The sequence below is a fragment of the Quercus lobata genome, chromosome 7, assembly GCF_001633185.2.
Source record: "Quercus lobata isolate SW786 chromosome 7, ValleyOak3.0 Primary Assembly, whole genome shotgun sequence".
In the NCBI taxonomy this organism is placed as follows: Eukaryota; Viridiplantae; Streptophyta; class Magnoliopsida; order Fagales; family Fagaceae; genus Quercus; species Quercus lobata.
In genome coordinates, this window is record NC_044910.1 from 4,931,171 (window position 1) to 5,070,039 (window position 138,869).

Consider the following 138,869-nt stretch of genomic DNA (forward strand, 5'->3'; position numbering starts at 1 on the left):
TATTTATTTGATTTTTTTTCTTCGTTTTTTAATTGTTTCAACAAGTAGGAAATGGAGGATTTGAACCTTATTTCTCATCATAAGGTAAGGACACCAAGAAATATCAGTAAGCTACAAAGCTATGCCTCAATAGTGTTTGTTGGGGAGCATTTGGTTTTGATCCTGTTGTGGATTGCAATACCAAGGAAAACAACAGCATAAGTTTTAGTATTTAGTTGCATTGGTGAAGCTGTAATTGCAAGAAAAAAGAATTATATAGGAATTCATTTAGTATCTTTGGGTAGGAATAAAAAAAAAAGAAGGGAACGAGGTGGACTTTGAAATACTAATGGTAATAACTAAGAATATGATTATCTTGACGAAATACAGAACCAATTCTGGATTCTTCATGTGTTGATGAGGTAAGGCTTCTTTAAGAATTTGTGTCTGTACTATGATGAATATGAGTTTAGTTTTCTATTATAAGAATTTGTGTCATTTGTTCCTTTTTATTTTTGCTAAAATTGTTTCATTTGTTCTTGTTATGATCTTGGATTACCATCTACTTTGCAGTTGCTTTTGTTTGCTCATTTTGTGTGTGTGTGTGTGTGAGTGTCATTTAGATTTGTGGGGAGGTGAAGTTTAATTGGTGTTTGAGATTTTGCATTGTGAGAACGTGATTGATGGGGTTTTGCTATTGAGGGGTCAGTGGAATATGTTTTATTTAGGTTATGTTGAATTATGATATTTCTTCACCAAAACCAGGGTCTTGTTCTTGACCCTCACCATCTCAGCTTCCATGGTAATATTCATCTCAATCCTCTACTTTATGTATTTATTCCATCTAGCACTCCCTTGTGCAGCAGGTCAAGGAGAAAACAACAGGCCAATGCAGAGTAATCTTTGGATCATAACGTTGATTTATTTCACTTTACCATGTCATACAGGATTCATGATGAGGGTAATATACAAGAGTGATGATTGGTAGTTGTTATTAAATAACAGATTCAAGTGACTTAAGGGGTGTGTACTGTAGGAATTATGTTGTTGTGTGTACATTAGATTAATGAATTTTCTTTTTCTTTGCCACCTATTGAATGCAAATATTGATGGATCAAGTTTGTGCTTTGCTTCTCTGTTGTGTAAGCTCTCTAAGTGCTGTTGAGGCCTTCATTCAAAGTTAAAAAGGATAAGTATTTATTTAAAGTTTTGAAGTACTCATCTTTTATCTGGCTCACTCATTATACAAGCCACATTTGCACGGTAGCTACTACAAGTTGCTTCAAACTTTTCTCCTCATTGTCAAAAAAGCTACAAAAAAAAAAAAAAAGTTTTCTTTCCTCTCTTTTCATTTTTCCTTTCCCCAGAACAAATGATTGTCCATTTTAACCTTGAGCAAGGTGTTTTTAACAGTTTGGAAGTTGTCTTGTTCTTTTGTTTGGTGTGAGCAGAACAGAATTACAGTCACTATAGGTGTTATCATTCATAAGTTATTTCTATTAATGTTTCTTTGTTAAGTTGGCTTTCTTGGTTTTGAGGTCTTTAAAAAGTATTCAGACCTTGTCTTACAATTGTTCAAATTTTGGCCTCAATGTCATTTGTACTAATCTCAGTTGCACTCTTGGATCATTGAAAGTAGATTTTTGACAGAAGAGAGCTGCGGTGTTTTTGCCTTTATACTCCTTACTTTGAAACACTAGCCTTCTTGCAAAGGAGAATCCAATGGCAGATTTTAATCAGCATAATTTACTAATTAGCCATGAACATGTGCTTGGAACCATTGAAAGTGCTTCAACAATTAGCAGTAAATTCATGATTTGTCAAGAGTCTTATTGAATTGTCTTTTTTAGCCTTGTAAATTTGTAATTAAACTCTTCACACTTAGATTTCCAAGAACAAATTCTTATTTAAATTAGAAAGGAATCCCAGAATGATTATCTTTTGGATTTCGGAAGTTTGTCTTGGAAAGGTAGAACAACGTATTTGCGGACTTCTATATATAATAAGAGCACTGATCCAGAGTCTTCATAAGCAGAGAGAGAGAGAGAGAGAGATTGTACTTTTTTTTTAATGATAATAGATTATACTATTTACACCTTCCTCTTTCTTTTTTTTCTTTTTTTTTTGGTTGATAATTCGATAGTTACAATAGGGGAGAGGGGGATTTGAACTATAGATGTCTCCTTTGGAAACATAAGGAGAAGAAGGTGCCAACCAGAGCTACAAGACTCTTGGCATACTATTTACATCTTCAAAGAGGTCTAATTAGTGTTTTGTTACATACAATATTTTAACAGTTACATAAACTAACGTTATACTTATTTTTTGTGCTATGTGCCTCTATTTATTTTTTGCATATGCGTCTTACATATTCTTTAAGATCTGAGTTCTCCTGTTATATAAATCTGCCTGTAAACTTTTGGCAAAAGGGACATCACACAGGTATTGTATCAACCTTCTTAATCTTTAATCATGTAGGCGATAATGTATCGATTGTTAAGCTTTAAAACGTTTGAGTCTGACAAAGTACAAGGGTGCCAAATTCAGTGCATACCTGAAAGATTGATTATGTATGTGTTTGGATTCCACGTCCACGGCTGTGTTTCGCGTTTCATGCATTTTCTCTTTTTTTTTTTTTTTTATTCAGCCCACAATTGTTGACAAGTCAACTATGAATAGTACACCCGTGCACTGTTTACAGGTCTTACAAATTACACTTTTCAGCAATTTTTTTCATTAAAAATGGGTCTCACAGCACTATTCACACATTTAAAAATTATTTCGCTACAGTGTTTTCAGTTTCAATTTTTAGTTTCAGCAAAAATAAGCTATATTCAAACGGACATGGAATTGGTTACATATAGTTATCTCTGTGAACATAAAAAATCTCAATGAACATCCTGCAACCTGTAAGATATCTCACATTACCAATAGATACAAGAAAAGTGAGCTGAAAGGGTTCTAGCAAGAGTCATGTGCAGACTTCCAGACAGTGTATCAGTAGGGAACCCTTAAGATGGAACTCCATTTATAGCTTTTTCTTCCAAGCAAAGGGCTCTAGCAACCTATTGCCCAGATTGTTAAATTTTGGGGTTAATGATGGATCCTCAAGTCTCTGTATCTGTTGTTGAATGTTCTGGTTTGGGGCTGGCTGAAATGTTAAGTGTCTTATCTATCTAAAATAAAGCACCAAAATTGAGAAATTGAATCCTATTATAATTGAGTGGTCCATAGTAAACAGAGAATTAAGCTTTTGAAACCTGCTAGGAAAACACATGCTTTAACAAAAGAGGCAATTACAGGATCATTCCTCGATTTTCTAGATGTAATTAAGAATTTCAAATTATGTGCATACTAGGTTGTCTAATCAGTCTTCAAAAGCTGCATACTAGGTTCCTTTCATGTTTCATGGATTGCAGGTATCCAAATTTTACACGACTTGGTCACTGATTAATGTAGTTGGTGCCGTGGTGGTCAGGTCAAGTAGGTTGTTTCTTTCATTATCTTAGTTACTTGAATAGAATCTTCAAAGAATGTTAGGTCATTGAAGAATGACATTGTTGGTGATTATAACTCCATGCTAATTGATTTGTTCAAATACATTAAGTCAAGTATGACAGTGTCTATCCTAATTAAAGTGCAGATGAAAAAAATCATTTCTTTTTCTTTACTTTAAGAAAAAGATTGGGTCATACCATCATAGTTTTTATGTTAATAATTTTGAATAAATGAATGCGTAGGCATATGTATAGAATTATTTTATGATAGGTTTGCAAATGAATTTAAAAAATGATCATCCCTACAGCTTCTGTGAGATTATTTTATTGGGTAGTTAACAAATGATGAAATAAACATATTCTGCACAATTTGTGCAAGGAACCATAACACCTAACCGAATTGAAGGAAGCTTTGGAACCAAAGTATAATTAAAATCACTAATTTTGGTCATCTGCATCAATAACTGGCATGATATATATACCCAACCATTATTGGTTTCATCATTTACCACTACAAAATCATAAAACAAGGTTTCAATACATCATTACACTTTGCTGACTTGCCTAATGGAGCAAGATCTCCTTTGAAAAATTTAAAATAATATACTCAAAACAAATTATATATGATTGCAAAAATGTTGTGTTTTGTTTTTAAAATTTGTTGTCTTCCTTCTCTTTCTTTTCACATATACATTATATTTCTTCTCTCTCTCTTTTTTTTTTTTTTGGTGTGGCCTTGACTCTTTACACATCTTTCTTTTGATAGTGTGAAAGACAACTTCGTCTCTTTGCAATGGTACTTGGTAAACCTTGGTTTGGTGGGAGTAGGCCCAGTGGAAAGTGGTGGTTATGATTGATTGTATACTTTGGCAAGCATCTTGACTACCAAGATGAGAAAAGTGACGGCCTTCTTTAAGATTTAGCTAATTTTCTAAGAAATAAGAAGAGCATCTTCATTTATAAAATAAAGATTGAATCACATATCATCTACATATGTAATCAAGTAAAGGAATCGATCCCCATGGTATATGCTATTAATACTAACGTCTTCTACAGAAATATTATGATTTAAGTGTAATTGATTCTCCAAGAGAGAGAGAGAGAGAGAAATTTAACTTTTTATTTTTATTTTTTATATACAAGATAAAAATTCTACTCTAGCCTTAATCTAAGTGTATATGTGTGTGCAGCTCTCTTCAGGAGACTTAAACTCCAACCCTTGCCCTCCACACTCCACAAGCATTTATACTTGTGAAATGACCATCGCGCTAAGAGTGCACGGTAGTAGAGATTTAACATTTAAAAGTGTACTCAATATCAATTGGTATTAATGCAACTACGATCATAACAACTATGAAAGGGAGATGTCAATGGCAGTTGCTTCAGCAATTGTCCATAACACATATAGCCTATAGGGCATGTTAAATGTAATGTGTGTTACATGTTGGGTTTGATGCAAGTAATTAAGCTGACTGTCCATTTTTCAGAGAAGGGTGCCATGCCTACTTCAAAATTCAAATGGTTTGAATGCATTTGCTCCATGATAATATTGATTTGAACATCAGGCCAAGTTGAGATTTGGATTTGTGGCCAATTAGAGTTCTCTTTTAGTATGGCAAAGAAAAAAATGCAAAATTTCTGGCTTATCTTCTTTAATTCCAATTCCACACACTATCATGTAGGGTGACAACATTTAAACTAAGAACAGTCAACTAAAGATCTTGACTGATCAACCAGAATATTCCAGGATCAAGTTTCCTTTGAAAGAAAGAATAAACAAAATTGATTGTTTTAAAATTTCCACTTGCACATTTCAATAAGTTGTGTGTACAACATTAGAACTAAGAAAGAAATGTTAAGTTAAAAAATTTCCATTGATTCACTAGAATATACCTTAAGGTCTATGAACTCCAAATAAGTTTACTGGTGGACTTGAAGAGGGTCTTTTCCTACAAATATACAAGTGAGAGAGAGGGGCCACCATTTTAAAAAATGAAAAGCTTGAAGAAAAATGTGTAGCATTACTTGTTAATAAAATCTTGAAGAAAAAGACTATTATAATTTATAATCCAAAGTTAGGAGAGAACGTCAAGTGTCTAAGATGACAAATTTATCATCATACTCTTATTACAATTACTTGTATAATATAAGTATTAGGTGAAATGATGTTTTTCCTTTATTCTTTAGCAATCGCTGATGTTGGCACTTGGCCTGTCATCAAAACTCCATTTATTAAAGTTAACAGAAAAAATTTATGAAACTATATTCCATTGAAGTTAATTAAAATGCCTCACACAACTAATCATATAGGGAGATAAATGTCAGTGGTTCCAGTTAGCTCAATTGGTAAAGTCTCTAATGGTTGTATAAGAGATCTGGGGTTCAATTCCCCGCTTACACCAAAAACTGATTGGTGTCTTGGTCTGATGATAAAGAGCTATCATTAAAAACTGATTGGTGTCTTGGTCTGATGATAAATAAGATATTGTATTAGGTAGCTCCAAATTTCAAAACTACATCAAATTGATGGTATCTGTAAGTTGCCAAAAACAGAATTTTCATTTATATCTTTTTTTTTTTGGGGACATTTTCATTTGAATTGGTTTAAAGAAAGATTTCTCTACCATACTCAATTGAGTTAAAAACTCCTAACGAGTTGAATGAGATTCCATCAAATTGATTTGAAAAAGTTAAAGAGGTTTTTAATTTAACTGGTGTCTCATGGTGTTTTCAACAAAAACGTTGAGAATTAAGTTATCTTTCCAACTATCAAATTATCTCAAAAAAAATATGTATAGACTTACTATAATTTTTAAAATTATCTCCAAAAAAAAAATTGTATGGACTTTTTTTTTTTCAACAATAATAACTGGTAACAATCTGCCACTTAAAATTTGTTGTGAAAATATTGTGATCATAGTATTTCTCTTTTTGTTTGTTTGTTTTTTTTTTTTTTTTAATAGAAGAAAATTGTATGAACTTGCTATAAATTTAGATAAGTGGTATTTTTTTTTAAGAAGAAAAATTGTCTGGACTTGCTATAAATTTAGACCAGTGGTACTTTTCTTTTTTGGGAATCTAGACAAGTGATGCCTTTAGAAAGGATATATTCCCACCATAAATCTAGGGAAAATACCGCATTGAATGGGCATGAATTGGAACAAAAATTGTGGCAAATTGCAATGTGGTTCCCACATTCTTATTTCTTACCATATATTTTTTTTTTTTGAGAAAGTATTTCTTACCATATATGAATATGATAGATAGATATATCTCATGTGGACTACACAGCAGCCATCAAAACACAACACAGTTTAAAAGAAAAGAGAGGGTGTACTTGTAAGCCCGTAGACCTTAAACGCAGACACTGGTTCATAATGCACGGAGATTGACACAGAAACAAACAAGTGCCTGCCACCAATATCTCTCTCCCTTCAACCACAGACCCACCATCCAAACTAGACAAAGATTCTCTCTGTTCTCCATGGTTCCTCGGTCAGCCACTTCTCTTTCTCTGTCTCTCAAATATATACATGCATATGCCTCATATATATCTTTTTGTTTTGGACTTTTTTTTCATTCTTGCTTATGAGATTTGGTGTCTGTTGGGTACTTTGGAACTGTTTTATTGATTTTTGTTGCGTGAAGATGAGAAAAAAAGAGATGGGTTTGGTTCAGAATCTTCTGTAGTGTTGAAGGAGTAGGAAAACAAAAAAAGAAAAAGAAAAAAAATGAAGTTATAATTGAGTATGTGTTTGTGGGTTGGTGGGTGAGAAAGTATGAGAAAAATGAATGAAATTGGGTTCTGGGTATTTTGTTTGTCACATTAATCTTTACTTTGGTGAGCCACAAGTTACTCTGTATTGAACTGGGACAAAGAGGAGCAGTGGAATAAGAAATAAAATGGTTGCTGAGAAAATTTGAGAAATTAGATGAGGGGTGTTTTGTTTGTCATTTATTAATTCTTCTAAGCGATACTGATAAAATATGTTGCTTTGTTGGATTTAGTTGGTTTAGATGTGGATTTTAGGTGCCATCTCCTATGAAAAATATGAGATATGTTTATTTTAGAAAAATTGATGTAATTGAATGTGGAATCTTTTTCCCATAAAATCTGATTTTGCTGATATAGATAAACAGTTTGGGAAAAAAAAAGGAGATTGAAAGTTTCAGAAAGATTCTTGGGTGACTTTATCAATAGGTATAGTGAAAACAATGATATCCAGGTAATGAGCACCGAATAGGTAATTGGAAATTTGACTTTCATGACACATTTTTGTATGAATTAGCAGCTCTCAAATCCTGAACCAGTGCACTTGCACTTGGCAGCCCAAAACTTTTATGTGCCAGAATATCAGTGCCTCCCTACTGAATCCAAACTATATGAATGTTTTTTCCCCATTTTTTCTATTCTTAATTTTTCCTCCATTTTTTATGGTTCACCTATTGTTTGGAGTGGCATTTGGTCCTTGCCATAAAATCCAAACTATATGACATTTTCACATTTTTTGGCTGCTAAGCATGAACATGTAACATGGTTCATGTCACTTTCCAATGTATTAGATGGGGCATTCTGTCTCAATAAACATTTTATTTGCATAATCACATTGAAATGTCATAGTTGGAACAAATTGTGGGATATGGCTGGTATGTGGTGACAGAGTTGGGATGTTGCCCTTGCATTATACCGTCATTGCAGCTTTCCGTCAATTTGCATTGAGCTCTACTTTCCTTTAATAATTTATCTTGGTATTTTTGACTGACTGCTGTTGTGTCCCACAGGATTGATATCTTCTGATGCTTGTTTATACAAACTCTGGCCTGAAGTGTGGGATATTTGGAGTCTCTCACTTACATAGGAGAGATTGTCAGTTTTCCAGTAAAAGAACATGGAGCTTAACTTGTTTGCCAGCTTGCCTAGATGCACGTAATCTCACTAGACATTGTAAGCCTTATTCTAAAACAAGCTATAGGTCAAGAGTTATGTAGAACTCATATATGCTTTTATCCATGCTTTTAATAAATTAGTAAGAAATACTGTACTCCAGTAACTTCCAAACGGAATTAGATAACTTGCTCATCCAAAAGAAATTGGGGTAATATAAAGTTTCCAAATCACACAGATAATTGTTTTTACTTCTGTGGGAGAGTTATTGGGGGATAAATAAGACAAGAGGGGGGGGGGGGGGGGGGGGGTTTGGATTTTTTTTTGTTAGGTGTTATTTCCTCAGTATGTATACTACTATAATCCTCTAACAGAACATGGCAACAGTTCAGGAAATTACTTGTCTGAATTTTCAATTTCCTAATGTGCTAGTGTTCTAGATTGGGGAATTCTCCAGAATTCCTACCAAACAACTAATATAAAGTGGTCATTTTCAAAATTCTTGCCCAAACTGAAACATTATTACAGATGCAATTTTAAACTATTCAAAAAGGAAAATTACCACATCCAGGAGAGACTATGAAAATTTTATAATAGAAGCAGATGAATTGGTCACTGCTATATACATTATACTTTATCAACCATTGCAATCTTCATGCTACATACTTCCATTTTTGTTTTAACTCAAATATCTGAATGCAATACACCTAAAACTAGTGCACTTAGAGCTTTATTCTCATAATTACATATATGGGGTTTGTAGCCCTTTTAGGGAAATGGAAATGCTGGTCCTCCTAGAATTGACTTCCCTGGTACTCTACTTTATTGTGAATCTCAAGAAGGAAAATGGGCGATGGGGAGAAACTGTATTTTTGTTGATAGATTTGTAGTATAGTAAATAAAAGATTCTGGTTTCTCGACTTTCCACTCTGGCTCTTGTCTATTGTTCTATAATCTCATATTTTCCCCTTTTCCTGTTTTCTCCTTTATGCTTTGCTTCCTCTACATGAACTCACCAGGATAGCATAGAAGTTTCCATTATGGTTTTATCATCTTCTCAGTTTGTTTTTGTTGTCAGGTGGCCAATAACGTAAACCTTCAATTTCATCATTCATTAGAGATTGATTGAAGTAGAACTAGAAAGTATGAATCATATAATTCTTTAAATAACTCTTCATATTGCTGCATGGTACAAAAGATTAAACTTGAGTTTTCAAACGTATTTTTGGCCAACTGTTTTAGGTGTTAGACATACAAAGATGTCATCACAAGTCGTGGAAAAATTGGAAAGCAATGGGGTTGTGAAGGAGCACTTGCAAGATTTTTCTGTTCCATCTTCATATGAAACTGCCATGGAAGCTCTTTCATCTCTCATTACAAGTCAGAAACGAGGAGCCAAATCATCTGTAGGTGGTGCATATAGAAAATTGGAACGAATGTCTGAGTATCTTAAGGTAACACTGATGTAATTCCTCCTTCATGTTTGAAATATTTATTGTTAAGAGTGCTGTATACTAATACTAGTAATTTTCTGTACATGTATTTGTCTTGTCAGCAATATGTTTGATATACATTGTTGGCATACTTCCAACAGCTGCTTTTGGGTTTGATGGTTTCCAACGTGTTAAATTCAATTTGTAGAAAATTCATTTAAAAATATATGAGGGTCTACCACTCAACTTAATTGAAATCTTTCCTCAAACCTTTCCCTTGGTTTTAGGAACATAAAAAATGCTCCTTGAGGTTTGATTATGTAGTACCTCATCCAATCTGAGAAAATATTTTGTAAAAATAATTTCGTTTAGATTTTAACACACAATGCTTGTTTTTCTTTACAGATTCTTGGCTTGGAAGAACAGATTGATGGGCTCAAAATAATTCATGTGGCAGGAACTAAGGGGAAGGTACTCTTCCATTTATATTAATTTGATCTTATTTTACTATTTTGAAGCTTTATTATTGTTAATATGCTAGCATGGTTATCCATTCTGTAAAGACTGAATCATCTTGAAGTTTGAAATGTACTATCTTTATGAATACACATTGTTGAAATGCATCATCTTCATGTAAGCACAAATGTGGTTGTTTGACATGGATCCAAGTAATAACATGACAAAAGTGACAAAAATATTAGGCGATGCATTGCTAATATCTGTATTTGTACTGAAGTAATTTGATGCCTCTGTATGAAAGAATTACAAAATTAATGAGTAGGTGATGTTTGATATGTTTTTCTCTTGCTTAATTTAACTGTTGGCTTAATGGATTCACATTTCAGGGTTCTACATGTACATTCAGTGAGGCTATTTTAAGGGAGTGCGGTTTTCGAACTGGACTCTTCACTTCTCCTCACCTAATTGATGTGAGGGAACGATTTCGAATAGATGGGTTAGTGTTCAAATGAATCACATGATATCAACTTTGTGTTTAGTACACTGTGTTTTTCATGGCAGTTGTTATGATGATATTAATGCTCCTAAAAAGTCCCATCCTAGAAGATGATTTACTTAAGTAAAAATGCTTCATTTGAATGAAACTTGAGTTATTTATTAGTTCTTATCAATGATTGAAGAAATGAAAAGGGATTCAAATTCCAAGTCTTAAATGAAAGAGTGGACTGGATGGGATCAGTGGTATAAATGAATAAAAAAGAACAAAATTTTGTCTCCAAATTGATTTGGAGGAACCTCCTCCAACCCATTACGTGGTGGCTCATAAAGCCATCCACGTGAATTGTTTAAATATGTCACCTGACTCATTAAATAGGCCTCAATACTAGAAAAGCACTCAATATTTTATTGTATTGAGTACAATAAGACAACTTACATAGCCCTGATTTCCTTAACTCTTAATTTCTTGGGCTTACAAAGAGGATATTGTTTCTCTAAACATACTATGGCCATCTCAAAGCTCCTACTTTTTTTTTTGCCGCCGGGGGTGGGGGGGGAGTGGTCTGGGAGAGGTGGTTGTAGAGGTCATGGTCTCTCATGGTAGGTAGCCTTACCCCTAATATTTTTTGGAGAGGTTGATTCTCGGATTGGAACTTGCAATCTACCACTTTTGGTGGAAGGTACTTGCCATTGCACATTTGGACCTGCAATTGCAAATGTAAATAATTATTTAGTCATTTCATTTTCATTCTCTGAATTTTAGCAAGTGATTAAAGCACTAGGAGATTCCTTTTGACCATCTGTACTGATAATTTGGCTGAATCTGTCACTGCTATTTATGACCTCATTTGTTTCTTTCGGCTCTTGACTTACATGTAATGGTGTTTGATAGAATTATAATGTTGACCAGTTCTTCCATCAGGTCACTTGAGCATCTTTGCATAAAGGGACTGAATATGGTTGCCAAGTGATCTCCAGTGGCAAGTGAACACAATAATTTTACTTCGATGGAAGGTTCTCTTATTGAGAATTGGGGAAATAGTAGAGGAACAAATCCTTGTAAATATATGGACATTTAAGAACATTTTGTGAACAAAAATTAATCTTAGCTTTCTTAGGTTTTTATAACCATTTCAAAGTCATTTTCTTGGTTGATATGAAAATTCTCTGCATAACTTATATTCATGTCTGGCTTTGATTGTTTGTAGGTTGGAGATATCTGAAGATAAATTTTTACTGTATTTTTGGGATTGTTGGAACCGCTTAAAGGTATAAATTCTTGCTTTAGATGATTATAAACAGACCATATTCACTAGCTTTTTCTCTAAATTATAGTTCTTCTATTTCATAAAAGAGATGGATGATGATGCGCTGAACTCAATTGGATTTTTATTTGTTTAATTATTATTTTTTTTTTTACAAAGATCAATAAGAATATTTTGCATCCCAAACGTTGTTCATAATCACCATTGAAATAGGAGACATGGCATTTTGGTCATGGTCTTGGAACTGCTGGAATGGGATCTCTTTGGACATTACTAGCATTGTACATTAGAGTTCTGATCTTCTTGCGTTATTTGTTTTTTTGTTTTTTTTTTAAATCACTAGTAATTTATTGTTGCTTAAATGCTTGTTGATAAGAAAAGAATTTATCCTAATTTTAATAACAAAGTCATGACTGCGTTTCCTTTTGAACAATTTGAATGTTCTAATGATGACATTTAAGCCAAGAGCCTTGTAGCTCAATTGGCACCTTTTGGTGTTTCCAACAAAGATGTCTAGGATTCAAATTTCCCCTCCCATTGTAACTATTGAATTTATCAAGAAAAAAAAATGATGACATGTTAATAATAAGCTAGCCTTTGAGATTAGGTGGCTATTAATTTGGTTCGGAGCATTATCTTGGTATTGAAATTTTGTTATTTTCCATTGATGTTGCATATGGTAACTGAAAATTTATTATGTGCATTATGGTGTTGGAAAAGATTAAGTACATGAATCTTTATTGGAAGGGATTGGGGGATTTTCAGAAACTTAAAATTGATGTTTAGATCCAAATTTGAACGATATACAGTGTTGTATAATGCATCTCATTTTATTACTTAATGTGTTCACTTCTGGAAAATATATAGCAACTCATGTACTTGATGCTTCTTCTACTTAAAACTCACTCGGCATCTATTGATTCCGGAAGTTTGAATTGCAGGAAAAGGTTACGGAGCATCTGCCAATGGCTCCATTATTTCAGTTTCTCACTCTATTGGCTTTCAAGATATTTATAAGTGAAAAGGTTAGTCATGAATCCTTTAATTGCAATTGGGGCTTGGATGTTTTCACAGTTCCGATTTTCAGTTTGGCTAGGCAGCTGCAATCCGTGCTTTTGAATTTCTTTCTTTCATTATTTTTTTCACGGATACTTATGTATCCTAGCAAATTGCTTAGCATTATTTCCCTTATTATATGAAAGTTTAATCCACAGAGGGTATATTTCATCAGAAAGATTGTCAATGACCTTAGATCAAATGAATTTCCTGGTATTTCCAATGGAGATGCCATGGTTTGGATGCCCCTTCCCTCCACTTAAAATGTTTAAAAAAAAAAAAAAAAAAATCATCAGAAAGGTTGCTGGTTTCAGTCAGAGTTGGATCTTTTCTGATGAGGACTCCATGGTTCCATGTATTCATGTATGTATGTATATATATATGTATGTATGTATGTATGTTTAAGCTTCCTATCTATCCCAAAATGAATGTCTATTTTGAAAACTTGGGTTTGTGTTCTTCCAAAGTTAACCTTGTAATTAATGAGCCAAGAGGAAATGGTAATTGTATGGATTTAGTCCATTGGTAAGTTTTATTGTTACCCAAGGTTTGCAAGGCTGGTATGGGATGGTTATTATCGATGAGTAACAACGTGTGAGTTTGAGGTTAGAACCTACCATTGAGCTTTGAATGGAGGCATGGATATTAACTTTCCTTTGTCAAGCATTCGGCAGGTAAAATGTAAACATAAAGTGGCCTTTTGAAAAAAATGATTAGTGAGAAAAGATTAGTTGATTGGTATTGTAGATTATTTTTAGTAATTGCCAAGAGCTCTAACTCAATTAGCACCTCTTCCTTTACAAGTACTAGGTGGAGGATGAGGCCGTTGGTTGAAGACCTGCTAGGCGTGTGTAACTTTTCATAATAGAGCGACTAAATTTTATAATGGCCGTCAACCTACTGCAACCCTCCTTTTCCTGGGCTTGGGACTTGTGAACAAAATATATGACACTAAGCACAGGCATAGGCGGAGTTTTGTTCAACTTAACCAAAAAATAAAAAATAAAACTACATCCCTATGTTGCCCACAGACTTTGTTCACTTGTCTTCTCATTTTTAGGATTATGTAGGGTTTGTCAATAACAATTATGGAGGTGTTGGATTATTTCAAAGGTCACTTTGGTAGACATTGAAATGTTGTCCCATTATGTCCTATGTAGTGCACTTGGAGAGAATAGAAAGGTTGAACTGTTGAAGGCATCTATTTCAAGAAAATAAAATTGAAGAACGTTCTTGAGATTGCTCTATTATGATAGGATGGCAGATTCAATTGCTTCATCTTTTTTTATTCCTGTTGTTTTTGATTTTTTGATCTTAATATCTCTTATATACGATGGGTGAACTAGGGTTGCAACTTTGTCACTCTTTTCTAATAAAGTTTATTTCTGGTCACAAGCAAAGAAAAAGGAGAAAATTGTAATTTTTGACTTTTTAAAATAGGAAACATTGTGCTCTAGACAAAAAAATGGCAAGAAACTCTTGTGGAGTGTATATATAGACATGTGGACTGCATATATCAAATATTTGCCACAATCCCCAGTGAGATCCGGGAGTTTTTTCTTTAATATTTTTCTAGTTGTTCATCTTTGACTGATTGCAAAAGGACTCTATTGTGGAATACTCAGTTTGGAATTTAAAGTGAGAATTACACTCTTTGATAAGGCTATATGGTTTTTACACTTTCACCATACTACTTTCATCTTGCATGGTGAATTATGTTTTTGTGAATGTTGTGGCAATAATGGTGTCTATGTTTTCTGAACTTGTCCTTGTATTTTTTGTTTCTAATATTCTTAAATACATCTCTGCCAGCTTATTAATTAAACCTTTTACATCATTTGTTCTTGATTCATTGTGCGTTTTTATGGCTTTCAAGCAGTGGGGCACTATTTTAATATTAAGTACATTCCTAATTTATTCTATCATTGTAAGTAATTTATATTGATCAGCTGTTGTGTCCTGGCTCCTGACTAAAAAGTAACACTGCTGGAATTGTTGTAAATATTTTTGTCACTGAAAATTACTCCTGTCTTTAGGTTGATGTTGCTATTATTGAAGTTGGTCTTGGGGGAACAAATGACTCAACAAATGTGGTATGCTATTTTGTCTTTTCCTTTTTGTTGGGAACAATTGTGGTATGTATCTGTTTACAGAATTACCTAGGATGAATTTTGCAGACTTTTTAAAGTTTTAAGTATATATTATTTGTTTTACTTTGACTACTTCAAGAAACACATAAGTAAAGAAGAACTTGAGCATTCTCTTCATCCTTTACTTGAAAATATTCTAAGCATAGGTAAATATAATCGTGATGAAGATTGGTGATGAGTCATGCAGATTGAAAAGCCTGTTGCCTGTGGCATTACTTCTCTGGGGTTGGATCATACAGAAATATTGGGTGCGTGCTTTTCTGACTCAACAAAGTTTGCTGCAATTTGTTTTGTATAGCTACAGTTCTATCTCCAATTTTATTTTATGCAAACATTTATAACTTTCTATTTGAATGACTTGTTTATGATGCACTCGTTATCTTGTATCCAGTTTGACTCTTACTACAAACTAGTAACCTTTCAGTTTGCCATATTTCTTATGCAATTAAAGTTAAAATTACCCGCCCCCCGGGGGGGGGGGGGGGGAGAAGAGATATCTGGATGCCTAATTAGATATTGACTGTGTGATATGCAGGAGATACACTTGGAAAGATAGCTTCACACAAGGCTGGAATTTTCAAGGTATAAAACTCCTTTGAGCAACTCAGACTATAATGCATCTGGTTTCCTTAATAATGGGTAATTTATTGCAATATTTCTGTTTTGATTATTAATATGGGCAGTTTTCATTTACAAGTATTTTCTGAATTGGGTTGATGTCTTCCCTCCTCCTGAAGCCTCAAATTCCTTCATTCACCGTACCCCAACTTTCTGAAGCAATGGATGTTCTTCTGGAGAGGGCCCATGAAGTGAAGGTAATCATATTCCTCAGCCAATCACATGGGATGAATCATGTTAAGAGGTTTATTATTATTTTGTTTTTCCTTTTCAAGTGCCTGCCATTTTTTTGCTATATCTTCTTGTTTCATGACCTATCAAAAAAAAAAAGACCTGTTGTTTCATGTTTGTTACTTTTATGGGCAAACACATTAACAATGGATTCACTATAAACCAGATAACTAATGTATTTTGCTAGGCAGATTAGATGAAGATCTGAATCTAATTCTGTTTTAACATATTTTTCCCCTAATTTGTGTGTTAATATTATCTGATGAGTACTTTCATATATGTAATTTCATGTGTTTTTGTATGCTTGTTTCTTTGACTGTGCTTTGTGTTATTTAAATGTATTTGTAAATTATAAATTCTTAACCACATACATACATTCATTATGCATATGATAATAAATCTGGTACATATTTATTGAATTATATACAATAAAATCCAAAGCCTATATATATATTGAGGTATCAAAATGCCATCCAACTTTATTATACTTTTGATTAAGAAGAATAGGTGTATTTTATATTAAAATATTATATTGACAAGCTTAGTTAACCCAACAGGGCTATATCCTTATATGTTCTTGAAAGTTCAGGATGGGTAGATTAAAGATGGAAGAGTGCATTAATTGAAACTTCTATTATCAGAACAAATGACTATCATCCATTTTCTATTGTTTCATTATTTGATTAGAATACTTCACACCAAAGTTAATAATAAAATAATTAGTGTAGATTTAATACTCACACATGCACCTACAATTAGATAAGGAATTTATTTTCATAAGTCATTTAGATATGGATTTGTTTAATGTTACAGCAGAATTGTAAGCTAAACACACACTCAGACATGGACTGCTCAAATGATAGTGACGTAATTGATTGATCTATTCTTATCAAATGCAGGTTCCATTGAAAGTAGCTGCTCCTCTTGATAACAAAAAGTTTGATGGATTGAAGCTTGGCTTGTCTGGTGATCATCAGTTCATTAATGCTGGTCTTGCTGTTTCCCTTTGCAAATGTTGGCTCCAAAGAACAGGAAATTGGGAAAAGCTATTCCAAAATGTTGGTTGAATTCATCTGCCTTTGCCTTTTGATTTACATGCAAACTATATCTCAATATATCTCAGGCTTGTAAACTCACAGAACCTTCCAAGTTTTTCATCATGAGAGGGTAATGGAATGTTATGAAATTGGTTAAACATATAATGAAATTATAATCATTGTAGTCTGTTTGTGGTTGAATGTAGGTATGTGCTTATCTTTTATGTGTACACAGTACACACACACGCACAGGGCTTTTTTGGGGTAGGATGGAGCCAGAAATATCTAGTTTCATAAAAGCTCAGTAAGGATATTTATGGTCTCAACCATGTCATGTAAACCAAGTGCCTCTGGGCTAAATGGCATTCTACTCTCCCCCCATGAACAAGGGGAATGGAAGGTTTGATCCTGTTCAGGTGTGTGAATTGTATTTGTCTAACAATAAAACATAATGTAACCTTTTGTTGGTATTCTTTTAATTATTTGGATGCTTGAAAGAGTAATAGGCTCTTTAATATTGGTCATCTTGGGACTGGGGCTCAAGCACATGTTTTTTCATGTTTCCTTCTTTGGTGTTTCCATTTTCTCCTACCTTAATTGTCTAAACTTGTGGAATACATTACTTATCCAAAGAAAAAAAAAATTGTAAAATATAAAATCAGGATATCCAGGAGGCTGATTTGCCGGAGTCTTTTGTTAGAGGTCTTTCAACTGCACATATTCCTGGGAGGGCTCAGATTGTCCATGATACCTATCCCGAATCCAATAATTCATTAGAAGTGTTTGAAAATTCTTGTGGAGATCTGACCTTCTACTTGGATGGAGCTCACAGTCCTGAGAGCATGGAGGCTTGTGCCAAGTGGTTCTCTAGTGCTGTGAAAGGAAACCAGATATCATCTTCTTCTTCATTTAAGCTAAAAAATCTAGAGGGAGTTTGGGGAAATGGTCACATCCGACATGGAAGTGGGAGCATGGAGGAGTCTAACAAACTAATAAAGCAGGTAAAAATCCATGATAAACAGCCAGGTGTAGTTTCAGAGTTTATGTTTAGAGGTGTCTCTTGATAACTTGTGGTGATCCAGTTATGATAGCTTATATATTTATTGATGGATGCTTTTCTCCAATTTTAAATAGATTGTAACTGTGTTTATCCCTTATTATAGATTCTTTTGTTCAATTGCATGGACGTGAGACACCCACATATTTTGCTTCCACGGCTTGTGAGTACATGTGCTTCCACAGGTATTGCTGCTTCAAAGTTGGATAAGTAGTCATATAGTCCCCCCCCCCCCCCTCTTCTCTCTCTCTCTCTCAAGAAATTAATTTTCTCCTACATATCTAAGACTACACGATTAAGTACCAAAGAGATCTGGTTCTCTAAGCTGAGCTCAATCAAAGGGTAGTTATCTGCATGAGTTTTGTTTTATTAGATTTATCCATTTATAGATGTACTTCTTAAACATATGCAAAATGCTTCTTACCTACTTCAATTTACATCCTCTTGTATTTCTAGCATTCTTACAAAGCCTGAAAGCATGTCACTTCATTCCAGTGCACCTGTCATTTACCCTATTCCATATGGCCATATCATCTTAATCAAAATTCTTCTTTATCCTAATTAGTGCTCTATTTATTTCTTTGAAAACAAAGTAAATAAATAAAGCGGAGGCATAATAGTTTGAAACAATTAATTACAATGATCCAGATACTTCGCTCCAGAAAATATTGACTGACATATTCTGTAATCTATACACTGGGGAATAACATTGGAAACAAATACTGGTTGATTTTGTCATCAGAGTTTTTACAAAATTTTAAATTTCAATTTTCTGTACTGCCAATGGCATCTACTTTTGATAAATGAGGTGGCCTTTTGAATCTTTCCTCCTAAGAAATTACTGCATAAAAAAATAGTCTTACGTTTTCTCTTATTTATTTTTCTTCCCAAGAAGAATTCAGCATGGTCATGAAACTTAAGAGCATGCATTGAATGACTTAATAAAATTCTGTGCAGGAACTCATTTCGCAAAAGCCTTTTTTGTCCCAAGTATGTCAACTTATAGCAAGGTTACTTCTGGAGCAACCATTCCTTCAGATATCTGTGGCAGGGATTTGTCTTGGCAATTTAACCTTCAGATGCTTTGGGAGAAGGTTATCCACGGGAAAGGTATGCCCCATCAGATATCATTGTAAGTCAACATATATAATTTTTCTTTATCTGTGAACATTAAGATTCATTGGGAGAGAGGCTGGGCTTTGGTGTGATGGCAAGTGCCTTCCACCCAAAGCGACATGTCGTGGTTTGAGTCTGGGAATCAATTTCTCAAAAAAATAAAAATAAAATAAAAATGGGGGTTAAGTTTTCCTGCCAATTACCTCTCCCAAACTCCCTGCAGAATTGGGAACTTTATGCACTAAGTATGACCTTTTATTAAGATTCATTGGGAGACTTGAAGGGGTTATAGCAATGAGTCTTGGAACAGTTCACACTTGCTCCATGAGGAACTTAACAGTTTCTATATTTTGGAAATGATCTACACTCTGGTTATTTGAGATAAAAAGCTTGTTGTAAGGAGGAACTTGTTATTGGGGGCTAAACCAACATTTAAAGGTGGCAACTATATAAATTTTGTTTCAAATCACCAGCTGAAACTGTTGGTTTAATGATTTTATGAGGTTCCACTTGTTCTCTAATTTAAAAACCTGTAGTTCAGTATTAAGTTGAACCAAGCAGCAGTGAGGAGTAAAGCTGATTGTATCAAAAAGTGGTTCATACATGTCCATTGGTAGTATATAAGGCCAGTTGGTGTCTTAATCCCCCATCTAGAATCTCAGCATAATGACTAATTACCTATTTTATCAAATTAGAAACTGGAAAGAAAAAAAGAAAAAAAAAAGGAATTAGAAAAGAGGTCTGCCAAAGCACAGATGGTTCCCTGAAGATTTTTTTTTTTGTTATTTATAAAAAAAGGCTTTTTGTATACTTCTAGTTGAGCTGTAAACCATGTAAGATTAGGGTTGGAGGCAAAGAAAGTGGGAGAGAAGAATGAGCAGAGGAGTTTAAGAAAATAGGTTTAGGGGTCAAAATTATTATTTTTCCTTCACCATAGCATGTATTTATTTTAGAGTGATGTAACTTGATTACAGAATACCTTTAAGCTAATATAAGAATAACAAACCAATATAAAAAAGACAGTGAAACTTCCACGTACTAAGGCTTTGGCATTCATATTTTTATTTAATCTAATTTTTACTTAAAAGAAAATGATATTTGCAGAACTCATTAGAGGGTTTGATTTTACTGTGGGCTCAATGCATAGTTGATTGGTGTTGTATATTTAAGATTTGCTCCTGTAACCAGTCTCTTCAAAGGTTTGGTGAACGTTTAAAGCAAACCACCATGATACAGGATGGGAAAGCTTGGATTTCTCAGTATTGCAGTAATAGTAATTTACCCAATCTCATTAATTGGTGAAATCATGACAGTGCCCCTTACCCGAAGTATGGTGTAATTTGATTGCTCACTCGGAGCATTAGGACCATATTTTCTTTTCTTTTCTATATTTTTCTTTTTTCATTTTGTATGGATTTGAAATATTGCTATTTTATTAAATCTTTTAAAGGATGAACTCACCAGCACGCTATTATTCTTTTCACATGCAGAAGTAGATACTTTACGTGACAAGGGTGCCAAGATGGACAATGCTAAGATTTTACCTCATGAATTTCTTTATGAGGATGCTTCTCGTTGCAGTCCTGCAGATAATTACTTTGCTTGCAGTGCAGTAATGCCTTCATTGCCATTGACAATAAAGTGGCTGCGGGATTGTGTGAAACAAAACCCATCCTTAAAAGTTCAGGTAAGATAACTATCTGCAATGACAGTGTGTTCTTATTTTAACTTGATGTTGAAATGGCTTAGTCTGCATATGGGGTTATAGAGATTTAGACTGGGCAAATTAATTGTGAAAATTCCCATGGCTCTGGCTTAATCTCAAGAAGAAAACTCCAAATGAAATTTGTCATGAATAATAGTGATAATGATATGCCACGTTATGATAATGGTTATAGTACACCCCACTTCAGAGTCCTGACCAACACTTATGCCAACTAGGTGATTACTGTGCTTTTTGCTGATTTACAGGTTCTTGTCACCGGATCATTGCATCTGGTTGGAGATGTACTAAAACTATTGAAAAGGTGATATAAATTAAAGACAGTGCCAAGTCCTTATCAAAAAAATTAAAGACGGAGCCAAGTGCCAACAACACAGATAATCCAAAATATTCTTTTGCTCAATTGCCTAACATTAGATTTTCATACCACATTGTTGAAGCTGCGGAGGTTCTTAATGCTTCTTTTGTATGTAACATTATGATTATTGCTTGTTATAAGGTACTTGATGTATGTACCATTAAGAAAAAATAAATTGATAAACCTGAAAAGTTTAATTTCTTTTATGAAATAGACTTTGATTTGGGTTTTGAGTTGATAAGTTGATGCAGTAAGAATTTATTTAGACTTTCTTGCCAATGCAGTCATTTCAGTGTGTTTATGCATTAGGATAGAACACATAAACTCATTGAGTAATATGGAACCCATGGCCCCAAAAATGATGTTTAGTGGTTACTGCCCTTTAAAGGTTAGAAAACCTCTAAAATGATCCTTTGTTTTTCATGTCTATAGATTCAATTTTCCATAAGCTTCATCTGGTAGTTAGATTTTCCTGGTAAAATGCTAGGAGCAATAAAAAAGATCGACGTTTTAGAGTTACTTATTACCTTTTCCTATCAACTAAATTGAAATTCCATTCCTCAATTTTATGTCATATGCATCATAATCATCTTGCCCTAGCGGTAATTTGCAGCCATCATGGAGCATAAGCAAAAGTTTAATTTAGCAGGGGATTTCTAGAGTAATTATACTATGGAATTTTTAAGTCCGATCTGCTTCTTAATCAGAACCAAAGCATAGCACAATTAGTTATAAAGCATCAATCACCCCCATCTCCTTTAGGAACCAAGCTTATTTATTTAAAAAAGTGAATCGAATTTAATCGTGTGGATGAACAACTTAGTTTTTTGTCTGGAAAATTGACAGTTTGAATCATGCTAAAAATAATTTTTTGATGATGGCATCCCTGCTTTTAGCTAGCTTATTTGCTTAATTCTAGTTTTTGTCTTACCTCTTAGCAAATAAACTAGTTGCTTAAAATCACTTCTTATCTCATCTTTTAACAAACAAGTCAGCGGAAAATACAAGATACCAAACTTTGGCTAGATTTGTCCCTAAAATGATTGCAGAGACGATGAGATAAGAGAGAGATTCTAAGCACTAAAAATGTTTCTGATGTTCTGGTTATTTATTTATTTATTTATTTTTATTATATAAAAATAATTATCAAGGGAAAAAAGCATTCCACTAAGGATAGACAAAAAAGATCCTCTAAGAGATAAGAGATGAGTAATGCAATTATGCATAGTTAGTAGTTACCTTATCTTTTAAGGGTCATAAAAGCCACTTATTTCTTAATAAAAAAATTGAAGACTCACTTCTACAAAAGCTAAACTAAAGTAACACTGAAAACAACTCGACATTCAAACCCGTATTCTTTTTAACCAATAATTGAAAACTTATACCTTTTATTTGATAGGCAATATATGTAATGCTTTTCACTTACAAATTTAAATTTTCTTGTGTATAAGATCAAAATATATAAAAAGTCAGTACCCTTAACTAGGACTGGACTGGTCAATGCTTCATGACTTTACTTTCTTCAATTTTTAGCTCGTTTGTTGAGCATATTTGTAACTTGATGAGCTGCAATTTTGTGCGTGTAATCTTATACAAATGCCAAGCCATAATTCCATTGGAATTCACTCATAGAATTTAGGAGAAACAAAAATTTATCCTATTTGGTCCAGAATGGTGATACACTCTATGTATACAAGACAACTAAAATTGTACTTTTTTTTTTTTTTTTGTTGAGAAACTCATGCTTTCAATTATAATTAGGAAAATGCTAACGAGTGCCCTTAGGGCACTGGTTAAGAATCCAGTTAAAGAAAGTTTTTATGGGAAAAGAAAAAAAAAAAAATAATTAATGTTTTGACAACTTTTTTCATTTCCCATAAAAGTAATGTCAAGACTTTCCTAAAATTGATTATTAACAAATGCCCTAAGGACACTCATTAACATGACCCTAACAAGTTTTGACATCAATTAATTATGTACGAGAATGTATAATTTAATGTGTACAACAATAATTATTAATTAGCGTTTGGTCTAAGATACAAGTTCCAATCATAGTTGAACATCATGTTGCATATGAAAAAAGGCCAAATCTCACGGCAATTAAACCGTGTTGCCTTATTGTATTACCAAATTTCGTTAAAAGCAATAAATTGTGTCAGAAAACCATTGGGCAATTAAAATAAACAAATACTAATTGAGCAATTAAACCGTGTTGCCTTATTTTATTACCAAATTTCGTTAAAAGCAATAAATTGTGTCAGTAAATCGTTGGGCAATTAAATAAACAAATACTAATTGAGATAAAATAAATAAATAAATAGCATTACCGGCCCTAGGTAACAGTCTCCAATGTTTTCTTTTATTATTATATATAAAATGATAATTACATTATTATTATTAAACATTGGATTGACCAATTCTATTGATCAATAAATAGCTTTCTTCTCTTTCTTTCGTGCTGTTTGGTCTGCACTTCTATGCCACTTTCGAGGAAAAAAGAGAATTCGAATTTTTTAGGGATTATTTATATATTATAGCTTGTTCATAAAATGTGGTAGAGAGTACTATTATTTCATTTGATTTATTTTGATATGATTGGCCATCTTAGTGGGACATACATCATGGTGGTTAATCATCTTCATTTGGTGCTGAAAACCCAACCTAATAACAACAACCTAAAGATAATCAAGTACTATTTATTTAATACTTATAACAATGTGTTTCTTCTTCTTATGCAATAGTTTGAAAGTATTTATTTTTTAATAAATCAATTGATTTACACACAAAAACCAGAAACTAAGGAATAACCCGTTTTTGTTATTATAATATATATATATATATATATATATATATAGACACTTATTTAAAGTAATTTGTAGAAAATATTCAGGGTAGTGAAAAAAGGATACATTCTTTGTGATTTATTTTATGAGGCATATACTCAATGTTATTATTAAAGAAAAAGGATACATTCGCAATACCCCACTTGGCCTAATGGCACTTCCTTAACTTGAGAGGAAGGGGAGGGGGTGGTGAAAAAAAAAGATATGTTAATATAAAAGAATAACATATTTTATTTGTTTTATTTTTTTTTTAGACAAAAAATTTTAATATATAGCGTTCGCTTCTGATGATAATTATTTATCATTAAACTAAAATATCAATTGATTTTTGGTGTAGGCGAGGATTAAAACTCAGATTTCTATTCAATTATTAAAGACTTTAATAATTGAGCTAAATGTATTGCTAAAACATAACGGATTAAGCATAGAAAGTGAAAATGTCACTCAATAAAGTAGAAAGGACTCCATATATTGATCACAATAGCATTGATCTCCGTGTTTTAGCCCTCTCCCCTTAATTTATTATAAATAAATGTGAATCAAGACAATGATTTCATTAAAAGAAAGGCACATATTTTTCCGTCAAATATGTATGCAAATTATGTAGCAACGTATGCATTGACACTTATTGCAGTCTGGCTAGTCAAGAGCATATCTTCGGTTATAGCAGCAGTAGGTGAATCAGAAGGGAGGCCATTTTCGCAATTGTAAGCTAGAGTTGTCAACTGGCCTAAATCAGTGATGTCCTTGTACTTTCTCTGCTTTGACAACAGGTAAGCCGCATTGAGCTTGTCTTGCATATCCTTGTAAAGCGTCACACAATTGGAAAAATCATTTTTGAGAGACGGATTGGTAGTGTTGTCACGAAATTGTGTAAAACTCTGGTTATTGTCACTAGCTTGTTTCATTGTTAGCTCAAGTGATATTAATGAGAGTGTGGGGAGGTCTGCCGAGCTAGTACGCGGATCGCTTGTTAATATACTCTCACAGATTTCTTGGTTTTGAGTTTGGGAGCAAATGGTGGCCAGGACATCAGGGTTGACACCATAAGAGCAAGAGATGAGAAGAGAAAGAGATGCTACAAACAGAGTAACAGTAGAGAATAATGGAAAGCAGCCCATTCTTGGTTATTGTATTGTAAATCTAATTCCTTTAAGTTGAAGGTGATCAGAAAGATATATATAAAAGCTGAAGAAAGGAGATTTGACAGCCAGACCCTATCTAGATGCTTGTTTTGAACTTCAAAAACATGTGTTATGCATGAATCAATAATATATGTTGATATATTTAAATATAAATGTAACAATACTCAATCAATCAATCAATCATCAATCAATATATATATAAAAGCAGATTCCTTACCTGCAAGAGCAGAAGGTTCTGCCAAGTGACGCATTGTATGATATTTTTTTCATTTGGGCTTTCATTTTATCTAAATTTAGCATTTATATCATTTAAATTTAGCATTTATATCAAAATATTAATTAAGTATATATATAAAAGCAGATTCCTTACGTGCAAGAGCAAGAGGTTCTGCCAAATGGCGCATTGTATAATATTTTTTCCATTTGGGCTTCCATCTTATCTAAATTTAGCATATATATCAAAGTATTAATTAAGTATATATATAAAAGCAGCGACTTTATAAAATGTTATCAACAAATCCTAAAATCAATAGAATAGAATTACCTAATAATAGAATTTAAATAAAATAGAGAGATAAAAAAACGTAAAAGAAAAAAAAAAGAATTTTCATTTTTTTCCCTACGTTTCTTTAAAAAACATAAAAGGAAAAAAAGATAGAACTTTCATTTTTTTTCCTACATTTCTTTTTTTGCGTCACGTGACTTTACCAAATTGCAGAAATTTTACTAGATTTTTGAAAAATAAATATATTTTTGTTTTGTTCTTATTTTTTTCTCCTATAATTTCTAAGTTGATAAAAATTTTAATTTGAAATCACTTCTTTAGATAAAGTTTGATAGACACAAAAACTCAATAATTTAATATCAACTTAACTTCTTCTCATCCATTAAGAAAAAAAAAAAAATTCTTAAGCTTCACACTTTCATAAATTTATATATATATATATATATATATTGTTCTTATCTTCTTAAATTGCAGGATTTTTTTTATATATTTTAAAAAAATAGATAAATTTTTTTTGTTCTTATCTTCTTCTCCTATAATTTCTATTTTTTTTTTTTTAATTTCAGCTTCACACTTTCATAAATTCTTACTATATGTAAAAAAAATTGAAGAATTTTGTTTAGATTTTAAAAATTGGAATATTTTTTATAAAATAGAAGTTTAGTTATTATTATCAACTTAAATTGTAATACTTAATCAATTTTTAGGATGTACAAAAAATCTTAATCAATCATTGAATGCTTATCAATTTTATTTAAAGCACCATTCATTTGTAGTTTTGTACTTTAATTCATTAAAAAAAACGTCTATCCTTATTAGTACTTTCTTTCTTTATACTAATATGAAATTCTATCCATATTTATCCAATAAAAAATAATCGAAGGAGATTTAGTTTAAGTATAAATCATCTAAATTCAAACTTTATCGGATTAAGAAGTTAGTATCAAAAACAAAGATTTAAAATCTTATCTTACTCTAAAATACAATACAAGTGTTATTTTGCTTAGCTGTGTTTGTCTCTTTACTTCTTTTTTTTTTTTTTGGGGGGGGGGGGGGGGGCCTGTCTGCATGTAAATAGTGTTACCTCTAACAATGTTGGTGTAGTAATGCTTTTTCATGAGTACTTATTTTTGATGTTGCGTTGCAGCTTTCGTAATTGAAAAGTGCTACGTTTCTCCTCTTTGCCCTACCTACAACCTTGTAGGTAATTTTTTTTTCTTTCATCAAATTGAATAGATTTTGTGTATTTGTTTCCTTTTTATTATTATATAATATGAAATTCTATGTTTCATTACACCTTTAATTGTTTTTTTTTAGAAGTCAATATAGCAAGCAATATATTTGTATTTTTTAATTTCTTATTACATGATTATTTGTTGTTGACATCAATATTTTATAATGGATTTAATTTGTTATGACTTTTTTTTGGTGCTTTGTTCCATGTAATCTATATTCGTTAATTAAAAGCAAAATTTGCTATCAAACATGAAATTGGATACAAAAGAATCCATCTGTCCAAATTTCTATATAAGTCTATCTTTATTTAACTCTGTTTTTTTTTAAGCTCAAAAATTTGGATATTTTTTCATTAATGAATTGAAGTTTTGGCTTAATTTTGTTTTTAACCGTTTCGATTATTGAATTCATTATTTTTTCATGTGTAATATTAATATCTGTGTTTTTTTTTATGATAAAAAAAAAATAATATATGTGTTCTTAAAGGCTAAAACACAATACAATCACAAAACATTACTTTAAGTTAGGGTGTTATATTTATTTATTAGTAAGTTAGAATAATACATTAAGTAAGAGTATTATGTTTTTATTTATTATTAATTTAGAATGTTACATATGGATACATATGTTGGTTTAGGGTTGATATAACTTATAACCATTTGAATGAAATCAACACTAAAAAAAATCATTTAAATATTAAAATAAGAAATAAAAATTAAATTTATTTAAGTGTACAAGTACAAATTATTTTTTAATCTTAAATTTTAAATTAATTCTTTTTTCATTTTATTTGTTATTAAATTTAATTATTGTAGGGATAAAGGGCCCAAAACCATATGTTGGGCCTTGGGTTTTGTCTAAAGACATTGATAGGTCCGAGAAAGAGCAAATAGTTGTTACATGTTCCCCGTTAAAATCTCATAAGTAGGAAACGAATGAAAGGTGGTCCGAGGAGAAACTCCTCCTCGGATATGATGAATATAGTTCAAAGTACGTACTCCAGCTATTAGAGTGATCCTCCAAGAAGCTCCAATGATGGGGACATGCCTCATAAATATACAAAAAAAGAAAGAAAGAAGGAAACCTAAAAATATCTAAGGGAAAGTTGCCACCACCGCATTAAATGTATTGCAGCTACTTTTCTGGCCGCGTTTATGTGGAGAAGACCTCTGAGCAGTGCTACCTTGGCTACCACAACTCACAGAGAACCAGAGGGGGTGTCTGATGGAACAGGTACTCAAGTAAGAGATCGGATAATCAACAAGTGTAGGATGAAGATGGTCCAAAGGAGGATATATAATGTGAAAGGCTCTTCATGAAAAAGAGGAGGTGAAAGAGAGAGAAGAAAGATTGTAGCAATCTAAACTATCTTTGCATTCATTTGTGATTAAATTATACAAGGGGAACCTCCTCGTACTGAAAATATCTGAAGACCAAATCTCTTATTTGTGTTTAACAGTCATTTAAATTAAATCTATCCGTTGTTCAATTCATTAAGGTCTAGTTCTTTAACCCACTTTCTACAAATTTATTGTACTGGGCTCATTGGGCCAACATCCCATACGTTTTAGGCTTGGAATGTAAATCAAGACCCTACAATTATATTATCAAAATATTTTTTATTAAACCGTGCATTGCACGAGCATAATATTAGTATATATATAAAAGCAGAGACTTTATGTGCGAGAGTATGAGGTTTTGCCAAGTGGTGCATTGTATGATATTTTTTCCATTTAGGCTTCCACCTTATCTAAATTTAGCATTTATATCAAAGTATTAATTAAGTATATATATAAAAACAGATACCTTATGTGCGAGAGCATGAGGCTCTATCAAGTGACGCATTGTTTGATATTTTTTCCATTTGGGCTTCCATCTTATCTAAATTTAGCATTTATATCAAACTATTAAGTAATGACATATGCATTTATTTTGATGCATTAATAAAATTTAAAGAATTTGTATACATTTATATTTGAAATGATTTGGATAGATATGGATGGATCCAAAAAGTTATGAGAAAGATAGGAAGTAAGAAAGCTTTTTAATTTTATGCATAAGACTAAATTTAATGCAAAATTGCAACAGTTAGATTCAATGAATATTGAGTAATATGATTATTTGCCTCAACATTTGTCAAATATAAATCCTCATTTCCTTTGGACTTAAAAATCAAAGGATGATAAGTAATTTTTTACTAAATTTATCAAAATGTACCGCGCATCACTCAAGATATCCACTAGTAAACTATCAATAGCACCATTATGATTTGAGCGATTGAGATTAAATTATGCCTTAGCAATAGGGCTGATTGGAAGCCCATATCTGAATAATAATTAATAATAGTATAAGAAATTAGTTAGTAATCTATGCAAGTAAAAGTTTTCATGGGCTGTTGAAAAAAGTTGAAACAATGGGTGACATAAGGGGGGCTTCTATTTGCCAGAATGGTCCTAGACTAATGCAGATGATAGACTTATTTTTTGCAAAGTAAAAGAAAATGAGTGCTAGAAGCTTTTGGAGATCTTAGCCATGTATGAAAGTGCATTAGGTCAGTAGATAAATAGAACGAAAACCACTCTCATTTTTAGCAAGTCAACCTCATAGGATTTGCAGGATACAATCAAATTAGCTCGTGGGGTGAGGTTGGTCCAACAATATGAAAAATATTTAAGTCTACCATCATTTATTGGCCAAAAAACGAAAGAGAGTTTTGACAACTTTAAATAGAGGGTGTGGAAGAAGCTGCAAGGATGGGAGGGCAAATTATTATCTCAAGCACGCCAAGAGATTCTAATAAAAGTAGTGGCCCAAGTGTTACCTTTTTATATGATGTCATGATTCAAATTGCCTAGCGGTTTGTGCCATGATATAGAATGTCACGCCCCAAAGCCAAAAGGGTCCAAAGCATGAAAGACCGAGCCTTCAAGATGTATTGTAGTGATTTTTTTTTCTTTCCATTTGATAAAAATAAATAAATATATTGATCTCTCCACAATATGAATCAAAGCTCTATAATCACACTTACAAACAATACAAACTACAAATCATGTGTCTCCAAATATACATGAAAATCCAAAGCTCCAAATAAATAAACACAAAATCACAATCCTCTCTAAGATACATAATTACAACAGAATCTAAACCTAATATGCCCAAGGCTAACAAACCTCAAGAGCCCAACCTCCAGTGGAATTAACTATGGCCTCGAATAACTTAATAAACTGAGCACCAACAATTTATGGCACAAATCTCGCACTTAGCATAGTACTCCAATCACCCCCAAAAACTAAGCTTCGTACCTGACGTATAACTAATTTATCTGTAAAACTGTTGGAGAGTGGAATAAGCTAAAGCCTAGTAAGTAGCATAATTAATGGGGGTGGCGGAAATGCAAGTTTCATTTTCAATAATAATAATATGATCTGACAAGAATGATTGATTAACGAAACACAAAGTTTCTCAAGGTAGATACCTTGAAACTATATAATCTGTGAGCACCAACAATATAATTTCCAAAACTATAATATCTAACATAATGTAAATTATCACAAAAATACCACACTACCACATAGACCAATCAAGGGATCCACCCATTCACAACTGGCATGATATTGTCCTCTTTGGTATGTAAACTCTTGGCCCCATGGACAGCAGCCTCACTCATACCCTCAAGGTTTTTCTCTCCCCCCATGGGCAGTAAAGAGAGTGCATCAAATAGGACCTCTCTTGCATGTAGTCTCTCGGCCCCATGGGCAGCAGCCTCACCCACACACAATCAAGGAACCTCTTCCCCCCATGGGCAGTAGGGAAGAACGCATCATCCAAAGTGAAAGGGCACTGACCTAGATTTAATTCTGTTGTCACAAAGGCTACAAAAACCAAATCAAGTGATCATCGGGAAATCACACATGGCATGATGTTAAAACCACATAAACTCACAGGTTACATTACTTTGAAACACATAGTTCATATCCAGGTAGTTTTAGAAAAACCTTAAATAATCTAACTTCTACAAAGTTTGTAAGGTTTTCAACTTCATTCTTGTCAAGAAATTCTCTATCAATTTCCCAAATAATAAGACAAGATAAGCATCTTTAAATTTTTCAATATACCATAAAATCCATGATTTCCTTATCAAAGATTAAATAAAAAATGCTAATTTTTCTATATCAACAATTCATGCATTTCCCCAAATACAATACCAAATATAATGCATTTTCATATATAATCATATATATATATATATATATATATATTAAGGTTACGACACAATATTAAGGTTACGACACAATAGTTTTTTAGGAAAATATAGTTTCCATGGGTAGTTTCCAAAAGCGTGTCTAACCCAAAAACAACATTTATGCAACATGGTTATTTTTCAAAAATCTCATTAAAAAGCTACTTACCTCGGAAAGCCAACCAGTTTTATCTCAACCAGGCATCACAAAATCAACTAATCCAGTCACTAGGTCCATCACCAAGAATATCGAAACCTAGAAACACAATGATCAAACCTATCAATAACAAGGCCTTTCACAAAGTACCATCACGCTTATCTCCATAAATCATAATGATACCTTAAAGTCTAGCTTGCCCGTCCTAAGACAAATTCCCTTCCCAATTAGGAACCAAACAAGCATCCAAGAAACTCATAGTGCCAACAACCAAAACATTTTAAATTCATTACCGTAATATAGCATACTCAAGAATCTCTTTTGGTACTAAATAATATATTTAAGCTAATATAAGATCAACCAAGGTTTGGGATTAATTCCACAATTTCTCAGCGTTTTAGTCTTGCTTTCAGATTTAGTACATAGCAGGGCAGCCATTTTGTAAAAATTGTTTGGTCAATGAAAAGTTATCCGATTAATTCAAAACTATAAGGGAACATTCCCCTATATGTATACAATGTACCACAGAAAATTCAGCCTAAAAAGATTTTTCTATAATTTTAAAAATCATGCATTGTGGCTGACTCAAATCTGTCATAACAGCTTTAGAAAATTGCTATAGTTGTAAGACTAGCCCAAATTATTTGAGAATTTACTAACATTAAAACCACCAGATTTAAAGCATATTAAAAACAAGGAATCAAACCCAAAATCTCATATAAATAACTTATCAAACACTAGGTATGCAAAAGCACATGCTCACACTCCACTTTCATAAATTCAAAGTTAACACTTCACTCACACTCACACTTGCCAAAGCCATTTAAATGCAAAGGAAACACTTTGGAATCAACTGATGCAACAAGAAAACCTATATAGCTGCTCTAGGAAACCAAACTTCAAATACGCACTAGTAAAAATAGACAACCAAAACACCCCATCAAAGCAAACACACCTAAATAGTTTGAAATTTTCAGATTTAATAAAAACTCATGCTGCCCAAATCCTCATAACCCTCTAAACTTCCAATACTCAGCAAACCCATCAAGTATATACCATAAAAATCATAAACTAACAAAACCCAAGGGATTTCATAGAAGAAATTGAGAGAAAACTTAGATTTTTACCTTGAGTCTCTTGCACTTCAAAATGTCATAGAGTTTTGGCTCTACTAGGAGAATCAATGGAGACATAATCCTCCTTAAGAGGGAGATTTCGACTAGAGAGGAGAAAGAAATGATGAAGGAGATGGGAGCTAGAGTGTGTTTGTGTGTGTTTCGGTGGGTGGGTGAGATAGAAGGATAGAGAAATAGAGAGAAGGGGCAGTGGTCAAGAGGGAGAGAGATATCAACGTGAAAATGAGGAAGAAAAGGGGGGGGGGGTTTGACTTAAGTTGAAAAGCTTAATTACTGATTTGCCCCAAAAATATCTTGTGAGTAAATTACCCATTTGCCCTTCAAGCTTCCTCCAAATTACACTTAATAACCGGGGTGTAACATAGAAGCTCTAATTCGGGAATTTTTTCGGGGGCAAAGAGGGGAAGGCCAAAAGATACACTGGACCAAGTGGGAGGATTTATGCAAACCAAAGACACAAGGTGGAATGGGGTTCAAAGATCTTTCAAGGATTAACAATGCACTCTTGGAAAAACAAACATGGCGTCTCTTGCATAATAAAAACTTGTTGTTCTATTGAATTTTTAAGGTGAAAATTTTCCCTAACTACACAATCATGGAAGCCACAAACCCAAGTTTAGCCTCTTATGCGTGGAAGAGTATTCTTAGGGGTAGAGAAGTCATCAAAAGAGGAGCGGTTTGGTGGATGGGTGATCGATGATCAACTGCAATCTAGGGGGAGCGTTGGCTTCTAGAGAGACACTCTCCAAAAAATTTTATCACCATGTATAGGAGGTCTAGCCAAGGCCAAGGTGAGTGCTTTAATTGACCAAGAGCACAAAACCTAGAAAGAAGAAGTTATAGATGCCAACCTGCTAAGTTTCAAAAAATAAAATAAAATCCATTATGCCACACGGATCAGCCCAATACACTCACCTGGGCATTCAACCCCACGGGGGAATACTCAATTAAGTCGGGCTACAAATTCTTGCATCAAGAATTCCAGAATTCACAGCCTGGTCAGTTCGATCCAGAGTGCCTAAAGCCTCTGTGAAAAGCGATACGGAGTTTACAAGTTCCAAGTAAGGTAAAAAATTGGGTTTGGCGAGCGACAAAAAATTCTTTACCTACAAAGATGAACTTGGTGAAGCGACAAATTATCACAAATGATTGCTGTGAGCATCGCGAAAGACCAAAAAGAAGATATAGGCCATGCTTTATATCACTGTCCGAAGCTATTGGAGCTTTGGAACAAAGTCCTTCTCTGGAATCACAACAGCCTAAGCCAAGTGATATCATTTATTGATTTAATGGGTTGTGTTTTTGCAGAAAATAGGGACTCCACTCTCTTCTCCATGGCAATCTAGGCGATATGGACTTGGAGAAATTATTTTCAACTTGAAAAACTTGCAGTTCCTCTTGGCCAGTTGCTGCCTCAAGCAAAGGAAAGGCTGCGCGATTTTAGCCTCCATAATTCCTTGACCATAACACTAGTGGGATGATCACCCACCTACTGGCAATCTCTGAATAGAAATCTATTTAAGGTGAACTTCAATGGCATGCTATTTGATTCAAAAAACAGTGCTAGTATGGGTGTGGTTATTCGCAATGATATGGGATAAGTCACGGTTTCTCTCTCGCAAAAAACTTCTCTCCCATTCACAGCCATTGAAGTGGAAGCTATAGCAGCAAAGATGGCTCTAGAGTTGGCTTTGGAGACAAGTTTTGATCAGGTGATATTGGATGTCGACTCATTGATACTCATCCCGGCACTTTGGAACAAGTCTCACTCATTGTCACACTTTGGCCACATTGTGAAAGACATATAGTACTTTGCCTCTTGTTTTCCAAAAATACATTAATCTCATGTTTGTAGGCATTGTAACACTGTAGCTCACTCTTTAGCAAGATAAGCAATTTCTATTTCTCAAATGCAAGTCTGTATGGAAGATGTATCACAAGATATTATTCATGTACTTTAGGCCGATCTTAATGGCCTCCCTTAAATGATAAGTTCTGTCTTTATTTCAAAAATAAAATAAAAATCATATTATGACCATATAATAATTGTGGGGGCCGGTCAGTCATCAGAACTATTAAAGTCAATTTAATTGGGCCTGTAGCCCATCCAAGGATGCAAATTTGTCCGAGGAGGCCCAAGTCAGATCGTAAGGGTAACCGCATGAAAGGAATAGTGAATATCACGAAAAGTGAGTTCAGTATTCGTCTGAGGACACAGTCCTCCTCGGAAACGTGAGTCCGAGGACGATCAGGACGCCGTCTTGTTACAATCGTACCTCGGAACTATGTCACTACTAAAAGTGAGATAAAGGACCAAGGGTAAGAAAGAGAAGGCAAACAAATATCTATAATCACAGCTGCCTCCACATTAATTGTTTTTCAACCAACTCTCTGGCCGCATTAATGTGGAAGTGATACCTGAACAGTGATGAAGCAGCCTTACAGCCACTCATAGGAGGTTCCAGGAGGTGTTAGATGGGACAGAAAGAAATCCCCCAAACCCAACCTACACGTGTGCGGTGAAGATGGTACGAAAGGGACAGTATATAACATGAGAGAATAACTTGCCAAAGGGGGGACGAAACATAAAAAAAAAAAAGGAGGAGACGAAAAGGATACAGAGAGAAAAGACTGAGAAACCTTAGAACTTTACTTGTTTCAAAGAGAGACCCATAATGACATCGGTTTTAATTCATCTATAAACGTGAAAGTGAATCGTTTTTCTTTCGAAGAGTTAAATCTAGTTCTCAAATACCCACGCTCTACAAATTATATTGTTCGGACCTTTGACATACGAACCCAATACCCGTTTGGGGTCGTTACGAATTGACTCCTTATAATAATATTTTTGGTTAAATTGCTAATTTAGTCCTCCAATTGTTTTTAGTCTAACTATTAATTGTGCCATTTAGTCCTACGACCTCTTTTTTTTCCCCTTTTTTATACCGATAATTCAATTGTTATAATAAAAACAAGAATGGAGGATTTGAACTATAATTCTTTTTATAAATAAAATTAGGTAAGGCTTTTTGCTAGTCCTTCCTGTAGACATCAAAATTTTATAATTTGTTACACTACTTTGTGACCATATGATTTATTTCATACAAATTTTGTGTACACTTGCATTTAAATTTTAATAAAAATTAATAATTTAAATTGACTTCACTTTACATTATATTTTAAGCTTTTAACATATGCTCTTAATTTTTTCAAATTTTAAATAAAGTGGAGGTTTATATACATAAAATGTACTTAATTTTGAAAGTTGATGAACTAAATTGACATAATTAATAGTTGAGAGATCAAATTAAAATTCATCACATAGTTGAAGGATTAAACCAATAATTTACTTATTTAGTGTTTCTCAACCAAAAAAAGGAAAGTAATTTAACCTAATGTTTTCAATTCAATGAAGTTCAATTTAATTTTTTCTTTCTCCACTTTCGAGCATGTCATCATCATCATCATCATCATCATCATCATCATCATCATCATCATCATTATTATTATTATTATTATTATAGAATTCTAGTTTGTCATGTAAACAATACAAAAATAAAATCAGTCCAAAAAAAGGTAAAATGTTATTTTGATCCTCAAAATTTATCACGAGTTTTTTTTTTTTTTTAGTAATTTAGATTGTAGAGACAAAAATAGGAATGGAAAAGTAACTTTTTCTAATAGTTTAGGGAAGAAAAACAAACATTTGATAAAATTTAGAGACCAAAATAGTATTTTACCAAAAAAACAAAGTAAGTATTAAATATTTGAACGAAGTTTTGAATTTGTTTTTGAATAAAATATTTAAAACCAAAAAATGAAAAAAAGAATCCCAATTATATTTTAACCAAAAAATAAATAAATAAATAAAGAAAGAAAGAAAGAGAGCTAACGACAAAAAACGGCTCATATTTTCATTTCATTTAGGAGTTGCTTTCAGTTTCAAAGGCAAAATTTGCCAAACAGTATAATTCTGGAAAAATTTTAAGCGAATGACATGTGTTCAATGTTAATTAGTTAGTTGGACTATTTTTTTGGAAATCGATTTTAAGAAACTCGACTTCCAGCCAAAATCGATTATAGTAAACTCGTCTTTCAGCCAAAATCATTTTTTCCTCTCTTTTTTTAATTCATTTTCGGTAGGAAGTTGAGTATAGTAAACTCAACTTTCGCTGAAAGTCAATTTTGGTATACTCGACTTCAAAAAAGAGTTCAACTAACTAATTAACTTTGAACACATGTACCATTTTCCCTATTCTTTGTGTGTGTGTGTGTGTGTTTGTTTCTTAAAAAAAAAAAGAATGGGTAATTGTCTCACATTACTTAAGAGAGTGTGTTGTGTGTAGTATAATTGGCCTCACCCTCCCTTAAAAGTTACCATGACTTTTGAGTGAAGTTGTGGTGTGTCTTTGTGTTAGAACCTCTTTCCCTCTCCCTTATGTGTATGTGTGTTTGTTTCTAAAAAAAAATACTTTGAACGCATGCCATCCACCTTAAATGTTTCTAGAATTATACTATTTGGAAAATTTTGCCCAGTTTCAAACTTTTCTTTCTCTTCTTTCACTTCCAAATTCCAAATCTCTCTCTCTCTCTCTCTCTCTCTCTCTCTCTCTCTCTCTCTCTCTCTCTCATCCAAAACAACCCACAATGTCTACATATATCATGTAAACAAACGTGTGTATATATATATGCACCAAGCTTTCTCTCTCTCTCTATAGAGCAAGCTTTCATGGTGGGGCTCCACTCTACTCTCAGACCCACCTCTTCTTCTTCATCTTTATCATTATCTTCTTCTTCTTCATAGTCCTTCACTTCTTGCCTCGTCTTGATCCTCACACTTCTCTTCTTCACCCTCGTTGGCTTCACTTTCATTCTTCAATGGTGGGGCATACTTAACTAGGGGTGTATAGCCAACCCGCCAAAACCGACCTGACCAGGTCGGTTTTTAGGGCTTGGTGGGTTAAGTTGGGTTACAAAAAATTTTTTGATAGCGGGTTGGGTTGGGTTTAGGTCATAAAATTCCAAATTCACCAAATCCGACCCAACCCACCTATATATTTAATATATATTGTAAGGACTCAATTCGTGACGGTCCCAAAATAGTATTGGGCTCGTACGTAAAAGGCCCAGACAATATAATTTGTAGAGAATGGGTTTGAAAGGCTAGGTCTTGGTCACCGGACAGTGGTTTGGATGGCTCCGGTCAGTGAATCTCGTCCGAGGAGTCTATGGAGCTTTGTGCTCTTGTTATCCTCCTTTTTTCTAGGACTCCATGGCTTGAGAGACGAGTTGTCCCCCCCTTCTCGCACTGCCTTTCTTTTCTTTTTATACTAGCGTTTACCCTCTCTCTAGCGTCCACGTGTAAGCTCAATTTTCTAGGGCTTAAGACTTGTCCTGCCAGCCCATACCTAGAGTGGTTGGGGGGTGTTTACAAAGCTGAAGAGTATGGTCCTGTCAGGTGCAGAATGCTTTACTGCAGTACTGTCAGCCTTTTACTTGGGTTGTTCCTGCACTGTGCTCGCTCTTCCTTTTAGGGGCATTATGGGATGCCGAGTATAAGGTCGTCCTCGGCCATTTCCTAAGGCCGTTCTGGACTTCCATGGTGCGTCCTTGGCAATGTCTCTCCTCGACGCAGGCTTTGGGCCTTAATATAAAATGAGCTGGGATCATAAATTCTCTGACCCCACATATATATATATATATAATATTATATAATTAATAAAAATTTTAAAATAACAGGCTCTTCCTATCTTATCTAAAAACCAATTAATTTACATAAACCCTAATATATTACTATTTTTGTTTAGTTATTAGTATTGTTTGTCTTTAATGTTTGCCTTTAAGAAATTATATTGATATTAATCTTTAGGTTTTTTTAATATATTTATATTTTTTTCTACTCAATTTAATAATAATAATAAAAATTTGTCCAACTCATTGGTTCAACCCAACCCATGTGGGTTGAATTAGGTTGAGTCAAATTGGATTTATGTGATAGATTAGATTGGGCGGAATTTTTTTTAACCCACCGTTATGAACTCAACTCAACCTGACCCATTCATGCCCCTAACTCAACGACCCCATTACCCGTTGGTTCCGGACCACTATGATCCATGAGTTCCCCGGATTAGCCATTTCCGGGTCCGGACCCTCCCACCCCTCTCGCTCTGATTGTGTTGATCTTCTCGGTCAGAGTCGCTCGCCGGCGTTTCCTTATTACAGGGATTGGAATTTCGGGCTCGGGTCGGATCTGAAGCCAAAGGTTCGATATTGGTTCATGGGTTTTGGTTCTTGGGGTTTGTTTTTTGGTGGGTGTGTTTTGGTTTTTGGATCTGTGATGGTTTGAGAGATAAATGTGTGATTTTTATTGGAATGAGAATGGATTTTGGATATGACTTATGTGGGATATTGTTCATTGATGATCAAATTTTAAAAAAAAAAATTTCATGTAGGAGATTAGTGTTGTTGTGTTTTGATTCAAACCCATTAGAGCTTTAGTTTTTGTTTGATCATTTCTATTTAAGGTTTTCATCAATGTGCTTTATTTATTTTTAATTTTGTTTGATTAATCTTAAACATATCAGGAAGTAACAAAGGTTTTGACTTGTAATATAATAGAATAGAATAGCGAAAAAGAATACATACATGTGGCCAACCATGACTCATATGTTGAGGAAACCATAGCTGACCCCATAAAATTTGGGACTAATAAGGCTTGATTGTTATTGTTGTTGTTTGCTTGATTAATCTTGAAAAGATTAGCTATAAATACAAGCTCTGATGGAGAAGGTGCTTGGTGTTTTGACATTCAGGTTGACTTTGATTATTTTCTGAATTGATATGGAAGTTATCTATTGAACCTCTTTGATGCTTGTTGGTCATTTATATACTGAGATATTGATTGTTATTGATCCATAAGCCCTTTTAATTCTTCCGTTTGGTTTGTTGTGGCCTTTTAGTCTGTTTGATGGCCAATTTTAATTATTTCATGGATTCTTCCATTTGATCATAATCTATATTAGCAATTTGAAATCTTGTTTTGGATTAATTTTGAATAATTGGTGTTAGGAAATAATGCTAATTTTGACATATATTTGATATGGGGAATTATGAATCACTTTGTGACCTCTTCCTTCTGCAATTTGCTGTATGCCAGATATGTATTACAACGAGCACTTCTGCTAATCTAGAGCAGATTTTGCCATGGATCTTTTATCATAAAGTTATTGGAGTTTCAAACTTTTTCCTTTTTGTGGAAGGGAATGCTGCCTCTGCAAATGTGACTAAAGTCTTAGAATCAATTCCAGTGAGTCTTAAGTTCTTCACTTTTCTGTTACATTTTACTACTCAATACCTCCTTGTATTTTGGTTGCTGCACGTTGTGTCAATTTAATTCCCTTCTTGTTTTCAATTTCTTAAATTTTCCTTGTTATGGACTTGACATATCTTGTTCAGGGGGGTGAAAGTTATATACAGAACCAGAGAATTAGAGGAGCAGCAAGCTAAAGGGTTTGTACATTCTCCATTAAAATTATATAGTAGTGTGTGTGTTTGTCTTCCTCTCTTAGGAAATTCTCTAATTGAATAGTTTATTGCTATCAGAATACTATTGGTGCAGGACAATTAATAGAAAAATAAAAGAACAAGAAAAGTAAAGGACAAACCTAAGAATCAGCACTTAGGTCGCTTGGAATCAGCACCAAGCTAAACCCTTAGGAATCAGCACCTAAGGACCCTTAGGAGTAAGCACCTAACAACTGGAAAAAATCTCCAATCTGAATTTCATTAATCAGATCTATTCTCCAAATACAAATAAACTAAACTCTTATATAGAGCTAGAACTGGAAAATAAAGAGATAAAGATGACAACATACCAAAACTAATCCATACTAATCCCTATCTAATCTCAAATCTAATCCCTATCCAAATAAAAGTCTACAACTATTCAATTTTTATAAGATAAATACAAAAATCTGAAAATATAAATTCTAAATAATTTTGGTTTTGCTCCTGCATCATACTCCCTTGGTTGGAGAAAACTCAACCTCAAGTTTTAAGGTGTTGAGTGATGAAAACTCTAGCACATAATACTTGCTGCAGTTGAGGAATCAACTTTGGGAGCATTGAAAATAGATAAACCTTGTATTCCACCTCATGAAACTTTGCTGGAAACTTTTTTGGGATCACAAACTCAATGTGAGGAATTGGAACATCAACTTTTCGACTTTATCAAACTGTAGATCTGCATGCATCATGGATGATTCTTCAAGTATAGAGGCTTCTTGTTGTTTAAACTCTATAATAGACTCTTCTGGTTGCATGAACATTGAAACTTTGGTTGACACTTGCACTTCTTTTTCAATATGAAGGTCCGATGGTACTTGATTTTCCTTCATTTGAGTAGTCAAGTCTTGAACAACCTTCATTTGATTAGCCAAGTCTTCAACAGTTTTCATTAGATTTCCTAAGTCTTGGCATATGACAGATACTTTATGAGTGAGCTTTGCATTGTTGCACTGCCTCATACTTGTTCTTTGATCTTGTAAATTGCCATGAGAAGGTTGTTGTAGATCTTTGTGAAAATACTGTGGAAAATATACAATACAAAGATCTTCTTTCATTCTTTCCCAAGTAATTTGAGACCAATGGCATCTAAAGTGAAGGCTCTCATAATGATTTCAATACTCTAAAGCTCTACCAGCAACTCTTGTTTAGGCATACCACACCTTTTTTTTGTCATTTAATAAATGCACTTGTGCAAAGAATTGTTGATTGTTCCACCTCAAATATCCAACATTTGAAAATCCACGGGTATTGATTTTTATACCGATAAAAATTAGGTGGTTGGACTGCTACCATTGTGCCCAAAAATGACAAATCTCTAAAAAAATAAGAACCTGAGCTTGCATGCTTGAGTTGCAAATTTTATTTTATGCAACATTTATAACTTTCTATTTGAGTGACTTGTTTGTGATGCACTTGTTATCTTGTATCCAGTTTGACTCTTACTACAAACTAGTTTACTTTTTAGTTTGCCATATTTCTTATGCAATTAAAGTTAAAAATACCCACCCCAGGGGATGTGGGGGTGGGGGGCAAAGAGATATCTGGATGCCTAATTAGATATTGACTGTACGATATGCAGGAGATACGCTTGGAAAGATAGCTTCACACAAGGCTGGAATTTTCAAGGTATAAAACTGCTTTGAGCAACTCAGACTATAATGTATCTGGTTTCCTTAATAATGGGTTATTTATTGCAATGTTTCTGTTTTGATTATTAATATGGGCAGTTTTCATTTACAAGTATTTTCTGAATTGGGTTGATGTCTTCCCTCCTCCTGAAGCCTCAAATTCCTTCATTCACAGTACCCCAACTTCCTAAAGCAATGGATGCTCTTTTGGAGACTGAAGTTAATCATATTCCTCAGCCAATCACATAGGATGAATCATGTTAGGAGGTTTATTATTATTTTGTTTTTTCCTTTTCAAGAGCCTGCCATTTTTTAGCTATATCTTGTTGTTTCATGACCTATCAAAAAAAAAAAAAAAAAGACCTGTTGTTTCATGTTTGTTACTTCTATCAGCAAACACATTAACAATGGATTCACTATATACCAGATAACTAATGTATTTTGCTAGGCAGATTAGATGAAAATCTGAATCTAATCCTGTTTTAACATATTTTTCCTCTAATTTGTGTGTTAATATAATCTGATGAGTACTTTCATATATGTAATTTCATGTGTTTTTGTATGCTTGTTTCATTGACTGTGCTTTGTGTTATTTAAATGTATTTATAAATTATAAATTCATAACCACATACATACATTCATTATGCATATGATAATAAATCTGATACATATTTATTGAATTATATACAATAAAATCCAGAGCCTATATATATATTGAGGTACCAAAATGCCATCCAACTTTATAATACTTTTGATTAAGAAGAATAGGTGTATTTTATATTAAAATATTATATTGACAAGCTTAGTTAACCCAACAGGGCTATGGCCTTATATGTTCTTGAAAGTTCAGGATGGGCAGATTAAAGATGGAAGAGTGCATTAATTGAAACTTTTATTATCAGAAGAAATGACTATCATCCATTTTCCATTGTTTCATTATTTTATTAGAATACTTCACAGCAAAGTTAATAATAAAATAATTAGTGTAGATTTAATACTCACACATGCACCTACAATTGGATAAGGAATTTTTTTTCATTAGTCATTTAGATATGGATTTGTTTAATGTTACAGCAGAATTGTAAGCCAATTGATAGTGACCTAATTGATTGATCTATTCTTATCAAATGCAGGTTCCATTGAAAGTAGCTGCACCTCCTGATAACAAAAAGTTTGATGGATTGAAGCTTGGCTTGTCTGGTGATCATCAGTTCATTAATGCTGGTCTTGCTGTTTCCCTTTGCAAATGTTGGCTCCAAAGAACAGGAAATTGGGAAAAGCTATTCCAAAATGTTGGTTGAAATTCATCTGCTTTTGACTTGATTTACATGCAAACTATCTCTCAATATATCTCAGGCTTGTAATCTCACAGAACCTTCCTAGTTTTTCATCATGAGAGGGTAATGGAATGATATGAAATTGGTTAAACATATAACGAAATTATAATAATTGTAGTCTGTTTGTGGTTGAATGTAGGTATGTGCTTATCTTTTATGTGTACACAGTACACAGACATGCACAGGGCTTTTTTGGGGTAGGATGGAGCCAGAAATATCTAGTTTCGTAAAAGCTCAGTAAGGATATTTATGGTCTCAACCATGTCATGTAAACCAAGTGCCTCTGGGCTAAATGGCATTCTACTGTTCCCCCATGAACAAGGGGAATGGAAGGTTTGATCCTGTTCAGGTGTGTGAATTGTATTTATCTGACAATAAAACATAATGTAACCTTTTGTTGGTATTTTTTTAATTATTTGGATGCTTGAAAGAGTAATAGTCTCTTTAATATTGGTCTTCTTGGGACTGGGGCTCAAGAACATATTTTTTCTTGTTTCCTTCTTTGGTGTTTCCATTTTCTCCTACCTTAATTGTCTAAACTTGTGGAATACATTACTTATCCAAAGAAAAAAAAAATGTGAAATATAAAATCAGGATATCCAGGAGGCTGATTTGCCGGAGTCTTTTGTTAGAGGTCTTTCAACTGCACATATTCCTGGGAGGGCTCAGTTTGTCTATGATACCTATCCCGAATCCAATAATTCATTAGAAGTGTTTGAAAATTCTTTTGGAGATCTGACCTTCTACTTGGATGGAGCTCACAGTACTGAAAGCATGGAGGCTTGTGCCAAGTGGTTCTCTAGTGCTGTGAAAGGAAACCAGATATCATCTGCTTCTTCATTTAAGCTAAAAAATCTAGAGGGAGTTTGGGGAAATGGTCACATCCGACATGGAAGTGGGAGCATGGAGGAGTCTAACAAACTAATAAAGCAGGTAAAAATCCATGATAAACAGCCAGGTGTAGTTTCAGAGTTTATGTTTAGAGGTGTCTCTTGATAACTTATGGTGATCCAGTTATGATAGCTTATATATTTATTGATGGATGCTTTTCTCCAATTTCAAATAGATTGTAAATGTGTTTATACCATAGATTCTTTTGTTCAATTGCATGGACGTGAGACACCCACATATTTTGCTTCCACGGCTTGTGAGTACATGTGCTTCAGGTATTGCTGCTTCAAAGTTGGATAAGTAGTCATATTGTCCCCCCCCCCCCCCCCCCCCCCCCCTTCTCTCTCTCTCTCTTTCAAGAAATTAATTTTCTCCTACATATCCAAGACTACACGATTAAGTACCAAAGAGATCTGGTTCTTTAAGCTGAGCTCAATCAAAGGGTAGTTATATGCATGAGTTTTGTTTTATTAGATTTCTCCATTTATAGGTGTACTTCTTAAACATATGCAAAATGCTTCTTACCTACTTCAATTTACATCCTCTTGTATTTCTAGCATTCTTACAAAGCCTGAAAGCATGTCACTTCATTCCAGTGCACCTGTCATTTACTCTATTCCATATGGCCATATCATCTTAATCAAAATTCTTCTTTATCCTAATTAGTGCTCTATTTATTTCTTTGAAAACAAAATAAATAAATAAAGCGGAGGCATAATAGTTTGAAACAATTAATTACAATGATCCAGATACTTCGCTCCAGAAAACATTGACTGACATATTCTGTAATCTATACACTCTGGAATAACATTGGAAACAAATACCGGTTGATCTTGTCATTAGAGTTTTTACAAAATTTTAAATTTCAATTTTCTGTACTGCCAATGGCATCTAGTTTTGATAAATGAGGTGGCCTTTTGAATCTTTCCTCCGAAGAAATGACTGCATAAAAAAATAGTCTTACTTTTTCTCTTATTTATTTTTCTTCCCAAGAAGAATTCAGCATGGTCATGAAACTTAAGAGCATGCATTGAATGATTTAATAAAATTCTGTGCAGGAACTCATTTCGCAAAAGCCTTTTTTGTCCCAAGTATGTCAACTTATAGCAAGGTTACTCCTGGAGCAACCATTCCTTCAGATATCTGTGGCAGGGATTTGTATTGGCAATTTAACCTTCAGATGCTTTGGGAGAAGATTATCCACGGGAAAGGTATGCCCCATCAGATATCATTGTAAGTCAACATATATAATTTTTCTTTATCTGTGAACATTAAGATTCATTGGGAGAGAGGCTGGGCTTTGGTGTGATGGCAAGTGCCTTCCACCCAAAGCGACATGTCGTGGTTTGAGTTTGGGAATCAATTTCTCAAAAAAATAAAATAAAAAATAAAAATGGGGGTAAGTTTTCCTGCCAATTACCTCTCCCAAACTTCCCACAGAATTGAGAACTTTATGCACTGAGTATAACCTTTTATTAAGATTCACTGGGAGACTTGAAGGGGTTATAGCAATGAGTGTTGGAACAGTTCGCACTTGCTCCATGAGGAACTTAACAGTTTTTATATTTTGGAAATGATCTAGACTCTGGTTATTTGAAATAAAAAGATTGTTGTAAGGAGGAACTTGTTATTGGGGGCTAAACCAACATTTAAAGGTGGCAACTATATAAATTTTGTTTCAAATCACCAGCTGAAACTGTTGGTTTAATGATTCTACCAGGTTCCACTTGTTCTCTAATTTAAAAACCTGTAGTTCAGTATTAAGTTGAACCAAGCAGCAGTGAGGAGTAAAGCTGATTGTATCAAAACATGGTTCATACATGTCCATTGGTAGTTTATAAGGCCAGTTGGTGTCTTGATCCCCCATCTAGAAGCTCAGCATAATGACTAATTACCTATTTTATCAAATTAGAAACTGGAAAGGAAAAAAGGAAAAAAGAAAAAAAAAGGAATTAGAAAAGAGGTCTGCCAAAGCACAGATGGTTCCCTGAAGATTTTTTTTTTGTTATATATAAAAAAAGGCTTTTTGTATACTTCTAGTTTAGCTGTAAACCATATAAGATTAGGGTTGGAGGCAAAGAAAGAGGGAGAGAAGAATGAGCAGAGGAGTTTAAGAAAATGGGTTTAGGGGTCAAAATTATTATTTTTCCTTCACCATAGCATGTATTTATTTTAGGGTGATGTAACTTGATTACAAAATACCTTTAAGCTAATATAAGAATAACAAACCAATATAAAAAAGACAGTGAAACTTCCATGTACTAAGGCTTTGGCATTCGTGTTTTTATTTTATCTAATTTTTACTTAAAAGAAAATCATTTTTGCAGAACTCATTAGAGGGTTTGATTTTACTGTGGGCTCAATGCATAGTTGATTGGTGTTGTATATTTAAGATTTGTTCCTGTGACCAGTCTCTTCTAAGGTTTCTAGTTCCATGTTTGGTGAACGTTTAAAGCAAACCACCATGATACAGGATGGGAAAGCTTGGATTTCTCAGTATTGCTGTAATAGTAATTTACCCAATCCCATTATTTGGTGAAATCATGACAGTGCCCCTTTCCTGAAGTATGGTGTAATTTGATCACTCACCTGGAGCATTAGGACCATGTTTTCTTTTCTTTTCTATATTTTTCTTTTTTCATTTTGTATGGATTTGAAATATTGCTATTTTATTAAATCTTTTAAAGGATGAACTTACCAGCACGCTGTTATTCTTTTCACATGCAGAAGTAGATACTTTACGTGACAAGGGTGCCAAGATGGACAATGCTAAGATTTTACCTCATGAATTTCTTTATGAGGATGCTTCTCGTTGCAGTCCTGCAGATAATTACTTTGCTTGCAGTGCAGTAATGCCTTCATTGCCATTGACAATAAAGTGGCTGCGGGATTGTGTGAAACAAAACCCATCCTTAAAAGTTCTGGTAAGATAACTATCTGCAATGACAGTGTGTTCCTATTTTAACTTGATGTTGAAATGGCATAGTCTGCATATGGGGTTATAGAGATATTGACTGGGCAAATTAATTGTGAAAATTCCCATGGCTCTGGCTTAATCTCAAGAAGAAAACTCCAAACGAAATTCGTCGCGAATAATAGTGATAATGATATGCCACGTTATGATAATGGTTATAGTACACCCCACTTCAGAGTCCTGACCAACACTTATGCTAACTAGGTGATTTCTGTGCTTTTTGCTGATTTACAGGTTCTTGTCACTGGATCATTGCATCTGGTTGGAGATGTACTAAAACTATTGAAAAGATGATATAAATTAAAGACGGCGCCAAGTGCCAACAACACAGATAATACAAAACGTTCTTTTGCTCATTTGCCTAACATTACATTTTCATACCACATTGTTAAAGCTGCTGAGGTTCTCAATGCTTCTTTTGTATGTAACATTATGATTATTGCTTGTTATAAGGTACTTGATGTATGTACCATTAAGAAAAAATAAATTGATTTATAATTTGTTAATTGTTAAACCTGAAAAGTTTAATTTCTTTTATGAAACAGACTTTGATTGGGGTTTTGAGTTGATAAGCTGATGCAGTAAGAATTTATTTAGACTTTCTTGCCAATGCAGTCATTTCAGTGTGTTTATGCATTAGGATAGAACACATAAACTCGTTGAGTATTATGGAACCCAAGGCCCCAAAAATGATGTTTAGTGGTTACTGCCCTTTAAAGGTTAGAAAACCTCTAAAATGATCCTTTGTTTTTCATGTCTATAGATTCAATTTTCCATAAGCTTCATCTGGTAGTTAGATTTTCCTGGTAAAATGCTAGGAGCAATAAAAAAGATCGACTTTTAGAGTTAGTTATTACCTTTTCCTATCAACTAAGTTGAAATTCCATCCCTCAATTTTATGTCATATGCATCATAATCTTGCCCTAGCGGTAATTTGCAGCCATCATAGAGCATAAGTAATTATACTGTGGAATTTTTAAGTCCAATCTGCTTCTTAATTGGAACCAAAGCATAGCACAATTAGTTATAAAGCATCAATCACCCCCATCTCCTTTAGGAACCAAGCTTATTTATTAAAAAATGTGAATTGAATTTAATCGCGCGGATTAACAACTTGGTTTTTTGGCTGGAAAATTGACAGTTTGAATCATGCTAAAATAATTTTTTGATGATGGCATCCCTGCTTTTAGCTAGCTTATTTGCTTAATTCTAGTTTTTGTCTTACCCCTTAGCAAATAAACTAGTTGCTTAAAATCACTTCTTATCCTATCTTTTAACAAAGAAGTCGGCGGAAAATACAAGATACCAAACTTTGGCTAGATTTGCCCCTAAAATGATTGCAGAGACGATAAGATAAGAGAGAGATTCTAAGCACTAAAAATGTTTCTGGTGTTCTGGTTATTTATTTATATATTTATTTTTAATATATATAAATATTTATCGATGGAAAAGAGCATTCCACTAAGGATAGACAAAAAAATCCTATAAGAGATAAGATATGAATAATGCAATTATGCATAGTTAGTAGTTACCTTATCTTTTAAGGGTCATAAAAGCCACTTTTTTTTTTTTTTTTTTGAGAGGTAAAAAAAGCCACTTATTTCTTAATAAAAAATTGAAGACTCTTTTCTACAAAGGCTAAACTAAAGTAACACTGAAAACAACTCTAACATGCAAGCCCATATTCTTTTTAACCAATAATTGGAAACTTTATACCTTTTATTTTTTTTTTATTTTTTTTTTTTTGGAGAAAATTTATACCTTTTATTTGATAGGCAATATATGTAATGCTTTTCACTTACAATTTTAAATTTTCTTATGTATACGATCAAATTATAAGTCAGTACCCTTGACTAGGACTGGACTGGTCAATGCTTCATGACTTTAGGTTCTTCAATTTTTAGCTTGTTTGTTGAACGTATTTGTAATTTGATGAGCTGCAATTTTGTGCGTGTAAATTTTTTTAGGATGCTGAAGCAAATGCCAAGCTACAATTCCATTGGAATTCACTCATAGAATTTAGGAGAAACAAAAATTTATCCTATTTGGTCTAGAATGGTGATACACTCTATGTATACAAGACAACTAAAATTGTGCTTTTATTTTATTTTATTTTATTTTTTTTGAGAAATTCGTTCTTTCAATTATAATTATATACGACAATGTATAATTTAATGTGTACAACAATAATTATTAATTAGCGTTTGGTCTAAGATACAAGGTCCAATCATAGTTGAACATCATGTTGCATGTGAATAAAGACCAAATCTCACGGCAATTAAACCGTGTTGCCTTATTGTATTACCAAATTTCGTTAAAAGCAATAAACTGTGTCAGAAAACCATTGGGCAATTAAATAAACAAATACTAATTGAGATAAAATAAATAAATAAATAGCATTACCAGCCCTAGGTAACACTCTCCAATGTTTTCTTTTATTATTATATATAAAATGATAATTACATTATTATTATTATTAAACATTGGATTGACCAATTCTATTGACCAATAAATAGCTTTCTTCTCTTTCTTTCGTGCTGTTTGGTCTGCACTTCCATGCCACTTTCGAGGAAAAAAAGAATTCCAATTTTTTAGGGATTAAATTTATATATTATAGCTTGTTCGTAAAATGTGGTAGAGAGTACTATTATTTCATTTGATTTATTTTGATATGATTGGCCATCTTAGTGGGACATACATCATGGTGGTTAATCATCTTCATTTGGTGCTGAAAAGGCAACCTAATAACAACAACCTAAAGAGAATCAAGTACTATTTATTTAATACTTATAACAATGTGTTACTTCTTCTTATGCAATAGTTGAAAGTACTTATTTAAAAAAAAAATTAATTGATTTACACACAAAAACCAGAAACTAAGGAACAACCCGATTTTGTTATTATAATATATATATAGACACTTATTTAAAGTAATTTGTAGAAGATATTCAGGGTAGTGGTGGCTCTAGGAAATCCTTTTAGGGTAACCATTAAAAAACTTAAATTATTCAAAATCTAATAAAAAATTAACTTCATATATTGACCCAAAAAAAAAAAAAAATACGCAAATACATAAAATTTTATAATTTCTTTCTACAAATTTTCTTATTTTGAAATCATTGCTTCTGTAAGCTACATCCCTTTCAAAATTTTAGGCCTTTTCTCTTTGTTTGTGAAGACCTAATATATTATTAAAGGGATCAAAGTTTAAGGACAAAAGTTAGCTACAAACTTAGTTATAGCATAAGACTACAACTCTTACTAAACAAATTAACATGGCTACATATTTTGAAAATCTAACCATTAAATTATATGTTATTTATGTTCTTAAAAAACAAGTCAAATTTCATGTCAATAAAATCAAAGGTTTTTTTTTTTTTTTTTCATGTTATTTACTATTCGATCCATAAACTTATTTTTATGTATAATTTTAGACTACAAAAACTCCAAATTTAAGATAGATGGCATAGTCATTTATATTTAATCTTCTTTTTTGCAAGTACGGAGAGTATAAGAAAAAAAATGTAACTCAATAGTAGATTTGTTAAAATTCACATCCAATAAAAAAATATTAAGTGGAGTTGTAACCTTAGTCTACAAGGGTACAATCAACTTTGTTGTCAAACTGTGTCCAAAATTTAATTATGTTGGGCCTAAAAAAATTTATGGTTGCCACAATTTTTTTTTTTAAGAATAAAAAAAAATCATAAAATTTATATATAATAATATTTTTTTTTCTAAGTCAGAGTAGTCCTATGACTACTCTGGACACAACGTGAAGCTACCCTGATTCAAGCTAAAAAAGCCATTTGAAAACAAAATGATTATGGAAATCCTTATGTTTCAGTTTAAGTTATGTTCTTTATTATAGGAATCAAAATATATAGGTTTAGTTTAAACAATAATTATTAAAAATAGAAAATTAACTGATGAGCAATAATTTAATTAAAAAAGGACAAATTAGTACAAAATTTCTTTAAAAAAAAAATAGTACAATGGTTACTATGCATAAAAACATTTATAAAAAAAAAGAGGCAAAAATGGCTTTATAAAAAATAATACTCTATCCTAAAGATTCAGAAACTACATCAGTTCTCTATCATTCCAAATTATTAATCTACTTCAAAAATATAATTTTATCTTTGATGTATTATCTTTGAAATAAAATATCATTATTTTTCAAAACTGCCATTTTTAATTTAAGCAAAACAAATGAAAAATGAGTATTAATTTTTTTTAATAAAGTAATATATAAGTGAGAATAATTATGAAGATTGTATGTATGTATATATATATATATATATATATGTATAAAAGTTATTTTTTTTTAATTATAAAGTTTGAACTTATGACCTTCACTCATGATAATTACTTTTATCATCTGACCTAAACACCAACCACTTAAATCCAAATAATGAACAAACAAAATCATATTTTATATAATAAATAAATAAATAATCATTCCATTATCTTCAGGGTTATATTCTTGTGTTGTTACCAAACAAATGAAGTAATAAGTATTATATTACAACATCTTGTATTCCTTATAATACCTATTTCTATTCCTATGTAATCGCCATTATGGTCTACCAAATGTGCTCTAAAGTTATTCTATACTATTATTTAAGGGGCTTCCCTTTTTTGGATTCCTCATTTTTTAGTTCAAAAATGCCCTTACACCCCTATGTTTAAGTAGAAAGAAAACTAAAGGACAATCCAATAAAAATGCAACTTTAATTCCCACTAAAATATTGCCTAAAAAATAGAATCACTCTCCTGTTAATTTTCAAATTACTTTATCCATTTATAAATTATATTCTCAAAATAAAAATTATATATATAAAATAAAAACATAGAGTTTTTTTTTTCTATACAATTATTTAAGGGGCTTCTCCTGTTTGAATTCTTCATTTTTTAGTTCAAAAGTGCCCCTACACCTCTATGTTTAAGTAGAGACAAAACTAAAAGACAATCCAGTAAAAATACAGCTTTAACTCCCACTAAAATATTGCCTAAAAAATATGACCACTCTCCTGTTAATTTTCAAATTGCTTTATCCACTTATAAATTATATTCTCAAAATAAAAATTATATATATAAAATAAAAACACAGAGTTTTTTTTTTTTGCTAAAAAACAAGCCTCATCACACGTGTGAAGCACGTGTGACGAGGCTAGTATACTTGATTTAATTTTGGCCTACAAGCAAAGAATTTCTTTTATGATTCATGCACAAATATATATATATAATTTGATAAGGAATATTTTGACTAAGAAATGTTCTAACTCATTTTACCCTTTGGGTTTGGATTGCCCTTCGGTCTCCTTTTACCATTCGAATTGAGAATGCCCTTCGGGTCCATTTACTATTTAGGTTGGAAATGCCCTTCAGGTCCATCTACCCTTCAGGTTAGAAATGACATTCAATCTACTTTTACCTTTCAAGTTGGAAAGCCCTTTGGGTTCCATTTACCCTTTGGGTTGGAAATGCCCTTTGGGTTGGAAATACCCTTCGGGTTTCATTTACCCTTTGGGTTGGAAATGCCCTTCGGGTTCCATTTACCCTTCAGGTTGAAAATGTCCTTCAGGTCCATTTATCCTTTTGGTTCATTTACCCTTCGGATTGGAAATTCCCTTCGGATTCCATTTACCATTTAGATTGGAAATGCCCTTCGAGTCCATTTACACTTCGGGTTAGAAATGCCCTTCGGGTTCCATTTACCCTTTGGGTTGGAAATGCCCTTCAGGTTCCATTTACCCTTTGGGTTTGAAAAGTCCTTTGGTCTTTTTTTACCCTTCGGGTTGATTATGACACGACATCGACCATGTCAACACTCACATTCACTGTTGAGTAGGAAAGTACCTTTTGGGTTGTCCAATACCGATGATGGATTACATTTAGTCCCACACCTCTCGGAATATTAACTCCATATCTTCGATGATAAGGATAAAATGCAAATATACCTATTGATATAGAGGCATAGAGCAATGTTCCAGACAAATCCGTCGGCCTTGTATTCAGTAATATGTATTTGGACTCTACAGCTTTAAGCTGACGGTGTCAACTTGGAGCGAAAATAAAAGGCTGACGACATTAAGCTGAAGGATATACACAAGACTGACAGATCTGACATAACTTAGCCTCCACGCATAGGTATATAAGGAAATATTTGTGTCCCACGTTTAGAAAGACTCCTACAAGGAAAGGGTTCCGTAAATACGATCATGAGGATTCCTATAAGGAAAGGACTTCTAAACCAAGGAAAAGATGCCAACCCTCTACTACTATAAAAGCCCCAATATCCTCATTAACCAAAGTAGGCATAATTTACCCGCTTTGGCACTCTAAAGTTGTGAGAAATTCTAACTTGACCTTCGAAGGGTATTTGGCTAGCACCACACCAATGCTCTCTACGAGGTCTTCTCTTTTTGTGTTGTGCAGGTGTTGTTTCAAGCACATGTGGACCGTGTAGCTTATTGTTGATATTTCGGCATCATCAGTTGGCCCCATCTATGGGAAACGCACATTTTAGCCTATCACTTCCTAGACAAAGAGTTGCATGGTACTTACTCGCTCAATGGCAACTACCAACAACGTTCAGGGAGACGAGCCGCGACCCACTGCCCTAGAGAGGCAGGTCCAAACCCTCACGATAGCAGTAGAACATCTCACCAAACAGAATTAGGACCTTGAAGAACAGCTACGGTAGAAGAACGTTGCTATGGGTACCTAAAAGGAAGACCAAGAAGGTACCAATGTTGAAAGGAGGGACCAAAAGGGGCCAGAAGGTAGTAACACCCCGAGTAGACCGGAGCAACAATATATGAGCCGTCCTTCCATTACAAACGCAGCTCCCCCTCACATTGTCATAGAGATGCAGATGATAACAAAACGAATGGACCTTATGATGAACGCCCTCAAAGGACAAGTGTCCAACGACCTCAATGATCTAGTCCACCAAACCGATTCGCCTTTCACCATATCCGTCAACTCCTTCCCCCTACCGCAGAAGTTTCGCATGCCGTAGATAGAAAGCTACAACGGAGTCAAGGACCCCCGAGATCACCTAGAGACTTTCAAGACCTTGATGCACCTTCAAGGAGTAGCGGATGAGATCATGTGTAGGGTCTTCCCTACGATGTTGAAGGATCTTGCGAGAATTTGGTTCAGTCGGCTAACGCCTAACTCCATCAGTACTTTCAAGGAGCTCAGCGCCCAGTTTACTTCGCACTTTATTGGGTTACATAGGTATAAAAAGTCTACTGCATGCTTGATGAATATCAGGCAGTGAGAGGACGAGACACTGAGATCTTACATAGCCCGCTTTAACAAGGAAGCACTCCTCGATCGATGAAGCTGACGACAAAATACTTGTAGCAGCCTTCACAAACGGGTTACGGAAAGGTAAGTTTTTGTTTTCTTTATACATGAACGACCCGAAGACCATGTCGGATGTACTTTACAGGGCCCCCAAGTACATGAATGCCGAAGATGCATTGCTAGAGAGGCCTAAGAAGAGAGAGAGGTAGGAAGATACACGACAGGACAGAGGGTGGAAGATGGCAAAGACTGGAAAGCGAAGGGATGGCAGGCGCTCTAAGCCCCCTACGAGGAGGTTCACGAGCTTCACCCCGCTAACCACCCCAATCGACCAAGTCCTAATGCATATCAAGAACGAAGGAGCCTTAACCTTCCCCAGAAAGCTGAAGGGGGGTCCCAACAAACGGCCTAGAGATAGATATTGTTGTTTCCACCGAGATCACGGTCATGACACGGTTGACTGCTATGACTTGAAACAGCAGATCGAAGCCCTTATCAGGTAAGGGAAGTTGCAGAAGTTTGTCAGTAAGGAGAGAACAGATCCGCCTCCACAAGAGCAAGTCCCCCGACAGGACAACGAGCGTCCCGAACCACCCCTAGGAAACATAAGGATGATTGTGGGAGGCACGGCGACCGCCGTCTCATCCAAAAAGGCTCGAAAGACTTACCTCAGAATGGTTCAGAATATTCAGCTGACAGGCATCGACCCAAAGATGCCATGGGTCGATAACCTAATTATTGGTTTCTCGGAAGAAGATGCTCGACGTCTTCACTACCCACATGACGACACGCTCGTCGTTAGCATCTGAGTAGGAGACTATAACACATACTGGGTCTTGGTTGACAACAGAAGTTCTACAGACATTCTCTACTACCCAGCGTTCCAATAGATGCGAATCGACAGAGAATGTCTAGTTCTAACCAACGCTCCACTCGTTGGGTTTGGAGGAACAAAAGTATACCCCCTTGGTGCGATCACATTGCCTGTAACAATTGGAGACTATCCTCAACAAATCACTAGGGATGTTACATTCCTTGTTGTCGATTGCTCCTCCGCCTGCTATTATAGGACGACCAACCCTTAACTCATGGAAGGCCATAACTTCAACCTACCACCTAATGTTTAAATTCCCCATGAAGTACGAAGTAGGGGAATTACGAGGAGATCAGGTAGCTGCGCGCGAATGCTATATTACAATGCTGGAGATGGACAACCATCTACAGACCATGACCATAGAGGAATAGCGGATGGGGGCGGAACCCATAGAGAGGCTCGAGGAGATACCTCTCGATAGCTCTTGATTGGATAGAACCATGAGGATTGGCATTCTCGCCAGCCTAACGGTTCGCCAAGCGCTCGTAGCCTTCCTCAAGGAGAATTAGGACGTGTTTGCCTAGAGTCATGAAGACATGCCAAGAATCGGTCCATCAATCATGGTACACAGGCTGAATGTGTCACCTTCTTTTCCACCTATCCGGCAGAAGAAGCGAGTATTCGCCCAAGAGCGAGACCGAGCAATAGCAGAAGAAGTCAGCAAATTACAAGAGGTGGGCTTCCTCAAGGAAGTATACTATCTCGATTGGCTAGCAAATGTGGTAATGGTTAAGAAAGCCAATGGGAAATGGAGGATGTGCGTAGACTTTACAGATCTAAACAAATCGTGCCCCAAGGATAGCTACCCTCTTCCTCGAGTCGAAGTACTGGTAGACTTTACAGCTCAGCACCACTTACTGAGCTTCATGGATGCCTTCTCGAGGTATAATCAAATCCGGATGGATGAAGCGAATCAAAAGAAGACTTCATTTGTTACCAGTCAAGTTCTTTTTTGTTACAAAGTAATGTCATTCGGTTTTAAGAATACGGGCGTGACGTATCAAAGGGTCATGAACAAGATTTTTGCAAACCAAATCGGGAGGAATGTTCAGGTCTACATCGACGACATGTTGGTAAAAAGCCGAAGAGAAGAAAACCATTTGAAAGATCTCGAAGAAACATTCGACACCCTTCGCTCCTACAACATGAAACTTAATCCGAGTAAGTGTGCATTCGGGGTGACAGCGGGAAACTTCCTAGGCTTCATGGTGTCTCAAAGAGGTATCGAGGCCAACCCAGAAAAGATCAGAGCCATATTAGAGATGCCCCCCCTTCCCTCCCGCCGCGAAGAACGTGAAAGAAGTACAGAGTTTAAACGGTAAAGTAGCCGCCTTGAACAGGTTTGTATCAAGAGCGACGGATAAATGTCTACCCTTCTTTCGCATGCTAAAGAAATCTTTTGAATGGACTGCCGAATGTCAGCAAGCATTCGAGGAGCTAAAGGCCTACCTCTTTTCCCTACCGCTGTTAAGTCCTTCACAATCGGGGGAATAGCTCTTCCTATATTTGGCTGTCTCCCCGGCAACTGTCAGCGCGACCCTGGTCAGAGAAGAAGATAAGGTTCAAAAACCCGTGTACTACGCCAGTCGGGCATTTCGTGGTGTAGAGGAAAGGTATCCACCCATGGAAAAGCTTGCCTTCGCCTTAGTTACAGCAACCCGCAAACTTAAGTCGTACTTTCAAGCCCACACGGTAATCGTCCTAACTAACAAACCCTTATGACGGGCAATAAGCAACTCCAAAGCTGCTGGTCGATTTGCGCTATGAGCGATAGATTTGAGTGAGTTTGACATTCAGTATCGCTCACGCACCACTATTAAAGGGCAGGTCGTCGCTGAGTTCATAATAGAGTTCACCAATGGGGAAGACAATAGGGCAGATGAATATCAGCAGTGGAGTATACATATAGACGGGTCATCCAACAGGCAGGCTGAGGGTGTAGGTGTTGTACTTCCTTCTCCTAAAGGAGACCTGATCAAATGTATGGTTTGCCTCGACTTTCCTACCACCAACAATGAAGTGAAGTACGAAACTTTAGTGGCAAGGCTTGATCTCGCCAAAGCAGCAAGAGCCACAAGAGTGGTTCTTTACTGCGACTCTCAAGTCGTCACTAACCAAGTAAATAGGAATTATGAGTGTAGAGGTGAAAGAATGAAGAGATATCTGGATCAAGTAAGGAGAAGGGTAGATGAGCTGAAGGCCAAAATTATCCAGATCCCTAGAGGAGAGAACGAGCAAGCCGACCGCCTTGCCAAAGCAGCTTCAGCCGAACATATGACTACCCTTGATAACATACTCTCTTTTGTTCAGCTTTCTCCACTAATAGATACCATCGATGTGCAGGAGATAGGTTTCGAAAGCAATTGGACCACGCCGTTGATCTCTTACTTAAAAAATGGCGTCTTACCAGATGGAAGGGAGGCTGCAAGAAAGCTAAAGGTCCAAGCAGCGCGGTTCATTTTGATGAAGGACGTCTTATATAAGAGAAGCTTCTCCCACCCATACCTAAGGTGTTTGGGTCCCAAAGAAACAGACTACGTTATGAGAGAAGTCCACGAAGGGATCTGTGAAAACCACCCAGGGTCACGATCGTTGGCACACAAGCTGATTCGAGCAGGGTACTACTGGCCCACCATGCAAAAAGATGCTCAGACTTATGCCAAAGCCTGCGACAAATGCCAAAAATTTAGCAACATCATCCGATAGCCGTCCGAAGAGTTGACCCCTATGACAGCCCCATGGTTGTTCGCTCAGTGGGGGTTAGACATTATGGGGCCGTTCCCAATAGCAGTGCGACAGCTGAAGTTCCTGATAGTAGGCATCGACTACTTCACAAAATGGGTGGAAGCTGAAGCCTTAGCCACCATTACAGAGAGGAACGTGAGAAACTTCGTTTGGAAGTCCATTATATGCAAGTTTGGGATCCCTAGAGTCTTAGTCTCAGACAACGGGAAACAATTCGACAACGACTCATTCCGAGATTTTTGCTTGCAGTTAGGGATAAAAAATTAGTACTCCTCCCCCGCCCACCCTCAAGCAAATGGACAAGTTGAAGTCACGAACCTATCCTTACTCAAAATTATCAAAACTCGGCTCGAGGGGGCAAAGGGTATATGGCCTGAAGAGTTGCCAAGCATACTATGGGCGTATAGGACAACAGTGAGGATGCCCATAGGAGAAACACCATTTCGGCTAATGTACAAAAGCGAAGCAGTCATTCTAGCTGAGGTCGGACTCATAAGCTATAGGGTAGATAACCATGATGAAAGAAAAAACGATGAGGCTATACGTCTACAGCTTAATCTAGTTAATGAAGTCAGGGCGACAGCAGAATAAAGGCTCGCACTGTACCAAGACTGCATGGTTAAGCACTACAACTCCTAAGTCTGACACAGAGACTTTCAAGTCGGAGATCTCATTTTAAGGAAGGTCATGAGCGCTGCTAGAGATCCTACCCAAGGAAAGCTTGGCCCCAATTGGGAAGGACCCTACCGAGTCACGTCATGGCAGAGGAAGGGCATTTACCACCTGGAGACAATGGATGGACAGAAGCTATACTACCCATAGAACGCCGAGCATCTGCGAAAGTACTACCAGTAAAAAGAATAGCGTGAAAAGTAGCAGCCCCTTATTTTTAGTATACCTTAGTTAAATTTAGCTACACTCCTCAGTCTTTCTATTTTACTTTAGGTTTTGCTACAATAACTCTTTTTTAAGCACAAAGGGTAGGTTTTCTTCTTTTTAAGAACTACTTTTTCTACGAATGCACGGTTTATCATAATAAGAGGAGTTTCATTCAGATATGACTTAATGTGTTTTTCTACAATATATTATCAAGTCCATAAAATAGACGAGTTTGCAACTAAGTCCATAAAGTGGACGAGCTTACTACCAAGTCCATAAGTGGATGACCTCATACCAGAAGGATGAAATATTATTAAGGCCATAAAGTGGACGACTCCACATAGTGGACGAGTTTACTACTAAGTAAACAAAGTTATTATCAAGTCCATAAAGTAGACGACCCCACAAAGTGGACGAGTTTTCTACTAAGTAAACAAAGTCATTATTAAGTCCATAAAGTGGACGACTCCACAAAGTAGACGAGTTTACTACAAAAGTAAACAATCGTTATCATCAAAAAGGACAAATTTATTAAAGTCCGTAAAGTGGATGACTTCATCCCAGAAAGGTAAAATATTATAAAGACCACCAAGTGGACGAGTTTATTATGTCCATAAAGCGGATAAATTCAATAGTAAGTCCACAAAAGGGACAAACCAAAGTCCATAAAGTGGACGGGTTCATTGGTCCACAAAGTGGATGAATCCATTACTTAATAAGGTGGACAAGGTCATTTGAGGCTGACGACTTCATAAAATCACCATTTAAAAGTGGACGAGTTTAATAATAAAGTCCACAAAAGCAAACAAGTTTGTTAGCCAATCCTAAAAATTAGACTAGTCCATAAAAGTGGACGAGGTGGACGAGCCTATTAGATAGACGAGTTCGTCTCTAACCTATGAAAACATATCATACAAGCACGAGGAACGAGCATATAGATAAAGAGCAACGCATATATGCTTAAAACGACGGATATATAAATAAGATGACGTTTTTACAAACAGAGCCCAAAAATAAACAAAAGGGCATAAAACATTGTCCAGAAATTAGATAAACTTTACAAGGAAAAGAAAGGCCCTAAGTTCATGAGGTCGGGAGGTCTTGTGGGGTCTCGTTGCCTTGGTCTGATCTGGGGCGTCCTGAGATGAAAGGTCGTCGGCAATTGGAGGATTGGCCGACGGAGTTAGAGGAATGACGGGAGGATTCACGGCTAGCTGAGCAAGGATGACGTCGTCATCTTAAGTATCCTGCTCTGACTCAATGGCGCCGTCAGCACCCTCGGGAATGGTGTCGCCTGCAGGAGTTGTTGGCAAAGGCTCATCCATTGAGACTTTTGCCAAATCTAGGTGAGGGTAATTGGATTTAACCTATTTGAGGCAATCCTCAAACTCCACACTATAATATTCGACGTAGGAATCAATGAATGCCGGCGACTCCTTAAACTCTTTTACAGCATCAGCCTTGGCCGTCTCCACCTGGCCCAATAAAGCCGTCAACTCCTTCTCCGCCATCTCTTTGGCTTCCTAATCTTTTTTCCTTTGATGACCTTCCTCCTCCAATTTCTCTTTCAACTCCTTCACCTCCTTGTTAAGAGTACGGAGGGCGTCCTTATACTAATCTTGCCCGTCGGTCAAGTTCTTAATACGCTTTTCCTAACGGGAAATCACCCATTCGTTGGTAACACCCTTGATTTGTAAAGTCTTCATACGAACTAGTGCCTACAAGATAGAACAACTATCAGTTGGTTAGTATGAAAATGAATAAGTAAAAGAAAGAATGAAAGATACTTACCTGAGCAAGGTTATAGAGGCCTGAATCCCCTAGTTCACCCGTCGCTTGACCAACACAAGGATCTGCATCTTTGTCTTTGATAATGGACTCAAGCATCTCGACAGCGTAATCCTTAAGTGAAGGGGCTGGGCGTCGTCATCAACCCCTTACTAGCCCCGTGCTTGGTGGCAACGGCTTTTTAGGAAGCTTCTCTCCCGGAATTACGGACGCCTTATTCGACGGGCGCTCGTCCTTCCCGTCAGCCTTCCTCTTGGCCGCCCCCTTACCAATGGCCTTAGGGGCTGATGAGGACTCCCCCACCTTAGTTTTTTCTTCTTCTTTCTTGAGAGCAATAGCTGCACTCACCCTCTATCTGGCTACTTCCATTTCTACAAAAGCAAAAGACAAGTATGCACAACTAACGACCTAAAGGAAAACGCGTACAAAGATTACGGGAAATTAAGGGATACTTACGTCGACGAGAATAAGCGTTTAACTGACAAGCAATTGGCGTTGGCTCCAGACCTCTACAGTAAAGGTGTAAAGTGTCGAGTGTAATGAGATCTCGACGCTTTCTTTGATCCAACGGGATCTCTGTTACCCGATAGATGAAATCTTCTTGCTCTTCTGTAATATGGGGACGGATGCTAGCTGAAAATTAGGAAAGTAGACGGCATTAGAAGTTTGTAATAAACAAAGGAAAAAGAGCAGACGGGATTAACCTGAATCTTTGACAAAAGCCCAAGTGTTGTCAAAATAACCATGGGGCATCGTCTTCCATTCTTCCTGACGACACACCCAGTTCGTCCCTTTTACAAAAAAGTATCTACCCTTCCAATTCCTATTGGAGTCGAGCATGTCAGATACCAACTTTAGCCCTTTTTTCCTCACTGCGAAATGGTATATCCCCTGAGACGAGACTATATGTTGAGGTCGATAGCACCAAAAGAACTCGTCAAATTGTTAATTGATGGTTCCTACCACTTAAACGACCCTACAAAATCATAGCCCGAATGAATATCCTCCAAGCATTGGGGGTGATTTGGCTAACAGACAAGCCTAAAAAATTGGCCAGCTGACGGTGAAGCGTTGTCAGCAGCAGCCTTAACCCTGCTGCAAACATGACATCATACATGCCAACGTCTACAGTCTTCCCTGAGTAGCACTTCTCAAACTTCCCAGGGAAACAGATTAGGATGTCATTCGGTATCTAGTAACGATCTCGTAAGGTTTTAAAGACTTTGTCCAACATCGTCGACAAAAAGTCATTGACGGTCCATATCTTGGGGAGAATGAAAGGATAGTCATCTCGAGGGGCTCCCGAGGTGCTATATAAAACCTCCTCGTCACTATTATCCTCATCACCATCATTGTTGTCCCCATCACTCTTTCTCCCTTCCCCCTTACCTTCTTTATTACTCATCACTCCCTCATTTTCCTTACTACTCATCACTCCTTCGTCTTCCCCTCTATAACTCTCCAATTTCTTGTCAGAAGGTTGGGCTGATGTTTCCCTCTCTAACAACTAGGAGAAGCCCTCCTCGAGCTCGTGACCTGATGGGAAGACCTTGTCGTAGCCCGCTCCATCGTGGACTGACGATTGTTCACTCGTCGCTTCTTTAGATATCTGACTACCTACAAGTGACAGAGGCATTCTAAGAACCTAAGTTGATGGCCTTTTTAAAAAATACATAGAAAACAGACAGTAATGAACAAGAGTGACTTACCTAAGTAAAGCTGATGGATTCTAGGAAGATGACGATTTGAGTTAAAGCAAAGGATGTGGGTGAAGATTTCTCAAGTGACGGGTTTGTTCTGACAGTCAATAGTAGTAAAATGGAGAAAAATGAAGGGAAATGCGAGATATATATAGGGAATGATAGGCACGGAAGACGAAGCGACATCCTCGTCCAAAGGTGGAGCCAATTGGATTATGCCATGCATCCAAGCATTAAATAAAGGCTGCTCGAGGAATAGCCCATAATTGATTCTCCATCTCTCCTAAGAAAAAGAAAACTAATTAATAAAGTTCAACTCCATAACTCGTTAGCTTAGACTGACAGAGATATGGAGTAGGGGCAGCTGATAAGGATAAAATGCAAATGTACCTACTAATATAGAGGCATAGAGCAATGTTCCAGACAAATTCGTCGGCCTTGTATTCAGTAATATGTATTTGGAGTCTACAGCTTTAAGCTGACGGTGTCAACTTAGAGCAAAGATAAAAGGCTGATGACATTAAGCTGAAGGGCATACACAAGATTGATGGATCTAACATAACTTGGCCTTCACGCATAGGTATATAAGGAAATATCTTGTGTCCCACATTTAGAAAGACTCCTACAAGGAAAGGGTTCCTTAAAATATGATCATAAGGATTCCTATAAGGAAAGGACTTCTAAACCAAGGAAAAGATATCAACCCTCTACTACTATAAAAGCCCCAATACTCTCATTAACCAAGGTAGGCATAATTTACCCGCTCTGGCACTCTAGAGTTGTGAAAAATTCTAACTTGACCTTTGGAGAGTATTTCGCCGGCACCACACCGGTGCTCTTTGCGAGGTATTCTCTTTTTGTGTTGTGTAGGTGTTGTTTCGAGTATGTGTGAACCGTGTAGCTTACTGTTGATTTTTCGGCATCATCATTCGGTATAAGGAAAGCTCCTATGTTCATGAGATCTTGGTTAGCCATACAACACTATATAAGCACCAAGTCTCCTCTTCTCCAAGGTACGCGAAATTTCCTATCTCTCACACTTTTGGGTTATTGGAGATTCTTCTATTACTAACTTAACCTTTAAAGGGTCTTTGGCCAGCACCCCACTAGTGCTTTCTGTAGGTTTTTCATTCTTTTTATTCTTCAGGTACCCTATTTGGCAAGCGTGTAGACAAACAACTCATTGAAAATTTTGTGCATCATCAAAATTAATCTCCATCATAGTTTGCCATATGGAGCTTCTTTGTGATTTATTTTATGAGGCATATACTCCATGTTATTATTAATGAAAAAGGATACATTGGCAATGACCCACTTGGTCTAATAGCACCTCTTTAACTTGAAAGGAAGGGGAGGGATTTGGGTGGTGAAAAAAAGAAAGATAAGTTAATATAAAAGAATAACGTATTTTATTTGTTTTATTGCTTTGTCTTAAGAGAGTTTCAACGTATGACATCTACTTTTGATAATAGCTCTTTATCATCAGATCAAGACACCAATCGATTTTTGGTGTAGGCGGAGATTAAAACTTTGATATTTTATTTAACTATCAGAGACTTTACCAGTTAAGTTAACTGTATTGCTAAAACAAAACGAATTAAGCATAGAAAGTGAGAATGTCACAAAATAAAGTAGAAAGGACTCCATATATTGATCACAATAGTATCGATCTCAGTGTTTTAGCCCTCTCCCCTTAATTTATTATAAATTAATGTGAATCAAAACAATGATTTCATTAAAAGAAAGGCACATATTTTTCCATCAAATAACTGAAACACAAAGGTCAACTGTGGTTAAATTCTTCAAAAAAACAAACAAAACAAAAAAAAAAAAACCTTACCAAAGGCCAAATATAGTAGCTATGCAAATTGGGTAGCAATGTATGCATTGACGCTTATTGCAGTTTGGCTAGTCAAGAGCATATCTTCCGTTATAGCAGCAGTAGGTGAATCGGAAGGGAGCCCATTTTCGCAATTGTAAGCTAGAGTTGTCAACTGGCCTAACTCAGTGATGTCCTTGTACTTTCTCTGCTTTGACAACAGGTAAGCCCCGTTGAGCTTGTCTTGCATATCCTTGTAAATCGTCACACAATTGGAAAAACCATTTTTGAGAGACAGATTGGTAGTGTTGTCACGAAATTGTGTAAAACTCTGGTTATTGTCACTAGCTTGTTTCATTGTTAGCTCAAGTGATATTAATGAGAGTGTAGGGAGGTCTGCCAAGGCAGTACGTGGATCACTTGTTAATATACTCTCACAGATTTCTTGGTTTTGAGTTTGGGAGCAAATGGTGGCCAGGACAGCAGGGGTGACACCACAAGAGGAAGAGATGAGAAGAGAAAGAGATGCTACAAATAGAGTAACAGTAGAGAATAATGGAAAGCAACCCATTCTTGGTTATTGTATTGTAAATCTAATTCCTTTAATTTGAAGGTGATCAGAAAGATACATGTAAAAGCTGAAGAAAGGAGATTTGACAACCAGACCCTATCTAGAGGTTTGTTTTGAACTTCAAAAACATGTGTTATGCATAAGTCAATAATATATGTTGATATATTTAAATATAAGTGTAACAATAATAAACTATCAATAGCATCATTACGATTTGAGCGATTGAGATTAAATTATGCCTTAGCAATAGGGCTGATTGGAAGCCCATATCTGAATAATAATCAATAATAGTATAAGAAACTAGTGGCATATCCGTGCTATTCACGGAAACTATCCTCTTTGTGAGGTAGACTAAAATAGTTTTATAAATCTTAAATTGATTAAGGGCATGTTTGGTAAACTGTAATAGGCGTTGTAATGTAATAGTTATTCCTATGGTTTAGTTATTCTTTAATTTGATTATATTTTTATTACAAGGAATAATCATTCCTTATGAATAGCTATTCTTCAAAATGAGGAATAAATATTCCTCTTTAAAAGGTTGTATTAGCTATTCTTTAGTGAGTGCAATAATTTCAAAACTTAATATATTTCCAAGTAAATAAACTTTCCATATACATCTAATAATTATAAAAATAAAAAATCATAAAAAAATAACACATATCTCTCATAAATTTTAAAATAACAATTTTTAAGGAAATATAATTGTATGAGTAAGAAATTTCCTAAAATAAATGTTAAGTTTCATTCTAATGTTTTTTTTTTTTTGGTAAAAAGGAATTCCATTAAAAGACTAAGGAGAAAACAAAAGCTCAGGACAAAGTCTGTTTACAACCATCCCCTGGCAATCAACCAAAACAAGAGGCACCAAGTCCACAGGCGGACAAAAGAAGGAATTAAAATCTAACCATTGACAGCTACCTAAGTAAGCTAATCTATCCGCACATCTATTAGCTTCGCGATAGATATGCTTGAAACTGAGGTGGGGAATCTAAGAAGCTAGATGTCTACAGTCATCAAAAAGCGAGGAAACTATAGTATTAGCATATGAGGGATTTTTTAGAGCATCAACAAGAGCTTTGGCATCAAGCTCCACCATAACAGCATTCAACTTTAGCTGCTTACAAAGGATTAAGCCATCACGCAAGGCCCACGTTTCAGCCAAGAAACTGCTGGCTTTATCGATTTTTCTGGTGAACCTTATGATCCAATTGCCTTGATCATCCCTAATCAGCCCTCCTCCTCCAGCCGACCCTACAGCAACATCCGCAGCCCCATTAGTATTGAGCTTGACCCAACCCGTGTCTGGCTTTTCCCATTTGATTTGTCTGACTATCATTCGATTCTTGCACCTTGGTTGAGTTACACAGTGCATAAACTCCATGGCTTGCATAAATATCACGTTAGAGATGTTTGGGTTGACACCTTTGTTGTTGAAGACCACTTGATTCCTCTGTTTCCACAAAGCCCTTATGGCATAAGAAAAAAGGGAGAACCAGGGAATACCTTTGACAGTGTGAGAAGACTTTAAACAAGCATTGGAAGACAGCCAAAGATTAAAGTCTTGAGAAAAGAAATTAGTATTTAAGTGGTGACCCCAACTGATGCCACACCGGTTTCACAAGGCGACAGTCACGAAGAGCATGGGAAATAGATTCAGGATCCTCCAAACACAAGGGGCACACAATGTCTAATGACATACCTCTTTTGGCTAAGCACTCCTTGACACCAACACTATTATGCATACACCTCTAGATGAACATTTGGATTTTTGGCAAGGTTTGGATCTTCCAAATCCAAGAACCCAAATAGGAACCAGCAACCATTTGATCTGTGGCTAAGAGGTAAGCACTCTTCATATCAAAACTTCCCTTAGCAGAAAATTTCCAAGCCAACTTATCACAACTTCTAGCAACTACCGACAATGGAACCACTTGAATGTCAGCTTTAATTTATGGGGGAAAATCAAAAGGAATGGCAGCCCAATCCCAACCATACGGAGTACGCAGGTCTTTCAAAGTGGGGCTGGCGGAATCTAGAGGGAGGGGGCCATGAATGCTAAAACTGATGGGACCACTATTCAACCAACAATCCGACCAAAAAATTAAGGCTGCTCTCATACCTTGGAACCCATTTAGACCCTTTTTTGAATACATCCATGCCTTTTCTCAAGCCTTTCCAGGTAGAGGAGCTTGGAAGCCTTGACTCATTTCTAGATATTAACCGCTGCCTTGATCCATACTTGAATCTGAGAACTTTGGCCCATAGAGCTTCCTTCTCAGTGTGAAACCTCCAATTAAGTTTAGCTAGGAGAGTCGTGTTTCTCCCTTTTGCAGATTGAAGCCTCAAACCACCTGATTCTTAGGGTTTGGTAACTATTTCCCAGTTGACCCAATGCATTTTCCTTTCGTGCTCAGAGGACCCCTAGAGGAAATTCCTATTGACTCTATCTATGCCATTGAAGATTTTGTTGGGTAAAGAATTACTCTTCATTACATAGCTAGGGATGGCTGAAGTCGATGCTTGGATAAGAACCATTCTACCCGCCATAGAGAGCAGATTGGCCTTCAACCAGCAAGTTTCTTTTTAACCCTATCCAAAATGAACCCAAAATCATGCCTCTGCCTCCCTGGGTGATTTATAGGAAAACCCAAATACTTGCCCAAGTTGGTAGTAGCACTGAATCCCAAAATGCCAGATAAAACATCTCTTTCATCCGAGTCGATATTAAGAGAAAAGAAAACACGGGATTTAGCTTCACTGACTTTCTGCCCAGATTTATTGCAAAAATCTTGAAGGACAAAATTGATGGTAGCACAATTTTCAGGAGTCGCACTAGCAAAAAGGACCAAGTTGTTAGCAAAGAAAAGGTGCGAAAAAGTCGGACCACTTCTGGAAGCTTTAACAAGGGTCCATAACTTGGCAGCATATTTATCCTCTATTAAATGCCCCAAAAACTCCATGCAAAGGATGAAAAGGTAGGGGGAGAGAGGATCACCTTGCCTAATACCTCTCGAGGGTAGGAAAGGGTCAAGACTGCCACCATTCAAGAGAAGGGAAGTGGACATAGTGGTAACACAACTCATAATAAGCTTAATGAGGTTTTCTGGGAAATTAAAATGAGTGAGCATCTCCCTAATAAAGCTCCACTCAATTCTATCATAGGCTTTTTCCGAATCGATCTTGATGGCCATGATCCCTCTATTTCCTTTGGTTCTCCCAATGGTGTGAATTAATTCTTGGACAATGATAACATTATCAACACCTCTCCTTCCTGGGACGAAAGCAATCTGGTAAGGCGAAACAAGCTTGTCTAGATGAGGTCTGATTCTAGCAACTAAAATCTTGGTGATTATCTTGTAGATTGAGTTGCATAAACTAATGGGTCTGTAGTTTCCAATAGTTTCCAGACCTTGAATCTTAGGAATGAGAACAGTATGAGTGTTGTTGAGATACTCGAGAACTTTCCTAGTAATGAAGACTTTTTCAACCTCCTTCCTCACTGACTCCCCCACAATGAGCCAAAACCTTTGGTAGAAGCCAACATGTAACCCATCCGGACCCGGGGCCTTGTAAGGTTTCATGGACCAGAGAGCCTCCTTAATTTCTTCTGTGGAAACCATGACATCAATCGATTGCTTAACCTCCTCTGACAGCTTAACATGCCATTGCTCCAGACAAAGGGGGGTCCAAGAGACCATCTCTTGAGCAGTGGTGTACAAAGTATGGAATCCTGACCTAAAATGCTCCATAACCTCCCTATCCTCAGTGAGCCACACCTCCCTTTCATCTTTGACTGCCGCAATGTGATTTCTTTTCCTCCGAGCAAGGGTAGACACATGGTAGAAGGAGGTGTTCCTATCCCCTTGGATCATCTAGTTCAACCTAGACTTCAACAGCCAAAGATCATGCTCTTGGTCCAAAATAGTTTCCAATTCACTAAGGAGCTGCTTCTCAAGACAAATAAGAGAGGAGCTAGGATTATTGGACAGCGCCTTCTGAGTGCCATAAATTCTAGCCAAAATTCTCCTTTTCCTCATATGGATGTTGCCAAAGTGGTTTCTGTTCCACACAGAAGCATCTTTAGAGAAACAATCGATGGACTCTGATAAATCTCTATTCCCATTCCAAGCTTTGGAAACAATGTTGGGAAAGGAGGTGTCAGAAAGCCAAAATTCTTGAAACCGGAACGGCCTGATGAGCTTGACTGTACTGATTGGCGACGCTTCCATGAGAACAGGGCAATGATCAGAGTGACACCTAGGAAGGTGGGTTACTCTGGCATTCGGGTAAATGACGCACCAATCCGGGTTCATGAAAAATCTATCTATCCTTTCAAGAATCAAATTGCTGACATCTCTCTTATTTGACCAAGTATATCTAGGACCCGAAAATCCCATATCCACCATACTACATCTATCAAGGCAATCCTTAAAAGCCAGAGATCAATTTATATTAACGCCTCTACCTCCGAATTTATCCTCATCAATTAACGGCTCATTAAAATCGCCAGCTATGACCCACGACAACTTATGCAAATCTGCAACTTTAGTTAAATTCTCCCACAATATACATCTCTCCTCACTCCTAGGACTGGCATATATAGTAGAAAATAACCAAGTAAGTCTAGAAGCTCGTACCTTAACTTCAACGTGAATTTCCTGCTCTGTCTTTGCAAGTAATTCCACTTCCACTAAGTCAGCATTCCAAAGAAGCCATAGACCACCAGAGAGTCCAATGGTATTTGTGTGGATGGCACCGTCGAACGGCAACCTATTAGTGATTGCCTTCGCTCTATCACCCCCTAGTTTCGTCTCCATAACCACAAGAATGGCCAGATTATGCTCTTGGACTAAATTACGGATATGATCCTGAAAATAAGGCTTCAAGACACCTCTACTGTTCCAAATAATAAAATTCATGGAGGGTTGGAGGAAAAAGACAGCGGAACAAACTTTAGAGAAAAGGAGCGGCCCCATTTCCCTCATAGGACACCATATGATCTTCAGCAAGGCATCCACCATCGGACACCATATGAACTTCAGCAAGGCTCCCAACTTCACTATCTGAGCTCTGGGAAGAAATCTGAACTCCTTCATCGGACTCCATATGCTTATCGGCGTGACTCTTCTCTCCGATAATTTGGGTTTGCAGATTCTAATCTTTTTCTCTATCAATAAAAGATCCAGTCTCGACATTGGTAGTCGCCGAGAATTCAAAAGTGGTGCCGGCGGTAATGTTGGGAACAGAACAAGAAGCAGAAGGCTGGGTGAAGGGCGGGTTAGTGATTTTCTTCTCTGAACTTTCCACACATGGAGAGGCGGCTGTGTTAGGTAAAGTTACAGAGGCTAATTTTCTAGCCAAATGTTTTTTATTTTTCACTGAGGATGGATGGGATATGGGAACACGGGGACCCAGGCATGGGCTATTATCTTGCTTTAAACAAGCCACTGCTGCCTTAAAACTATCCACAGAAATTTTGGCCGAACTTGGGCTTGAACTTGAAGTGGGCCTATCCTTAAAATTCAAAACATTAGTAGAATTTGAAGCCCACGATTTCGTCCCATTCTTGGATCCAGCCCCATACTTAGGATTGGCAAGCCTACGCGGCAAGCTTTTGCTGGATGAAGGATCACCAACGGGCATGCACGTACCTTCCGCAAAAACTGGAGGCAGTTGGTTAGTAGACAACCATGCCGAGCTGCTAGTAATTCCTGACCCACGCCCAGTACCATTTTCTGTCCTTTTCCCTTTCTGTCCGTATCCTTTCCTACTCACCAACATCCACGGACCGTAATGCCCGTCCATGTCCGTCACCTCGCATGCATTGTGTGTGATAGCGCCGTGCAAATTCTGCAGATCGGCGCTACCTTCACCTGCGGTTTCCTTCCTTGAAGCTTCCGGTTCCTTTTCCTTATCCTTGCGAATAGTGTTTGGGCAAGCTTCAATCTTATGCCCAACTCTGCCACACGAAAAACACAACTTATGGATTCCCTCATAAGTAACCACTTGCTTAAACCAGCCAATCAGAATGCTGTTAACAAGCTACTTGATGATATCGATCTGGATACACAGTCTAGCATATCTACCACGCGCCTCCAAGGCAGTATGAGAATCAATCCGTAGCACCTTGCCAATGGATTCACCAATTTCCTTAAGAACCTCTGTTTCGTATAGCTCGATCGGAAGTGCATTAAGCCTGATCCAAGCAGCAACTAGAGAAACGTTTGCCTTCGTCGGCTTGAAAAACGGCTCCCACAGTCTCAATGAAAGGAAATGGTCTCCGATGAACCATGGGCCCCTTTTGATCACCCTCTCTATATCATCCTTGGAGTAGAATTGACTAAGAAGAAGCCATAAGTAAGATCAATGCAATCCATTCTCCCTTCAGGTCTCCATAGTTGTGCCAACCTGCTTTGCATATAGTTGAGACCCATAGTTTTCCCAATCAGTTTCACTATGACAACCTTAGACCAGGGGCCACGAATGCGCTTCTTAATTTCTTTAGACAACATGATTCTTACCTGCCCTTCACGGATGGGGGTGGAGGCCTCACCACACTCATCATCGGAGTCTATGTCCTCCTCCATTTGGTCGGTCAAGTCGAAAGTTTAAGCAAAGGCACCTGGTATTTCCCCCACCAGTTTGTCCTTAAAAGATGGTTTGGTATTAGGGCCTCTGGCTTGGTTTTCCAATGTGGGCGAGGAAGCCCGAGATCCGCCGTTGAACTCTGCATGACTAAAATCTTTAACCTTTTTATTGCTCCAGGCGAGCTCAGCTTCTTCCTCTCTAGAGAGAGTTCGTGAAGTCATTTTATATACTATAGCTAGTCACGATGATGATACTACCATGGCTCTTTTTCATTCTAATGTTATAACTTACAAACAAACTAATGAATAAGTTTAGTTATTACATTACAACACATTTGATTCCTAGAAATAAAGATTACAATTCCTATTGTCATTCTCATTCAGTGTAGTAAACGTACCCTAAGAAATTACATCATTGCATGATTTGCTCTTGTATGACTTCAATTTGTGTTACAATTTAATAAAGAAGTCATTACTTGAACATGCAATGGCTTGCAAAAAATTTGTTAGACAATTTTAGATATTGCAAAAAAATAACTCAAAAATTCAGATATGAAAACTTCTAAAAGACTAAAAAATATTAAAGAATTAGATGATTTACGGCTTAAAAATTATTGAAACAAAAAAAAAATATATGACTAAACAATAGATAAATATAAAAGAAAGATGAGTTATATTCCAAAGAATAATTTCAATTATTGCAAACTTTTTTATCTTGTAAAAAATGGCTAAAGAGAGTTTGGTGGTTTATGTACGAAAATTAATTTTTAAAAAATAAAGGAAAAGCCATAAAATAATTTTTTTTAACAAAGTAGAGGAGAAGAAAATAACATAAAAAAAGCTCATACCTCTACTCGGCTTTAAAAATAAATATTAGGGTTTGCATTGCTTTTATAGTGTTCATGATTAACCTCACAAAGTTTGCGTTTAAGTTGGGCTTGTTAGAGAGATAGAGTTTCACTCCTTGTTAAGTTTGGACTAAACAAAAATTATTTTATTTAAAAAAAATGATAATGATGCCTACTAAGCATCTTAATTACTAAGTTGTTGTATAAGAAGTTGCAGTAGAATTCTTCTTGTAAGGACACAATTTGTAACGACCCACAAAATAATGTTAGGTTCGCACGTTATGGGCCCAAACAATATAATTTACAGAGCGTGAGCTTGAAAGGCTAGGCCTTAGTCACCGGACAGCGGTTGGTCGTGACTTCTATGGAAATTTATACGAGGGTGAAATTGGCGTGTCTGGCAAAACCTTTTTCTGGTGCAACCTGAATGGTTCCGGTCGTTAGACCTCATCCCAGGAGCTTAGTGCTCTTCTCATTTTTCTTTTAAGGGACTTCTTGGTCTCCTCTCTTTCCCTTAGTTCTTTTTCCCTTTTATACTCACATTTACCCTCCCTCCAGTGTCCACATGTAAGCTCCACTTTCTGGGGTTGATACTTGTCCTATCAACCCATACCTAGAGTGGTTGGGGGTGGTTGTAAAAGTTGAATAGCATGGTGAAGAGCATGGACCTGTCAGACGCAAAGTTTTTTATTGCAGTGTTGGCAACTTTTTCACTTGGACTGTTCCTGCACTGAGCTTGTCCTTTCCTTTAGGGGCTCTATGGGGTGCCGAGCATAAGATTGTCCTCGGCCATATCCTTACCCCTTTTTTGGATTTTCATTATGTGTCATCGGCAATAGTTCTCCTCAGCTCTGGCTTTGGGCCCTAATGTAAAGTGGGCTGGGGCCACAAATTCTCTGGCCCCACACTTCTATTATCCAAAGAAGTTGAACTTTATTAATAGATGATGACTTTTATATTTATCCAAATAAAGCCACGTTTAGGATAATCTTAATATAGGATTTATTTAGGGTTTTTTTTTTTTTTTTTAAATAATTTATCAACATTTGAGTTTGAGTTTAAGTTAGACTTCTTAACGAAATAAAGTTTCACTTCTTCTTAAGTTTGGACTATACAAAAATAATTATGTTTAAAAAAAATGATAATGATGAGTTTGAGTTTAAGTTGGACTTGTTAAATGATAATTTTATTTAAATATTGTACTGACGTGGAAAATTGTGAGAGTTTTAAAGGTTTCGATTATATATATATATATATATATATATATTGATCAGTTAGTAATCTATGCAAGTAAAAGTTTTCTTGGATTGTTGAGAAAAGCTGAAACAATGGGTGACATAAGGGGGTTTCACTTTGTTGAACGATCCTAGACTAACCCATCTGCTTTTTGAAGATGATAGACATATTTTTTGTAAAGTAAAAGAAAATGAGTGCCATAAGCTTTTGGAGGTCTTAGCCACGTATAAAAGTGCATCGGGTCATTAGATAAATTGAACGAAGATCACTCTCATTTTTAGCAAGTCAACATCACAGGATTTGCAGGATACAATCAAAGAAGCTCTTGGGGTGAGGTTGGTCCAACAATATGAAAAATATTTAGGTCTACCATCATTTGTTGGCCAAAAAGAGAAAGAGAGTTTTGACAACATTAAATAGAGGGTGTGGAAGAAGCTACAAAGATGGGAGGGCAAGTTATTATCTCAAGCAGGCCAAGAGATTTTAATAAAAGCAGTGACCCCAGCGTTACCTACTTATACGATGTCATGCTTCAAATTGCCTAGCAGTTTGTGCCATGATATAAAAGCTCTAATTCGGAAAATTTTTTGGGGGCAAAGAGGGAAGGCCGAATGATACATTAGACCAAGTGGGAGGATATATGCAAACCAAAGACACAAGGTGGAATGGGGTTCAAAGATCTTTCAAGGTTTAACAATGCACTCTTGGCAAAAACAAACATGGCGTCTCTTGCATAATTAAAACTCATTGTTCTATTGAATTTTTAAGGTGAAAATTTTCCCTAATGGCACAATCATGGAAGCCACAAACTCGAGTTCAGCCTCTTATGCATGGAAGAGTATTCTTAGGGGCAGAGAAGTCATCAAAAGAGGAGTAGTTTGGCGGATAGGTGATGGACGATCAAGTGCAATTTGGGGGGAGCGTTGGCTTCCAGTGAGACACTCTCCCAAAAATTTATCACCATTTATAGGAGGTCTAGCTGATGCCAAGGTGAGTGCTTTAATTGACCAAGAGCACAAAACCTAGAAAGAAGAATTTATAGGTGCCAACCTGCTAAGTTTCGAGGCTGCCAGGTTTAAAAAAAAAAAAATCCATTATGCCACACGGATCAGGCTGATACACTCACTTGGACATTCAACCACACGAGGGAATACTTAATTAAGTCGGGCCACAAATTCTTACAGCAAGAATTCTAGAATTCATAGCTTGGTCAGTTCGATCCTGAGTGCCTGAAGCCTCTGTGAGAAGCGATATGGAGTTGTTAAGGACCAAAATTTTACATGATAGCCCATTCCATGAAGAGTAAGGAACGACCATGGACCTGAACAAAAGAAGGCCTAATACATGAAGTTAAGAAGGACCATGAAGGCCCAAAGTCCCAAAAAGAAGGAAAAAGAAAGAAATAATAATAATAATAATAAAAAGAGGATCTCGGTCAAGCTAGAGGACATGCAGCAAGAAGAAGGATCCCGGTTGGGCCAGAGGATATGCAGTAAGAAGAATTAATTTCAAGGCCCTAGGATCTTGATGTGTCCTTTTGAAGCCTTGAGAAGAGGACCTTGGCTGACATATGGGAAAGCCAAGGTGTATATTCAGATTTCCAGCAAAAAACCATTAAAAAAATCCAGCAAAATCAGGTATTATCTCTGTAACCCATGGTCCAAACTCGTGGGATCCCGAGTGGATAGTAAAGGAGATGTGGTTTGGTCGGTACGGGAGTGATTTCTGATGAAAGGAGGATCCTGAAGGTTTCCCTTAGTTCATATATTTGCTTGGAATGCATGAACCAATGGAAAACTCAATTCCCCATGTGCTTGACACCTCCCTACAATTTCCTCTTAATCGTCACTTTCAATTAAAGCTGTCAAACATTGCATTGAGCAGACCACCCACTCTTTTGACTTTCCAAAAAGGAATCTTCCATCTGTATCTAAAGCCAAATGCCCCTTTTGAGTTATAATTGCCTAATTAAGCTAAACCTCTGCCCAATGCACTTTTTCAAGTTCTAGAGGACATGGTTTTACCCAGTAGACCAGGGATGTCCTCGCCTGGGGTACCAGACCATGTCCATTATAAAAGGAACACTAAGGCATAGCAGAAAGAGGGGGGGGGGGATTCAAATAGAGGAAAAATGGGAGAGTTCAGAGTTTCAAAAAGATAATTCTTAGAGTTTTAAGAGCCTAGCAAGGGAGAGGGGAGAGAAAAGGAACAAAATAAGAGAGCCAAGGTGGAGGAATTCGTCCCATATCCTTGAGATAATTCAAAATATCACTTAGCCTCTAAAGAAACATATGCCAAAATATGCACACATCAGATATCACTCTCTCCCACAAAATCCCCCTCACCTAATTATCTTGGAAGGTAATGCCCAAGCAAAGCTACTGGGACTTGAGTTCCAAATCCCACATGTCTTGTGCAAAAGCACTAAGTCTGTGAGAATTGGGGCCAAGATTCTTGTAGCTGAATCGTTCTCATGAAAATTCATTTACATATATGTATACATATTAAAATGTATATCCTAATCTAAAAAACTAACAATTATTTGAAGATATGTGTATTGTATAGTGTGTTCTTATTCAGGACCTATAGAGGTAAAGGGCAAAACTCCATTGCATAATAAGTATGGAGAAAAATCTTATAGTTCAAGGAATCAGTATTCTGGGTTCCATGGATTACAGGCCTAGTACCCCTGGGAACCACGACATCCCACTCGGGGTACCACGACGTCACGCTCGAGGTACCACGACATCACGCTCAGGGAACCAAGTGAAGGAACTCTTTTAAATGTTCACACAATAAAAGATAAGCCTTAAATATTCTATTTCAATCTCCTTCTTATTGTGAATATTATGAATAATTATCTTACTTATTTCGTAAGAATAAAAGGTCATTTTATGACACTAAAACACTTATAATGGTATTTTATCGTTTAGGAAGAATCGCATTTTTTGCCTTGAGGAGTTTTATGTGACTTGTACACAAACCGATTCATATAATGACCCCAATAGGCTGCGGAGAACCGGACCCAGTCCAAACATCCATCCTTGGAGGCCCAAGATCCCTTGTCATCAATGGACTTCAGTACTTTCCAAAAATAAGAACCCATATAGGAGTTTACAAGTTCTGAGTAAGGTAAAAAATTTGGTTTGGCGAGTGACAAAAAATTCTTTACCTACAATGATGAACTTGGTGAAGTGATAAATTATCACAAACGACCACTATGAACACCACGAAAGACCAAAAAGAAGATGTAGGCCATGCTTTATATCATTGTCCGAAGCTACTGGAGCTTTGGAACAAAGTCCTTCTTTGGAATCACAACAGCGTACGCCAAGCGAAATTGTTTATTGATTTTATGGGTTGTATTTTTGTAGAAAATGAGGACCCCACTCTCTTCATGGCAATCTGGGCGATATGGACTCGGAAAAATAATCTTCAACTTGAAAAACTTGCAGTTCCTCTCGGCTAGTTGTTGCCTCAAGCAAAGGAAAGGCTGTGCGATTTTAGGCTCCATAATTCCTCGACCATAACACCAGTGGGACAACCACCCACTTGCTGGCAATCTCCAGATAGAAATCTATATAAGGTGAACTTCAATGGTGCTCTATTTGACTCAGAAAGCAGTGCTAGTATAGGTGTGGTTATTCACAACGAAATGGGATAAGTCATGGTTTCTCTCTTGCAAAAAAAAACTACTCTCCCTTTCACAGCCATTGAAATGGAAGCTATGGCGGTGAAGATGGCTCTAGAGTTGGCTTTGGAGACAAGTTTTGATTGGGTGATATTGGATGGTGACTCACAAATACTCATCACAGCACTTTGGAACAAGTCTCACTCATTGTCACACTTCGGCGACATAGTGAAAGACATACAGTACTTTGCCTCTTGTTTCTCAAAAATACATTAATCTCATTAATCTCATGTTCGTAGGCATTGTAACACTGTAGCTCACTCTTTAGCGAGACAAGCAATTTCTATTTCTCAAATGCAAGTCTAGATGAAAGATGTACTATCAGATATTATTCATGTACTTCAGGCCGATCTTAATGGCCACCTTTAAATGATAAGTTCTGTCTTTCTTTTCAAAAAAAATAAAAATCATACTATAACCATATAATAATATTTTTGGTTAAATTACTAATCTAGTCCTCCAATTGTTAGTCTAACTATTAATTGTGCCATTTAGTCCTACAACCTCTTCCCCCCCCCCCCCCCCTTTTTTTATACTGATAATTCTTGTTATAATAAAAACAAGAATGGAGGATTTGAACTATTATTCTTTTTATAAATAAAATTAGGTAAGGCTTTTTGCTAGTCCTTCCTGTAGACATCAAAATTTTATAATTTGTTACACTACTTTGTGACCATATGATTTATCTCTTACAAATTGTGTGTGTACACTTCCATTTAAATTTTAATAAAAATAAATAATTTAAATTGACTTCACTTTGCATTATATTTTAAGCTTTTAACATATGCTCTTAATTTTTTCAAATTTTAAATAAAGTGGAGGTTTGCATACATAAAAATGTACTTAATTTTGAAAGTTGATAAACTAAATTGACATAATTAATAGTTGGGAGATCAAATTAAAATTCATCGCATAGTTGAAGGATTAAACCAATAATTTACATATTTAGTGTTTCTCAACCAAAAAAAAAGAAAGTAATTTAACCTAATGTTTTCAATTCAATGAAGTTCAATTTAATTTTTTCTTTTCTCCACTTTTGAGCATGTCATTATTATTATTATAGAATTCTAGTTTGTCATATAAACAATACAAAAATAAAATCAGTCCAAAAATAAGATAAAATGTTATTTTGATCCTCAAAATTTAACAATTTTTTTTTTGTGTTTAAACATTAAAAAGTTTTTTTTTAATCCTTAAACTTTATAAAGAGTTTTTTCTTTTTTTTATTAATTTAGACTGTAAAGACAAAAATAGGAATGAAAAAGTAACTTTATTCAATAGTTTAGGGAAGAAAAACAAACATTTGATAAAATTTAGAGACCAAAATAATATTTTTAAAAAAAAGTAATTATTAAATATTTGAATGAAGTTTTGAATTTGCTTTTGAATAAAATGTTTAAAACCACTACCTTCTTCGGTCAAAAAAAAAAATATTTAAAACCAAAAAAATGAAAAAAAGAATCCCAATTATATTTTAACAAAAAATAAAATAAAGAAAGAGAGCTAACGACAAAAAACGGCTCATATATTCGTTTCATTCAGGAGTTGCTTTCAGTTTCAAACTTTTCTTTCCCTTCTTTCACTTCCAAATTCCGAATCTCTCTCTATCTCTCATTCTCTCTCTTTCTCGTTCATTTTCACATCCAAAAAAACCCACAATGTCTACGTATATCATGTAAACAGTCGTATATATATATGCACCAAGCTCTCTCTCTCTCTGCAGAGCAAGCTTTCATGGCGGGTTTCCACTCTACTCTCAGACCCACCTCTTCTTATTCATCTTTATCATTATCTTCTTCTTCTTCTTCACAGTCCTTCACGTCTCGCCTCGTCTTGCTCCTCACACTTCTCTCCTTCACCCTCGCTGGCTTCGCTTTCATTCTCCAATGGCGGGGCGGACTCAACGACCCCGTGACCCGTTGGTCTCCGGACCACCATGAGTTCCCCGGAATGGCCATTTCCGGGTCCGAACCCTCCCACCCCTCTCGCTCCGATTGTGTCGATCTTCTCGGTCAGAGTCGCTCGCCGACGTTTCCTTATTACAGGGATTGGAATTTCGGGCTCGTGTCGGATCTGAATCCAAAGGTTCGATATTGGTTCTTGGGGTTTGTTTTTTGGTGGGTGTGTTTTGGTTTTTGGATCTGTGATGGTTTGAGAGATAAATGCGTGATTTTTATTGGAATGAGAATGGATTTTGGATATGACTTATATGCGATATTGTTCATTGATGATCAAATTTTTAATTTTTTTTTTCATGTAGGAGATTAGTGTTGCTGTGTTTTGATTCAAACCCATTAGAGCTTTAGTTTTTGTTTGATCATTTCTATTTAAGGTTTTCATCAATATGCTTTATTTATTTTTAATTTTGTTTGATTGATCTTGAACGTGTCAGGAAGTAACAAAGGTTTTGACTTTTGATAGAATAGAATAGCGAAAAAGAATACATGTGGCCGACCGTGACTAATATGTTGAGGAAACCTTAGCTGACCCCAAAAAATTTGGGACTAATAAGGCTTAATTGTTATTGTTGTTTTTTGCTTGATTAATCTTGAAAAGATTAGCTATAAATAGAAGCTCTGATGGAGAAGGTGCTTGGTGTTTTGACATTCAGGTTGACTTTGATTTTTTTCTGAATTGATATGGAAGTTATCTATTGAACCTCTTTGATACTTGTTGGTCATTTATTTACTGAGATATTGATGGTTATTGATCCATAAGCCCTTTGAATTCTTCCGTTTGGTTTGTTGTGGCCTTTTAGTCTGTTTGATGGCCAATTTTAATTATTTCATGGATTCTTCCATTTGATCATAATCTATATTAGCAATTTGAAATCTTATTTTGGATTAATTTTGAATAATTGATGTTAGGAAATGATGCTAATTTTGACATATATTTGATATGGGGAATTATGGATCACTTTGTGACCTCTTCCTTCTGCAATTTGCTGTATGCCAGATATGTATTACGACGAGCACTTCTGCTAATCTAGAGCAGATTTTGCCATGGATCTTTTATCATAAAGTTATTGGAGTTTCAAACTTTTTCCTTTTTGTGGAAGGGAAGGCTGCCTCTGCAAATGTGACTAAAGTCTTAGAATCAATTCCAGTGAGTCTTAAGTTCTTCACTTCTCTGTTACATTTTACTACTCAATACCTCCTTGTATTTTGGTTGCTGCACATTGTGTCAATTTAATTCCCCTCTTGTTTTTAATTTCTTAAATTTTCCTTGTTATGGACTTGACATATCTTGTTCAGGGGGTGAAAGTTATATACAGAACCAGAGAATTAGAAGAGCAGCAAGCTAAAAGGTTTGTACATTCTCCATTAAAATTATATAGTAGTGTGTGTGTTTGTCTTCCTCTCTTAGGAAATTCTCTAATTGAATAGTTTATTGCTATCAGAATACTATTGGTGCAGAACAATTAATAGAAAAATAAAAGAACAAGAAAAGTAAAGATAAACCTAAGAATCAGCACTTAGGTCGCTTGGAATCAGCAGCAAGCTAAACCCTTAGGAATCAGCACCTAAGGATCCTTAGGAGTAAGCACCTAACAACTGGAAAAAATCTCCAATCTGAATTTCATTTATCAGATCTATTCTCCAAATACAAATAAACTAGACTCTTATATAGAGCTAGAACTGGAAAGTAAAGAGATAAAGATAACAACATACCAAAACTAATCCTAATTGAACTCAAATACTAATCCCTATCCAAATAAAAGTCTACAATTATTCAATTTCCTATAAGATAAATACAAAAATCTGAAAATATAAATTCTAAAATAATTTTGGTTTTGCTCCTGCATCATACTCCCTTGGTTGGAGAAAACTTGACCTCGAGTTTTAAAGTGTTGAATGATGAAAACTCTGGCACATATAACACTTGCTGTAGTTGAGGAATCGACTTTGGGAGCATTGAAAATAGATAAACCTTGTATTCCACCTCATGAAACTTTGCTGGAAACTTTTCTGGAATCACAAACTCAATGTGAGGAATTGGAACATCAACCTTTTTGACTTTATCAAACTGTAGATCTGCATGTACTATGGATGATTCTTCAAGAATAGAGGCTTCTTGTTGTTTAAACTCTGTAGTAGACTCTTCTGGTTGCATGAACATTGAAACTCCGATTGACACTTGCACTTCTTTGTCAATATCAAGGTCCGATGGTACTTGATTTTCCTTCATTTGAGTAGTCAAGTCTTGAACAACCTTCATTTGATTAGCCAAGTCTTCAACAGTTTTCATTAGATTTCCTAAGTCTTGGCATATGGCAGATACTTCATGAGTTAGCTTTGCATTGTTGCACTGCCTCATACTTGGTCTTTGATCTCATAAATTGCCATGAGAAGGTTGTTGTAGATCTTTGTGAAAATACTGTGGGAAATATACAATACAAAGATCTTCTTTCATTCTTTCCCAAGTAATTTGAGACCAATGGCATCTAAAGTGAAGGCTCTCATAATGTTTTCAATACTCTAAAGCTCTACCAGCAGCTCTTGTTTTGGCATACCACATCTTTTGTTTGTCGTTTGATAATTGCACTTGTGCAAAGAATTGTTGATTGTCCACCTCAAATATCCAACATTTGAAAATCCATGGGTCTTGATTTCTATACCCATAAAAAATAGGTGGTTGGACTACTACCATTGTGCCCTAAAATAATAAATCTCTAAAAAAAATTGTGATAAGAACCTGAGCTTGTGCACTTGAGTGTTACACTTCATGCTGATGTGCTGTATAGCCTGGGCCTGGCACTACAGAACGTTAAAGGGAAGTCACTGGTTGGGTTTAGGCTTTCAATATGGCGGGTCAGATCTTGTCTCATTTATGTGGAACTTTGAAAAACCAGTGAGATCTGGCCAAAATTTCAGGTACTGGATACAACCAGTCAAAATGGCAGCGATGGGGGGCGTGTGAAGAGGTCCAGCGGTGAGACAATGAAGATCTTCTGGCAGTTTACAGCAGCGCAGCAGAGTACATGTGAGCAGATGATGGTGGAGTCGAAGGAGCAGGTCTAATGATGAGATTGGGCAGCTGGGTAGCGGGATTTCCAGATCTGTGTCTTTTTTTTTTGGCTGATGGTGGCGGGTTGTTTGAACACAGTAATTTGGTTTTTGACAGTCAGGACTTAGGTTGCTTGGAATCAGCACCAAGCTAAACCCTTAGGAATCAACACCTAAGGTGTTAGCAGTCAGCACCTAACAACTGGAAAAAATCTCCAATCTGAATTTCATTAATCACATCTATTCTCCAAATACAAATAAACTAGACTCTTATATAGAGCTAGAATTGGAAAATAAAGAGATAAAGATGACAACATACCAAAACTAATCATAATTGAACACAAATACTAATACCTATCTAATCTCAAATCTAATCCCTATCCAAATAAAAGTCTACAATTATTCAATTTCCTATAAGATAAATCCAAAAATCTGAAAATATAAACTCTACAATAATTTTGGTTTTGCTCCTGCATCATATACCTTCTAGTTTTAATATTAAAGTTATGTTACTTTAAGGTCTATGTTCATTGCTATTCTGTCTAATTGCTTTTACGTTGTGAAAGTTTATTATTTTGTACATGTTATTAACTTCAATTAATCTGATTATTTATGCTCAATTTCCCCTCTCTGTGGTGATTATATAATTAGCCGGATCTGGAATGAAACTTGGTTGGCCAGCTTCTTCTACAAGCCATGTAACTATGAGTTGTTTGTGAAGCAATCTCTCAATATGGAAATGGCGATTGTCATGGCACGGGTATGTATACTTTTTTTTTCATCTGTTGCATGACATGATTAGTATATTTTCATTATATAATAAAATGTCTAATATTATTTTTTACAATTTTAGGAGGCTGGAATGGATTGGATTTTCCATCTTGACACTGATGAACTAATACATCCAGCAGGAACTAGGGAGTACTCTTTGAGACAATTGCTGTCTGATATTCCTGGAAATGTTGATATGGTTATCTTTCCAAATTATGTGAGTGAAAAAGATTTATTTAAATGTAAAATTTTATTTGATATGGTAAATAATATTGCTTTTTTTATGTTGGCATATGTTTTGTTTCAGGAGAGCAGTGTTGAACGAGATGATATTAAGGAACCTTTCAGTGAGGTATATTCTCTTTGGTCTTCGCTTGACTTAGCTAGGATTTCAGTAATATTAAAAGTTAGCAACATTCTTACGGATTAAGTTGTAATATTAAATTCTTCGTATAATGGACCATCTCTTTAGACATTTTTCAATCTTTGTCAATTCAAGTAGATTGTGTTTGGGAAAGTCCAAGATGCATAATTTTTTTCAAATAGAACTTGTCAAGGTTGCTTTGAGGGAAAATAATTTTTGGACAAGTAACGAAATATTTACTAGACTGCCTGTTAGATCTGATATTGAATTTCCTAGTCCTACTTTTTAGTTTTCCAAATAGGTCCTTAGTATATGCTTAACACACACGCAGACATAAGACATGCTTGCAGGACATGTCCATGCAAACGGAGGTCTATTATGGGACACTACTGCAATTATTTTATCCTAGATTGGATATTATTAATTAGTTTTGTTTGTAGCTATATATTACTTAAGAAGTTTCTGGATTTTGGTCAGTGAGTAAGTTACGCAGGTTGAAGCACTTCACTATGATGCAATCTGCTTCATATTTTTTAAGTAGCTTAGTTTTGAAGAATCTATGGGCAGGGAACTTACAAGTTATTACGCTCTAGTATAAAATGTCTCAAGATCACATACTTTTTTAGTTTTTATTATTTTTTAAGTAATAAGTTTTATTTTTTGGAGAAGAGAAGTCTATGTTCAGGGTTATGAACACAAATATCTTATAAAACTAAAGAAGTAGTTGTTATGGAATGAATGGAAGTGTTGTAAAAAGTTTGCCTTTGGCCTCCCTTTTTTTCTTGTAGAAAGTCTAAGCATTGCTATCTTCTAATTAGAACTTACAGGACCCACTTATGTCGGACTAGCACTAGCTCATGATCATTTTTTTCTATCTTTTCTTCTAATATCTAAAATTTGTTGGGCCCCACTTAAGGGGGACCACACTAGGTAATGGCCTTTTTGCTATCTGCTAATCAAATATATGAAATGTACACAATATTGGGTCCTGTCTCTTTACATATGATTTGCTTGGTCCAATGGCCCCTCTCTGGCAATGTAACGAACCGGCCATTATCTTCCAAGTATTTCAAGGCTCTCCTGTGGCCATGTGAGGGTTTTGCCTGTGCACGTTTTAGGATTTGCACCTTTTTGATTTGTTGAGAAATTTCATTCATTTGAAACATGTTTCTAGATTCTGCATGATGATTACTCTACTGTGATTAGAATAGCTTCACTGTCAGTTTTGGCATATTGCAAAATCAAGTTTTAGTGCTGAGATAGTTTAATTGTTGAAGTTCTACAATTACTTATCAAAAAAAATGTTTGTTCAAGTTTTACAATTGACTCAGTGTTCCCATCATAATTGTCAAATGCATTTTGATTTTTTATTGCAACACAAACAAGTGAACAACACATGCATAGATACACGTTGCTATTAACCAATGTCACTTATCTTATGTTGGCATAGGTCTCAATGTTCAAGAAGAACTATGATCATCTTCCAAAAGAGGTATATTTTGGCAATTACAAAGATGCAACTCGTGGTAACCCAAACTACTTTTTGACCTATGGAAATGGGAAATCAGCTGCTCGGATTCAAGATCATCTTCGTCCCAATGGTGCACACAGATGGCACAACTACATGAAGTCCCCAAAGTATGATAATTCTGTTTTTTTTAATATATATATATTTTTTTTGGGTTGCTCTTTTGGGGAGAGGAGAGGGGAGATGGGTCAAACCTGTGACACGGGGACTGGGGATGGGGGGTAGGTGCCAATTGAGTTACAAGCCCATTGGCATTGATTCTGTCATGTTTCTGAAATTTAATGTGCATGCATTTCACCATCAATGTTTCAAAGGTTTGTGCATGTGTGCACTAAGACTTACTGTTGATATGCTAGTTCCTGTGAAGGTTCAATATAGCATGTAATATATTATCATACATGAGCTCCTTGGAATCTTGGTAATTATGTTTTCCTAGGACCGACATGATACTAGTTTTTTTCTTACCCTCAAATTCTTTCTTTTTAAGTGTTGAAATTTATGGTTAAATAGGTAAGGTTTTTTTTTTTTTTCCCCCTTGTACAACCACTTATGTTTCCTTTTCATTCTTTTCATAGTGAGATCAAATTAGATGAGGCTGCTGTTCTACATTACACATACCCTAAATTTTCTGATTTAACTTCAAGACGTGACCGGTGTGGCTGCAAGCCTACAAAGGAAGATGTTAAAAGATGCTTCATGCTGGAGTTTGACAGAGCTGTGAGTTCTGATTCCTTCACTATGCTGGTCTTCCACCCCTTCCCCCCCACCCACGGTGGCAAAAAAAAATCATCTTTTGAATTGCATGAGCGCCAGCTTAGTTTTGTGCTCCTCCTACTTAAATTATTTTCCCTTTTGGCACTTCATATATTGCCAGCCATCTTATTCTTGATTTACACATCATGTGTATAAATTTCTTTTCATGATATCTGTGGTTATTTTTAAAGTTATTACATAACATTTCATGCTTAGGTGCAAATTTAAATCCAATAATTTATCTAAGGCAACACAATGGGGCATCTCAATTCAATCATATTAAGCTAGGCTGTCCCTTCGTTTTGTTATTTTATTTTATGCATGGTGAATGCCTGTACTTATGCTTATTATTTTACTGAATTATCAATGAGATGAGACAGAAATACACTTCCTCAGGATTCATAGGAGGAAAGTGTAATACTAAGGGATAAATACAGGCTCTATCTCTCTCTCATTATAGTTGGAGATTCTTGTGGGATAGATACTAGACTCTCTATCTCATTCTGTGGTTGGAGATGAAAGTTCTTGTTTGATTTTCATTTTTTCTATTTGGGTTTTTTTTTTTTCTTCCCTTTTTATCTTTAATTTTTTGTTCTTACGGTAAGTGGTAACTTATCAGAAACTCTTGTACAGCTCCGTTTGATCCTCTACATAGTACTTGTTTTAGATATATAATTGGTGACCAATGTTTTTTTTTTTTTTTTTTTTTTTTTTTTTTTTTTTTTTTTTAATATTAGTAATTGGTGACAATTGTCTTAAAATTAATGTAACACACATTGTAGATGGCATGTAGTTTGGAGAGCTGGTTTTGTTACCCTTGAAACCAAGTGAACCAAAATCACCACCTTGACATTATGATAAATAGACACAGGTCTATGGATCCCAAGTACATTTTGTCAACACATGATTAAGGTTGGGAGCTGTGTTTCAGCAGTGAACCATTATTTATTTCCATATTGTTTGGCTCCATAAATGAAACAGTTCTATTGTAAATCCAAAAGGCAATTTTTGATGATCATCATTATAGATATGATGCCTTTCTACATATTTTGTCGTTTCCCAGTTTTTTCATTTCCCCCTTATTTTTCTCTTTTGGTCCACTTTTTGTAAGGCTTATCTGCAACAAGCCTCTTTTATGTAGATGTTTCCTTTTAGAAGGTGATCCCTTTCTCGTTTGTGTTATTACAAACATCTGGGTAGTGCACGTGGGGTCTCCAGCTAAAGTCAACTTTATGATTGGTTAAGGAAAATTAAAAAATTAAAAAAGAAGAAGAGATTTTTTGGTATTAATGTGTGTGTGCGTGCGTGTGTGAGAGAGAGAGAGAGAGAGAGAGAGGATCTAAGATATGTGAATCTAGAATATTTATTTCAAATTCCCATTGCTACCAAAAGGCCTTAATGTCATTATAATTTAATTTTTTAGTTAAATATTTTAGTGCAAACACATTCTCATCTTGCTTACTGCTGTCCTATTTTTCCTATGCAGGCATTCATAATTGCTTCCACTGCAACAGAGGAGGAAATGCTTCGCTGGTATGAGGAACTCTCAAACTTTTCTATTCATGATTTCCAAATGGAGTTCATCTCTATATACTGGAGGCCTTTGTTTTTTTTTGCTGAATATACTAGAGGCCTTTGGTGTCCACTTTTTTGTGCTTTAAAAAATGCCCCCAAATTTTCTTAACATTGTTCCTACCAAAAAATAGTAAATACGTAAAATAAGTAACATTCATAAAGTCATTGAAATAGAAGAATTTGGTGCACACATGTGATTGACCCTGACTAATAAGTTGAGAATTTATAGTAACCCCAAAATTTTGGAAATAAGGATTGGATGTTGTTGTGATATCCACTGCTCTGAAATCTCAAAAATAACTCTTCAATATGATATAATTTAAAAAAAAAAAAAAATTAAGAAATAAGAACTAAGGCCATATATTGGGGTTAAAATAGTCAAAGTGAAACAAAATTGAAATCTTTAATTTTAGCCATATTTCTCTCTTATACAGCTATGTAATCCAAAAAAGATAAGATTGAAGGTGGTTTAGAATATCCAGAATGTTACATTACACCCTTACACCACGTTTTGAAATTCAAACTCAAGGAAAAAATTGTAAGTTTAGGTTCTAAAAAAGTTGACAATGCAACAATGCTAGTACAAATATTAATTTTCCTAGGATTTTGCACAGTGCAAGTTACATTCTAGGGTGCAATTGGATATCCCACAGAAATTGAACTATTTCATTGTGGTTTTAGCATTTACTGTGGGAATGATTGTTGCGAATGTGACTTTCATTGGGAAGGATGACCCATGTTTAGAATTTGAATGAGACTCACTTTTCTTGTGTTTTCTTGTTCCCAAGATGACCTATTACAACCCACATTAGTAAACAGATAAGAAGGGGTTGTATTATAATTGAGATATGTACTATTCCTTGGATTTGTATCCTTGAAGTTTTTGCTTCTCACTGGTATTACATTTTTGCTTAGGTACAATGAACGCATTGTGTGGACTGACAAAGAACTAAACTTAAAACTTATGAGGAAGGGTATCTTGACTCGCGTTTATGCTCCTAGTGTGAGTTCAATTGCTTTCATATTTAATGTCTTTAAAGGCATGTTATTTTATATTCTTTGAACCTATGCATGGCTGTTGGATATTGTCAAACTTTTAATTTTTTTTCTCTTCAGGTCATTATTCAAAGTCTGAGGGAATCTGGTGTTTTTAGCACCACAATAGCATCAGCTATGAAAACGAGTGTTTCAAAGGAAAGTTTCTTAAAATCTGTTGAGAGTAGCAACTCTTCTAGGGTACCATCATCTGGAGTTATTTCTTCAAGAAAGATTGGTAACAGCAGAGAGACCCAAACAAATGGAAGAAAGGTCTTGGAAATCACAGAATTTGATTCTCACCCCTTGGCTATCCCACCCTTATCTCCTCCTGGCCTGCATGATTTTCACATTGATACATAAATTTTTTTGACATTGACTATGACCCATCCCTCCTTGCCATAGACAGCTTCCTGTTTGGAGATTTTGAATTTTTCCTGAGAAGAGAACAGAAGAGAATGAGAGAAAGCTGTTGGCTATTCTGAGGCACTTCATTGTTCAGTTTTATGGGGTTCTTCCCGATCATTACCCAAGCGCTGGTGTACATTTCAGGTTTAGATTATAGGTTTTACAGAGTGATAGGTGTAGAGCGGATTTTGGATTGCAGATTCTTGATTTTCTTACAGCTTGACCATGTGTAACCATTGGCTGATTGCCCGAGGTTGTAATCTGAAATATTAGGCCTCACATTTGTTTGTTAATACATATTGAAGGGGGTGACATTACAATATTCTTTCCCCAGTCATAATACTGAGATGGCTGCTCAATAAACATGGCTGATTGCCATTGATTTTCTCCATTTAGTTAAAATAGAAAAGCCTTCTGTGGATTTATTGATTTGATGTTGGGTCTAATGGCTGTAATAATGATGACAGCAGCAGACAAATTGACAATATGGGACAGGGAAAGGAGTAGAAAATAATGGAAAGGAATGTTTGATTCCCATTCCTCTGTTTGGGAAATTTTTAAGGCTAGAGCTCCATGCATCCCACATTTCTCTTTTTGAGGAGGTGGTATTATTTGTAATTGTTGAATGCATCATCCCTCTCACATGGGGTGGGTCATTGGGTCTCACATTTGTGAAGTCAAAATCAAATTAAACCCCTGGTATTTTAATTTGAAATTTTAATCCCTAAAATTTTAGAAATGGGCAAATTGTTGTTATAGTTAAGTGATGGTAAATTCTATCTTGTGCACTGTAGTGCTAACTAGCAAAAATGTAGCAAAATGACCAATTTGGCCATTTTCATAACATTAGGATTAAAATTTTGGCGATTGGTGTCTTGGTTTGTTGATAAAAAACAATTATCATGAAATGGAAGCTACAAGTTAAAATTCTACTTTAATATATATATAGAATTTTGGTCATTTATGTAACTTTAGGATTAAAATTTCAAATTAAAACAATATGAGGTTAGCTTGATTTTCATCCAAAGCTCAACGATTTTTTTATTTTTTTATTTGTATTTTATCAAAAAGGATAAAAAAAAATTTTAAAAAAAAGGAAAAACAAAATTCTAGGCACGGGTAAAGAAGTTAGAATAGTTTATCGAACTAGGTTTTCTTTCAAATTGAATTAGAGGTTATGTGGTGTAGTGGTGGTTTATAAGAACACCAAAGTATATTAAATCTTGTGATTAATTAAATTATTTCAAACAAGTCACGCTACTATTTTTTTGTTAATAATTTGATTGTTAGGGAAGGGGGATTTAAACTATAGATATCAAAAGTATCAAGAGATGCTAAACAGTTGAGTTATAAGACCTCAAAAAAAAAAAAAAAAAAAAAGTTTTATGGGAGTTATAAGGCTCTTGATAAGTTACATCACTATTAAGTATGTTATGCGATTAAAAATACACATAGATTTTTAAATTGTCTTGCAATGGATTGAATGAGCGTTTTTCTAAACTTATTTTTGAAGAAAAATTTTATTTTAATCAAAATTTTTTTGATAATGATTGTAATTTATTTTCTTACAATTTTTTATAAAAAAAAAATCTTATCATATATATTATATTAAAGTTGAAGCACAATTATAATCCAAATTAGTTTCTAATTGTTGTCTAATTTTGTGCTACATGTTCAATATATTTTTCTTAATTTTGGTGCTAAGTGATCAATTCATAATGTTTAGCATAGAAGTTGAGATGATCATCTAAGTAAGACTACCTCGTCATCACTATTGTTGAATATGTCTATGCATAAACACAAGTTACAAACTAGCGTTAAAATTATTTTAGGTCATTTTTTTAAAACAAGTTGAAAGGGTTGTATCCGTATCACTCAAATATAACATGTTTATCATGCATTTTCTCCCCAATAATGGTCCACATCCAACATTTGAAGCAAGTCCAGATTATGTACCATTAGAAGTTTTTTTAACATAAATCGTAAGAGACAAATGTTACATTGAACAGAGGAGAGAGGGAGAGTCAATTCAAAACTAAAATTATCTACTGAACATGAATCCATGGAATGATAAATACAAAAGAATCTCCAACATTGACGTGGCAAAATATTTCTTAATTGCTTGGTTATTTTTGGCCTTGGCTAATTAGGGAGATACATCTTCCACCTAAGTATGAGAGTTGCGGAAATCTTCATCCCACTTCCCACAAATGATGACCTTACATTAGTTAGATGATGAATACAAGGACCTCTCTCTGGCAATCACTTGAATTTCAAACAGTGGCTAAGAAGTTCTTAACGTGGCTGTAGGCCTGAGGCTTGTCAATTTTTTTTGATCCCTTCTCTACCAGATTTTCCAATTATACCACATTCCGGGAGTATCTAAGTATTTTCTCACTCATAGGTCATAGCTTCATAAATAAGATCCCTCCTTCCATTACCGCATCTTTAAAAGCTTTAGCCTTATACATTTTGATACTATCTTCCTTGGATTTCCGGGCCTATCACGCCTGGCTATATCTGTACCGTGTGTAGCTCATATTGTGCTCCAGAAGAAAGAGATGAAAGTATCAATGCTGAAAGTGAAAGGAAGAGAGAAAAGAGAATTTAGTAAATTTTCTTGTTGCCATTATGTAGTAGAATTGAAATCAATGTGTCTGATTTGATGGAAACAAGCTATATGCCATTAGCAATAAATTGATGTGTTCACAAGTTGTGGATCCTTGTTAAAAAATTATAAATTTTATGTAGTTCTTAGATATCAACAGTCTAAAAATATGACATACAGAGATAGAGAATGATAAAGAAATTTCTAAACACAGTTTTGTGCTTACCCTCAAGCATCTATCAAATATAAGTATATAGCCAAAAAATAAAAGATCTGACCATTAGGACCAAGAAACTAGTAAATGGTAAACAAATAGATTCGCTTTAAAAAGAGAAGTAAAATAAGAAATACTAGGAATGCTCATTGTTCTGATGATAGATTTATTCTAAGAAAAGTAAAATAAGAAATACTAGGAATGCTCATTGTTCTGATGATAGATTTATTCTAACTTTCTAAGACCTGTCATCTCAAAATCAAGTGTATGATACTAGGAATGTTCAAACTGGATCAAAGACACTCATAATGGCTGTAACAGCAAGATAATAGTTTCATTTTTCAGTCTACAAAGAATTATATCAGTGCCTATCACAAGACCGAATGTCCAAACTTAACAAAAGATAAAAAAGATTGCTACTTAAAAGGCTTGAAATTAATATGTATGCATTCATGTCCAAAAAGAGAAAATTAGATTGACAAAAACAAATTGATTAAAAATCCTTCCATAATCCACACAGCTTAAAGATTGAGGAACGCAAGGTTTTTTTTATCCATATTATACAGATTTATTACTTTTGGGTTTGAGATAAGGTTTTGTATTTAAATAGTGTGTTTTTTATTGAATAAATATGTTATTCCCCATATAGATTAGGCACACAAGGCACAAATAACAGGCTCAGAGATTAACTATTCAAGTTAACAAATGCTATTCCTTTCTCACTTCTAAATTGGGTCCCAAGATTTACTATGTCAACACTGTTGGACCAACCCCTGCATTGAAGAATATATGTTTGTAAAAGCTCCTTATTTTTCAACTAGTGGATCACAAATAATCACATATAAATGGTAAGCAAGCTGAAAAACATGAGACAAAGAATTGATATGCAGATATAATATAATACATTGAGCCAACATTAATAAGAGGACTATGGAGTAGGACATACCACCCCAAGTGTCTTCGTCTGCTAAATGGATGTGCGTTTCTACAGAGACACCTGCTTATCTTTGTCTGATTACTGCAAAGATAAATCATACACCAATTTTTTGGAAAAGTGAGATTTTGGGCCGGGCATAGCAGTCCTAGTAATAACATTAGCAAAAAAATAAATTAAAAAAATATTTGTTTGTTTTCTTAATTATTAGAGAATACTTACAATTCAATGGTATGTTTAATTATTCTTGAAATACAAATATCTTCTGGTAAATCATTGATCCGATTTGACAGTCCAATAATCTCTTTTGAGATTATATTCATGTTTGATTTTTGAAGGGATTGATAAATAGGATGACTGGATGGGATTGGCAATGGAAGATAGGAGATAAATGAGTGTTTGGAGATGGATGAAGCCATAATAAAGGCATTACAAATTGAGAATTGAGATGAGTAGGCAAGGCTAGCAAGAAGGGTATTTATACCCCGAGGACATATACTCAAAGTAAAAGCGTGACACACAAATAATGTTAACTTTGGAAACTTATTCGAACATTTATTGCAATTTTGGAAACAAAATAAGTGGCAGTTTATTACATTACAATTAGCTACCAAATAAAAAAAAGGCCCCTCTGATTTTCATGCTAGACATGCCTTACATGCCATTTTATGATCAATGTAATTTGATTGTCCAAAAATGACCATCCATATATACCATCAGTTTAATTTCTTACCAAAGCTAAAAAATGCATGCATGTTAGTTTTTACTTTTCACCCATATATAGCATATTTGTAATCTCTTGCCTGTCAAATTATGATTTTCACATAACAACCTTATTCTAACCTTATTCAAATTATGATTGTCTGTCAAATTATGTTCCACCAAACGTTGAATGAATCAGTACTTCATGCTGATTTGCAAAGCCTCCCTTAATAATATGAGCTGAATTTCTTCTCAAAAAAAAAAAAAAAAAAAAAAACCCTCTAATTTGTAATTTATTTTGCCAATTTAGGATATAAATCGTGTCAATATGGATAATGAAAATGCCTGATAATAGCTTGTCTTCTAAAATATTCTTTGAGTACAACATAAAGCTACTTCTCATACTAATTAGACGATAAAATATGTGTGTCTCAAAACCTAACTACAATTTAGATTTTAAGACGATAGCCCTCATACTATGAATCTCAAGATTTTTTAGGATAACTCCACCATAAAGTTTTTATATATTCAATCACTTTGAAATAAATAGATCGGATTTTGCCAAATCATCAACATTTAAACAAACGTTTGCACACATATATATTTAGATTAAGTTAGAGTATGATTTCTATCTCAATTAAAAAAAAAAAAAAAATCAGTCCCCATAGCCAATTGATTAGAATACAGGTTGTCTTTAATTTCTTAAACATGACAGCATGATCAATTGGTTAGCAGAATAAATTTATTGATAAATTTGATTAACTTGTCAAAATTGGAATCAAACTTATTAACCCACCTGAATTCGAAAGATATAGAAAAGGGATATTTGGATCCATAAAAAAGGGTCAACCAATACCCAACTCAGTAATTAGGTTGACATGTAGGCCACGTGGATAAGCCCGTTTTCTTTTTTATTTTTCTTTTCCTTTCTTTGAAAAAAACAAGCTAACTCAATTTCCTTAGTTTTAGACTTTTTTTAGAAGGCCTTAATTTTAGACTTGGGGTCATATTTAGGGATAATTATTGGATACTCCCAGAGTACCATAAATGCATGCTCCCTTCTCTCACATAACTATGGGTTTCACTAATTAAATTTATAGTGGGACCCACAATTCATGTGAAAGTGAGGAGTACGCATTTACGATACTCCCAAAGTATTTAATAATTTTCCCATATTTAGTAATTAACTTATATAACAATCATAGTCATAAAATTAAAAAATTCATTTGACCCATTTCTTTCACATTTATAAATTCTCACTTCAATTGTTTCTCCATTGCACTAATATGATGATCTCTCTCCCTCTAAACGTTGTCTTTTAGCATCAAACCCAAAACCCTCCTCTCTTCCTACAATTCTTCGCTTTAGTCAACAAGTGATGTCAATGATATTACAAATTTGACAATATTAACTTTATAAACTATGTTGGTTTCTTTTAAACATGGAACATAAAATGTAGCAAAATGACCAATTAGGTCATTTTTATAACATTAGGATTAAAATTTTGGCCAAATTGATTAGTGTTTTGGTTTACTGATAAAAAGTAATCATCATGAAGTAGATGCTATATGTTGAAATTCTATATATATATATATATAATTTTGGTCACTTATGTAACTTTAGGATTAAAATTTTAAATTATGTAACTTTAGGATTAAAATTTTAAATTAAAACAATATGAGTTTTTAGCTTGATTTTCATCCAAAGTTCAACGATTTTTTTTTTTTGTATTTAATAAAAAAAAAAGGAAAAACAAAATTCTAGGCACATGTAAAGAAGTTAGAATAGTTTATCGAACCGGGTTTTCTTTCAAATCGAATTAGAGGTTATGTGGTGTAGTGGTGATTTATAGGAACACCTAAGTATATTAAATCTTATGATTAATTAAATTATTTCAAACAAGTCACGTTGCTATTTTCTTTTAATAATTTGATAGTTACAGAAGGGGGATTTAAACCATTGATGTCAAAGGCATCAAGAGATGCTAAGAAGTTGAGTTATAAGACATTTAAAAAAAAAAAAAAAAATTTATGGTCGTTATAAGGCTCTTGATAAGTCACATCACTATTAAGTATGTTATGTGATTAAAAGCATACATAGATTTTTAAATTGTTGTGCAATGGATTGGATGAGCGTTTCTCTAAACTTATTTTTGAAGAAAAATTTTATTTTAATTTAAACTTTATTTGACAATGATTGTAATTTATATTCTTACAAAATATTTTTTTTTAAAATAATATATCATATATATTATATTAAAATTAAAAAACAATTAGAATCCAAATTAGTTTCTAATTGTTGTCTAATTTTGTGCTACATGTTCAATATATTTTTATTAATTTTAGTGCTAAGTGATCGATTCATAATACTCAGCATAAAAGTCGAGATGGTCATCTAAGTAAGACTACCTCATCATCATTATTGTTAAATATGTCTATGGATAAACACAGGTTACAAACTAGAGTTAGAATTATTTTAGGTTCTTTTTTAAAACAAGTTGAAAGGGATTTGTATCCATATCACCCAAATATAAAATGTTTATCATGCAGTTTCTCCCTCAATAATGGTCCACATTTAACATTTGAAGCAAGTCCAAATTATGAACCATTAGAAGTTTCTTTAACATAACTCATAAAAGACAAATGTTACATTGAACAGAGGAGAGAGGGAGAGTCAATTCAAAACTAAAATTATCTACTGAACATCAGGACATGAATCCATGGAATGATTTATACAAAAGAATCGCTAACATTGGCGTGGCAAAATATTTCTTAATTGCATAGTAATTTTTGGCCTTGACTAATTAGAGAGATAAATCTTCCAACAAATCATGGTCTTACTTACATTATTTAGATGAATACAAGGACCTCTCTCTGGCAATCACTTGAATTTCAAACAGTGGCTAAGAAGTTCTTAACGTGGCTGTAGGCCTGAGGCTTGTCAGATGTTTTTGATCCCTTCTCTGCCAGATTTTCCAAGTATACCACACTCATAGGCCATAGCTTCATAAATAAGATCCCACCTTCCATGGTATTTCCGGACTTATCGTGTCTTTAAAAGCTTTAGCCTTAGACATTTTGATCCTATTTTCCATGGATTTCCGGGCTTATCACGCCTGGCTCTATCTATGCAGTGTGTCGCTTATATTGTGCTCTAGAAGAAAGAGATGAAAGTATCAATGCTGAAAGTGAAAGGATGAGAGAAAAGAAAATTTAGTAAATTTTCTTGTTTCCATATGTAGTGGAATTGAAATCAATGTGTCTGATTTGATTGAAACAAGCTATATACCTATAGCACTAAATTGATGTGTTCAGAAGTTGTGGATCCTGGTTAAAAAATTATACAATTTTATGTCGTTCTCAGATATCAACAGTCTAAATATGACATACAGAGATGAAGAATGATAAAGAAATTTCTAAACACAGTTTTGTGCTTACCTGGCATCAAGCATTTATCAAAAATAAGTATACAACCAAAAAATAAAAAATCTGATCATTAGGACCAAGAAACTAATAGATGGTAAACAAATAGACTCGCTTTAAAAAGATAAGTAAAATAAGAAATACTATGAATGTTCATTGTTCTGATGAATAGATTTGTTCTAAGACCTTTCATCTCAAAACCAAGCATATGATACTAGGAATGTTCAATGAATAGAAATAATTGGATCAAAAACACTCATAATGGCTGTAATGGCAAGATATATAATAGTTTCATTTTTCAATCTACAAAGAATTATATCAATGCCTATCACAAGACTGAATGGCCAAACTTAACAAAAGATAAAAAAAGATTGCACTTCAAAGTCTTTGTTATATTGCTATTGTACAACTACACTACAAGTGAGACCTTATTGTTCAAAAAGATTGCAACTTAAAAAGGTTAGAATTAATATGTATGCACTCATGTCCAAAAAGAGAGAATTGGATTGACAAAAACAAATTGATTAAAAAGCCTTCCATATTCCATACAGTTTGAAGATTAAGGAACGCAAGGATTTTATTTTATTTTACCCCTATTATACAGATTTATTAATTTTGGGTTTGAGATAAGGTTTAGTATTTAAATAGTGTGTTTTTTATTGAATAAATATGTTATTCCCCATATAGATTAAAAAAAGAAGATTAGGCACATAAGGCATAAATATCAGTACATAACAGGTTCAAAGATTATCATTTTCAAGATAACAAATACGATTCCTTTTTCACTTCTAAATTGGGTCCCAAGATTTACTATGTCAACACTATTGGACCAACCTCTACATTGAAGATAATATGTTTGTAAAAGCTTCTTATTTTTCTACTAGTGGATTATAAATAATCACATGTAAATAGTAAACAAGCTGAAAAACATGAGACAGAATTGACATGCAGATTGCAGATATAATACTTTAGAGCAAGACATACCACCCCAAGTGACACCGTCTGCCGAATCAATGTGTGTTTCGACACAGACATCTGCTCATCTTCGTCTGATTACTGCAAAGATAAATCATACACCAATTTTTTGGATAAATAATTTGGAATTGACTATCACAGAAAAGATTTTAAGTGAAAACTTATGTTGACTTGCAAGTTACAGCACCCATTGGCTTGTGTCATAACTCATATGGCATGCAGATGCAATTTCTGAAAATGAGATCTGCTATTTCAATTAGCCTAGCCTAGGAATGGGAGACAATTAAAAAAAGGTTGAACAGATGGCTAAGGCCATTATTGATATGGTCCAACCCAGTCCAAGTAACAAAAATAATTCCATTAGCCCAATGGAATGGAAACAAAAATTATTCTCAGTAATTTTTTTTTTTTGCTAAAAAAAAAAAAAAAAAAAAAACTACTTTATTTTGATAGTTAAATTTCCAACTTTCCATAAATAAATACTACTTTATTTCAATATGGCATATCATTTTTTTTTAATTTAGAAGGAAAAAAAAAAACTTTGAGTTTAGGCTAAAAAGCTAAAAAGATAATGACGAATTTGAGCAGGGAATAATAGTCACCATGCCCCAAAAAAAAAAAAAAAAAGGGCACGCACACACAACAAAGGCATTTAGAGAACCATGGAGGAAAAGGTGAAAATTTGAGTAGGGCATAGCAATCTCTACGATATAAGTTGAAATTCTATTATAACTTGTAAATATTCATTTAATGAAAGAACTATCCTTGTGTTTTCTTTATCATTATAGAAATATACTTACAATTCAAATGTAGTTTTGTTTATTCTTGAAATATAAATTTCTTCTGGTAAATCATTGACCCGATTTGAGAATCCAATAATCTCTTTGGAGATCATATTCATGGTTGATTTTCGAAGGGGTGGATAAATAAGATGATTGGATGGGACTGGCAATGGGAGATCGGAGATAGATGAGCGAATGGAGATGGATGAAGCCATAACAAAGGCATTGAGAATTGAGAATCGAAATGTGTAGGCAGAGCTAGCATGAAGGGTATTTATGCTCTGAGGACAAAGTCAAAATAAAAGCGCGGCAGGCAAGTAATGTTAACTTTGGAAACTTATTAGAGCATTTATTGCAATGTTGGAAACAAAATAAATTTATTACATTACAATTAGCTACCAAATAAAAAAAGGCCCCTCTGATTTTCATGCTAGACATGCCTTACATGCCATTTTATGATCAATGCAATTTGATTGTCCAAAACTGACTATCCATATATTCCATCAGTTTAATTTCTTACCAAAACTAAAAAATGCATGTATGTTAGTTTTTATTTTTCCCCATGTATAGCATATTTGTAATCTCTTGTCTGTTAAATTATGATTTTCACATAACAACCTTATTCTAACCTGTAATTGGTGTTTAGATTTTTTTTTTTTTTGTTTGTTTGTTTTTTTTTTTTTTTTACCACCAGCTAGTGTGGCTTAGTGGTTGCCCCCTTCTTGATGGCTGTGCCAGGCACGGGTTCGAGTCCTCATACCCCATAGGTGTGGGGTTTGGAATTTGGTTTCTAAAAAAAAACAAAGTGCATGGGTGGAGTCCAAGTCGCGGACACCATTATGTGCTGGTGGTACTCACAGGCGATGTGTCTGTGGGGTGTGGTCGGCTGTGATATCACACGTGAGCCACCCTTTTTTCGATCCTCAAAAAAAAAATGGATAATGAAAGTGCTTGATAATAGATTGGATAACTATGAATCTCAAGAGTTTTTAGGATAACTTCACCACAAAGTTTCTAAATATTCAATCACTTTGAAAGACCACCGCGTACCCTTGGTGCGGTTGTCACTTTACAAATATAAATACTTGTGGGATGTGGGGGACAAGGGCCAGGGTTCAAGTCTCTAGGAGAGAGCTTCACCCACATATACATTTTAGATTAGGCTAGAGTAGAAATTCTATCTTGTATAAAAAAAAAATAATAATAAAAAATCACTTTGAAATAAATATTTTGGATTTTGTCAAATCATCAACATATAAACAAACATTTGCTTTTATTATTATTTTTTTTTAGTATTTATTGAAATTATTAATGATAATGAGTCAAAATCCACTTTTCTTAATTCACACTCCTACCTAAGGCTGTAAATGAGCCGAGCTTTGTTGAGTAGTGTATGTTCAAGCTTGGCTTGTTAGGAAAAATCAAAAGCTCAAGCTTGGCTTGAGCTTGTGACAAGCCTAAAAATAGTGTTTGAGCTTAAGCTCGTGGGAAAGCCAAAAAGTTTGAGCTTGACTTGGCTTGACTTGATTAATTAGTCAAGCCAAATTCAAGCTTAATATCAAGCTCAAACTTGAGCTCAGGTCAAGTGTTAGGACATATGTGAATCATGTTAGAAACATATGTCAAAATAAAATTGGCTAATCATTTGATAAAACGCACTTTACTTGTAATTGGATAGATCTAGGATGTGTTTAATACTTCAAGGAACAAGATTTCAAGTTCAAGTGTTAAAGCCATGCAAGTTTGTCCAAGAATCAAGTGAAGAAGTGCTGGATTTTAAAGTTCGACAGCTAACTCGACAACTAGTATCTATCGAGATTTAAAAGACTGTTTAAGCCCGATGCTCGACAGTTGCTTGATAGATAGGGTATCTATCGAGATTTAAGAAAATCAAATTTTTAGTTCTGATTTTCATCCAATCCATGTATAGATGTTTGGGCTTTCTTTTCTCACAATCCTAAACATATATAAGGATTGTTTTAAGAGCCGTCACAGCGGATGCACCTCAATGAAAAAGTTTTTCACAAGTATATTGTGAACCAGAGACATATGTCCTACTTCATCTTTCTATTCAAGAAGTTGCTGTATTTGTACACCGTAGAGTTTTGTAACTAAGGAGCTTTGTGTGATGAACTGAAAAACTTTGCAGCCAACATCCTTCTCAAGTTGGTGTGTAAGCCACGTATTGGAATCCGCGCATCAAATTGGTTTGTCACATACTAGGAGTCGTGCATTGAAAGGAGAGATTGTCACTACAGAACAAGTCCAATTAGGTATTATGGTAAGAGTTCAACTGTAAGTTAGTATAAGGTATTGAAATTCCTTTACTTGTAACCGCTTGTTGTGATAATAGTGAATTCTCGGGAATGGTGACCTTAAAATCACCCGGTGGGGTTTTTGCCGTGTAGATTTTCCCCATTCGTAAACAAATCGCCGTGTCAATTTATTTCTCGCTACATTTTAACTTAGTTGGTGATTTTTTTGTACTACCACGCTTATTGCATGCTAATTGAATTAATTAATTAACTTGGATAATTAATTGGTTAATTCATCACAAGGGGTCAATACATTCTTGGCCTATCATCAAGTTTTTGAGCTTGAGATCTAAAATTTACATTATTAAATGCTTAAATCTCTAAAATTAAGAAAAAAGAAAAAGAAAATAATATACTTATTTTATTATGCATCTAGTCCTACTTATGATTAGCCATTATTCAAATTAATAATTTACATAATTAAATTCATTCATTCATCATTCCTTGTCTACAGTTTCAACAATTGTTCAAAATACAATTTTTACATTCACATTAGATGGTGAAGGACTAGAAAAATACCTGTTTGTAACTATTATGAATGAGAAAATACTAACATGTTTCATAACTTTACTTTGGATGATTGATAGGGAAGGATCATATGTGGCCTACTTAATTATTTATTTATTTTTAAATATAACTATATGTTATGATCCTAGTGTCTCACATGGATTAAGAATAAAATTAATCATATGCTTATAAGCTCTTGGACACCCTTCCCTTACAAGCTGATTTTTAAGGGTGAGTTCTACCCATGGGTTGTAACATTTGGTATTAGAGCTAATCACCACCCCGATTAATCAGGCATAGCTCATTGAGTATGGGATTAAATGAGTTGTGGCTTTGTGGTCAAATCTCGAAAGGGGCGACGTAGAGACTAAATTAAAATTACTAATAGTTAAGTGAAGCCATCAAAAAGAGAAAGGGCTACCAATGGGTCAGTGTCGTTAAAGTGAGTCGTCGTGGACGTCAGCTACAGAGCGTAGTGGTATGTTATGATCTTAGTATCCCACATTGGTTAAGTGTAAGCTTAACCATGTGTTTATAAACTCTTGGGCACCCTTTCCTTACAAGCTGGTTTTCAAGGGTGAGTTTCACCCATGAGGTAATGGTTGACTCTAATACCAAATGTTACAAATTCATGGGTAGAACTCACCCTTGAAAACTGGCTTGTAAGGGGAGGGTGCCCAAGAGCTTATAAACACATGATTAAGCTTATTCTTAATCCATGTGGGACACTATGATCATAACACTATAGTCTAAAGTGGTTCTTAATTAGTTTAAATGAAGGAAAAAATTAAGGAATATAGGTAGTGGTCTCATGTTGACAATGTTATTATTAAGATATGTGTAATGAGTATATTTAGCTAATACATATAAACTTATAGATGAGTTTATACTTGAATAGTTGTGTATCATGCCTAATAGCTCACGAGTTTGTTCGTGAACAAATTTTTTTGCTTGGGCTTGGCTTATTTATTAAACGAGTCTAAAACTAAGGCTCAAGCTTGGCTTATTTATAAACAAATAAATATAAACAAGCTTTTTATCAAACCGAGCCCGAGTTGTTCATGATCGGCTTAGTTCATTTACAGCCCTACTCCTACCACCATGCACCATTGAAGTGATAGTAACTTCACAAGTATAAGTTCTTACGGGGTGGGAGTAGGGGGATAAGGACCGAGATTCAAGTTTCTAGGAGAGCATTTCATACATATATACACTTAAATTAAGTTAGAGTGTAATTTCTATCTCAATTTAAAAAAAAAAAAAAAAAAAATCATAGTCATCATAGCCAATTGATTAGAATAGAGGTTGTCTTCAATTGCTTGAAAATGACAGCATGATCAATTGTTTAGCAAAATAAATTTATTGATAAATTGATTAACTTGTCAAAATTGGAATCAAACTTATTAACCCACCTGAATTCGAAAGATATAAGGGATATTTGGATCCATAAAAAAAGGGCCAATTAATACCCAACTCATTAAAACAACGGTTGGATTAGGTTGACATGTGGGCCACATGGATAAATTTGTTTTCTTTTTATTTTCTTTTCCATTAAAAAAAAAAACTCAATTTTCTTAATTTTAGACTTTTTATTATTTTTATTATTTTTTTTATAGAAGGCCTTAATTTTAGACTTGGGGTAATATTATTTGTAATCGTTGAATGCATCATACCTCTGACATTTGTGGAGTCAAAATCAAACTAAACCCCTGGTATTCTAATTTGAAATTCTTAATCCCTATGGGCAAATTGTTGATAGTTTAATGAAAACCAAGTCCATTTTCAAAAAAAATTGTTGATAGTTAAGTGATGGAAAATTCCATCATGTGCACTGTAGTGCTAACTAACAAAAATGTAGCAAAATGACCAATTGGGTCATTTTCATAACATTAGGATTAAAATTTTGACCAAATTAATTGATGTTTTGGTCTGTTGATAAAAAACAATCATCATGAAGCGGATGCTATATATATATAATTTTGGTCATTTATGTAACTTTAGGATTAAAATTTCAAAAAAAAACAATATGTATGAGGTTAGCTTGATTTTCATCCAAAGTTCAACGATTTTTTTTTTTTTTTTTTTTTTGTATTTTATCAAAAAGAAAAACAAAATTCTAGGCGTGTGTGAAGAAGTTAGAATAGTTTATCGAACCAGGTTTTCTTTCAAAATGAATTAGAGGTTATGTGGTGTAGTGGAGGTTTATAAGAACACCTATTTATATCTCTAAACTACCAATTACAGGAGGTTTATAAGAACACCTAAGTATATTAAATCTCATGATTAATTAAATTATTTCAAACAAGTAACGTTGCTATTTTTTAATTATAATAATTTTATTGTTAAGGAAGAGGGATTTAAACCATAAATGTTAAAGGCACCAAGAAGTGCTAAGCAATTGAGTTATAAGGGCTTTTTTATTTTTTTATTATTAAAAATTTTTTTTTTATGGGAGTTATAAGGCTCTTGATATTTCACATTACTATTAAGTATGTTATGTGATTAAAAGTACATATAAATTTTTAACTTGTCATGCAATGGATTGGACGAGCTTCTCTAAACTTATTTTTGAAGGAAAATTTTATTTTAATTTAAACTTTATATTATAATAATTATAATTTATATGCTTACAAAATATTTGAAATATATATATAAGCTGAGACGTAGCATTTAATGTTGTTATACTCTTGTTGAGTCATCTTATCAACCACATCATAATCTTTTTCTTTTTCTTTTTAAATCATTTTTCTCTTTATGACTTTTTAATTTTTTTTATATAAAATAATTAAATATAAATCATGGACAAACATTATTCTTCATTAGATACAAATATTTGAATATTCAGCTACCTAAACTGATTTCAATTTTTCGTTTTCTTCTTTCTAATTTCAAGTAATTTTTAAAATTGAATAATTCATTTTCTTTTTAGTGGATAAAATTAACATTTCAAGTGTCCCTTCATTTATCTACCGTTATGGTGTTTCCTCTTCCAAAATTTCAGTTTTTCACAGCATTATCTCCCTCTCACTCATACATTAATTATTTATTTAAGTTTTATAATATTATATATACCAATGCACATTTTAGATACAGTCATCCATCATCTACAACAAAAAATTTAGCACAATACTAATTGTTTTCCATATTTTTCAATCAAGGTTTAGTTTTCACCATTTTGAGTAGACATCAAGCATTAAGTGTCTCTTCATTTATCTACCGTTATAGTGTTTTCTCTTCCAAAATTTTAGTTTTTCACAACCTTATCTCTCTCTCACTCATACATTGATTATTTATTTAAGTTTTACAATGTTATATATACCAATGTACATTCTAGATACAATCACCTGTCATCTACAACAAAAAAAATTAGCACAATACTAATTGTTCTCCATACTTTTCAATCAAGCTTTAGTTTTCACCATTTTGAGAAAACATCAATTATTTTTATCTAAAACTTTAAAAGTAAAGGCAACAATAGGAAGACCATTGAGGTAAACAAAACACACAATAAAAAATGATCCCTTTTTTATTTTTTTAGTTTTTCCTTTCTTTTTGGTATTCTTGCATTTTCTGTAGTGATTCTGTTGTTTTCCTTTCCAAAATTTTCAATGATATTGACTTTTGTTATTTTTAATTGACTTAGAATTGTTAATGTTGTTTTATTTGGCCTATTATTGTTGTGGAAATTCCTAATGTTGATATGAAACATATTGATAATGAACATTTTTTATGTTTATTTGTAGACTGTCAAAAAGTCAAAAAGTATTCAGTATAGTAATTTTGTTATTGTTGCATCCCATGTATTTGGTAAAATTTCTTTTAGAAATCTTATACGTCTTTCTCAAATTTGTTTGTGAGGCATCTCCACCATTAAATTTTTAGCTAATTTGAGCTTTCTTGGTAAGCTTTACTTTGTTTAGTTGATCATCTTTAAGGAAAAAACCAAAAAGAGAACAAGACAAAATATAATTTACTCTAAAACATCATTATGCTATTAATGTGTTTATATATAGATACTTATGGAACTTGATTAATTCTTTTTTGGAATTCCTATTATCCTTACATCTAGCCTCTTAGGGTACGTTTGGTACATTGAATGAAAATTACGACAGGAATTGTAATCTTTATTACTAAGAATAAAATATATTGTAATGTAATAACTAAACCTATTCATTAGTTTGGTTGTGAGTTATAACATTAGAATGAAACTTAACATTTATTTTAGGAAATTTCTTACTCATATTGTGGGGCCCGGCCCAGAAATAATGGGCTATTCCAAATTCAGGCCCGTCCGAGGAGCGTCCTGTCCGAAGAGAGACCACACATGAAGCATTACCCACTCCCAGTAAAACGCCAAGGAAACCTTTCCGAGGAGTAACTCCTCCTCGGACATCACGAAGCCCAGACGAGGAACTCTCCCCAGCCATTTCAGTTCATCCTCCCAACATATAAAATGAATAAAATCCAAAATATCTTATGGGGAGCTACCACCACATTAATTGCGCCCCAACCACCCTCTTGGCCGCATTAATGAGGAAAAGACCCCTGAACAGTACCGCCTTGGCCTCTGCAACTCACAAAGGGAGAGATGAGGGCGTCTGATGGGACAGGTACTCAAGTAGATGTTAGATGATCAACAAGTGTAAGGTTGAGATGAGAGGAGGGGAACTATATAATGTAGTGGAGTCCCTCAAAGAAGGGACGGAAAAACGGTGTTAGGAACGAAAGAAATAGAATCATACGTGAGAAATCCATTTTTGTGTCTTTATTTTCTGCAACCATACTGTCCATGCATCAGACCGAATAGACTCACTAAGGCCAAGTTCTTTGACCCATCCTCTACAAACAATATATTGTGGGTTGCGCTTTGGGCCAAGGCCTGATCAATAGAATTTGGGCCAGGAAAATCGTGCAACTACAATTGGCGCCGTCTGTGGGAAGAACTAGGGCATCAGCTAGCACGACGGTCAAGCATGGTAGAACTAGGTCCACACCAGGAGAATCCTCGCCAGGCTAACTCCCAACAGACACGACCCGCCGAGTCCCAGAGGCAAAATAACCCCGTCAACCCAGGCCCCAGGGGAAATCGCGAGGGAAGTGTGCATACTATCCGGACAAGCCAGAGTCACACTCAGATACGTAGTCACGTGTCCCAAAGGCGAAATAGTCACTAGGCCATGCAGCGATAGATAGACGATCTGAAGAGGAAGCTACGACGGGTACAGCGAAAGCGATCTCCTTCAGACTCAGACGAGTCTTCTAATGCGGAGGATGCGAGTTACCGACGAAGATCAAGGACCCCCCCAAGTGAAACCTTTTCCTACGAAAAGGAACCACGCCCTGTGCGGAAATATGAGAGCACATCCAGTAAGGGTTCGGGAAACGATGCCATGAAGAAGGCGTTGGACCAGGTTTCAAGGTCCCCCTTCACGTACAGAATTGAAGGGGCTAAGCTGCCTCGACGGTTCAACCAACCGGCATTCGCCATCTATAACGGTCGAACAGACCCGGTAGAGCACGTAAGCCAATTTAACCAAAAGATGGCGATCTACTCTCAAAATGAAGCCCTTATGTGTAAAATCTTCCCGTCCAGCTTGGGATCAATGGCGATGAGGTGGTTCAACGGCCTGAAGACAAATTCCGTAAGCTCATACAAGCAACTCACTCAGGATTTCTGCTCCCGCTATATCACCAACACCAGAGTCCCCAGGCCCCTCGGTTCGTTATTGTCCTTATCCATGTACGAGGGAGAGACTCTGAAAGCATATTCGGATAGATACTGGGAAGTGTATAACGACCTGGATGACAACCATGATGCTGTCGCTATCAGCACATTCAAAAGCGGGCTCCCCACCGACCATGGCTTAAGGAAGTCCCTCACTGGTAAACCGGTTGCCAACGTTGATCAGTTGAGGGATAGGATCGACAAATACAAAAGGGTGGAGGAAGATCAGCTGCAAGGTAGGGGAAAGGAGAAGGTTACCCCCCCCCCCAAAGCGACTGATTTCAGGTCAGAACGACACAACCATGGCCAGCCGAGGAGAGATTTTTCGCGACAGGCTGGGCAGAGCATCCCGCAAACAGTGAACGCCGTATTCAGAGAGCCAGTACAACAGGTACTGGAGAAAGTAAGGGGTGAGCCCTATTTCAGGTGGCCAGGAAAGATGGCTGGAGACCCTTCCAAACGCAACCAGAACCTGTACTGCTACTATCACCAGGACAACGGGCATACTACTGAGGACTGTAGGAATCTATGGAATCACCTAGATCAGTTGGTCCGAGAAGGAAAGTTGCGCCACCTGCTACACCCATCGAGTGGCCATCCCGGCCAAGCAACACAAGAGCCTCGAAAGGGCGTGTCCTTAAGACCCCCCACCGGGACGATACATGTCATTCTCGCTGCACCAGGAAGAACGGGGCCACCCATCCCCAGGTTGTTAGCTGTGGATCGGCTCCTCTCCGAGGGCAGGCAAAGGGAACCCAAAAGGTCAAAAAAGGGAAGCTCTTTAATACTGGGATTCTCGGATGAGGATAAGAGAGGAACTATTCAACCTCACGATGATGCCCTGGTAATCACGCTGAGGATTGGGGGCTTCGACGTAAAAAGGGTGTTGGTGGATTCGGGAAGTGCAGTAGAGATAATGTACCCCGATCTATACAAGGGGCTAAACCTGAAGCCGGAAGATTTGACAGCTTACGATTCTCCCCTTCTCAGTTTCGAGGGAAGGATTGTTACGCCAAAGGGGCAAATCCGACTACCCGTGCAGACTGGGGCGGAGATAATGGAGGCAAATTTTATTGTGGTCGACGCTTATTCACCTTACACCGCAATAGTTGCAAGGCCGTGGATCCATGCCCTAGAGGCCGTGACCTCCACACTTCACCAAAAAGTAAAATACCCATCCAGAGGACAAGTAGATGAGATCCGAGGAGATCAGGCCGTATCCAGGCAGTGTATGGTGGCCGCCGTCTTACATCGGCCCCATGCCGAGTCCTCGGCCCCTGAAAATTTATAGCAATCAGCCGCCTCGGCAGAGCGAGACGATGGACTAGCCGAGGAGATAAGGTGTGAAAGTTTAGATAAAATTGCTGTCAATGACGACCCGGAGAAGTTCTTTCTGGTCGGCTCTGAATTGCCCTCTCAAGAGAAGGAGGAACTGGTCAGATTTCTTAGAGAAAATGTCGACGTGTTCGCATGGGACGCCTATGAAGCCCCGGGCGTTGATCCTAGCCTTATTTGTCACCACCTGAACGTCAACCCCACTTCCACTCCGAAGAAGCAGCCACCCCAACGCCCTTCGAAGGAACATGCTGGTGCCGTAAAAGACGAAGTGGCAAAACTGAAAAGAGCAGGGGCTATTAAAAAGGTCTTTTACCCGGAATGGTTGGCAAACACTGTGGTGGTAAAGAAGAAGATAGGGAAATGGAGGGTCTGCGTGGACTTCACGGACCTGAACAAGGCGTGCCCAAAGGACCCATTCCCCCTACCCCGAATCGACCGATTGGTGGATGCAACCGTGGGCCACCCTCGAATGAGCTTCCTGGACGCCTTCCAGAGCTATCATTAGATACCCCTTGCGCTGGACGACCAAGAGAAAACGGCTTTCATGACGCCCATCGGGAACTATCATTATAAGGTGATGCCGTTTGGGCTGAAGAACGTAGGCTCAACTTACCAAAGGATGATGACTCGGATGTTCGAGCCACAGCTGGGCAAGATCATTGAGGTTTATATAGACGATATGGTTGTAAAGAGCAAAAGGGTTTCCGAGCACGTGAATGACCTCGGACTAATCTTCGCTATCTTAAGAGAGCACCGGTTGCGGCTGAATGCTTCCAAATGTTCATTCGGGGTCGGGTCTGGGAAATTCCTGGGGTACATGGTCACCCACAGGGGAATAGAAGTAAGCCCCGACCAAATCAAAGCCATTAACAGCCTACAGGTTCCTCGGAATCCGAAGGAAGTGCAAAAGCTCACTGGTATGATTGCAGCGTTAAACCGGTTCATATCGCGGTCGGCGGATCGATGTCGGCCTTTCTACCTCCTGATAAACAAATGAAAAGAGTTCGAATGGTCGGAGGATTGCGTTCAGGCTTTCCAGCAGCTTAAAGACTACCTGTCCCGACCACTCATCATGTCCAGCCCTGAGGCAGATGAGGTGTTGTTTGCCTACATTGCCGTAGCCCCCCACGCTGTTAGCCTGGTACTGATACGAGATGATAATGGGGTGCAGCGACCGGTGTACTATGTGAGCAAATCACTACATGAGGCCGAGGTGCGATACCTGCCTTTAGAGAAGGCAATTCTGGCGATAGTGCACGCAACCCGAAAATTTCCTCATTACTTTCAGGCGCACACGGTCATCGTTCTAACTCAGCTTCCCCTTCGAGCAGTGCTTCGAAGCGCTGACTACACCGGAAGGATCGCCATGTGGAGTGCGCTTTTGGGGGCCTTTGATATTAAGTATATGCCCAGATCCTCCATCAAAGGACAGGTCCTCGCAGACTTGGTGGCGGAGTTTGCTGAGCCCTCCATAGAAGCAATAACCGAGAAGAAAGACGGGGATGGAAAATCGGTTGGTGCGGTTTCAGCAGTTGGGACCATGCAATGGAAGGTCTACGTGGATGGGGCAGCTAATCAGAGAGGGTCAGGAGTGGGGATAGTTTTAACATCCCCGGACGGCGTTGTCATCGAAAAATCATTGAGGCTCGGGTTTTCGGCCACGAACAATGAAGCCGAATACGAAGCCTTACTTCAAGGGATGACGATGGTTCAAAGATTGAGCGGTAGAATAATAGAAGCGTTCTCGGACTCCAGACTGGTGGTCGGACAAGTGATGGGTGATCTGGAAGCTCGAGACACCAGGATGCAGGAGTATCTAGGACAAGTCAAGCGGCTACAGGCGAATTTTGAATCCTTCAATCTGACGCACATCTCCAGGAGTGTAAACACCCATGCAGACTCGCTGGCCACTCTCGCCACGTCCTCGGCGCATAATCTGCCGCGAATGATCCTGGTTGAAGATCTAGCCCAGGCAAGCCCCATCAGCAGAAGCCCGGCCAGAGTCCATCAGATTAGAAAGAGTCACAGCTGGATGGACCCCATAAAGAACTTCCTTCAAAAGGACGTCTTGCCGGAGGAAAAATCGGAAGCCGAGAAGATACGAAGGAATGCTCCTCGGTTCTGGCTATCAGAGGACCACAAGCTATATCGACGTTCTTACTCTGGGCCGTACCTACTCTGTGTACATCCAGAAGAATCCGAATCTCTACTTGAGGAGTTATACGAGGGGATTTGTGGAAGTCATACCGGAGGAAGGTCGCTGGCACACAGGGCACTCACCCAAGGGTATTGGTGGCCGAACATGCAAAGAGAGGCCCAAGAATACGCTAAGAAGTGCGACCAGTGCCAAAGATTCGCCCCGAATATCCACCAACCCGGAGGGGTTCTCAACCCCCTCTCTAGCCCATGGCCGTTCGCACAATGGGGCCTTGATATAGTTGGACCTTTCCCCAAAGCTACGGGGAACAAACGATACATAATAGTCGGAACTGATTACTTCACTAAATAGGTGGAAGCAGAACCCTTGGCCAACATTAGGGACGTGGATGCCCAAAAATTCATCTGGAGGAACATCATCACCCGCTTCGGGACTCCGCGTACACTCATTTCCGACAATGGTCTGCAGTTCGACAGTAAGAACTTTAGGGAGTATTGCCGCGAGCTTGGGATCATTAACCGATATTCCACCCCTGCCTATCCCCAAGGAAATGGGCAGGTTGAGGCCGTGAACAAGGTCATAGTAAACGGACTGAAGAAAAGGCTGGATGAGGCAAAGGGGAGATGGGTAGAAGAGCTCCCACACGTTCTATGGACCTATCGGACAACGCCACGGCGGTCAACCGGTGAGACCCCCTTTTCATTGACTTATGGGGCAGAGGCCGTGCTCCAAATCGAGAACAACTTTCCCACGCTAAGATCTATCTCGTTTACCCCAGACGGTAACGATGAGTTGTTGGGAAGAAGTCTAGACTTAGCCGAGGAGAGAAGGGAAAAAGCAACAATTCATATGGCCTATTATCACCAGAAGCTGAGGCAGGGATATGATGCCAATGTTAAACTGCGACCCCTCGGTCCAGGTGATCTCGTGATGAGGAAGGTTCTCGGCAGCGCAAAGAACCCCTCTTGGGGCAAGTTGGGGCCCAATTGGGAAGGACCGTACCGTATAACGTCCGTAGCCGGGATAGGCGCCTACTATCTAGAAGATTTGGATGAAAAAGCCGTACCTCGACCATGGAATGTAAATAACCTCAGAAGATATTATTATTAATGAAAATGGCTTCGCCTACATTTTGTTTCGTGACTATCCACTGCTTGCTGGTCTACATGACAATTTTTATAAGTTTTAAACAGAACCTAAGTCCTGCATGGCTCCTCGGACCACAGACTTAGGGGAAATTATCACTTAAGGCAACTATTCATAGTTTTAAACAGAACCTAAGTCCTGCATGGCTCTTCGGACCACAGACTTAGGGGAAATTATTACTCATGACAACTATTCATAGTTCTAAACAGAACCTAAGTCCTGCATGGCTCTTCGGACCACAGACTTAGGGGAAATTATTACTCATGACAACTATTCATAGTTCTAAACAGAACCTAAGTCCTGCATGGCTCTTCGGACCACAGACTTAGGGGAAATTATTACTCATGACAATTTTTATAAGTTTTAAATAGAACCTAAGTCCTGCATGGCTCCTCGGACCACAGACTTAGGGGAAATTATCACTTAAGGCAACTATTCATAGTTTTAAACAGAACCTAAGTCCAGCATGGCTCTTCGGACCACAGACTTAGGGGAAATTATTACTCATGACAACTATTCATAGTTCTAAACAGAACCTAAGTCCTGCATGGCTCTTCGGACCACAGACTTAGGGGAAATTATTACTCATGACAACTATTCATAGTTCTAAACAGAACCTAAGTCCTGCATGGCTCTTCGGACCACAGACTTAGGGGAAATTATTACTCATGACAATTTTTATAAGTTTTAAACAGAACCTAAGTCCTGCATGGCTCCTCGGACCATAGACTTAGGGGAAATTATCACTTAAGGCAACTATTCATAGTTTTAAACAGAACCTAAGTCCTGCATGGCTCTTCGGACCACAGACTTAGGGGAAATTATTACTCATGACAACTATTCATAGTTCTAAACAGAACCTAAGTCCTGCATGGCTCTTCGGACCACAGACTTAGGGGAAATTATTACTCATGACAACTATTCATAGTTCTAAACAGAACCTAAGTCCTGCATGGCTTTTCGGACCACAGACTTAGGGGAAATTATTACTCATGACAATTTTTATAAGTTTTAAACAGAACCTAAGTCCTGCATGGCTCTTCGGACCACAGACTTAGGGGAAATTATCACTTAAGGCAACTATTCATAGTTCTAAACAGAACCTAAGTCCTGCATGGCTCTTCGGACCACAGACTTAAGGGAAATTATTACTTATGAGAGATTGGGAGATTATTACTTAAAGGAAATCATTTTAATGCATGCGCGCAGTCTGGCACCATCGCAAACCTCAAATGCGCAGCCCAAAAACCCATTTTATTTTGACCGATTACCTGTATCTACATCGTTGCAAATGTTTAAAGAAGAGCGCTACTGACATGCATCCATAGTAAGCAAAAACGAACATTTTATATTAATATTCCGAGTACATTAGAAAGAGAGGTCCTTACAAAAGAATGGAAAAATAGGACGATTCTCAGTCAAAAAATAAAAAATAAAAAATAAAAAATAAAAAAATAAAAATAAAAAAAGATCAAAAGCCTAGAAGGCTAAGCCGTAGCAGGAGGATCTTCTTTCTGCTCGGGCTGAGGAGGAGGAACCTCGACGGTAGAGTCTGCAACGGGATCCTTCGCCATATCAAGCACAAGGACAGCATCAGGCACCGCCAGGTCCTGCTCTACAGCCACTTGGGCGTCATCAGGCTTCTCTCGGATCTCCTGAGGATAGAAGATGTTCTCGGGCAGTCTTAGTGCCGAATCCGCAGGAACCCCTGCAGCGTCGAGAGCATGAGCCCATGAAATACTGCAGTAATCCCTGCACACCTCGGGGATCTCCTCGGATAGCCTGGCCTCCGTCTCTTCGGCCCCGAGCTGGCGAGCAGCATTCTTCTCAGCCTCTGTAGCCTCTCGGATCAGCTGGGCCTCCTCTTTGACTAGCCGCAGCTCGTCCTCGACTTTTTGCAGAGCAGTCCTGAGATCTTGCACTGCCTGCCTCTCGGTGGCGAGGTTAATCTGTGTCGAGTACAGCTCTTTACGCTGATCCTCCGCCTGCGTCTCGGCACTCTTCAAACCAGCCTCTGCACTTTTGCGCTGTTTCTCCGACTCCTTGAACTCCTCCGTAAGTTTAAGATGATCGTGCTGGAGGGACCCCAAGGTTTTCTCCATCTCCGTCCGAGCCTGGGTCTCGGCCTCAGCCCGATTACGGCTACCTCGGCAGAATTCCTCAGCCACGAATACCTGCTGAGTAATCTACGGGCGAAACGAGAGTGCTTAAAAAAGTCTAACAAGGTCAAATAAATTAATGAAATAGTAGAAGGATTACTTACCATCGCGAGATCCCTTTTAAGGGATAGGAAGATCTCGGGCTGAGAGAATCGCCTATAAGCCTCCATGTCCCGAGGAAGGAGTAGGGGCTGCTCTAAGGCCTCGGCCACGTACCCTGCTCGGCCTCGGTTGTACTCTCGGACCGAAGCGTTGTAAGGGATGGCAACCCCATCCAGCTCCAACTTGGGGCTCCATACACGCGGGGTAGCACGTACCTCCACAAGGCTCTCCTCGTCCCGACTCTCCGAGGAGTTGCCCCTTCTGCTCCTTGATGCCCGAGTAGTCTTTTACTGCTTGGTCGGCTGCGCAACCACCTCACCCTCCTCAGGGGTGTCAACCGGCCTCTTCTTCTTCAGGTCCGGATTAGCCTTAAGGCCAGGTTCCGAAATGCCCTGAGGGGCCACAGGGGGAAGGGTTTTGACTTGTGATGGAGGTGGTCCCTTCGATGACTGACCTTTCCCTCGGGAGGCCATCAGCTCCTTTAAAGATTTTCCCTTTCCTGCCATGGACTGTGTCTCTTCGTCCGAATTATCGTCCGAGTAGATAACGATGGAAGGAACGCCAACTGCAGAATGTCGGTCCCGCTCTCCTTCAGGATCGGAAAGTCCCACCAAAGGGGCTTGCTGAACTTCCTCCTCAAAATAAAACTCATCTATCTCTTCTTCGAGGGAAAGACGAGATGATTCGGCCTCCTCTTCAGCCTGAACGGCAACACCAGGCTCGTTTGGCGGAGGTAGCTGCTCTGCTAAGTAGGGATTCCTAACACCGGGCAACACAACTGGTGGCAGATCGTGTTCAGCTAGGAACTCGTCCCTGGACACGTCAATCCTAGCCAACCTCGGACTGCCCGCCCTTATAGCGTGACCGATAGCCTGGAAAGAGCTGCTCAGGGGTTGATAGCCCAGAACCAGATGGGCCGCACGCAACTGTCCGTCCTCGGAAACGTAAATCTCCGACCTAAGAAGGTAGTTCAACGCTGGCACGTTCACAAAGTTTAGCCAAGGAGCGACGTGAACTTTATCTGCAAGCAATCAAGGAAAGCGGGGTTAGTTCACAAAATTTTCCAATTACAAAGAAAGCAAGAAAAATAAACCCTCAATACTAAATCCTTTCCCAAAAAGGATCGATCCTAAAAACGCCGCACCTGGGTTTCCTGCCCGAGTTGGACAATGAATACCGTCGAACCACTCCCCAGAAGCAATCAGGAAGTCATTCTTCACGGTCTTATTGGATATTGGGAGACAAGAGATCAACCTAACGTCCTCGTTCCGGGATTTAAGATAATACCCCTCATCCCCGAGGTGGTGACATTCGTACAGATAAGCCACATCATGCCAAGTAAGGCCTAGATTCATCCGCTCGTCTAAGACATCTACACAGCCTAGTATCTTGAACATATTCGGGGCACATTGATACGGCGTCAACCTATGGTTGAACAAGTATTCTCTTGTGATCCTACACATGGGAAGTGTCATCCCTCCCTCTATGAAAGCAATCATGGGGATAACGACTTCTCCCTCACCTCTATCTGTCAATACTCCTTCAAGAGGACAGTACCGCAGCCCAACCCCTGGGGGAATGTGATAATTAGCCCTAAAGGCCTCCATAGCGGCTGGGGTTTTTACTAATTTCTCAAATCTACCCATCTGGACTGAACCGGGGAAACAAAAGTAAAGACTGAGAAGAAAAGTAGAGTCTGAGGAGGAAATTGAAACAGCGAGATGAACGAAATGTACTGGTACCTTCACAAAACGTTCAAAGTGACGCCTGGGAATCTCTCGTGGACGAAACGCTTCACAAAAATGGCTACGGTGGCGTAACGGACGCAAGTGTTCGTGTATCTCTGGGGTTCGATGGAGTTCTCTGGAAGCCTCTAAGGTTTATGAAATGCAGATAAAAGAAGAAACTGAACCCCTATGACGTCTTATATAGCCAGGAGGAGAGAGAAAAGATCACTCCTGCCTAAAAATACGAGAAAAAACGATAGCCGTTCGATCTATGCCACACCGTTGGATGAGGGAACATAACGCCTCCAGAAGTTAATGGCCGCGCCTCGTAAATTGCAGCACGTCAAAAGTAACGGTCCGCACGCGCGCCACATGCTCTCCTTATTTCCATCCTCTCCCAAACGTCAAAACCCCGTTTTTCTCCTCGGAAAGAGATAGAAACCGGAGTTTTGAGGGGCTATTGTGGGGCCCGGCCCAGAAATAATGGGCTATTCCAAATTCAGGCCCGTCCGAGGAGCGTCCTGTCCGAAGAGAGACCACACATGAAGCATTACCCACTCCCAGTAAAACGCCAAGGAAACCTTTCCGAGGAGTAACTCCTCCTCGGACATCACGAAGCCCAGACGAGGAACTCTCCCCAGCCATTTCAGTTCATCCTCCCAACATATAAAATGAATAAAATCCAAAATATCTTATGGGGAGCTACCACCACATTAATTGCGCCCCAACCACCCTCTTGGCCGCATTAATGAGGAAAAGACCCCTGAACAGTACCGCTTTGGCCTCTGCAACTCACAAAGGGAGAGATGAGGGCGTCTGATGGGACAGGTACTCAAGTAGATGTTAGATGATCAACAAGTGTAAGGTTGAGATGAGAGGAGGGGAACTATATAATGTAGTGGAGTCCCTCAAAGAAGGGACGGAAAAACGGTGTTAGGAACGAAAGAAATAGAATCATACGTGAGAAATCCATTTTTGTGTCTTTATTTTCTGCAACCATACTGTCCATGCATCAGACCGAATAGACTCACTAAGGCCAAGTTCTTTGACCCATCCTCTACAAACAATATATTGTGGGTTGCGCTTTGGGCCAAGGCCTGATCAATAGAATTTGGGCCAGGAAAATCGTGCAACTACACATATAATTACATTTCCTTAAAAATTGTTATTTTTAAATTTAAGAGAGATATGTGTTATTTTTTATGATTTTTTATTTTTATAATTGTTAGATGTATATAGAAAGTTTGTTTACTTGGAAATATATTAAGTTTTGAAATTATTGCACTTACTAAGGAATAGCTAATACAATATTTTAAAGAGGAATAGTTATTCCTCATTTTGAAGAATAGCTATTCATAAGGAATGATTATTCTTTGTAATAAAAACATAACCAAACTAAAGAATAACTAAATCATAGGAATAATTATTATATTACAGCCCCTATTACAGTTTACCAAACATTTTTGGGGGTTCAAGTGATAGCCTAGCAACATTATTTATGGTATCCCTTATTTGTGGTTCAAACCCCACCATCCCCCCTCCACCACCATCTACATATGTTTCTCTCTCTCTCTCTCTCTCTCTCTCTCTCTCTCTCTCTCTCTCTATATATATATATATATATATATATAATCGGCTATTGAAATTAATAATTCTCATGTGTTACTCTTTAAAGATTTTATAAGATATATAGATGACACTTTTGGTTTATAAAACATGATCAACAAAACGTGATTTTTATATAATTATATCTAGACTATACTGCAATGTCATGATGGATGGATTGGTCTTATTTTACTATAAAATCTAAATAATTATGTGGTTTATGAATTTGAAGAGTTATATATTGCAAGATTTGTTCATATGTTCATATATATGATGAAATAAAGTTTGCTCTTTGCATTTTATTTTTTTTTTATTTCCACTTTATGATATATGATTTATTGAATATGATCTATTGCATAGTTATCTTTATATATTTTTTCACTTAGTTTCAAATGAATGGAAGAAAGAGATGTGGATCTATGTTTTAGAGAAAAATATACCTATAAAGTGTTGAATCGCATACATCTGTATAGTAATAAACAAAGTATACACAGTTAGAACTTGATCTGATCGTTCTCACATTGTAAATTTTTTTTATATAAAAAAATTATTGCTTTGTATTTTTATACATGTCTTACTATATATAATACTCAACTACAAAATATATTTAATTTGTTAGTTGTTACACCACAAAAAACTTCTAATATAAAACATAATTTCAAATAACACATATTGACTTTTAAAAATATACAATCTAATATATTAATTCTATAATTATCCAATAAAACATATTCATATCAAATTTTCTCGCACATCGCGCGAGTCTGCGACTAGTATATTATATTAAAGTTGAAGCACAATTATAATCCAAATTAGTTTTAAATTGTTGTCTAATTTTGTGCTACATGTTCAATATATTTTTCTTAATTTTAGTGGTAAGTGATCGATTCATAATACTCAGCATAAAAGCCAAGATGGTCATCTAAGTAAGACTACCTCATCATCATTATTCTTGAATATGTCTATGCATAAACATAGGTTACAAACTAGTGTTAAAATTATTTTAGGTCTTTTTTTAAAACAAGTTGAAAGGGATTTATATCCGTATCACCTATATATAAAATGTTTATCATGCAGTTTCTCCCCAATAATGGTCCACATTTAACATTTGAAGCAAGTCCAGATTATGTACCATTAGAAGTTTCTTTAACATAACTCATAAGAGACAAATGTTACATCGAACAGAGGAGAGAGGGAGAGTCAATTCAAAACTAAAATTATCTACTGAACATCAGAACATGAACCCATGGAATGATTCATGCAAAAGAATCTCTAACATTGGCGCGGCAAAATATTTCTTAATTATTTAGTAATTTTTGGCCATGACTAATTAGAGAGATAAATCTTCCCACAAATCATGGCCTTACTTACATTAGTTAGATGAATACGAGGACCTCTTTCTGGCAATCACTTGAATTTCAAACAGTGGCTACGTTCTTAACGTGGCTGTTGGCCAGAGGCTTGTCAAATGTTTTTGATCCCTTCTCTGCCAGATTTTCCAATTACACCACACTCATAGGCCATAGCTTCATAAATAAGATCCCTCCTTCCATGGTATTTCCGGGCTTATCGCGTCTTTAAAAGCTTTAGTTTTAGACATTTTGATCCTATCTTCCATGGATTTCCGGGCTTATCATGCCTGGCTATATATATACAGTGTGTAGCTTATATTGTGCTCTAGAAGAAAGAGATGGAAGTATCAATGCTGAAAGTGAAAGGATGTGAGAAGAAAATATAGTAAATTTTCTTGTTGCCATATGTAGTGGATCTGAAATCAATGTGTCTGATTTGATGGAAACAAGCTATATACCCTATAGTACTAAATTAATGTGTTCAAAAGTTGTGGGTCCTGGTATAAAAATGATACAATTTTATGTGGTTCTCAGATATCAACAGTCTAAATATGACATACAGAGATAGAGTGATAAAGAAATTTCTAAACACAGTTTTGTGCTTACACTACAAAAAAAAAAAAAAAACGTTCTATAGCCACGTTTTTAAAACGTTCTATAGCCTTAGGCATTTAGCAAATATAAGTATATAACCAAAAAATAAAAAATTTGATCATTAGGACCAAGAAACTAATAGATGGCAAACAAACAAATTCGCTTTAAAAAGAGAAGTAAAATAAGAAATACTATGAATGCTCATTGTTCTGATGAATAGATTTATTCTAAGACCTGTCATCGCAAAACCAAACATATGATACTAGGAATGTTCAATGAATAGAAATAATTGGATCAAAGACACTCATAATGGCTGTAACAGCTAGATAGTAGTTTCATTTTTCAGTTTACAAAGAATTATGGCAATGTCTATCACAAGACCGAATGTCTTACCTTAACAAAAGACAAAAAAGATTGCACTTCAAAGTCTTTGTTTTATTGCTATTGTACAACTATACTACTAGAGAGACTATTGTTCATCAAAAAAAAAAAAAAGATTGGAACTTAAAAAGGTTCAAATTACTATGTATGCACTCATGTCCAAAAAAATTGACAAAAATAAATTGATTAAAAAGCCTTCCATAGTCCATAAAGCTTGAAGACTGAGGAACGCAAGTTTTTTTTTTTTTTTTCTTCTTTTACCTCTATTATACAGATTTATTACTTTTGGGTTTGAGATTAGGCTCACAAGGCACAAATAACAGGCTCAGAGATTAACTATTCAAGTTAACAAATGCTATTCCTTTCTCACTTCTAAATTGGGTCCCAAGATTTACTATGTCAACACTGTTGGACCAACCCCTGGATTGAAGATTATATGTTTGTAAAAGCTCCATAATTTTCTACTAGTGGATTACAAATAATCACATGTAAATAGTAAACAAGCTGAAAAACTCAAAAACATGAGACAAAGAATTGATATGCAGATATAATATAATACATTAGAGCTAACATTAATAAGAGGACTATGGAGCAGGACATACCGCCCCAAGTGACATCGTCTGCCTAGTGAATGTGCATTTCTAGACAGACATCTGCTTATCTTCGTCTGATTACTGCAAGGAAAAATCATACATCAATTTTTTGGATAAGTAATTCAGAAATGATTATCATAGAAAAGATTTTAAGTGAAAAATGTTGATTTGCAAGTTACAGAAGGTCCTCTAAAGAGTTTTTGAGAAATAAGAAGATATGGATAAAAAAAACACACAAATATGCATAAAATAATGGTCACTTTTTTAGATTAGAAATGATAATTCAGCACCCCTTGGCTTGTGTCATATGGCATGCAGATGCAAAATCTGAAGATGAGAACTGCGAAAATAAAAAACCTTGAGTTTAGACTCTAAAACTAAATGATCATGAGAAATTTGAGCAGGACATAGCAGCCACCATGCAAAAATAAAAAATTAAAACCAAGACCATTTAGAGAACCATTTAAGCAGGGCATAGCAGTCCCTAATAATAGCAGTAGCAAAAGAAAAAAAATAAAAGAAGTATATGTTTGTTTTCCTATTTAATCATTAAAGAATACTTACAATTCAATGGTATGTTTAATTCTATTTGAAATACAAATTTCTTCTGGTAAATCATTGACCCGATTTGACAATCCAATAATCTCTTTTGAGACCATATTTACGTTTGATTTTTGAAAGAGTGGATAAATAGGATGATTGGTTGGGATTGGCAATGAAAGATGGGAGATAGATGAAGCCATAACAAAGGCATTAAGAATTGAGAATTGAGATGAGTAGGCAGGGCTAGCAAGAATGGTATTTATTCCCCATGGACATATACTCAAAATAAAAGCGTGGCACACAAGTAATGTCAACTTTGGAAACTTATTTGAGTATTTATTACAATTTTGGAAACAAAATAAATGGCAGTTTATTACATTACAATTAGCTACCAAATAAAAAAGGCCCCTCTGATTTTCATGCTAGACATGTCTTACATGTCATTTTATGATCAATGCAATTTGATTGTCCACAACTGACTATCCATATATTCCATCAGTTTAATTTCTTACCAAAACTAAATAATGCATGCAATTTAGTTTCCACTTTTTTCCCATGTATAGCATATTTGTAATCTCGTCTGTCAAATTATGATTTTCACATAACAACCTAATTCTAACCTGTAATTGGTATTTTAGGGATATAAATCGGGTCAATATGGATAATGAAAATGCTTGATAATAGCTTGTCTTCTAAAATATTCTTGTACAACCTAAAGCTACTTCTCGTACTAATTAGATGATAAAATATCTGTGTCTCAAAACCTAAATACAGTTTAGATTTTACCATGATAGTCCTCATACTATGAATCTCAAGAGTTTTTAGGATAACTTCACCATAAAGTTTCTAAACATTCAATCACTTTGAAATAAATAGATTTTATCAAATCATCAAAATTTAAACAAACGTTTTCTATTACTATTTTTTTTTAGCATTTATTGAAATTATTAACGACAAGTCAAAATTTACTCTTCTTAATTCACAGTCCTACCACCATGTACTATTAGAGTGATAGTTACTCTACAAGTATAAGTTCTTATGAGGTGTAGATAGGGGGATGAGAATCGATGTTCAAGTCTCTAGGAGGGTATTTCATACACATATATTCTTAGATTAAGTTAAAGTATGATTTCCATCTCAAAATTTATTTAAAAAAAAAAAAAAAAAGAGTAGTCATCATAGCCCATTGATTAGAATAGAGGTTGTCTTCAATTGCGTGAAAATGACAACATGATCAATTTTTTAGCAGAATAAATTTATTGATAAATTTGATTAACTCGTCAAAATTGGAATCAAACTTATTAACCCACCTGAATTTGAAAGATATAAATAAGGGATATTTGGATCCCTAAAAAAAGGCCAACCAATACCCAACTTGTTAAAACAACGGTTGGATTAGGTTGACATGTGGGCCACATGGATAAACCTGTTTTCTTTTTATTTTCTTTCCATTTTTTGCAAAAAACAAACAAACTCAATTTTCTTAATTTTAGACCTTTTTTTAGAAGGCCTTAATTTTAGACTTGGGGTAATATTTAGTAATTAACTTATAGAACAATCATAGTCATAAAATTAAAAAATTCATTGACGCATTTCTTTCACATTTATTAATTCTCACTTCAATTGTTTTGCTGAAAAACCTTCTATAAAGATATTTTTCCACATTTTTCAGTGTTTGGTAGTATAAAAAAAATATTGGTCAACGGAAAACTATCTTTAATCAACGAAAAACTCTTATAAAAATAAGGCTTATTTTCTATAGGTTGTTTTCCAAAAAAAAAAAAAAAATGGAAAGCAATCTCTCTCACAGAGTGCATAACTCCTATAAATATTATCTTCTTTTGACCTAGGAAATAATATTTTTTTTCTCTCATTTAGCCTCAATAAACTCTCTCACTTCTTCTCTTCCCCTTTTTTTTTAATCTCTTCTCGCACCCTCTCTATCACCCCCTCTGGCCTCTTCTCTTCCCACAGATTTCTCTCTATTTGGCTCTCTTCTCTTTTTTTTCTCTATTTCTTCTACCCTCTATAACACCATTCTTTAATAAGGTTTTTTTTTTTTTTTTCCTTCTCACAGATCGGTCAACGGTTCTATAACAATTTTTGGTATTTATCAAACTATTTGTACTAGATTAATTTGCCTATAAAACTATTTGGCCTATGCGACATTTTGAACTATTTAAAATGGAACTTAAAGTTATAATGGCTATTTTGAATTATGAGAAGTATGGTTTATATATATGTGTGTGTGTGTATATATATATATATATATATTATGTATTATTTAAAATTGGATAGCTAATTTTGATTGTATCCGTTACCAAAATTTTAGTTTGAAAACCAAATTCATTCTTGGTTTTTTATTATTTATTTATATTGATTACATTAGGTGGGTTTACATAATACACATACTATATGAAAGTTCAAATATGTGTATAAAACACCCTTGAACGTTTAGACCCCCAAATACAAAATAACCAATTCAAGTTTTATGACAAACAACTAGTGTGCGGAAAATGAACATAAGCTATAAACAGAATTGGAAATCAATCTAAGCCAATTATAAATCACATCCACAGCAGAAAATAAAAGGCAAAGATAAAGGAAAGAGAGATGCAAACACAAGGACAACACACGATGTGTTATCGAAGAGGAAACCGAAGCCATCGACGTAAAACCTCTCCGCCGCCCTCCAAACGGTCAATAATCCACTAGAAAATGTAGTTGGGATACATGAACAGCAATAGACCCTCCAAGCCTAATCTACCCGATGTACCTAAGCCCTCCAAGCTTCTTGCTCCAACGAGATTGCGCCGAACCTTTTTCTTTTCTAGCTTACCGGATTCCGCTACTTGACCATAGTATCCGACATCCTTGACATCTTCCAATGCTTCACAAAACTCCAAAAACACTAAACACTCTAAATGGGTGTGGGCAGTGTTTGGATAAAAATCTCCTCTCAATAGGTCTGACAATGAGAGAGAGAATGAGAAGAGACTACAAAGATTTCTCTCTAAAAATGAGTAGCTCTCTCTAATTAGGTGGGTGTTTTGAAGAAACCTCTCTTAGGGTTTTTCTTTCTGAATGGCCACACATATTTTGTGGGAATGAGAGCTATTTATACTGGTGTGAGAATGGAATGCGAAGAGTCAGTTTTTCCAAAACAGGGCTGGCTGGCGACTTGACCTCGCGACTTGACTGAGTCGCGAGTTCAAGCCGCGAGCTAACTGAGTGGCCAGTCTGGATTTTTGTCCTGTAGTGCTCTAGCTGGCATGACTGTTCAGCTCCCCTGCATGCTCTGCACGTGTGCAACTTTTGACGGCTTGCAAGCCGTGAGCCTCCCGCAAGATCCAGCCGCGAGTCACTGCTTCACTGCACAGTCTTAAGCATTTCTTCACACTCTCTCACACACTACCCTTACATGATTCTCACCTAAATACAAGATTTCTAAGTGCTATATTACAAGCAAATTTGTCACGGAATAAAGCCAACACATGGTTGATTAAATTCAACCTTACACTATACATGTTTTAAATTATACAAAAAATGTTATAAAAATTGTGGACACCAAATACCAGATTACATTCTTAAGCTCATTTTCAAGGTTGTTATCAAACAGCGGAAAATGATATCGTTTTTCAAAAAATGCTCTTTAGAAAAATGAACCATTTTCCAAAAAAACGTTAATGCTAAAACAAACAGAGCATAATATGATGATCTCTCTCTCTCTCTCTCTCTCTCTCTCTCTCTCTCTCTCTAAACATTGTCTTTTAGCATCGAACCCAAAACCCTACTCTCTTCCTACTTTAGTCAACAAGTGATGTGAATGATATTACAAGTTTTACAATATTAGCTTTATAAACTAAGATGGTTTCTTTTAAACATATGACAAAAAATATTGTTAAAAAATGTCCTTATTATATTAAATTACATTATTGATGTGGTTCCAATAATAATCTTATTGGTTCCCTTTGTAAGTATTTTTATAGTTTTCTTTTTTTTCTTTTTGAGAAGAAGGTATTTTTATAGTTAAACCCTTAATATCTTTATTCTTTAACATTTCCCCATGGTTTTAAAAACCAAAATGGTCAAAAAATCGTTTTTGTCCCCAGTTTTGCCGGATTGGACTAGTGTCCGATTCCCAATTGAACTAGTTGAACTAATTGGTCTAATCCGATTTTTAAAATAGTGAGTTTCCCATAGTCAAACACATAACCAACCCAACTCATCTAATCTCCACATGCTACTATGGGTATATGGGTTCACTTGGGTTAAGTCATCACTTAAATAAGACCAACTCATCATAAGAAGTAAATTTTGCACATCCAACTTAAAAAATCACCCACATTAATTTATGTAAACTTGTGTAAATTTGAATTGTTGTTATAGTATCATGTTTATCGTGCGAGTTGAAAATTTGAAATTGGTAATAATGTATTAACCCAACATGATAAATATGTCATGCAGTGTCGAGTTCATAATTATTAAACTCGGACCAACCCGACTAGTTAGATCAAAAACCTGGTGACCCAACCTTCATGTAATCGAGTACCTCTACCCACAAAACACAACCCAACCCGACAACATCGTACGGCGCACGTGATTGTTAGTCCTCAAACTTTGCTCAGGTCACCACTGACTTCATCAAGCCACGCCTACCCACTTTTTTTTTTTTTGGCGGTTCTTCCTTCTCTTCTTTAGACCATGCTGCCGCTAACCTGCGCCCGTCCCTGCTTAATGTACGCACCCCCCTCCGATGAAGCCAGCATTGCAATTTGGGCTTAAGACTTTCACGATTCCTCCTGGGTATGTCTTCCCCTTTTCTTTTTTCTTTACTTTTATTAATATATCACACTGGATTTTTTTTTTTTCCTTTTTTTTTATTGGGTAGGTTTCAGTTTTCATATATGATAAAATTATAAAAATTAAGAAGAAAAAAAAAGCCTGAAATTTGAGTTTTCGTACCTCAAGTATTAAAAAGTTAATAATTTTGTCAATAAAAATTTCAAAATATATTAGTTTCGTTAGAGAAAGTATATGAATGCAAAGAATCTCACAACATTTTCACATGAAGCTGAGGTGGCCATGGGTTTATGCAACATTGCTATGGACACAACAAAGTTAGTAACTTAATTACAACTTGTTAAGGTGTCAAATTGTGATTAGTGTAACATTAGTTTTGTCAAATTACCAATTTTCTCAAAAACTTAAACTTTCAGGAGACGATGAATTTATTCATTTAATCTAACAGTTTTCACTGGTATCATCATGTTTATTGTACACAAATCATAACTTGCTGCCTCAGCAGTAATGAGAAATATTGTGAACTTACTGTGTTTAGACTTATTCAGGTGTGTGTGAGTGTGAGGTGATGGGCCTGGGTGTAATATCATTTTTTCTCTGATTCTATTTTTTTTTCAGTTGTGGTGAGCCCTAGCGTGTATGAGATGCCAGGACACCTCAACTTGTGAAAATGTTAAGTACATAGAAGAACTCATTTTCTTATTCCGTTTATTTGTCCTTCAATTACTTTATTATAGACCATGTCAGATTTTTAACGCGTCTTTTATCACTTGGTAAATCTCCATCTGGGGACAAGAAACCTCTCCATTTGAAATGGAACACTCCATTTAAAGTAAAGATTTTATTTCTTCTTATAATGGGAATACTCCATCTTAAATTTTAAATGACATGACGAAACTACTTTATATTTGTAATATTTAATTTGGATCTTAAAATGTGTTCATTCAAAATGTAGAGGATTTCCTCTGGAAGATAAAATTTATTTTATTTTAAACTTTATTTTATAATGATTATAATTTATATGCTTACAAAATATAAAAAGAATATTGATGATGAGCAGATCGTCAGTCTATTATGATCGTCCAGATGGAAGCCGTCCCTGACCAATCCAATCTTCTGCAATCCGCGGGTCGTAAGGAAGGAAGTAGTTCGCTGGCGTTGTGCCTGCAAAAAGGCCTCCGATGCCAAAGTTAGAAAGATTGACAAAGGAGAGCAATCAGAGTAATATATTAGAGTGTTTTTCTTACCCCCACCCCTTTTGGGGTTCCGTCTTTATATATGTGTGCTTACAGGTGATTTCTTCTAGCCGTTGGTGGAGTCTTGATGGAGGCTTTAATCCTGCCTGGTAACGTCCTTGCGGGGTGTTAATGATGAGCTGCCCTTCCCAACGGTCTCAAGGTTGATTAATGTCTTGTAACGGCTCCGCGAGGAGTGGAAACGAGTGTTCATGTCTTTGAGCGACGACCTTTTCCTCAGGACGGTTTTACTGAGGTCGTCCATGACCTGCATTGTATGGACGATTACAATTTTGGTTGGGCGTATCAGCTGCCCCCCTATTCCATGGTCGTCCATATTTTGGACGATTATAGGAATATGAAAAGGTTTTTATAGGCTTGCTATTATTATTATTATTATTATTATTATTATTATTTTCAGTTATGGCGTTTGGAGTTCTGCTCCGCATTGATTGCATAGTGGCGGCTGTGACTCATCTCAGTGCCACGTGTTTGATGCCTATTGGCTGGAGAGTCTCGTTTCCGGTGAGTGCTTTTTCAGTTTTCCCGCACTTTCCAAGGCAGAGTCCTTTGATTTTTTTGGCTTTTCATTTTTTTCCATTTCCCCATTCTCTTGTGCGGTTGATTTCTCCTACGCGTATTTTGCTCCTCACTTCCTAAGTTTTCTCCCTAACTTCCAGGTACGCCCACCCCCATCTACGCTTTTCTTTCCTTTCTGAATTTTCCTTCTATTTGTGTCACTTAAGCTCCTTTTTCTCTCTGCACTATCCTTTCTTCTTACTGAGTGGTGGTGTTAGTTTTTTAATGGTGGATAATTTCGAAGTTAGGCGTAACTTCCCCTCCGTAGCTTTCCTCTTCGCCCGCTTAAGTTCCTTGGTAGAGCTTTCCGGTGACCTATTGGGTGCGCCTTCGCTTGCCGGTTCGTACCCACTAGTTGAGGAATTTGTTAGTAGGGGTAGTGGGTTAGATTTGGTGTTAGGTGCTTTATACCCTTTATTGCTAGAATCTCAAGCTTGGTTTCGGTCTGTTAGAGGGCTCCTAAGAGAGGGAAAAATGGGTTTAGAGGAAGGGTCAGGAGATTTATAGAGGGGTTCGTCCTCTAACGTAGTTGAGGAAGAGGCCGGGATTGATGCAACAACCACCGCACTTTCCCGTGCTCCTTCGTCCTCCCACTCTCCCGCTCTAGTGACGGTCCGTCAATTTCATGCCCTCAAGGAAAATTGTTCCTTGAAAGTTGAGGTTTTTAGCAAGTTTAAGGACAGATTTCAGTTTCCGGAGGGGACCAAGGCTCGTCTCCCTAGGAAGGGTGAAAAGGCTTGTGCCTTTGCCCACGGAGAAGTTTGCTTTTACGAGGCTGCTTTTTCGTGTGGCCTCCGGTTTCCCGTCCATTTGTTCATAATGGAGCTTCTTTACCATTTTAACCTTGCACCGGGGCAACTTATGTCCAACTCCTGGAGAATAGTAATTAGTTGTATGGTGATTTGGACGACCATTGCTGATGGAGATATGATCACAGTTAATGAGTTCGTCCATCTGTATCGTCTAAAAGAGTCCAGAGAATTCGGGTACTATGAGTTTGTACCTTGGAATAGGAAGGCTCGTCTGGTAGTTGACCTTCCGTCGTCCTTTCGCTACTGGAAGTCAAGATACTTCTTTGTATCTGGCGACGGTTGGGAAACATTGCCTGATGATTTGTGGGGGAACGTACCTAGGTTGCTACGTCGATGGGAGACCCCTTTGATTGGTGCGTTTACCCCAATATTGTTGCTTGTTCTTTCCTTTTTTTTTTTTTTTTTTTTTATTTTATTGATGTCGTCCTTTTGCAGTGAAAGATCGTCCAGAGCTTGAGGCCAAATTTGCAGAGCGAGTTTAGGCTGCAATCAAGTACGCAAGGACGATCGAAGATTTTGGTGAACTGATCGATCCACGTACCCTAGCTCGTCACTGCCTGGGACCAGAACCTTTCCCTCTACGTACTCAGTACCCTCGACCGTGAAGAGAAAAAACGTAAGCTGTACTTCAAGATAAATTTGTCCTCTCTTTTCTTTGTGTTTATCTTCATTCTTTTTATTCGTCCTTACCCCCTTTATTCGTCCTTGATCTCTTTTGTGTAGAAATGATGTCGAAGTTTAACAAGGAGATGTACAACAAAATTAAGGGCAAAAAGAATGAGCCTCTTTCTAGTATAGGCCAGAAGAGGTTAAGGATTACGGATAAAGAGAAGGAGAAAGAGAAAGAGGTGGTGGAGAGAGGGTCATCCACACCTGCCCTTGATCTGGACGAGGGTGTTGCCGCATCTCCTGGCGTTTCAGTTGAGGAGGTGGCTCGTCCTTTCAAGAGGCAGAAGGCAACCAGCAAGGGGAAAGAGAAGGTTGGTGCCAGCGTTTGGTCGGACGCCGAGATGGCCATGGATCGTGTAAACGAGCTTTTTACACCTAGCGAGATGAGGGAAGTCATGAGCGTCCCTTCGCACGAGATGGTGAGCTGTCATGTTCACAAGCTCGTGCAGGTGATTCATCATACTTCTTGTCCTTTTCTTCGTCTTTACCTTGCTTGACCATTTTTGTTACTTTTGTTTGAACTAATCATTATTATCTTTGTTCTCGTCCATAGGTGTTGGGGGAGACCATGCATATCACCATGCAGTATTTGGCGAACGAAGAGAAGGCCGTCGTGGCCAACTCGAAGGTGGAAGCTTTGGAGGCTGAGGCTTCGGGCTTGCGAAAGGACTTAATCACGACCATGGACTCCCTCAACACCTCCAAGGAGCAGGTTCGAGTACTGACGGAGCAGCTGGACGTTGAGAAGCAATCTGTGAGGCAGAAAGACGAACTCCTGGCGGCAGCCGCTCAGAAGATGAAGGTTGCAGTGGCCAGGGCCGTCACTGCCTTCCAGACCACGGAAGAGTATAACACCATCCTTTTCCAGTGGTACTTCAAGGGGTTTGAGCTGCTGTGGAGGTACTTGATCAAGCACGGTCCTGGCGTGAACCTTGAAGACTTAGACTTTGAGGCCGTCGACAAGGAAATTGAAGAGGACGAAGCGGCTCAAGCAGTGGCGTCTGCCGGTGTTGAGCCATCCCAGGCCATTCAGGACGATGATGTTGCCCCTCCAGCCTGATTCTGCTTTTTTATTCAAAGAAAATTTTTTATTATCCTTTTTTTTTTTTTATGTACTAAGTTAAAAACAGCTGATGTTTGGATGCCCTTCCTGTTTTTGGGGCCCTTATTTTTGCCTCAGAACAACTTAATTCTATGTTTGATTTTTGGCTATAAACGTCTGTGTGTTTATTTTTGCTTTTCATGATTGCATGAATTGTGTGGGGATTTTTGTCTCTTCCTGGGGGTTTTAGGAAGGTCTCCCCATTTACTGACTTTTTGGTCGTCCTGTATGGACGAGGTTGCCTTGATCAACTTGAGGAGTTTGATCCTCATGCTTGGTTGTATGGACGAAATCATTTTACATGATTAGTTTGGACGATACGTATCTGCTTAAGGAATTTTGTCGTCTTCTTTGGACGATATACATCCATATAAGGAATCTTATCGTCATTTAGCTTTTTGAGACGATGTACATCCATTTAAGGAATCTTATCGTCATTTAGCTTTTTGAGACGATGCATATCCATTTAAGGAATCTTATCGTCGTTTAGCTTTTTGAGACGATGTACATCCATTTATGGAATTTTATCGTCATTTAGCTTTTTGAGACGATGCACATCCATTTAAGGAATCTTATCGTCGTTTAGCTTTTTGAGACGATGTACATCCATTTATGGAATTTTATCGTCATTAAACTTTTTTTTTTTTTAGACGATGTACATCCATTTAAGGAATCTTATCGTCATTTCTTTTCTTTGGACGATCGTTTGTATTTTTCTTTGAAAACTGTGGCACATGATTTGCTTAATAACACTTTAGGGATGCTGGATAATACTTATGATTCGAATAATTGCTTACATAAGATAGAAGTATCAAATTGGTTTTACACTGGAGTTTATGGTTCCTTTTCGTAATACCTCTTCGGATGCTCGACGTTCCATGGACGAGGTAGTCTTTTTCCTTCTGAGTCCTCCAGATGGTAACTGCCCTGTCGTGAATAATGGACAATTCTATAGGGACCTTCCCAGGACGGTCCTAACTTGCCATGTGCTGGATCCTTTGTTGCAGATGTGACTTTTCGAAGGACGAGGTCTCCAATGTTGAATCTTCTCAACTTCACTCTTTGGTTATAATATTCGGCTATCCTTTGTTGGTACTTGTTCATTCTTTCAGCTGCCTGGTCTCTAATCTCGTCCAGACTGTCCAAGTATTCCTTCAATTGGTCGTCATTGGTTTGCTCGTCAAAGAATTCTCTCCTAAGGCTTGTGAGCCCAACTTCAACTGGTATGATTGCTTCTGTGCCGTATGTCAGACTGAACGGCGTTTCTCCAGTTGGTGTCCGCGCTGTCGTCCTATATGCCCACAAGACGCTCGGCAATTCTTCAGGCCACATTCCTTTTGCCCCCACCAACCGAGACTTGATGATCTTGAGCAGGGTTCGGTTAGTTACTTCCGTCTGTCCGTTGGCCTGAGGATGACCTGGTGACGAGTACTTGTTTTTGATGCCCAAGCCCGAGCAAAATGACCTGAAGCTTTGGCTGTCAAACTGACGACCGTTGTCTGATATGATCATCCTTGGTATCCCGAACCTGCAAACAATATTTTTCCAAACAAAATTTTGTACCTTTGTTTCGGTGATTATTGCCAGAGCTTCTGCCTCCACCCATTTTGTGAAGTAGTCGATGGCGATGAGTAGGAACTTCACTGGTCTCTTTCCTGGAGGTAAGGGACCCATGATGTCGATGCCTCACTGTGCGAATGGCCAGGGGGACGATATTGTGGTCATCATTTCCCCGGGGATTCTTTGAACATTCCCGTACCTTTGGCAACTATCACACGTCTTAACGAAATCAGCTGCATCTCGTTGCATTGTTGGCCAAAAGTAGCCTGCCCTTATGATCTTCCTGACGAGGGATTTTGCCCCCGTGTGATCTCCGCAGATCCCACCATGTACTTCTTCAAGGATGTATCTGGCTTCCTCCTTTTCCACACACTTCAAATATGGTTGGGAGTAACCCCTTTTGTAGAGTTCGTCATTAAGTATTGTGAATCTGGCTGCTCGTTTCCGTACCTTTTTAGCTTCTTCTGGATCTGGTGGTAGTCGTTCTTCTTGAAGGAATGTGAATATCGGGCTCGTCCAACCACGGTCTGTGTGGACGGAGAAAGTTTGAAGTTCCTGGATGCTAGGATAGTTTTGTTCTTCCGTCTTCCAGTCAAACCTTTTACTTTCGTTATCCGTTGAGGCACTTCGGGCCACCTCATCAGCTTCTGCGTTCTGATCCTTGGGGATCTGGATGAACTCTATGTAATTAAAGGAGTTTATCAATTGGTTCGTCAATTTGAGGTATTTCTGCATCCTAGCCTCCTTTGCTTCGTACTCCCCTCTTACTTGCCTAATGACGAGTTGGGAATCGCTTTTGAGTACAACATTCTCAGCCCTTAGTGCCCGGGCTACTCTCAATCCCGTCAATAAGGCCTCGTATTCCGCTTCGTTATTGGTTACAGGGAATTTAAGCTGGACTCCATATTTGAGGACATTTTTCTTAGGGGAAGTGAGGATGATGCCTGCTCCGCCTCCCCTTTGAGTGGACGATCTGTTAGTATTTATCGTCTAGATATTCTCTACGTTCCCAGGGATGGTGAATTCTGCTATAAAATCGGCCAGTGCCAATGCTTTTATCGCCACCCTTGGACGATATTTTATGTCGAATTGGTTGAGCTTGATTGCCCACTGCACCATTCTTCCTGCTACTTCGGGCTTGTTCATGGCTTTTTTGATGGGCTGGTCCGTCATCACGATGATGGGATTGGCTTGAAAATATGGATGAAGTTTTCTCGAAGCCATGACCAGGGCGAAGGTGATCTTCTCTATACGAGGGTACCACGCCTCGGCACCCTAGAAGACCTGGCTAACGTAATACACAGGAAGTTGCAAACCATCATCTTCTCTAATCAATGCCGTGCTGACAGCCGTCACCGAGACGGCTAAGTACAGGAATAGATCTTCGCCTTCTTTGGACGGGCTTAAGAGGGGCGGGTTACTAAGATAACGCTTCAGCTCTTGGAACGCCATTTCGCATTCCTCCGTCTAGGAAAACGCCTTCTTCAAAGTCTTGAAGAACGGAAGGCATTTGTCTGTAGCCTTCGAGACGAACCTGTTAAGGGCCGCAATTCTCCCTGTGAGGGATTGCACTTCTTTGACCGTCCTGGGCGAGGACATTTCCAGGATTGCCCTGACTTTCTCTGGGTTTGCTTCGATTCCTCTCTGCGATACCACAAACCCGAGGAATTTTCCCGAGGAGACTCCAAAAGCGCATTTGGACGGATTGAGCTTCATGCTGTACCTCCTGAGAGTGTTGAACGTCTCTCTGAGGTCATTCATATGGTTCTCTTCCTCCTTACTCTTGACAAGCATATCGTCAACATAAACCTCCACGTTCCTCTCGATTTGCTTCTCGAACATCTGGTTCACCAATCTTTGATAGGTGGCCCCTGCGTTCTTGAGCCCAAAAGGCATGACCCGGTAGCAGTAAAGTCCCTAGCTGGTGATAAAAGCGGTCTTCTCTTGGTCTTCTTCAGCCATTTGTATCTGGTTATATCCCAAAAATGTGTCCATAAATGTGAGAAGTTTGTGCCCTGCTATGGAATCTACTAGCTGGTCGATTTTGGGCAGTGGGAAGCTATCTTTTGGGCAGGCTTGGTTCAGGTTTGCGAAGTCGACACACATTCTCCACTTCCCATTTGCCTTTTTGACCATGACTACGTTGGCCAACCATTCTGGGTAGTGGACATCTCGGATAAATTTTGCTGCAAGCAACTTATTTACCTTGTCCATCACTGCCTTGTTTCGCTCGGGAGCAAAGACTCTCCTTTTCTGCTGGACGGGTTTCTTCTCCGGGTCAAAATTCAGGTGATGCTGGATGAGGCTTGCTGGGATCCCTGACATATCCTCATGGCTCCAGGCGAATATATCGAGGTTGCTCTTCAGAAAGCTGGTGATTTCACCTTTTGTCCTTTTGACTCATGCTCGTCCCTATTTGGGTCATCTTTGGAGGATTCCCTTCAGCCAGCTCTATCATCTCAAGTTTCTCCATAATCTCTGGTGTTTTCTCTTCAATTGTCCACGTATGGTTCTCTTTTGAGGCCAGGACGGCATGCTAGCATTCTCGTGCCAGTACTTGGTCTCCTTTAATCTCCCCGACGCCGTGATCTGTTGGGAACTTCACCTTTAAGCAGTAGGTGGAGATAGCAGCCTTCCAGCGATTAAGCATCGGTCTCCCTGTTATCATATTGTAGGACGAGGGTGAGTCTACTATCAGGAAATTGTGCTAGTTGGTTACCTGAAGGGGGTATGACCCGGCCGTTACTGTCAACGCCACGATTCCTCTGGGATATACTTTATCTCCGCTGAAGCTGACGAGGGGAGACTCAAAAGGTCGGAGCCTTTTTGGGTCCAGCTTTAGTTGTTGGAAGGCGGGAAGATAGATTATGTCTGCTGAACTTCTGCTGTCGACCAGGACTCTTCGCGTGTTGAACCCTTCGATCATGATCATAATGACGAGTGGGTCATCATGGGATTGCTTCACACTTCTGGCGTCCCCCTCAAAGAAACACAAATCTCCACTGGTGCATCTTTGCTTCGATGGAGGTACACTGTGGACGCTGTTTACCTGTCTTTGGCATGATTTCCTGAGAGACTTGAATGATCTCCTAGTGGTCGGTCCCCCGACGATGGTCTTTATTTCCCCTAGCGCGCTCTATGGACGAGGTTGCGGGCGGTCTTCGTCTCTCCGTGTGTTAACTTGTTGGCTTTTCTATCCGTACCTGCCGGAATCTCCCCTTTTTATGTACTGTTGTAGCTTCCCATTACGGATAAGCTCCTCAATCTGTACTTTGAGGTCCCTGCAATCCTCAGTGTAATGTCCGTGATCTTTGTGGAAACGACAGTATTTCCTTTTATCACGTAATCCAGGTGCTGAATGGAGTGGTTTTGGCCAATTTAGGGATGGTTCGTCCCTTATTTCTGTTAGGATCTGATCAACTGGCATCACCAGCGGAGTGAATTTTGATGGACGAGGGTTCTTATCCTCCTTCCTTCTATTTCCATCGTCATTCCGTCGATCAGCCCGATTCCTTTTTAGCCCTCTTCGATCGTCCTCCTTTTCTTTCTTCTTTTCCCTGCTCTTATCTGCCCTGTCGATAGCTGCCAGGGCTTTTTCCATGTTCATGTACTTCTGGGCTTTTAGCAATGCCTCGGCCATTGTCTTTGGGGGATTTTTTGCCAAGGACGCCACAAAATCCCTGGACTTCAATCCTGCTTTGAAAGTCGTGAGATGCACCTTGTCATCGGCCTCGTCTATTTCCAGCATGCCTCGGGTGAAACGTGTCACGTAAGATCTCAGTGGTTCCTTCTCTCCTTGTCTGATGGTAAGCAGGTGGTCGGCAGTTCTCTTTGGTCGCTGCCCACCTACGAGACGGACAAAGGAACTGCTCAACTGTTCTAAATTATCAATGGACGATGTTGGCAACTTGTTGAACCATTCCCTGGCTGCTCCTTTGAGTGTCGTAGGGAATGAGCGACACAAGATCTCGTCAGGTGGCTGTTGAAGGCCTAGGGTCGTCCTGAAGGTATTCAGGTGATCCAGGGGATCTTTCAGCCCGTCGAAAGGTTCTAGCTAGGATAGATGAAACTTGGAAGGTACTGGGCACTCCTGGACGGCTATAGTGAAGGGCGAGTCCGTCTTCCGAACGATTCTCTCCAGGCTTTGGTCCGTCTTTCCTTTGATGGCGTTTCTTAGTTCGTCCATCTCTTTCCTCATCTCTCTCAAGAGATCCGTGCTCGCTTCCTCCGGAGTGCTGGTTCGCCTTCTGTTGCTGTCTTCGTCGTCCCCCCTGTCTGCACGATTACTTTCCTGCAGCAGTCGTTGCTTCATCTCTTGGTTCTGTCTTGTGAGTTCTTCCACGGTTGCTGATAGCGACTGGATTTGTAGGGCCAGCACAGCAGGATCTGGGTTTGTACTGGATTCCATTTGGACTGGGGATAGATCACGTGTTGAATCGTCGTCCCCACAGACGGCGCCAAACTGATGATGAGCAGATCGTCAGTCTATTATGATCGTCCAGATGGAAGCCATCCCTGACCAATCCAATCTTTTGCAATCCGCGGGTCGTAAGGAAGGAAGTAGTTTGCCGGCGTTGTGCCTGCAAAAAGGCCTCCGATGCCAAAGTTAGAAAGATTGACAAAGGAGAGCAATCAGAGTAATATATTAGAGTGTTTTCTTACCCCCACCCCTTTTGGGGTTCCGTCTTTATATATGTGTGCTTACAGGTGATTTCTTCTAGCCGTTGGTGGAGTCTTGATGGAGGCTTTAATCCTGCCTAGTAACGTCCTTGCGGGGTGTTAATGATGAGCTGCCCTTCCCAACGGTCTCAAGGTTGATTAATGTCTTGTAACGGCTCCGCGAGGAGTGGAAACGAGTGTTCATGTCTTTGAGCGACGACCTTTTCCTCAGGACGGTTTTACTGAGGTCGTCCATGACCTGCATTGTATGGACGATTACAATTTTGGTCGGGCGTATCAAATATCATATCATATCATATCATATATATATATATATATATATATATATTATATTAAAGTCGAAGCACAATTATAATCCAAATTAATTTCTAATTGTTGTCTAATTGTGTGCCACATGTTCAATATATTTTTCTTAATTTAAGTGCTAAGTGATCGATTCATAATACTTAGCATAAAAGTCGAGATGATCATCTAAGTAAGACTACCTCATCATCACTATTATTGATTATGTCTATGCATAAACACAGTTTACAAACTAGTGTTAAAATTATTTTAGGTCATTTTTTAAAAACAAGTTGAAGGGATTTGTATCTGTATCACCCAAATATAACTTGTTTATCATGCAGTTTCTCCCCAGTAATGGTCCACATTCAACATTTGGAGCAAGTCCAGATTATGTACCATTAGAAGTTTCTTTAACATAACTCATAAGGGACGAATGTTACATTGAGCAGAGGAGGGAGGGAGAGTCAATTCAAAACTAAAATTATCTACGGAACATCAGAATATGAATCCATGGAATGATTCATACAAAAGAATCTCTAACATTGGCGTGGCAAAATATATCTTAATTGCTTAGTAATTATTGGCCTTGACTAATTAGAGAGATAAATCTTCCAACAAATGATGGTCTTACTTACATTAGTTAGATGAATACAAGGACCTCTCTCAGGCAATCACTTGAATTTCAAACAGTGGCTAAGAAGTTCTCAACGTGGCTGTAGGCCTGAGGCTTGTCAAATGTTTTTGATCCCTTCTCTGCGAGATTTTCCAATTATACCACACTCATAGGCCATAGCTTCATAAATAAGATCCCTTCTTCCATGGTATTTTTGGGCTTATCGCGTCTTTAAAAGCTTTAGCCTTAGACATTTTGATCCTATCTTCCATTGTTTTCCGGGCTTATCACGCCTGGCTATATCTACATAGTGTGTAGCTTATATTGTGCTCTAGGAGAAAGAGATGGAAGTATCAATGCTGAAAGTGAAAGGATGAGAGAAAAGAAAATTTAATAAATTTTCTTGTTGCCATATGTAGTGGAATTGAAATCAATGTGTCTGATTTGATTGAAACAAGCTATATATCTATAGCACTAAATTGATGTGTTCAGAAGTTGTGGATCCTGATTAAAAAATGATACAATTTTATGTAGTTTTCAGATTTCAACAGTCTAAATATGACATACAGAGATAGAGAATGATAAAGAAATTTCTGAACACAATTTTGTGCTTACCCTCAAGCATTTATCAAATATAAGTATATAACCAAAAAATAAAAATTCTGATGAGTAGGACCAAGAAACTAATATATGGTAAACAAATAGATTCGCTTTAAAAAGATAAGTAAAATAAGAAATACTATGAATGCTCATTGTTCTGATTAATAGATTTATTCTAAGACCTGTCATCTCAAAACCAAGCATATGATATTAGGAATGTTCAATGAATAGAAATAATTGGATCAAAGACACTCATAATGGCTATAACAGCGAGATAGTAGTTTCATTTTTCAGTTTACAAAGAATTATATCAATGCCTATCACAAAACCGAATGGCCAAACTTAACAAAAGATAAAAAAGATTGCATTTCAAAGTCTTTGTTTTATTGCTGTGGTACAACTATACTACTAGAGAGTCTTTATTGTTCAATAAGATTGGAACTTAAAAAGGTTCAAATTAATATGTATGCACTCACGTCCAAAAAAATTGACAAAAACAAATGGATTAAAAAGCCTTCCATAGTCCATACAGTTTGAAGATTGAGGAACGCAAGGCTTTTTTTTTTTTTTTTTTTTTTTTTTGAACTCCTATTATACGGATTTATTACTTTTGGGTTTGAGATAAGGTTCAGTATTTAAATAGTGTGTTTTTTATTGAATAAATATGTTATTCCCTATTTAGATCAGGCACATAAGGCACAAATCAGTACATTAACAGGCTCAGAGATTAACTATTCAAGTTAACAAATGCTATTCCTTTCTCACTTCTAAATTGGGTCCCAAGATTTACTATGTCAACACTGTTGGACCAACCCCTGATTATATGTTTGTAAAAGCTGCTTATTTTTCTACTGGTGGATTATAAATAATCACATATAAATAGTAAACAAGCTGAAAAACATGAGACAAAGAATTGATATGCAGATATAATATAATACATTAGAGCTAACATTAATAAGAGGACTATGGAGCAGGACATACCAACCCAAGTGACATCGTCTGCCTAGTGAATGTGCATTTCTAGACAGACATCTGCTTCTCTTCGTCTGATTACTGCAAAGAAAAATCATACACCAATTTTTTGGATTAGTAATTCAGAAGTGATTATCATAGAAAAGATTTTAAGTGAAAAATGTTGATTTGCAAGTTACAGCAGGTCCTATAAAGAGTTTTTGAGAAAGAAGAAGACAGGGATAATAAATAAAATAAAAAATACACAAACATGCATAAAATAATGGTCACTTTTTTAAATTAGAAATGATATTTCAGCACCCATTGGCTTGTGTCATATGGCATGCAGATGCAAAATCTGAAAATGAGAACTGGATTTCAATTAGCCTAGCCTAGAAATGAGAGACAGTTAAAAAGTCTGAGCAGATTATTTAGGCCATTTTTGATATTATGTTCCAACCCGGTCCAAGTAACACAAATAATTCCATTATTATTTTTGTTAGCAAACAAAAATAAAAAAATAAAAAAAAACACTTTATTCTGATAATTCAATTTTCCAAAAATAATACTACTTTAT

The 138,869-nt window shown here is 36.4% G+C and overlaps 4 protein-coding genes across 14 annotated transcripts; 3 read left to right on the forward strand and 1 right to left on the reverse strand.

The window, feature by feature from the left end:
- The first annotated feature begins 6,743 nt into the window (after nt 1-6,743).
- LOC115952738 (folylpolyglutamate synthase) lies at nt 6,744-21,592 on the forward strand. Of its 9 annotated transcripts, none has more exons than XM_031069963.1 (17): nt 6,746-6,971; nt 8,259-8,421; nt 9,604-9,815; nt 10,200-10,265; nt 10,640-10,749; nt 11,960-12,020; nt 12,946-13,041; nt 15,109-15,165; nt 15,410-15,470; nt 15,758-15,804; nt 15,960-16,037; nt 16,971-17,129; nt 17,771-18,109; nt 18,272-18,350; nt 19,123-19,275; nt 20,778-20,968; nt 21,253-21,592. In XM_031069963.1, the coding sequence occupies exons 2-17, from the start codon at nt 8,274-8,276 to the stop codon at nt 21,310-21,312; spliced, it is 1,917 nt and encodes a 638-aa protein (XP_030925823.1). In that variant the 5' UTR covers nt 6,746-6,971; nt 8,259-8,273; the 3' UTR covers nt 21,313-21,592. The 9 variants fall into 9 exon arrangements, with proteins under 9 accessions (XP_030925826.1, XP_030925829.1, XP_030925828.1 ...); XM_031069965.1 differs by having other exon boundaries at nt 12,958-13,041; XM_031069962.1 differs by having other exon boundaries at nt 6,747-6,971; nt 20,772-20,968.
- A 3,212-nt stretch (nt 21,593-24,804) lies between these two features.
- On the reverse strand, nt 24,805-25,601 carry LOC115951426. Its single transcript, XM_031068639.1, has 2 exons — nt 25,568-25,601; nt 24,805-25,283 (listed from the first exon to the last, which is right to left on the reverse strand). The coding sequence occupies exons 1-2, from the start codon at nt 25,599-25,601 to the stop codon at nt 24,805-24,807; spliced, it is 513 nt and encodes a 170-aa protein (XP_030924499.1).
- Nucleotides 25,602-38,673: 13,072 nt separating this feature from the next.
- Nucleotides 38,674-89,082, forward strand: LOC115952741 (glycosyltransferase-like At2g41451). 3 transcript variants are annotated; one of them, XM_031069974.1, is made up of 11 exons: nt 38,674-38,886; nt 39,781-39,929; nt 40,080-40,133; nt 82,739-82,847; nt 82,941-83,075; nt 83,166-83,210; nt 84,673-84,860; nt 85,326-85,467; nt 86,990-87,036; nt 87,994-88,081; nt 88,195-89,082. In XM_031069974.1, exons 1-11 carry the CDS (start codon nt 38,731-38,733, stop codon nt 88,474-88,476), a joined length of 1,395 nt encoding a protein of 464 aa, XP_030925834.1. In that variant the 5' UTR covers nt 38,674-38,730; the 3' UTR covers nt 88,477-89,082. The 3 variants fall into 3 exon arrangements, with proteins under 3 accessions (XP_030925834.1, XP_030925832.1, XP_030925831.1); XM_031069972.1 differs by lacking the exons at nt 39,781-39,929; nt 40,080-40,133 and adding exons at nt 80,037-80,186; nt 80,336-80,388; XM_031069971.1 differs by lacking the exons at nt 38,674-38,886; nt 39,781-39,929; nt 40,080-40,133 and adding exons at nt 78,661-79,166; nt 80,037-80,186; nt 80,336-80,388.
- LOC115952742 (folylpolyglutamate synthase-like) lies at nt 43,358-47,576 on the forward strand. Its single transcript, XM_031069975.1, has 6 exons — nt 43,358-43,504; nt 43,750-44,088; nt 44,246-44,321; nt 45,105-45,257; nt 46,774-46,970; nt 47,255-47,576. Exons 1-6 carry the CDS (start codon nt 43,448-43,450, stop codon nt 47,312-47,314), a joined length of 882 nt encoding a protein of 293 aa, XP_030925835.1. The 5' UTR covers nt 43,358-43,447; the 3' UTR covers nt 47,315-47,576.
- Nucleotides 89,083-138,869: the final 49,787 nt, after the last annotated feature.

What these genes read in the sequence shown, in the direction of transcription:
- LOC115952738 (XM_031069962.1), top strand. Translation starts at nt 8,274, where the DNA reads ATGCTTGTTTATACAAACTCTGGCCTGAAGTGTGGGATATTTGGAGTC. An exon ending in GAGTACATGTGCTTCCACAG is followed by an intron (nt 18,351 to 19,122) that starts GTATTGCTGCTT and finishes AATTCTGTGCAG; the next exon opens with GAACTCATTTCGCAAAAGCC. An exon ending in ACCCATCCTTAAAAGTTCAG is followed by an intron (nt 20,969 to 21,252) that starts GTAAGATAACTA and finishes GCTGATTTACAG; the next exon opens with GTTCTTGTCACCGGATCATT.
- LOC115952741 (XM_031069971.1), top strand. Translation starts at nt 78,777, where the DNA reads ATGCACCAAGCTCTCTCTCTCTCTGCAGAGCAAGCTTTCATGGCGGGT. An exon ending in TGTCGGATCTGAATCCAAAG is followed by an intron (nt 79,167 to 80,036) that starts GTTCGATATTGG and finishes GCTGTATGCCAG; the next exon opens with ATATGTATTACGACGAGCAC. An exon ending in TTAAGGAACCTTTCAGTGAG is followed by an intron (nt 83,211 to 84,672) that starts GTATATTCTCTT and finishes ATGTTGGCATAG; the next exon opens with GTCTCAATGTTCAAGAAGAA.
- LOC115952742 (XM_031069975.1), top strand. Translation starts at nt 43,448, where the DNA reads ATGGCATTCTACTGTTCCCCCATGAACAAGGGGAATGGAAGGTTTGAT. An exon ending in GAAGGTTTGATCCTGTTCAG is followed by an intron (nt 43,505 to 43,749) that starts GTGTGTGAATTG and finishes ATATAAAATCAG; the next exon opens with GATATCCAGGAGGCTGATTT. An exon ending in GAAGATTATCCACGGGAAAG is followed by an intron (nt 45,258 to 46,773) that starts GTATGCCCCATC and finishes TTTCACATGCAG; the next exon opens with AAGTAGATACTTTACGTGAC.
- LOC115951426 (XM_031068639.1), bottom strand. Translation starts at nt 25,601, where the DNA reads ATGCGTCACTTGGCAGAACCTTCTGCTCTTGCAG. An exon ending in AGAACCTTCTGCTCTTGCAG is followed by an intron (nt 25,284 to 25,567) that starts GTAAGGAATCTG and finishes CTCTGTTTGTAG; the next exon opens with CATCTCTTTCTCTTCTCATC.